The sequence below is a fragment of the Corvus cornix genome, chromosome 7, assembly GCF_000738735.6.
Source record: "Corvus cornix cornix isolate S_Up_H32 chromosome 7, ASM73873v5, whole genome shotgun sequence".
Lineage (NCBI taxonomy): Eukaryota > Metazoa > Chordata > Aves > Passeriformes > Corvidae > Corvus > Corvus cornix.
Window position 1 is genome coordinate 14,268,989 of NC_046337.1, and position 127,009 is coordinate 14,395,997.

Genomic DNA, 127,009 nt, shown 5'->3' on the forward strand with positions numbered 1-127,009 from the left:
TTTGAATACCAAGATGCTATCACTGATGCATGGAGCCATTTATACCTTGTAGAATTATTATGCTTTACTTGATGCTGAATGTACTGCATCCCACACAGACATTACTTAGAAGAGTGAGATCATTAATCATAATTTACTACACAAGAACTACAGCGCCATCCTAAATCCAGCTACTACTAGTAATTCCACAATTACAGGAATCAGTATTAAGCCATTTGCATTTATTAGAGCTGGTCCAAACTACTATCAGAAGTAAATAGTGCTTTAAACTGGGGAGAGGAAATCAGCACCAGAATACTGCACAATTATCTCTTCTATATAAGCCGCTCAAGCACTGCCATGGCTGGTTCCAGGTTGTGAGGCAGAAGACTCAGCACAAGAGAAAGAACCAAGTATTACAGGGTAGGACTCAGAGCCTAAACAAAGTTTAAACTGAAGCAGATCAGTTTACCTGATTCTGATACAGAGACCAAAACCAAGCACCATCTGTTCTCAATTATGCTTCCAATATTTCTAGTCTTGATTTGTGAATTCATGCTAATAAGGAACAGAATTCAGTATTCTTCTGAAGCACATTTGTCATACAACCAGGATGGCTATACCATGCATGCTCCTTCCAGTATAGTAAAGATTTATATCAACCTATTTTGAACCAACAGAGGTTGTTCCTAAAGCTCTACAATCAGTGAAGTAACACCTCTTAATACAACACCAAGCACCATGTTACATTATTAAGTAGATGTTATTTAGAAAGCATTCTTCTGCCACAAACCACCACCATTTCTCCTATAATTTTCTAGAATTACACTGCAGCCTTCATTAAAAAAAACAAACTCAGGAATCTTTCCTTCATACATTCTTCCAACTCACCTTGTGAGAAGTCAAAATGCTTTTTGATTGAGTAATAACTTCTGTGGTGACAGTGCACTGTTTAGCAGTTACGAAGGTTTTATTGCATGGTTAATAAATAGAATATAAATAAAAACAGAAAGAGCTTTTATTTGAGCAACTTCTCAACACTAGCAAGAAAAATGAGGAGAAAGAGCACAGAATTTATTTGTATTTACTACTACTAATGCTTTCCTTGAGTTTACTTTGGAGACAGAGTCCCTATTTCTTCTTGTCTTCAAACTCTAAAACATTTCTGACCAATCTGTTAGAATTTTAATACAGGTTAAGTCATAAGTATAAATTAGCTCTCGGTTTAAAAATATAATGTGAAGTGCTCCTCTTGGGATTTGTTCAGCTCATTGAATGATTTTATTCAAACATTTTGAAAAACAGTATATTGCTGAGCAGACACAATAGTCAGATAAATAATATTTCAAACATCAGTACAAACTTCATTTACAAAACCTTTTCAGGACTCTTCTGAAAAAGGATCTTCAGCTGTTAAAAATAAAATCTATTAATTACCCTGAAAACCAGACAAGTACTTCTCTTGAACAAAGTGGCCTGTATGCTTCTGCCCTCTGGGGATGAGAAAATGAGGGCATAAGACAAGGAGCCAGTGCCACACAAAAAAATATGTGCTGTGACATATTTGTATCCTAAAGTTTGTAAAAATATTTTCATGGTAAGATTTAGTTCCTTCGTTGCTTTCCCATTCACCTATAAGAGCACATACATTGGTAAGTAAGTGGCTATAGAGATGCATATAAAGAAGTCTTTTAAAGGACCTGTCATAAATTTCAACTCCATCTTTTCAGCTACAGGAACAAAGACATGGATCCACAGTTTCAACAAAATGCCCATGTGAAGATGTCACTTCCGGAAGCGTTTGAAGAGGGGGTGGATGTGTTTGTTTGAAGATGCCTTGCTCCGTGAGGAGTGGTATTCCATGTAAACTGTATCATCTGCTCCGGACATGGAGCTCATGGTGCCTGTACGACGGGACACCTGCAAGTACAAGGAGTGTAAGTACCTGCTTAGTGTGTGATCAGAGGTTTTAAAAGTATTTTCATTGCATATGACTTAAAGAATGACTTCAAAATCTGTAACAATACATCTGTTGCCTTCTCCTTCAAATATGATGGAGAAAGACATGAATTACATGTCTAATTTCTTCCAAGTGCCCAAAAAGTGAATTATTCCAATAGCTAAAGGCTAATGCAGATTAGAAAAATAGATCTGTTCTCTAATGTTTCACAAAGATACCAGGTCATCAATGACAACATCACATTTAGAATTGGATGGAAGTGAAATGATCCAATTCTGTCCCACCTGTGGTCATCCTTTTCAAAGAATTCTTCATTACCTGAGCTGACTTTGAACCATATTCTCCAGCAACTACTTCCTCCTCAGCATCCAGGTCAGATGCTTGCAGGACTTTCTGGAGAAGCTGCTGCTGTTCTTCTTTGGTTGAAAATGAAAGTTCTTCCTCTTCCATGCCTGCCAGCTTTGTGATTACCTAAGAAACAGAGCACACTACAAGGTGAGGGCTCTTCCTCCTCACTGTTAGCTATTCAAAGCCAAGACAAGGATTTCTGATTCCATATCCTGTTGGAACTGCCTTCAACTTTTATTAATGGTTAGAACAACTTCACACTACAGATAGCACAGATACATATAAAATCTTGCTAAGTGATGTACATATACATATACACACATCTCTTGTTATATTCTAGCTGGAAATGCAAAAGCTGAACCTTTAGGGGGGGAAAAAATGAAAAAGAAGAAAGAAAAGCTCTGGGGAGAGGATGTCAGCTAAACACTGTTTATACCAGCTTGACCAAGAACCTGACCAAAGCACATATAACTTGGATATGCATTCAGCTTACTGCAAAGTTAGTGTCATGTTGAAGGCTCTAGATTGTCTAGTTTAAGAACCAGCATTTTATATTTAACAAAAATAATCCACTAGCTCTGCAGAGACTGAGAACTTTAGCAAGAAGCATTCAGGACAATGGGGAAAAAAATCCTAACAAACTGAGATGTACAGCTGTTGAGAGTGCAGTAACCTGCAACAGAGCATCAGCAGCAGAGCAAAAGGACTCTTCCAGCTTTTGAGTACATAGACACTGGGTAACTTCAGTTAGGTTTGTTCTCCTTGGAATTCTCAGTAACTCATCTGGTAACTGTGGGTACAGGGCACATGTGACCTACTGGCAATGCAGAACCATGGGCTCCACCAGCTGACAAACCTCCACTTCTGAAGAACTGAAAAGATCTCAAGCTTCTGTTATAAAGCTTTGCAACAGGCAGCTTACTTTAACTAGAGGTATTTTGAAAACTTCACAAGAATTTTCCCTGTAGTTAAATGCATTCTGTAAGTATATGTTTATACATAACAATCAGTTTTCCCACTGTTCCCAACTTGACAAGGTTTTGAGAAAGACATTCTAATTCAGCCATTGATTATATGTAGTGTTTCCCCTCCTCGTCTTTTCTGCTTACCTCTTGAGTCAATACAATTATAAACTAATTACCTCAGCAGTCTCAGCTGGAGCAGATCACAAAAACACTGTAAGTAAAGTTAAAGGTAAAACAAATCCATATTAGCGGCCAAGTACTGCTTTTAAAAAATGGGGTAGGGAAACACTGGAAAGAATAATCAGTGCTGTGAGCTGTTATTTGTGGCAATTTCTAGTTTGAAAAAAGGATGTTTTCCTGACAAAATGTCTGAGTCTGAAGAATCCATTCATGGAAGCAATCTGTCCTACATGGCTAAAGGAACACTATGGTCCTCCTTGTTTATTTAGGAGGATATGTGCTATGGTCATCTCAAAAATAAAGAAAAAGAAGTCACAAAAATCAGTTTTAAATTGCATTTGCCTGTTTCCTGCTCTGGTTGCAAAACAGTACTAGCATGACTCATAGAATGGAAAGAATTCCCACTGCATCATCTTTCAAGCTGTCCAACTGATGCCCTGTTTAAAGTTACCACCAATTCTTTAATATACAGAGTTCTTCTGCTACTGGTTTAAAATTCAGCTAACCAAAAAAACCAGCTAACGGTACACTCCAAGCAGTAAATTGTAGTAAGGCTGATATTTAAGAAGCAAAGACAAGATATGTGGACTTAGCAAAAACGTATTACTCCAGTTCTCTTTTTGGTGAAAGGCAGAGAATGGAGCTATTAAGAGATGGCAAGAAGAAAGTAAGTCCTAAACAAAAAGTGAAAACTGTTACCCCTTTGAACTAGTAGTGAATTTTTAGTTATTTAGCAACACAAATTCTGATGGAGAGGACTTTAGCATTGAAATAACTACCTAAAGAAGAGGTAGAGTCTCCATATTTGGAAGACTAAGAAGGCAGATGTGCTGTGAATGACATACACATAGTTCATCCTTGCTTGGCATGAAGGAACACAGATAGATGTTTTTTTTGGAAGTTTCTTTCAGCCCTATTCTTTGATGCCAGCTATGACTAAGTTTGGCAAACAGAAGAAAATAGATATTCTAATGTTTTGTTTCTAATCTGCAAATAAAGAACATTCCAGTACTGGTCAGCAAAATATTGCTCCAGATACTCAGCTGGCCACTTGCACTGCTTTTGTCCCACATTACACCAAAGCTCCTAGGACTAAGAGCTCCTTCCTTGCAAAATGAAATCCCTCTATTTTAACCTCTTTCTTAGTTCTAGAATCCAAGGCATTCAAATATAAGTAAAGGGACTGCTCTCCTCTTTCTGGCTACAGCCACATAGATGCATTTGCTGTAATTATTTGCAGCTTAGTACTGATCTACAACTTTTGTCAGAACATATTCACTACAAAGGGAAACAAAGTTCTCACCTATAAAGACTCTGACATGTCTGTTTCTAAAGAGCTCTTTAATGGACTGCTCTTTCCAGAGCAGTGATTTACTCCAGCCCAGCAGTTCAGGGGGATGTCCTGTACTGGTGCCTCACACAGACAAGCTCTTGAACAGCCTTATTTTTTATTCTCCTCAACAATGCTTCTCATTGGGAGGACTTCAAATCAGAGCAGTAAGCTCCAGTTTTGTAAAGGAATCATTTACCTAAACCCAAGAGCTGTCATGACGACACTCTGCTGCCTTTAGCAGCCCAACAGATGAGCATATGGGGCACTCCATGCATTAAAAGAAAAATAAATGAGATACACCATGAAATCTATCATATAGAGGAGCTTTGGTAAAATGAGATGTTATGTTTGGAAGATGACAACATAGTGGAATATTGGTCTGAGACTGGAGCTCTTTGGCACTTATTTGTCACTTCTTAAGTTTTGCAAGTCTAAATTGCTGCTGCCCACTCTGACACACTAATGAGAACACCCAACACTGCTTTATGCAGACTCAGTGTAATAACAAATAATGGGAGGCCTGCACAGATGGACAACAGAACAGCACAAACATAAACCATGAAGGACCATGCACTGCACTCTGCAGGGTGCCTGGTTTGAAGTTAAAACACCTTTCCAGAAGCTGTACAAAGCTACCTGTACCTGCCCTCACAATAATACAGATGATAAAACAATACTGGAGCAGTTCCACTTGTGAGAAAAAACTTCATTAATGCATTCCACAACTGGAATTCTCAAGTACTGGATCAAATACTAACATTAAACAATATGAAAATTACATTCTTATGCCCCAAGCATAATAAATAGAAGGGACAAGTTACCTTGAAGCTATAACCTTGATCTACAAGAAATCGTTGCCGTTTTGTTGAATATGCCATTTCCTGAGTGTCTTGGGATACAAGGGAATAAAAAAAGGCATTGTATTCCTCTGCAACCATGCCTAGGAGACAAAAGCACTCAGTGATTAGTTCCACTTGGAACACTGCAACAGAGAACAACAGTGGAATAAATACTGAAAACAGGTGTTTAAATTGTCCCCACAAAAACTATTGCACTGTTTAGCTGCACCCAGACCTTGCATAAACTGACACAGCACAGAAACCCCTACTTTGGTGCTCAGTAACTTGAGGATAGGTGAAAAGACAAAAACAGAAAAGGAAATGTAGACTAACACAACCACACAGGTACTCTAAGAAGATCCTGCTGCTTTATTCTGGTAGGCAAGGTGAAAGATGAAATTGTTTTTAAGTCTATTATGTCAAGAAGTGAAAAGCCAAGAGCAAGGTTGCTGTGCATGTCAAAAAAGCACAACAGAAAAAGGAAAAGTTTTACCCACGTAAACTAGAATTTGCAATGGTTTTGAATTAAAGTGAGACAAAGATACTTAGCTAAGAATTCATAGGACTATCTGAAGACCAGCATATACCAGGCTGTGTATAAATGATCTTTTTACACTTACAGTCCTTAAGGTCTATTACCCTGGTAACAGGGTTCTCTTTTAAAATCCAGGGTTTCACCAAGACTTTGTCAATTCACTAGCATGGGTTTTGTTTGCATTTTCAAACAAAGCCTCACCTGTAACAAGCACAAACTGCACATAAAGTGTGTGCAGAGCTTAAGTGTGAGTAGAAAGTATTTTAAGAATAATTTTTCTAAACAAAAAAAATTCCTTTGGCCATGTTTTACAAAAACATACTAGTCAAAAACCAAATCCAATTTTTAAAAGCAAGTAGTCCGCAGTATCAAAAAGCAATTTCCACAGGCTTGCTTGTTAGAGTAATACTATGATTCTTTACAAACAATTTCATGTTGAAGGAAGTATCAAGGAATGAAAAAGTGAGAGAACTGCCAAAGAACAAAAAGTCAGTTTTCTTTCAGCTTTTTTTGTCCTTTGGAAGTTTTCTCATCACTAAATTTACTGACCCAGAAGATGCTTCATTTTCATTCACTGGTATACAGGTATATTCTCTTTGACTAAAACAAAATCCAAGGACAGTATAAAGATACTTCATGAGCACCCAGTTTCTCCTGCTCTAGGATACGATGATCCAAGGCCCAGAGCCCAGCCACCACCTCCTTTACCTTTTTTGGCTCTCAGCACCCGTCCCAGTCTTTGAGCCTCCTGCCTTCGCGACCCACCATGGGATGAAATCTGAATGAGAACATTGGCTTCGGGCAGATCGAAGGATGTGTCCCCTACCTGCAACAGAGCAGCACCCTCTGAGCAGTCTTTTATTTCCACATTTCCCCAGCCAACACTAAATACAAAGCACAGCTTTCTTTGTGGGCTGTGATACAAAGATGTCAAATGCACACCATGCATGTGCAGCTGACTCTTAAAGTTCATTCTGAAGATAGGCACAAGGACACAGTGAATGTACTCACTCACCTTGGAAATGAAAATAGTGTTGATTTTTGGATTGTGCTTGAAGTTTTGTAGAATTTGCATTCTTTCCCCTTGTGCAGTAGGACCATAGATATAGGGTCTGAAAAGAACACAACAAAATTCAAGATTTCTCACTCATTTCTTATGAGGTACCATGGCAGGGAGTGCAGTACACATTTAAGCAGATATGAAAACAAACCAGATTCTGGTACAGATTTCAGTTTACTTTTAGCTTGTTTGACTCCTCATGGCAGCTTCCCAGGGGTTTGTGGAACCCTCTGCAGCAACCCAGTCAGGCAGAAAGAAATTCTGACAGTCACAAATGTTTTGCAATTACGTGCACCAATGAAGCTGTGTATCAACAGACTGAATACGTTTGCTAAGCTTACATGATAAAGACTGAAGGCAGCTGCTAAAATAAGGAGATTTTTTCTCCTCAAATGTACTGAGTTAGCACACTGACAGCTGCAGCCTTTGCTCCCTATTTAAACACTTGAAAATCCAGGCTTCTCTATCAAGGATAGGCTGGATGTCACAACCAGGCTGCTGGGTGTTGTTCTGGGAAAATTATTTTTGCTTTTAAAGCTAACCTCTTGCCCCTTCTAATACCTTCTGGGCCTACTAAAATGAGAAAAAGGCCCCAAACATTCCATGAGCAGCTCACAGTGGCATTTCACCTACCATTTCTAATGTTTGACAATGAATCACATGGAACATTTAATGTCTCAATCCCAAAGGCTCACACAAACTCTCAGTCACCCACAGACTTCATGAATAACTTGGATGGCTAGAAATTTTCCAGGGTCTGTCTGTTTTATTCCTGCCTAAGCAGAGTTAAAAACCCAAAAAGCTAGAAAGAGCAAAGCCCACACAAAACCAGTTAGATGCATGCAGGATAGCACAGCCACTGCTTTGTCATCTGTTGCACTAATTTTCCAAATGCTGGTTTACCAAGCATCTCCAAACAGTACGAGTGAAGTTTTCCAGTTATTGTTTTGTTCACATTTCCATAAATTATTTCTAACACAAGGAACCAAGCTCAATTTTTTCATTTAGTATTGCACATACATGAATGGTAGCTGAATATAAACATGGCTGTGCACAGGACTAAGGTTTTCTATTCTTATCAACTAATTCCTGCGCACTGGCTCCTCTTGCTTTCTCTACTACCAACTTTATTCTAGGGTTTTTTACCAAACAATCCTAGTCATCTCTGATTCTCCTCTTTAGTGTATTTAAGCAGGCTTTCAGAAAAAAAGCTAAAAAATGAAAGTGGCAAATGAGTCAACTCTGAAAAAGTACCATCATTATTCAATTAGTAGCATTCAGTAATATTTTAACTGTTATTTTAAATTTCATTTAGTATTTAAATTGTGAAGTTAAACGGCAGATTTAAACTGAAACTAAAGCACTTTTGAGCCTTCTTTTTCTTAAGACCACCAAGAAAGCATTCAAACACATTTTGTACTAAGAACAGAATAATCCTCGACTCCTGGCTATCAATCCTTCATTTTAACTTGCCCTGATCCTACTTGACAGTAATTCATTGACACTCCTGAGTACTTTTCTGAATCTAGAACATTGAGTGCTAAATGGATTCTTTTTTTAATGACTCATTTTCCTTACTGCAAAAAGACACTTGAGGGATTTGCAAAGATAGATTCCTCTCCCATTAACTGGCATAACTGACAAAACGACAGAGGCACAGTCCTTCAGAAACAGAGGTTTAAACATATTCCTAACACCAGTAAAACCAGTCAGCACATGAGCTGTGCTATACTGGATGACAGACTCATGACAGAGGGAAAGCTGGCTAAGCAAATTTGAATTCTATGGCCCCAGAAATTGCTATCAAAATAATTCCTGTCATGTGCACGGTCTTTCCCTGACAGTTCCCCACTACCAAGGGCAAGGGGGTTAAGGGAGGAGCCAGCAGAGGCAGCCGGACCGTGGCCACCTCTCCCCCCATCTGGGAGCCCATTCACCCCGCATGCTTCCGTCAGGCCATGAGAAGGGCAGTGGGAGCTGTGCTCCTCATGGGCACACAGCCACAGCACTCCTGCTGTACCCACTGGGCTGCTCTCTCCTCCACATACGGAATTCCTGTCCTGCACAAACTAACAGTTCTCTTTGGTTTAGCCTGCTGACAGCAAACTGATACAAAACTCTCTAGTTTTGTAAAACAAAGGCTCCCTCACCTTTGTCCAGCACTGCAAGCCTCCTCTCTTTCTAATAGTGACAGCTGGATAACCTGGAGCTCCATAAATGATGTGAGAAACACAGAACACACACCAAAACATAAAAAGGGGCCCCCTACTATTTCTTCAGCTGGTTTTCCTGCCGCATTTCCACAGCATCTACACCACTTACAACTGCTGTGCTCCACAGCATCCCCCCCTCCCAGCATCACCTGTGCTAAAGACTTTGTCTGTGGTGCACTGAACAGTGCTAGGACATTCCAGAGGCATCATTACAGCTAATCTCGGTCCAGACAGATTAAAAAAATGACGAAAGAGACCGCAGATGTTGGAATTCATCCACCACCATTAGCTCTGCTTGCTATTTAATGTCACAGCATGCCAGCACAACACAGCCCTTAAACTGCAGTCAGACCTGATCATGAATTTTGGAAAGTGCAAGGCTTGTTTGTGGTTTTGCTAAGGAGTACTGATGAAATTCCTAGACATGACATCATACACCATCAAAATGCCCCACAGCTTCCAGCAAGCAAGGCATTATTTGGGCTTGTCAAAGAAAGGATGAGGACAGCTTATATGGTTATGTTTCCCAATAATCACTCTATGCCTGACCCTGACAAACTCTCCCTGATCATCCCTCCCCAAATGCTACCAACAGACTGATGCTGACCCCTCATTAAAATCTGTTTGCACAGCCTCCTGTAACTGCACTCATGTTACAGTCATTTAAGGTAACCGAGGAGCTCTAGGGAGAAACATCCTCTAGTTTATTAAACAATTACTGCAGTTCTAGGTAGTGCACTAACACAGCACAGATCCCAAAAAAGCTTAGTTGTTTTTTTTTTTTTGTCAAGGGTAAGATCTTCTGAGAATCTGAAGACGGAGGCCCTGGGTCTCAGAACATCTTGAAAGATCCAGAGTGTAGATATTTGAAAACCTTTGTCTCTGAGAGACAGGGGAAGCTACCATCCATTAAAGAAATACTTCTAGTGATATTTCTAAAAGCCCTCATTTTTCCACTGGCTTTTACTAATACAAATAAAATAACTTAAAATAACATAACATAAAATAAAATACTAAATCTTCCAAAGAAATCTTGGATGTAAACTTTTCTGAAACAAATGCTAAACAGAGACTCTTTTCAAACACTGAAATCATGTTACAGGGCCAATACAGTTCATCCCAAAATAGCCTCTTGAGTTTTTTATGCAGGTGGACTGGAGTTACAGCATTACAAAAAATATCAAAGACTACTGAAAGCTGTGAGATTGCAAGGAAGTTGTCATGGAAGGAGGATGCCATCATTGGTAGCGAACACTTACTTCCCAAGTCTGACTGCATATTCCTTCAGTGCAAACACATTGTCAGCAAAGACGATGATTTTGTCATTCCGTCGCTCATGAAACTTAATCAGGAACTGACAGGCTCTGAATTTATTTGGGTTCATGGTGTAGAGCAGTATCCTTTTCTTTGTTTTGATAGCTACATATTCTCTGTAAAATTCAGGAGACATTGGGCACCAGACCTACAATTAGAAAACATACACACAGAAAGTAATGCTCCATTATTTACTTATTTAATCCCAGTGGGAATAGAAAAGATATTGGGGGATGATAATGCATTAGGACTTTCTGTATAGTGCAGGCCACAGATTTTAACAAATTTCTGTAGCAAAATGAAAGCTGCCAGTCAGTGAAGTCTCCTGCACTGCTAAAATCTGTTTAACCTCATCAACATTTCAGTGTTATGCTCTGGAATTGAGATCCATGACAGAAATAGACAAGGGGACTGGAGCAAGACTGAAAGATAGTTCCTTTATGTTCACACTTAAATAATGTACTGAATGCTACTACTTTTTACAAAGCAGTAATTAAGGGAATGAACTGTCTGTGTAGTCTCCCTTTCAGAGCAGTCAAAGCGTTTTCCAATAAAGACTAATTTTCATCCATATTCTGAAAGCTGAGACACATTTTGTCTTCATTACCGAACAAATTCACCCATCTTTCTTCATATACCCACATAGGAGTTACCTTTATTTTAACAGCTACTGAGTCTGGAATATCCAAAACACTAGAATTGATTAGAAGTTTTCAACAGACATCCCTAAGCAGTTCTTTCATTATGTAAATAACTACTATAGTACTTCAGTAAGTCTGGGCTTATTTTTTCTCCTGTAGCATGAAAAAAGAAGTCATTATGAAGTTTAAGCCAATGAAATGACACTGTTGATAATGTATGACACTATCCACAGGGCATATAATTTAGGAAACACTCACTCTGCCGTACATGTGTTAATCCCTCATGCCCATTACACAATAGAAATTAACAAAATACTGCAGAGAAAAGCCTCTTTCATAACCACCATTCAGCTAAGGAAGTTAACAACAATTTACAGGAGTTTATTTAAACAACATGAATTGTTCTGTACTGATAAGAACTAATTTTTGGTTTCAAAATATTTTTTCCAGTGAGTTAAATGCCAGATGATGCTTTTATTATCCTTTGACTACATTAAAAATAAATCCATGCACTGAATAGGCTCTGTTGTTATTGTGTGCTGTCTACATGAAAGACTTAAAACTCTTGAATCAGAAGACAATCACATCAAAGCAACAGTGAGATATGAATACTGAATATTTGACTACAGTAAAAAATTTAATCTATTGCTCAGTGCCTCTCTGAATACATAGCAAGCCCATGTATTTTGTATTTGCACTCTCTTCTGGATTAGGAAATGGGTAAGATCTACTTCTCACCCCAATGATATTTTAATTTTTACATTTTGCAAGACATGCACTCCAATCCAAAGACTTGGTATGGCTGTTCAGAAAGGGATTATTTGTAAATTACAAAACACTGAAAGAACAAGTGAAGAACAGGCTTGTTGTCTGTTTTTAAACTTTGTGTAACTTTTTTAACTGTGATGCTCACTCTCTTTTAGAGCAGCACCTGCAACAACCATGACCTGCCCTATGAGACATCAGCACTGCTCTCTCTGGCCACGTGGAAAGAACTGCTCTTAAAGAGTGAGCCAGACACCTCTCCTGGCTGTGGGGAATAAGCCAAGTGATGCTACTCCTCGACATGTGCCAAGAAAATCCAAACAAATCTGCAAAGCAGTTGTGCACGTAATGGACTCATCATTTATCAGTCATCAATACTGGGCTTTTTTATTCTTTGCTTTTGGTAGAGCCATCAAATGTTAGTTCAAAACACTGGCCTAAGGAATATAAACTTGCAGAATTTTCCCATCATTCAGTACAAAAGGTAGCCCATGCTTCATTTTTCAATGACTAAAGGGCAGTTCAGGGACTGAGAATTATACTTGCATGGCAGAACTAACCAAAGTGTCTAAGTGCAAACCTGAATTTGAGGATTGGTTACTCTCCCTTCAACAGTTATTTTCTAGGTGCCTTTCACTTGCATTCTATGAGTTCAAAACAGTGGGGTTTTTCCTTTCTACAACCTCCAGTTTGCACAGTGGTCAAAAGGAGAACAGCTGACCTGCATCTGCATCTTTTACTCCAGTACCAGAGCTAGGGAAAATTGCATGGAATTACCAAGACAGGCTTAAAATAAACCACCATATAAATAAACACCATAAACATCACAACAACAAAGACAAAAAAAAAACCCCAAGCCAGCAGACAAAGACAGAAAAACCCCACAAACAATGGAGAAGAAAAACCCCAAACAGAAAAGAAACTTTTGTAAAACTCTACCGTAACACACTGCAGCTGCTAAAACTACTTCCATTCAAGAGACCAGACAAGTTCATGAAAAAGCAATCCACTAATGTTTACACAGAAACCTTGTAAATAACAGAGAGCCTGGAGAAATTTATACTCTTCCCTAGGTATCTTCCATGTGAATTACCAGAGACAATACATTGAGTTAGACTTTCCATCTGACCCAGAAAGATTACTTTAACATTCGAATGTGCCTGTGTGAAACATTTTCACTTCTTTTGAGACCAGATTTACCTCTCACCCCTATGCTGGAAAGAACAGAAGTCACACCATTAAACTGGAAAGAATGGTGAGATCCAGTCCTATGTTTTCAGGTTTCATCCTCATATGTTCAGGCTTGAGGTGTTTTCTTACACTTTTTAAAATTTCTGCTATCATTCTTTGTTTTAAGAGCTGCAAGAATTTTTCTCAAAGTTATAAGCATACTAAATAAACACTAATAGTACCAAAAAGCAGAGCATCACCTCAGCACACTGGACTTTAGCAATGTAGCCACTGTTCTGCAGCTCCATCCAGTTGGCTTCATAGAGCTTTGGTCCAATCAGGAAGTTCAGGTCAACAATTTTATCATCTTCTCTGACCAGGGTAGCAGTCAGCCCCAGCTTACAGTGAGCTTGTACAATAGTGAGCACACGTCTGAACATTTTTGCTAAGAAATCCAAGACAAATTTTTTGTTAGCTTTCCTGAATGGTTTTAGAAGATACATACTGCAACTTTAAAAGACATTTTCATCAACTCCTGAACATCAGGCAAGCACAGAATTTGGAAATTGTACCCCATTCCACATACACTCCTAACAAATCTGTGTTACAAAACTTCACCGTGATTACAGCTTTAGTTTGCATCGTCAAATGTACTCTGAAAATCTCAGTAAACCTTCTGGCATCTTTATTATTTCCCATTCCCCAAGAGAAAATTAATATATTCAGAGATTACATGGCTTGGTTTAGGTCTGTATTACTTCCTGGAAAGAACTATGACACAAGGACTCTTGGCTGACTGCCACATTCAGGACTGGCAGGATATGGCAGAATTACTCATCTTTAGTATTGCTAGAGATCACAGAGTTGCTATACCTTCATTTCTATAAAACCAAGTACGAACAAAAGTGACAGAACAGTGCCAGCACTGTGCTACTTTGACAAAATGGCAATTAATCATCAAGGTCTATTTCTGAAATCCATTACTTCTGTAGACACCAAATTATATTCAAATGAGAATAAGGCAGAACAGCTAACAGAATCCTGGGTGGTATTTTTATCCAGGATCATTCCACAGACACTTTAATACTACATTATTACTTTCCAGTAGTATAGATATCAATTACGTTGCAATTTCAAAGACAACAGCTATTTCTGGATGGCAATCATTACGGTCACTCATAAATATTAAAAGCTGGCCTGCAGTGCCACTGCATGAAAGAGAAGAAGGCAGATGAATTCCTCTCCTGTTCAAATATGTCTGCAGCAAAATTATGCAAATGTAATTCAGGTATTTTAAGAGCACTTTATCAACCCACACAGAGGAAGTTGTACTTTACACTGCCATTACAGAAAACACAGTGTCTAATTTGAAGGATTTCAGAAAACTAGTGGTCTGCTAAACTATGCAGTATTGAGGGAAAAAAAAGAAGTAGAACAAGGCAGTTTACTTGTCTCAAAACCCTGAACCATGGGTTTACTTACTCCACTAATCATGAGAAGAACAGCAAAAAACCACCACTTCTAAAAGAACAGAGAGACATCAACAATGTGTGCAATGTAGAAGGTTTGCACGCCCTTTCCTTACCAGGAATGGTATGGACTTCATCCAGTATCATAAGGCCCCACTCTTGACTTTTAAGCCACTCCATTACTCTTTCTGCTTCCCAGGACCTTTTGGTCGTGTGCCCCAACATGGAATACGTGCTGATGGCAACAGAACAGCCAATGGGCTTGTCTTTGGCATCAGACGTGAAGCGACAGATCTGGCTGTCGTCGATGGTGGACCACATCTTGAACTGGGCCTTCCACTGCTCCACAGACACCGCAGAGTTCCCCAGCACCAGGCACCGCTTGCGCACAGTGCACGCAGCCGTCACTCCCACCAGAGACTTGCCAGCACCTGCAGGGCAGGAGGAGTGACACTCATTAGCCATCTCTCAGACACCACTGGAGTAGGAGGAAAACAAAACAAAAAAACAAAGGAGAATTGTGAGAGAATATGAAATCATGTAAGGGCAAATTCTTCGCTTTTTCTTTACTACAATAGTCTTAAAGAGATCAAGTATTTGCTTCTTAAAAAACAGCTGGATTGTCTACTAAACACAACTGTATTTCCTCAAGAAAATAACTGTAAACAATGGCTTTGACAATTAGAAGCAACCATTTTAATGCTTTTTAATTTCAAAAGAATGTTAAATTACAGTTGGCTACAGAAAGCTTTCCTAAGGGCAATCTATTCCTCTGTCCCTGCCAGTTATGCACATTCCCCTACAAAGCAAGTCTGTAAATCTTCCCATCCTTCACACGCCAGCACCCCTTACGCACTCTCAGGCCCTCGCCATATCCCATGTGCTTTCTCCTCCCCCAGTACTGAGGGCACTGGCACACAATCTCCTGTTTGCTCGTTTTTTCCCCGTTTTCTGTAGATTGTCTCAGTCTGCATGTTTCTCATTTCTTCCTCAAATTCCCCTTCCCGGCACTTGTGCACACAAGCTCTTTTCTTCCTTGGACGCCCCTTTATGCCACCTTTGTATTGCCAGCTCCCTGCAATCTCCCTATTCCCAACCAAGGAACAAATTCCACTGCCAACAGCTTTACATTTCACGGGAAGATGAGCAGAGGTGGCAGAGGGCACAGTGGAAGCACGACTGGCAATGTGAAGGTACCACAGCTGCTCCCCAGCCCCTGCTGGGACACCGACAGCTCTGCAACCCAGCTCTCCCTCAGCACAGCCTCACCACCTGCTCACTAAAACCCACCAGGACTCTGCACACTGCCACCAAAACAGTCCCTGCTGCTGTGTGAAATCCAGGCAGCTGTCATCTTTGGAATTCACTTTACTACAAGCAAATAAAGAACAAGTTGTCTAAGCACCAACACAAAACTTACCACATGGCAAGACAATAACACCAGACCTGGCTCGTCCATTCCCAAACATCTTCCTTAGGCTTTTCTCTTGATAGGGCCTGAGGACAGCAGTAGGTTTCAGATCTATATTAATATCAGGATTCACAGAATCATTTCTGAAATCATATTCTGCCAGCAAGGGGTACTCCAAATGGATACAACGCTTCTGAAGTTCTTCAATCATCTCCTGAAGAGGAAACAAAGCTTCAGTTAATAAATTCTCCACATCTGAATTAAGTTCTTTTTCCCTAAAAACAACTACGTTATATAGTACCAAGTGAAATTGCATTATTTTTTATGCTTATGAAGTCTGCAAGAGCTAAGGTTTACTCTGGAAACTTTACCTGTGATCAGCCCACCCCCTAAACATTTTAAACAACAGTTAATATTAGAGAGGGCTCTTCAGGGAGATGGAAGAACACGACACATTCAGCTCAGATTATTCCTTACCTGGCAATGACTAAGCTACAGCATGAAGTCCTGCAACGAAGAGCTCAGTAACAGACACAAAAGGTTCTCTATATTACACAAAGCTGCACATCTGTTACCTTAAAAACATCCATACCCTGTATGGAAGTTATTCCAAGACAATGACCGGCTGAATCAATCACCAAGAGGTTGTTGGTCTGCACTGGCTTTTTTTCAAATAAACAAAACAGCTACTAAGTTGTCCTTTTTTAAATTCCTTTTTCCCCTCCTAAGGCATCATTAGAATCACTTAGTCCAAAAACAACTTGAGAAATTCTATAGAAGCTCTCTGAAGGTCAAGCAAGGACTGTGCTACAACCTCCAGCTCCCTTTCTCAAGTGATGAACTTGGAACCACCAAGAAAGAGTTCCTTCTGCAACCACAAATTACAAAACAAAAGCAAGAGGGGAAAAAAAAGCTCTCTGAAAGCAGCACTCCACTGAATTCTCAGTTGTCTTGCACTAACTAATAGTCAGCCACATGTGATGGGAACCTCCCTGAGTCCCTGGAGCCTCTCCGGCCTGTGAGCACGGTGCTTTGCAGGCTGGGAAGGAACAATGCCCAGCCTACCACCCTGTAAGATTCTAAATTTTGGAAGGTAAAAGGAAATAAATGTTAATGACTTCCAAGGATCTCCCCTACCAAACTAAGAGCCACAGTGCTTCCTAGTAAGTTCTCATGCTTATGTCCTTCTGTGCAATATTCATACCTGCTTGACTTCAAAGGACACCGTCTGCGTTTCCTCCTCTTCCTCCTCATCTTTGTCCATCTGTTCATAAAACTCAAATAAGTCAGCTGGGACGTCTGGCTTATTCTGAGCATCTGTTCCCTGTGAAGTTGATGGACCAAGGCCACCTTCACTGGATTTGGAAATCTGAAATAGAGGAACATGAATTTTCATGAAAAGTTTCATTAGAGACACACTTGGGCTCCCCTCTTCCCCCCAGATTTGAGCACATTAAAGTTTGTTGCTGGCAGAATGAAGGTGATACAAAAAGCAAACAATAACCAGTCCAAACTACTCAAGAGTCACTGCGGTTACCTCCAGTCACTGCAGTAATTTCAGAATATGGCTGGACATACCGCTGATTTACTTGTGAATGTCTCTGTAATGAGCTCTGTCTCTTCACCCTCAGCATTTCTCAGGCGGCATTCTTTAATCACATGGTCTTGCAGAAGCTGCTGAATGACATCAGGGTGGGTACTTTCCACAAAATACCTAAAATTAAAGAATAAAAGAAAGCATTTTTATGAACTCATCAACTGAATAACTCACAGGAATAGTGCCATAGATGATTCAATGCACAGCTGTCCCAGATCACTCTCAAGCATCCAATCTTGGGGTGCTAATTTAAAAATAAAGACATTATGGCAACCTAAACTTTTAAAAGATGCCTCATACCAAAAGCATCATGTACTGTGCAGTTATCCATCCATCTTGCTCAAATACTCTCTAACAAAACTCCAGCAAAACTGCCTACACAGATCTCTCACATACAGGTCTTAGTTGTGACATGCAAGTGAAGTAAACTGTTTTGAGGCTGAACTGAGGCGAGTTTGTGAAAATGTTGCATCTGGTGTTTTCAAGTCCTGTCCACAGCACCAAAAAAGCCCAAAAGACAAAACCCCAAACTTCCAAAACACAAACCACCTAAAAACTTAAAACTAGTGCATCCTGGGGATTCCTCAATGATGATGCTGGTCGGAGATCATAGTTAAAATATGAGGCTTCATATTTTACTTCTCCAGGCCCCTTCCAGCATTATCCTCTAGCTTTAAAACAAATCAGATTCAATCCAGACACAAGCACCCACCTCTTGTCACTGGATTTGCTTATCTTTCCTGAATAACAGAACACATGTCAGAAAACACAAGACTGCAGGACAGCTGTGGAAAGCTTCTCTAAAAGGAAGGAAAGAAGGATGGAAGGATGGAAGGAAGGAAGGAAGGAAGGAAGGAAACAATGATTTGAAAACCTCAAGGACATATTGCAAATCCAAGCAATAAAGAAACAAGCTACAATATCAAATTTGCGAACTACTTTTAAGAATGTGATGACAACCAGCGCTAGCTCAGGACAGCCAAACACAATTCACCAGCTAATGTATTAAATACTTCCAAAAGCTGTAAAAGTGATACCTGGGAGCTGTTACACTCAGCTGGCAGCTGTGAGACTCCAGAGCTCCTGAGAGCACTCACTCAAGCACAAGTGTGCACTTGGAGGGCTTCCTGCCACAAGAGCTAAGGAAGAAGCCACCTACCTGTTATGTTTCAGAACCAGCTTCACCTTCCCGTAGCTGACGGTGCACAGCTACAAACAAAGAGAGCAATCATTAGGAACATGCAAAAGAGAGATTCCATATTTAGGACCAAACACTGCAATGGCTTTAGGTCTTTATGAGGAAACACCATGCCATAAAACATTTACTTGCAATGCTGGTATGCTCATGGAACAAACCTGAAAAGGCATTTTCAAAAGACACTCACATCATCTCATGCAGGAGATCAGGCACAGATATTCACTTTTTATACCTCATTTCAATCTACTTCCAGGACTGTGAGAGCATACTTGCAGGATAAGGCAGGCTGTCTTATAGTGCCCCACTATTACAGACTGTTTCCCACATTCTCAGTTATCCTTCAGGGCAAATCTGAGGAAACTTTCCCCATGTACAAGTCATACTGGCTGAAAGTATCTGCACAGACACTTTAATGGACTTTTTAAAATAAATCCTACACAGGATACATTATGAAAACAATGCAGCAATATGCCATGCAAAAAGACAGGAAAAAAAAATGTTCTCTTGAAACAGTAACAGAAGAATAAGGCAGTTAAAAATGATGAATGATTAAAAAATAATAAATCAATTAGGCAGGGGCAGCAGGAAAGGAATTAATTAGTAGCAACAGATGTATTTCCAATGCCATAAAATAGCCTTACCTTAATAAACTGAATTATTCCATCTGGGACACCAGTCTTGCTGAGTTTCTGCAAATACTCAGTGATGTCACTTGTCTGCAAGCCCACACTCACGGCAGCGTACAGGGAGTACGCAGTCAGCTTGTACTCGTGGATGTGGGTGGGTCTGCACACAGGCTCAGCAATGGCAACTAGAAAGTCCTGTGCGTATTTGTAAACTGGAGAAAAGGCTTCCAGAAATATATGGCCATCAGGAGCCTGCAGAAATAAAAAGAAATGCTGAAAGCACAACAGTGTTAGTTGAACTGAATCTTATAATGAAGTTACAAGAAAAAGAATAAACATGTAACTTTTGTCTTCTGAAATGGTCCAGGCATGTCCCAGGCATTGTCTGTATCCCTTCCACGGCACTATGAATAAATCACACCCAGATCGATAAAGGCTTTTCCAGACTAACACGCTGAGGGTATTTCTTCTTTTTTAATGCTAAACAAATTGCTTGTGTAGAGGTAAGCTTCCAGCCCCATTTGCCTGAACAACAAAACTCCTTGCTCATTTTATGCTGAATGAATGAATGAATGAATGAATGAATGATAGCACTTGGGTGTCAGCACTAGGTGCCTGTACAGCACTCAGTGACAGGCACCCTGCAGACGCTGGCTGGGCAACCATCTCTTCCCTTGATGCTGCACCACTCGCCAGACCTTGGGAAAGTTTACTGACGTCCCTTTCAAAGGACAGAGAAAACAAACGGCTCCAGTTACAGAAGATGAGACCAGCCTGTCTTAAAGCGGTTTCACTCCAACATACAAACCCCGCTGCTGTGTCACTGCGGTGACAGATCCCTCTCGTGTCATCAGCTAACGCGCTGTTCTACAGCCCTCCCTGAGACGTGTGGCTGAGATGCTCCTGTGCCCTGCCCGGTCCGCAGCGCACCCGCGACAGCGGGGGCCCCGCGGGGAGGCTGTTGGGGCTGGAGCAATTCCCTGGGCATTCCCGATGCTCCCGTCTCGGCAGCACAGGCGCCGCACCCGCCCCGAACCGCAGCAAATCCCGCTCCAATGCGAGCCCGGGGCTCTCCACCCGCACACCCCGGCCCGCCCTGCGCGTCCCCGCCTGACGCCGCAGCAGTCCCGGCTTCTCCACGAGAGAACCCCCGCCCGGCCCTGCCGCGTCCCGCAGCGACCCTGCCCCGCGCACGCACCACCCAGAGCGGCCGCGAGCTGTGGTCGGCCTTCAGGGGCATCTGCAGCCGGTAGTCCTTGGCGCCGTACTCGTCCACCTTGGTGCCGCTCTCCTCCACCTGCTTCCCCGCCGCCGACGGCACCGCCTCCTGCGGCTCCTTCCCGGCACCTTCGTCCTCATCGTCTTCGTCGTCATCGTAATGGCGCTTCTTGGACTTCTTCTTATCTGGGAGCAGAGCGGGAGCTGTGACGAGCCCCCGCCCAGGGTCCCCCCGCCCGGCCCGCGCCGCCTCCCGGCCCCGCTCACCCCGCTCCTTCCTGCCCATGGCCGCCGCGCGCCGCGCTGCGCCCGCCCGAGCGTCACTTCCGCAGGGCCGGGCGCGAGGGGCGGGAGCAGACACCGTCGGCTTTCTGTTCCCGGGACCACCCCCGCCGCGGGGAGACGCGCGGACGGGCAGGGGCGGGACCTCGGGAACGGGAGGCAGCCGCGCCCCGGGCACGCCCGGAGCAGCGGGAAATGAGCAAAAATAATTAAAAATTAGTAAAAGGAATTAAACAGACTTCCGGAAAGCGCACTGTAAATAACAATAAAAAAGCCAACCCGGAACTGAGGTACGAGAGTGACATTGCGCAGTATTCTGAAGTGCAGAATTCTTAAAAGAGAAATCACACTGTTGTCCCTACAGAGTGTTTTAATATATTTCTAAGTACAATTCGTGTCTGATTTTGGAAATACAAATACATTTCGAATGGTTAAAAACAAAAATTAAAAAAATATTTTGAACATCAGCCAGCTGAAAATATATTTATCTAGTAAATCATCTCTCAAGGCCTTTATATATTTAATTATTCTAACTAAACATAGTACCCTTAAAAAACAAGTTCATAAAAATGTAGAAATGAAATTGTGGAATAAGATTACTGGGATATATACACACACACATTCAATGCATACACAGAATTACAAGGCAGGGTTGGTTGGTTGTTTTATAAGTTTGGAAGGTTGTTGACAACGGAACTTGCAAGCAATGCCCAACTCCTGAGTTCCTCAACCATGATAACCATAAGCTAATTTTTTAATTGTTTTTATCTTTTTTTTATACACAAGATATTTCATGTAAAGCAGCAACAGCAGTGCAGTTACTGGTAGCAACATCTCAAAAGTAATAAAAAACCCCATACATCCAGACAGTAGTACATTGCACACACACGTGATTCTCATACACCCATCGACAACTGGTCAGAGTATTAAATCAGTGTACAAATTAAATATTTCCAAAAATGTGCAAAAAATTCAACGTTGATAGAAAAAAACACCTTTGTGTACATACATTACAAACTGTGCCCAGCATTCAACTGAGAGTAAAAACATTTACAGTGAGAAACTGATAGATTAAATAGAGAATTTAATGGCTACATAAAAATGTACATTAGATCAAGAGTAAATTTACAAATTTTTATTCATAGCTTCATGAAAACTAAAAGCCTACGTTCCAATTAAGCTAAGTCTCCTCCACGTATTTACAGTGATACTCCATTACACGACTCCTGCGAGGTCTGAGATGACAGACACTATGCTTTAATAAACCATTCCAATTTTAGGGTGACACCACCTTTTTTTACTGGTATTAACAAGAAACAAACGCTACGGAACTGACAATCTAATGGCTGTTCAGAAAAGAAAATGCAATCCTTGTTTTTATATCCACATTATATAAACCTCTGGGGGAAAAGGATCACCTAGTTTTCGGGTAAAAAGCACAAAAAAAGCTCAGATGCATTTCCTATTACTACCCACTCTGGAGCTGGAGTATCCTTTTCCTTATCTCTCAACCGAAGACCCTGACCTCCAATCCTTACCTGTGGACTCAACATAAGGGTTGAACCACAAGATACAATTTTTATGCCATTTAATCCAGTTCCTCTCCCTTTAAAATAAGTTTATGAAAACTTAAGCCCTAGCCAAGGTGTGACTGCTCTGAAACTTGAGAAATTTCATTTCCTCCATCCCATCCCTCAACTCCGAATACGTATATATTGCTAGAGGACACCCAAGGATTGCACGAGCAAACCAGGAGCTGCAGCATCCCTGGTCTAAAGCTGAACACACACCTTTATTCAGGAGCTATCAGGGGCCACCACCTATGCAGGACTTAAACTTTGCCAGCTAGAAAGAAAAATAAACTGTGTGGGCCAAGTAGGGGAAATCAAATGAGAAAGAAGCTCCTTTGTTTCTGATCTCAGATTTTGATTCAGATATCCTGGGTTGATAGCAAACCTGTCTGATCCCTTGGTGTGCATTAGTGGCTCCTCCTGAAGGCAGCACCCACACCCAGGTAACTGTGGGTGACATCTGGCTGTCACATAAAGAGGACTGGCTGCTTCCTGGAGCTTTGGAACATTCTCACTATGGCACACAAAACAGATCAGGTCACAATTTTATCTTCATGGCGTTCTTTAAATGTCCCAAGGCTCAAACCCAGCTACAGAAGTCACCAGGTTTTAGTCACCAAGCTTATGCAGTAATTTTAGAATGATAACAGTAGGATTAAATTAGAAAGAGCTTTTAAAAAGAAAACTCTTCATTTTAATACAAGCATGAATTTTTGTGTACCAGAACAGCAACTATTAACACCCACATGTCTGAAATACAGGCAGTGTCTCACTTTTTACTAGTACCTGCTTTACTCAGTCAGCAACAGCTTACTGGTAGATATACACTATCTATAAGTGACATGAAACATCACTTTTGGCTATATGTATATGGGATATAAAAGCTTTGGTAATTTTAAGTGATTCTACACTGCAGACTTGTCATTGCCACAAGACAGCAAGTTACCAGGAAGAAGAAATGACACTGGCAGCAATACTTTCGCTTTTCCAGAAACACCATAGGGACTTACATTCAAGCACACACGTTATACTTTTCTAAATGCGTGACACAGTCTTTCAAGATTAAAAAAGTAAGAAATTGGTTATAAATAACTGTAGATCTGACCAATTTGCTCAAGTCTCTGAAGCTGCAATTAGACATCGCTCTATGCTGTCCAAAAGAATGGCTTGCTGTACTGCAGTGTACCTACGGGTGCTACGAGGCTTTCAGTCAAGACAACAGCAGGATTAGGATTATCCAAAAGGCACAGGAAAGACATCTGTTGGTTTGCTTGGACAGATCATATTCCTGTGCATGAAAGTAAACAGAGCTTTTAATACAGTACCATGCTTACAAATGTACCAGCTTGGCTTTCAAGCCCAGTAAGAAACTCTGCTGCAGAGTCTGGTACCCAGAGCCAGGAAGCCAGATCCTGACAATCTAGTTACTTCTGTGCACGCAGACAAATCCTCTTTCTGGTATGTGCATCAGTGTACAATCTCCAGAACGCAAATACAAAACCTGTATTAGCACAGGAAGCCAAAAATCACTTTGAAGTTCTGAATTTGAATGTCTGCTGCAAATTATAATTCATGCACACCTTTCAGTGCAGTTAGGCGAACTCTGGTTTGGGCACTTTGAAAAAAACCATTTGCTAAGACTGCTTTGGTGACATGGAATTGTATGACATATTTCAATATGGTGTTCTAACATGAACAAAATTAAGGCATACAGACAAAAAGGCACTAGCTAAAAAAACCCAAACTTTTCATTTTTTTGTACTGAAAGGACTGTTTAGTTGCAAATCGAATTGTAAATCAAGTTAAAGTTTTAAGACTATATTTAAACTGTCAAGAAAAGAAGACTGTAGATTTAACTATGCAATTATTAGATCCATACCTTTTTGAGTTCTTCCATGGATATTTCTATCACCCAAATAAAAAATAAACAACTTCCTCTAACACAGCACTACTGAAACTTTGAGTCATGCTCTAACAGGACTGTAATTACACCATTAATATCATACCACAGAAGCAGCTTTTGTCACTTAATATGTGCAACAGACAGAATACTAAAATTCACTAGGAGATAAGAATTTTGAAAATACACATACTCACCGTGAATTCCAACCCTTATTTTTTGAGAGTATAGCTTCATTGTGGCGTTTACAGAAAAGCAAACCAACCCTGCAGCAGTATTGCCTTCACTGGCATTTTCTTATAACTGGATTCAACAATTAAGACTAATTAGTGATTCTAAAATGCTGGTGGCTTTTTAAGTGAGATACAAGAAGTTGTGAGCAGGGATCTTGGCTCTGCAATCCTCCTGCAATGGAGTTTAAAGCATGAAGTTCCATGCACCCTCACAAATTCTAGAATGAGGGGCTGTTCACCATCACCCCAGGGGTCCCTGTAAGTGTCTAACAAACCCTGTATATAGCTCATTTTACTGCATTACCCCACTATGGGCAAGTAATAGCCAGCCTTCTGGTAAAAGTCTGATTTAGCTTAATAATTATCTCTAGCTCAAAACATTTGTGTTAATAACCAACTCATTTCCTGTAAGTTATTTAAGTCAGTAGAGAAATTCCCCTTAGGGTGAAAAAAACTAGCTCAAGCCTAACCTCGGTTAAATTCGTAAAATTTTACTAGAATCACTCAAACTGGAAAATCTCAGCTTCATTTAAGAAGCACAGTCTTTTCTTGGCAGCTTTCTGACGTGCCAAAGACATGATGAAAAATGCATTCTGAAAGTTGTTTTCTTCCTGGCTCCAAAATGTTGACCGTTGTCATGACTGAATGCCATTTTTTTTAGAAAAGGCACAAAAGCAGCAAACTTGATTGTTCAGTAATTAAAAATCACAATAAGGAAGTGATATTGCAATATACATGATCCAGCACTGTCTCACAGAAAGGACACATTATAAGAAAACTAGATTCTGAAAATTTTCAAGCTTCAGAGTGCAGTTTCTCTTTAGAATAGTATATTTAAATGTTACGAATGCTACAGATAAACCTGGTTACATTTTCCCTTTAATGTCCTTTTTTGGTAATATATAAAATTTTCTTATCTTTTCAGGTATCACTGACCACTACTGATTTTTATATACATTTTCAGCTTGGTTTTGGTACCTTCTTAGTCTGTTTGAAATCAATCATTTCAATTACATGATCTTTAAAATTACCTACATAAATGATCAGGTTCTACATTAAACTTCCCATCCCTACTGTCACTATATTTTGCTTATAAAGCAAAGGTCCCTTACAGCAGAGTACATACCAATTCTTCTTAAAGGCTGCTTCATAGCTTTTATCTAGTGACAGAGAAACAAACAAACAAAATAGTCAGTACAAGCTGCCTTTCCTTTCAGCCTTTTATACTTTTCCTGGTCTGACTAGCTCTCCCTGTGCTTAGGAAACCTTGCACAGCTGTGTACCCTGACCGAGAAAATTATAAGCTGCGTAAAATACTCACATAAGCTGAAGAAGTCACCACTCTCAGTCTCTGGAGAGATGGCCACAAAAAAGTCATTCTCACTCCACTACAGGTAAAGTGATTAGGATAGATCCATGCTCCTGCTTATGCTCTGGTAAAACATGTGGAATTCAGCAGAATAAGTTCAGAAATCTTATCCATGAGTGACCGTGGGAATGGGTAAGCTTATTGTTCTGTCTCCATGCACTTTGTAACTCTGATAGTCCTCTAAAGATGCAGAACAGGTAGAGCCTTGTCAGACTAGACAAGGGTCACAGTACCAGCCTGCTCTGCCTTTACAAAACAACAAAAGCAAGTAATGAATCATCCAAAACAGTAAACATAATTTCAGTTCTGTAGTCCAATAGTTTATTTCCAAATGCCCTTTTAAATTATTTATGTTCTGTTCTTCTACAAAAATATGAGAATCTGACTTTTCTGTCGTGAAAAGTCAGTTATTCACTACACCTGATCAGTACCTGGGCTTCTCAACTGAGAAGCAGTATTTCAGATTTTTACTACTTTTATTATGCTCTTTCAGAAATAGAAAAAGTGATTAATGTACACTTTATGACAGTTGGAAATCTGACAAACACCAATCTGGATTATCAGGCTGGAATAATCACACTCGTTATTTAATTGCTGGCTCTCTCTGCACTTCTGGCCTATTCTTTGTACAATTTTCTGTGCTGTGCCTCCTTCTTCATAGCATTCCTCAGTGCTACCTCATTAAAAATACAACTGGAGTCTTAGCTTTCTCAGGGATTCATTCCTGATGTTAAGAGATGTTTGAAGATATTTGACTTTATTTCAGGAATTTTCAACACATCCTAGATGACTGACCTGCATTACTAAACCAATTTTTTTTAGTGCAGAATGGGAAGAATTTTATATTTTTCAGGCACTTGATGTTGACATACATTCCATCCTAGCGCCTCTCAACAGCTTTGAAAACATTTCTTTTATCTCATTCTGAATCAAGCAACTCATATACTGCACAAGGATTAGTCACTCCCTTTCCCCTGCAGCCAATTCATGGGACTGTGGAGGAGAATTGACTCTCAACATCACTATTTTTTCTCAGCTAAGGTTAACTGTCTCCCTCTAAGCTTATGCAACAGAGGTTCTCTTTGGCAGATAGAGCAGGAGGCGTTCTCCTCAGTATTTACATCCAATAGCTGACCCTTGTCTAGCATGGAAAATTTCCCCTTTGCAGTATAGTAGTTTCTACGAATTTGGGCCCATAATCTGTTTACCTGTAATTATCTTCCTATTAAGGTAATACAATAATTCTACTCCAAAACCTCTAACTAGTACATCAGTTTTGAGCTCGTTTTTGTTATTTTCTTTTGGTCACATAGAAGTACCAGCTAGACATGCTGCTGTACAAAGAGTTCCAAGTTCTCCCAGCTTCGTCAATTAACTCTCAGAACCACATGCTCCTGCTTAAACTGTAAATTCCAGAAACTGATTAAAATGCTAAAATATAGTAAGAACTTAGAACTCTCTGCTGCAAGTACCTACAATACAGAGAAGAATCACATAGAAGTAACCTTCTTGTCCTTTAGCTGCATGTCTATTTTTCCTTGCACCCTGAGTCAGTCAGCGGTGTCAGAAAAAGCCACACAGTTCCTGACTGTCCAAGCATTTGTAATTTTTTTCCTCTTTAAATAAGGAACAAATATGTACTAAAGTGCTTTATCTACATCAACCACATCAGTACATTATAGAAACAAAAAGTTCTAGTCCTGGTGTGAGTGGGGGAGAGAAGATTCTCATTTTAGATACAAAATTTAGATTGTTTACAATCTAAGTGAAACAAAGATTCAAGAGAATATTCTCTCTCTTGTCTTTTTTCTCCTTTTTCTTTGTAAAAAATAAAAATAAAAGTGCAGTCAAATAGAAAATAAATGCAGTAGATGCAAGCTGAGTTGAGGCAGGTGTTAGTGATAGTGTGCAAACGTGTGTCTTAGCAGTTCATCTGCAAACGGTCGCAGCTTGGCCTCGATAAAAATCCGTTTCAAGAAATCCCGAGCGTGGTCGGAGACGTGAGGTGGGAGCTGGGGGTTGGTTGGCTGAGTGGCAATTTTAAAGATGGCAGCCATGGCTTCGAACTCTGCCCACGGGGGCTTCTCAGTGAGCATTTCTACCACTGTGCAACCTACACTCCTGAAACAGAGGCAGAAGTGAAACAGCAGGTTACAACAGAGTCATGCTTTCCCAGGAACACAAGAAATAGCAGAGAGGAGCTAAAATATCACAAATAAGGAGTGTCCACTTAACAATACAGAGCAACTTCAGCACAAAACAGGCATTGGAAAAAAATGGCATGTACTGGTATACCTTTATCTCAAAGTTACACAGATCACTACCTATGTCTCCACTTCATTACTCCCCTGGGCCAAAAGCTACTACCTCAGTGAAGGGATAATTAGATATTCATCCAGGCAATACCGACTGTGGTAGGGCTCTGCCAGCATCCAGTGCTCAGCAGGCTGACAAAGGCCACACACTCAGCACTGCACTTGGAAGCTTTCCTGCTCCTTGAGGCCAAACAGAAGTGCAAAGCATCAGGAATGCTCCAAGCATACCACGTGTGTTGCCAGCTCATTAGAAATGCACAAGTTATCACTAGTGAATAGTGTGCAAACATAATACGGCAGCTGAAAAACAAAAGCCCTACTTCATGTTATCTTCTTTTTTAGTTAAGGATACTAAAAATATATTGACAAACAAAATTTTAAGTTCCTAAACAATCTTTGTACACAAAACTCATGTTTAAAGAATTTAGGAAGGCAGAAGGGCATACAGCATACATATTGCTAGAGAAACTATTCTAGAAGTTCTGAAAGATCAGCATCTTCCAATAACAAGTGAATGATACTGCAAAATGGATAGGCTGGAATAATTTCCCAATTCTTAGAAAGTTTGACTGTTTTTCAAGATGCTTGCAAGAAGTTTTGTGGTTAAACAGAGGTACATTGCTTTACACAGTAAGGATTTACTGACTGACAGAAGTGCAACTTCAGTATTTTTTCTTAAGTTTCCACCAAAAAACACACAATAACCTTGGTACCAATACTTCAAATTTGAACAAGTCAACTGCTTGAAATTATAAGGTTTCTCTATTATTCATGTGTATCAGAGTAATTACTAAGTAATCTGAAGTAGCCTGAATTAATTTCCCTGAGGTTAAAAGTATTGCCATTGGTTGGCTATAATGTAGTTCCTTTTTAAACACACAGTGTTACTACTCCTGCCTGTCTGCTGCTGCCAGCCCACTACTGCATGTTCACAGATCAGCTGCAGTGCAAGGAGTCTCACTGCCAAAGTCATGTGTCCACTGGGCTGGAGCCATATTAGACTGTGGCATATTACATAATATTGCACTAACCTTCATTTTTGAAAATTACCTCTCTCTCTTAGTTCTTAAGTATTTACTAACAAAGCAAATTATTTTTTGATACTCCCTTTAAATCTGGCAAATTCACTCTTAAGTGTTCAGCTTTTAGAGGACTAGCATTTTATTTTCTGCCTTGCATCAAAGGTATTTCAGAGTTAAAGTTTCATTACAAGACATTGACTGAACTGATGTTTCAAAGCTTCACACATTGCTTTCAGCCAGTACCTCTCCAGAACTAAAAAACAGTTTGGTAATCCTAACTTCATGCAAGGCCAGTTCAAAGGATTCTCTTATGATCTCTAAACTGATGGGCTGAGAAATTGCCACATGAAAAATTAAATTTCAGTGTTAAGACTCTCCAAATATGACTGTCAGTGCTCACATTTGCCACCTTCTTCAGCTTAAATCCCAGAATGAAACACTGCAGCTTCAGATAATAAACACCTACTCTCTGTTGAAAATGAAGTGACACTTCTCAGTAGAGAAGGGTTTTTTTAACATACCAGATGTCTGCTTTTCTGCCGTACCCTTCTCCACTAATAACTTCGGGGCTCATCCAGTAGGGAGTTCCTGTGACAGACTTCATTCCTGTACCAGAGAGACAGATAGTCTGCAGTCGTTTGCTGGCACCAAAGTCACCAAGCTTCACATTGCCTGCTGAGTCCCGCAGAATATTTGCTCCTGGAAGGAAGGGAACACAGCATTACCTTCATGACAGACTCAAGGTTTTGGTGTGGAAAACAGTAACAGAAGTTTGGATTCAGGGATACAATTCAACATCAACCCAGGATTTCAAGCCAGAGAATTTACTCTCTCTGCTCATGCCTACTGCACTATTCTGGAGTTCAGAAAATAATGAATTGTACACACTGGTTTGCATCCTATGCCTTTTCTAGGAAGGGGCAGTCCCTTTGGAAAGCCCTCCTGACAAAATAAGGAATGTGCCATACACGGGAAATTTAAAAAAATGGGAATGGAGTTTCCATGCAACTGAAAATGTCTCCATACTATTTTAAAGCAAAATCCCAGCTTGTGTTACACATTTATTCAAAACAGTTGTCTGCCCAAGATGTACAAATTGACTATGATATCTTAACCTCCTCTGGAACAAAGCACTGTTGATACAAACCAACAGGAAAATGGTAAAAATATTATGGAATACAACAGCACTGTGTTCAACACACCTATTGTGCACATCACCATCTTCCTACATATTCACACCTTGCTTATGCAACACTTGTTATGTCACCTGTACCTATCTGCAAATAGCAAACATCTCATCAGGCTTCCTAGCAGTAAAATGGAAGAAGTCTGCTCAGGCGAGTCACCTCTGCCGGTCACTTCTTGTACCAGTGAAGTGCTGGGTAATTTCTATATAATTAATGAAACGAAACTCTTAAATATAAACTTTCGAGTCATGATGCTTCCCTCTGCACATTCTATTTCTAATGACATCATCCTCCAATATATTTAAAACTATTAATAGTAAAATAAAATCAAAGGAGTTTGTCCTGATTGTTTTGCAGATGGAGACTAAAGAAACATTGCCAGAAGTCTGCTAGAACATCCCAAAGTTGATTATTTTTCTCTCCCCAGGTTACAGCAGTGACAAGACTAAAAGATGGAAAGCAATCACACTGATTTTAAGTCAGTATTTCAGTATTTCAAACTTAATTGCATTTTAGTGCTTCACATAAGACTGGAAAAGGATCAGTAATAAAGAGCACTGAATTGTGCACAGAACTATCATTACCTTTAATATCTCGATGGACAATCATATTACTGTGCAAATAGTGAACTCCTTCCAAAATCTGCCGTGTGTATTTACGAGTCACATTCTCTGTGAGTGCTCCATATGATTTCAATTGGTCTTTGATTGAACCCTACGGCACAGAAGTAAACAGCACTAAAACTTCTAGAATTCAACTGAAATTCAATTAAATTTATACCTGAAACGTAGACATTTACAATTACAATCTGTCTTGATTTAACCTTAAAACTCACAAGCAGCTGAATAGTTCTAGTCCAATGTACAGAAAGAGAACAGCACCACTCCAACACCACCCTCGAACTTTTTGATGGGTAAGTGGTGATACTCAGGATGGACATAACACAGGCCCCCTTTGGGTTAGTTTATACTCAAAAAAACTACCACGTGCTGTAGGGTGGTGCTTTAGGTAAAAATTAAGAGGTAAGCAAGTCTTAGCTTAAAATAACATTTCATCAAAACCTCTTGGGTTTTTGCAACTATTTTTGTATAACCTGGCTTTGCCACACAGAGTTACAAACTGCTAAGATTACTTCTGTCACATTGCCCTCCAAATCTCAGAAAAACTCAAGAAATCCCCCAAAGCAAAGCCCAGAACTCAAAAAATGAAGAAGCAAACAAAAAACCCACCACCAAGAAAACAATGCTCAGACACTGCTTTTCCCCTGTGGAGTCTCATAGTAAGTAGACTGCTCTAACTATTCAGAAATACAGAGCCTCTGTTTTTATATGAGCACATTTTATTTAGCTCTGCTGACCCCACTTGGTGAGAAAATGAAAATCTACAGTTTTCTGACCTTATAATATTTCCTAACAAAGCAGAAGAGCAGCAGTTCAGCATGTACTAGTTGCCACACAAAAAGCAAGCACTAAGATTACTTTCTGTATGCACTTATTCCCACTCCCATCTTGGCTACCTTTTGTTTTCCTGAAATACTTGAAGCATGGCAAAACAAAACATTAAAATTCACAAAGATTTACATGTTTACTAATGATAATACTGTCTTTTCAAAGACATCGCCAGGCACCGACTTATGCCAAAACCAAACACAAAAAGAGCTTTTGTACGAAGCACTGTAATTCTGAAAACCCAAGCAAGAAATGCAGAAGACAGGAGCCTGCAAGCAATTGTTAGTACCCATCTTTGGTGACTGTTTTTAACTTGGACAGTTTTAAATATCTGTGTGCACTTATGCAAAGTTGTGCTCATCACACTACACACAATCGATGGCTCTTGCTTACCCCAGGCATGTACTCCATGAATATTGAGAGCGTCCTTTCAGGCGGATCTCTCAAGAAGCCATAATACTGAACAATTCTTTCATGCAGCAGATTTTTCAGCAACTGAATCTCACACTCAAGTGCATTTACTTCCTGAAAGGACAAAACAGGAAAGATTTACCATGCTAGATGTAGTAAAACTAAGATTTTGGATTTGATTTTTTTCAAGCAGAGCAGTATGTACATAGTGAAGTGTTATGCAAGCTAAGTAACAAAATACTCCTGCAGCTGATGTAAAGTTTTTGCATTTTATAACAAGAAAATATCAATGCTAATTTGAGGTAATTAAAAACAAGCAAAACTATGTCTGTTCTATACATTATCTTTGGGATTATTTTGCTGGTTTTTCATTGTTTCTCTTCTCTTGAAGTTATGTTTATTTCAGAGCACAGCACATATCAATACATGCGTGAGGTCAGTGATCATTATGCAACATGTCATAAGCCTCCAACTGGGTAAAAAAACAATGAACAAAATACAGAAAAACCTCTCCATTTTAATCTTTGTGGTGGAGTAATTAGCATTAAATCTTAACTTTTCCAGTATGATATACTATACTTTAAAAATGCCTTTGAGTACCACTTGATATTGTAATAATGAAATACAACAAAGGAAAACACTAACAACTGCTTTCTCTGGAGCCATCCAAAATACTACAAATTTTGCAAAAGGAAGTAAGATATTTTGAAATGGACTGTACAGTTAAATGCTGGAAAAATACTAACCCGCAAATTCAAACTTGACTAGATTCCAAATTTCACCTAGAAGTTTTTCATCAAAACCTGAATTTTTATCTGTCATAGCCTATTACAGATACCCTCACACTTCTGACACTAGAAAGAAAACAAATTTTTTTACACACAGAAGCACATATTACTACAAAATGCCATGATAAGTGAGATCACAAAACCGTTGCTTCAGGAGAGATCTACCATATTTTATATTTCACATTTCCAAAACATAATCAGTTGTTCTGTTACACATTTTAAAGAAGTAGCAACAACAACTACGCTAGGAATCTACAGCACAAATGATCCTTGACTTTTTCCTTGATCCTACATCACTAATAGCAGCAACTATAACTGGCAGCCACTCAATTCTGCAATCATGCTTACACCCATTGTTTCCCCGGCCTTGCTCCCCACAGTGCAGAACGCAGTCACAATGTAGGGAAAGCAATAATTCTCTTCCCATCCTGTAAAAAGCAGCAAGTATGGTTTGGGAAAAGAAGAAATAGACGATTGGTGCTACCTTTAAATAGTTTATCTCCTTCAGCATCCAGTATTTAAAGATGGACAAGTTCAATTTTAGAGAGAGAATGAACTAACAAGGAAACTTGTGCTCTTTTGAGAGAAACATAGTGCGTAACAGCAGCTAGTCTTGATGCACAACATTTAAAAGAAACAAAACAAAACAAACCCCAAAACACAGAAATACCCCCAAAAAGATGAAAAAATATGTTAAGAATCTCAAACTATCTTCATAGGCAAAACCAATTTGTTTTCAGGAATTTGTTTTCAGGAACACTTAAATTAGTACAGCCTTTTCTGTTGATAAATGGAACTTCTTCTAATTCCTGTTAGTATAAAAATTATGTACTTCAGAGCACACTTCATAACAGATTGTTTAATTTTAAAGACCGAGACTGCACCAAATCAAATTATGCATCTTTACAGCATAAGGATATGTCTGAAAATTAAAAAAATGTGATGTAGTATTAAAATCAGGTAAGCAGACTAATTATCTGTAGCACTAACAAAACAGAATTCCTAACAAGGACATGATTTCCTAATATAACATGGTTTAAAACATGTTCAAAACATGTTCATCCTGTTCAAGGAAAGGAATGTGAGTCTGGTCAAGAACACCCCACTTCAGTAGAAGCCTTTTCCAAGGTCTCTCTTTCGTATCACTTACCTTGCTGGTTTCCGGACTATCGGGATCAAACTGAACTTGTTTAACAGCCAATTCTCTTCCAGTATCAGCATCGTAACACAGATATACTCTGCCAAATGCACCTTGACCCAGCAGTTTACCAAGTCTCCAGTTAGTTGGAGCTCGTGGTGCTGAAAATATAAGTATGTTTTGGTTTTCAAATGAGCTTGTTATTCAGCTGATCGAGAAAAACTGGAATACACAGAAAATAATTTTTTAAAAGACTACTTTTTCAACAACAGAGACTGTGTGTCCTAAACCTCACCATATAATTACAAAGATCAGTAAAACTTCCTGTAAAATGCAAAGTATGAGCTACTTAAATTTATTCACAAAATAATTTGTGGTAGAACTAGACATACTTAAAACAACTAGCAATAGCTAATCTGAAAAACAGAAAAAGCACGTTAAACAAACAACTTTCTTTTTAAAAAAATCAAGGCATAATTACAAGGTATGAGCTACTGAAGTCATCACAAAGCATATTTGCTCCTGAAATGCTACCACAAGTATGAAGCAGTGCCACTAAAGATGTACAGTTTAACTGAAAACATGACAAACATCTGCAAAAATAAATAGCAACTGCAACCTACAAAACCCTTCTCAGGTCCTAAAGAGTCTAACAAATCACTTTTACGATGTTTTGTTATCACAGATGTAAATTCCAACTGAAAGTCTACATGAAAGCTGGCAAGGTAAGCAATTAAAATACTGATGAGCATAGTCTTGACCTTTGCCTATTAAAGAGATAAACCATGTTATTTAATGGCATGTATTTGGTTGACATGGTAGGTTTTGACATGATATACTTGAAAAGTAAGAGTTTTACAGCAAGGTTCACAAAATGCCAGAACTTACAGCGGCTGGGTGGGCTGATGTCCATGACTGACAAGGTAGGATTGTCTATGTCACTGCCCCTCCTCCTCATCCGGTTATCTTCGTATTCTGGTGTAAAGACGCTGCTCCCACTGCTGGTGCTCAGCGAGTGGTCAGTGGGACTGAAACTAACTGGTGATCGGAAGTTGTTCCCCTGAGTCCTTCTGGCTCTTGGAAAAGTTTTACGACCTTCAATGATACACACAGAACATGAACGTTACACTACAAAAAAATACTACAATGCAAAGTGTGCATGCAAATACTTCATGAATTCTACATCATCTCGTTCGAATCTGCCACAGCGGAGGATAGGACGCAATCATCATGAAATTTACTGGTTTAATTTTCCACCTAGAAGAAAACAAACATTCATCACAGATGTATATAAGGACTAGACAGAATCAAAAACTTAAGAGATGAAAATTGGAACCAAATTCTGGAACTGTTCTGAAATACGATCAACATGCTTCAAAAACCTGGAGACCTGTAAGAGGAGAAAAGAAAATGCCCTGCCTCTGCTTTTATTGCTCTATTAATGTGCAAATACCAAATTTCTGATATTGAGGAGAACAAGATACACATTTACAATCATGTGGTGCCCAAGTAGCCTCTTCCTTCTGTAAACTATTAAGAATTGAATGAAGAGAAAGACTGACACATGGAATCAACAGGAAGACCACAAAAGTATTTAAAAAACCAAAACACGAGCATTGCAAAATTCAGAGGTGGCTACAGCATCAGAATAAAAAATACAGAGCACTGATCTTCAACGTATTAATTACAACCAAATGACTAACACAATTTATGTTCATCTATTTAGATAACAACTATTTTTAGGATAGCATCTCTTTATTAAGTTTCATTCTACAGAACTCAGCATTAACTGAAGGAGTCTCTGATTCTTTAGGTATTACACTGGAGGAGGAGTTCTCAGAGGACTGAAGAAAGCAGATTAAAAAAATCTTTGAAATAGTAGACTCGGAGTTATATACTAGTCTGGACAATTTAAATTCCAAGAAAGAGATGCAAACAAGTTATTAAGCAGTTTTATTCACCATTGAGAAGATAAGAAAGGTGATAAACCAGTCAAAATTGGTTTGTCACTAATCCAGTTTTTCCATTTCAATGGGACATTCTCACAAGCCAACTCATGAAGTATTGCAGACCACTTTACTACATAGATTATACCCAAGACAGATTCAGAGCAGCTATTAGTGATTTCTCATCACTAAGGGGAAGATAACTGAAGTGGACATCCCCAACAGTTTATCTTTAGTCATTTCCATACACTGTTTTAACTCATGATGTACATATGATAGAATTTAACACACTGAAATATTGCAGATGACATCATATTAAGTGTGGGTGAAAATCCATTTAAAGATAGAAATCAAAATTCACAGAGGTATTGGAAGTTGGAGATGATTCCAAAATCAGTAAGATGAAACTCAGTAAGGAACTACAATATAAATACTTAAAGAGAAATCTAATGTAAAAACTTACGAAGTGTAAAGCAATTGGTTGGCCTAAAGTCATGTAGAAAAGGATATAGGAAATGTAATCACAGACTGAAGAGCAGCCAGAATGGTGACAAGAAAGTAGGGTCATTCTGCAATATATTAATGTGACTGCTACATACCAAGGTCTGCTTATATACTATGTTATACAAAAAGCAGCCATGAGAAAAGCCTCAGCTAAAGCAGGAGAAGAAAACTAAGGAGAGAAAACAGGTATGTGTGTGCTGTAGTGTTATATAAGGGCAATGACCAATTCTTCACTGCATTAAAATGGAGTAACTAGTTACTACTTTCATTTGCAGGAAAAATGTCTTGGGGGACAAAGAAAGTTAAGTTATAAGACAAGCTATCTTGGAAGTTGGTTACATAAAGAGAGTGAGTATGTCTTCTGCTGAAGTCAATTTAGAGTTTACTTAAAAAGTCAGTGTGACAGACCTTCGCCTCTTTAAATCTTGCCTTAGAGCAAGGGACAGGACTGAAGCTGCATTGCAGAGCTTCAGTTTGGTATTTCTGTGATTCCTGTAACATAATTCCATTTATTGTTGTGCTCATTCCGCACTACAAATGAAGCCATCTGGTCTTGGGAGAAATTTCTTCATAATACTTCTCAACTAGCACTTGACACACCCTGAAGTATGAAAATCCTTCAGCTGCTTCTCTCTACTTCCCTTAGAAATTTAACACATGTTAAATTTATATCGATGTTATTACTTCCAAACCAGTTTTGTAGACACATTAGAAGGTGCTGCCTCACATCCAACAATTTATTTTACCAGCTAATTGTTAATTCTCAGTTTAAATCACTGCTCTTAAATTTTATTTACTCTTTTAATCTAAGAAACTGTTAACAGGAACTCCACCGTACTTGGGATTTGGTAAAGCAAAACAAGAAGTGACAAAGTAACATACCTCCTTTAGACAGAAAAGGGTCACAAAGGTCAAAAGCTTATACTGGATGACTTGTGTGTGGCCAAAAATAGCAAACATTTCCACGGTTGTGCATATGAGTCAGGAATTCCGTAATCCATAACTTTACCAGAGATAAAACTACTCAGAGGTTCTATCAATCATTAGAATCTTAGCAAGGGAGTTTGGGGAAAGAATTTAAGCTTTCAACGTCTTCAATATTTTCATTTCATTAAGATCTTAAAATTTTATTCACATTTTCAGACAAGAAAAACAGATTAATAAAACTGTTGCAGTGTTCATACTTACCATCATTGTAGTCTTGTTGATGATATGAAATATGGTATCTTCTGGGATAAGTCCCCCCCTTTCCAAATTTCTCAAATATTGGGATATCATACTCTACTAGAAAATAAAAGGATTCATTTCAAAATTTAAAATGTGACAAAAGCCTGTCAAATTATTCACTCTGGTAATACAAACTTAAAATGGGGGAACGTATCAGAGGATATGAAGGGTTGAAGCATCAGAGCAAAAAGAGATTATAGAACAAAATCACACAACTCACAAGAACTAAAAGGACATCAGTCAAAAGTCCCAAAGGATCAAGAATTCAACAGCTCAAGTGGTTTGTAACCTCTCATTTAAAAGAATGTTGGAGGACTGAAGTATGCCTGATTACTCCTGTTTTAAAATCTTTCTAGAGGAGAAACTATTCCAAAGAATATAATTTAAAGTTGTATAAATATGAAAAACTGGTGAATGAATCAACACAGCTTGAATTACTAAAAACATTCAATAGATCCTCTTTCAAAAGTTATTGAAGGAGAAAAGTATAAGATAAGGGAGAAAGTCCCTCATGCATAAATAACTGGCTAGAAGATAAGTACATAAGGGAGGAAACAGTCAACAGTTCCACAGGAATCTGGGCTAAAACTCATGCAGTTTAATTATCCATGAATTCTCAGTATAGAACAAGGAACAGTGAGGTGACAAAATCACTCTGCAAAATAAAGCCAACAGAAGAATTAGAGAAGGCCTTTAAGAGTCTGTGTGACTGGATATTAAAGTTGCAGATGAAATTCAGTGTAGGCTTCAGTAAAGGGTTGTGATAGAGACTTCCAAAAAAGCAGCACCTGAACTCTTTATTATCTGAGAAGAAAATTAAATCCTGTAAGATACACTGAACAAAGTTTTGGTCTAGACCATACCAAAGGACTTAGTAAAACTGGAAAATATTTAAAAGTACAGAGATGATCAAAGATACAAAATTGCTTCTCCATAAGGAATGTAGGCCTCTATATACTAGAAAAGCAACAGGTCAAAGGCACACACAGAGGTCCATAAAAAACCCAAACCAAACCAAACAAATCCAACTGAAAAACTATAACAACAACAAAAAAAGCCTTAAAAAAAAAAATCACAAAACACATACTTCTTCATAAAACACAATAAACTGCACAACTTTGTGTTGCAACCTACAGTTGATGCTGAGAAAGTTTATACAAGTTGAAATAGGGACAAGAAAAATTTGTAGAAGGAAAAAATCCATCAAATCATAGAAGAACATCTTGCATTTGCAGAACCCTTGAGCAATACGTGACTAGGAATATATTCTGAAAGAGGAACATTACACACCCTTCTATAGAAGCCAAGTACTGGTTGTGGCAGGAGGAAAGACTGGGCCAGATGGACTTTTTTTCTGCTTCTGTTACACATCAAATCATGAGAAGAAATATTGAATATGGAATTAATGATTGCTGTGTATCCCACTGTTAACTGGGACACCAGAATATCCCATGAGAAAAAAACCCAACAAGCCCCCGTTAAAAAATATTGTAAAACGATCTTATTAGAAAAGTAACTGTAATGAACACAAATAAACTAGATTAGGATTATACAAAAGGCAAACTAATTTCTGACACTTCCAACTCTTTTGGTACTTATCTCTGCCACCTATATGCTTCTTACACATAGTTTTCATTTAAAAGTGGTGCAATCTGTTAAGCACTCTAGAATTCTAAAAAAGAAAAACCTCACCCTCAGACATTTATCTGGATAAAGCTTCAAAATCAAAATAAAAAGAAGCCTCAAAGTATGCAATAAACCAAAGAAACAAAACCCTTTTGATTTTCTGGAAGCTAATTATTGTTCAACAGCAAAGTTTTGTAGTGAGACATGACTGTGAGAAGACACTTCAGAGCCCTTTCAAGGTTACCCTCTGCACTTCGCAGCCTGAACCCTGCACAACAACTTGGATTCAAGCCAGGGTATTGCATGAAAAAAACATTAGTGGTGATGATTAATTTATAGGCACAGCCCCCAGTTCTCCATCCTTTCACTTTGCAGTGCTTTCAATTACAGAAGCCATGAGCATTTCAATGTGATCCTTATTTCACACAGAAGAAAACAAAGGCTCCATGTACTGGTTTTGGCTGGGATAGAGTTAATTTCCTTCGTAGTGGTCATGTGGTGCTACAGTTTGTATCTGTGGCCAAAATGCTGTTACTAACATAGGGATATTTTAGTTATTGCTGAAGCACATTTACACAGAATCAAGGCTTTTTTTTGCTTCACACACTGCCCAGCCAGCTGGTAGAGTGGGCTGGGAGACACAAGAAGTTGGGAAGGAACACACCTGAGACAGCTGGCCCCAACTGACCCAAGGGATCTCCCATACTATCTGAGGTTGTGCTCTTCAACAAAAGCTGGGAGAAAGACAGAGGAAGGGAGGACATTTGTAGTGATGGCATTTTGCTCTCCAAGGTAACCACTGGGAGTGATGAAGCCCTGCTTTAGTGGAAATGGCTGAACACCTGCCTGCTGATGGGAAGTGGTGATTGTTTTGTGTGTGCAGCTTTTGCTGTACTATTAAACTGCCTTTATTTTAACTCAGGAGATTTCTTACTTTTCCCCTTGGATTCTCTCCCCAGTCTCATGTGGGGGAGTGAGCGAGCAGCTGTGTGGAGCTTAGCTGCCTACTGGGGTTAAACCACACCACCTCCAAATGAAAACAATTAACTATGGCTATACACCAACTTAGAGCCGGATATTACAGCCCAGTTTAACTAAGTGTTGCATGCCCCTATGCACTGCAACATTTGCTCTTTTTACAGAGGCAGTTACACTATGCACACTAAGAGTGCTGTCACACACGATAGCCTGGAAGAAAACATTTGGAATTTCTTTTATTTCCATGGTACCTTTTACTGTGTGTATTTGGTGTTGCTTTGCTTTCTTCTACCATATTGTTTGTGTGATACAATACTTCTCAATGTGAACATCCCTTCTAAGCCTTATTATTTGCAAGAGGAGCAGTTCCGGAAATCTAGTGTGTCTCCAGTGATTTTTGCCTACCTGAGAATTCCTGATGATTATCTGGATAGCTCTGTGCTCTTGGCATCCGAGACTTGGGATAGTTGTCCCTGGAAGTGTAAAAACATACAGCATCTAAATACATACTGTTAATCTAATATTTAAAACATTTAATCTTACTGTCCTCTTACTGATGAAAAGCCACTGCTATACAGGTTGCTGCACCAGTTTACAAACGTAGAACTCAATTCTAGTAGGTATCTATAACAATTGAAGATCAGTAACAATGGAAAAGCTTGCTTGTTGAGCTTAATGTAGTAAGAAAGCAACAGACTCTGTTAATGAGCAATGATATTAGTAAAAACATGAATTATCACAAGTACGGCCACAAAGGAACACTGTAATGTTTAACACCTTTATGGCAAAACACGAAGGTTTACAGACTGGCAAAATCTGTTATACAGCCTACAAAAACTCTTGAGGAAATTTAACCAAAGAAATGTAGAACCTTTTAATGAGGAAAAATATTTCCTCTTCTCTCCATGAAAGTCATAGGATTAAGAGAGTGATTTTATTGAGTTATAGAATGATGAAGAGTTTCTTGGTTCTTACATGATCACATTGTTTCTTACCTACAGTTGGTATGTAAGTCCCAGCCACCAAAAGGAATGGATGGGATTGCCAGTCAGAGTAATCGATTACAGTTTATTTCCATAAACATACCAAAACAGTGTCCTCCTTTTTCTGGTAAGAATTTCTCTAACGGGTAACAGAAGCTAAATGGAGACACAAAACCTACATCTTTGTAGGAAATATTTAAATGGAAAAAAAAAAAAAAAAAAAAAGGAAAACAAACTAAGTAGAGGTGACAAATTAAGTAAATAAAAACAACCAAAAGAAGTTTTGAAGAAGAAATATGAGTTGCATTAAGTTTGCTTTCTTTCCCCTTCTTCCACTCACCCCTACCCCACAAAAAAACCTAAATTTGGCAATTGGGTAAAATTTCTTTTCTGTGGAGCTACATTAAACACTGCATGTATAACCTATCACACTACAACCACAAAATACTTTTCATGTCTATTGTCTTCTTGCTTGTGAAATGCACACTAACTATTTAACTCAAAACTGTATTTGTTAGACCAAACATATTTGTGTCCTCAAACCACATATTCTCAAATGAAATGGTAGTACTGAATAATACAGCTCTGATTAATTGCCACAGGCAGTGACCTCCAACTTTTTACCTTTCCACGAATTAAATAAATATTTAATTAGCAGTGTTGTTTCGCAGTTTGAAATAAACAAAGAGCAAATCTGCACATTAAACCCAAGGTTATTTGCCTGACTACCATAAATCAAACACGAATATGTTCTGCTTGGCTTGGCTTGACAGTGACCCCCTCAAAACACAGGAGTCTCCTCAGAGGTCAATCCAAAAAGACCCCCCACAACACACACTGCCTCTTGCTGACTGGTGGGCTTTAACAAAGAAAAGTAAGTTGAAAGTTTGCAATAGGAACAAGGGGAGAGGAACAGAGAGTAATTGCAAAGGAAAGGACGTCATTGCCTGTTGAAGCCTTTAAATGATTCTACCCTCCTTCTGGAATTGGGTACCCCCTGCTTTAGCAAAGGAAAGCCTACTTAATATGGCAGTGCCTAAGAACTGTAAATTTAATGGAGTGGCTCTCTGCCAGGGAATATACACCACACATATGTAAGACCTAGCAACATGTAGTAAAAACCTTCAGTATATTTCTTGCCGGACCTTAAGTCTAAATTTTTGCAGTTTAAATACCAATTATTTTTTTTAAAAAAGAAATCTGCAGTATTTTCCATGTATTAGTAAGCAATTAAGTTTCAATAAGCTTTTATAAACATGCTATAACTTACAAAGGAATTTCTGGAAGAAGTACTGTCACTGGAGAGAAGTTGTATTTTACAGCTGAGACATTATGCAATCTAATAAAGATAAATAATGAAATAATGAATATAAATAATTTTTACCCATCTAACGGGCTGTCAAGTGAGGGGCAGCTTCCCGAGCCAGAGTTTTCAGGACTGCTCAAAGACAATGGGTCCAGCATCTAATAAATAAAAAACAAAGGAAGACCAACAAGTTCAAGGGGTTTTTTTTCAATTTTTTTTCTAAATAGTTAAAGAGTTTTGTTATTAAACAGCTAATAAGAAACAAATCCAAATCAGATAAGGACTGGTAAAAACAGAGTGGGAAGCTTATCTGTTGCCTTCCTAAAATGAATGTTTTGGTATATTATATAACATCTATTATTTTCTATGAATTGGACACCAGTCTTTTGCTGTAAATTAAGCAGTTATGCCTCCAATTTTTATGGTCTGTGCTGCATCTTAAAGGTCCTTGGCACATACTTTGCCATACACCAGTCAAGGACTTATTAAAGAAATTGTGTCCCAAAAGTGAGTTCGCACTCTGCAAACTCAAACACTTTCATGAACTCTGTATTGGGGAGAAAAACATTTATCACAGGCTCAGCATTTTTATAACTCTTGTCTCATGCTGAACAGTGTGTCTAAACAAGGGAAGAAAGGGAAGAAAGCCCATCTGGAGCCACACTGATTACCTCTCTAACCCAATGTACTATGGCCCAACTGGCAGCCCATGGGTTTTACCCAAGCCCCCGCCATCTCCTACAGAAAGTGTGGGGTCTGCTGTCAGAGTGCAAATAGCTGTGCTCAGGCTGATCAACAGCAGAGCAGAGCAAAACCCTCCACTCCCAAATTCCCTTCTTGTCTTTGTCGGGCAGGCTGTGACAGATGAAGGCAGCATGGCCAACACTTGCCAAGGTGATGTGGCAATGTAGGGGGAAGGGAGCAAACAGAATTTGTGAGTTCTCATTCCCTCAAATTGGCCCTTGAGGCTGCTTAGGTTGAACTAACCTGGCTTCCTATGAAAGTAAAATTCATTAATTTAAACCTGCTGACAGCTCACACAGCTATGCATACACAACAGGTTATATATACATTTCTGGAATACTTAGGAGTGAATGGACATCCCAGGCTTCAGGGATCATCTGTCTGTCTGACCAGTCAGTGACCAGAAATTACTTTGCCCAGGCCAAAAGTAATTATTTCACTGGAATGAATCCAAACCTGGGCTGGATTTGACCACATAGCTATGATAATGAATAGCCCTGGTCTGGAAAGCAGGAGATTCAGCCACTATTCTCAGCTCGGCCATTAAAATTGTGCAACAAATTGCACTGTCCCTTTGCCTTTATTTTTACTTTATCATCTGTCTCTCATTTAGTCAGCTCATAAAAACTGTTGCCTCTTGCCATTAGTAAATACACTGCCAATGTCAACAACAACTTGAAGAGATTTCGGTATGCAGCATTATTTTTCCTTCCTCCTTGAAACATCTCTTTCTCCATTACCAATTCTGTGAGCAGTTACATTCCTGCTTCTTTTCCTGCTGTTTTGAAGGGCAATTTTTACATTCAGAGAGCAGGATTTTTTTTCCTCACACAGAATTACAGAATATTCTGAGTTGGAAAGGAACCCACAAGGATCATTGAGTCCAACTCTGAAATATCAACTGAGTCCAAATAATTCTGACAGATCCAAACTCTTTCTTATATCTCCTTTTAATTACCTGGAAAAGCTGTAAAGCTGGTCTAGCTTACATATCATTCTCATTAAAATAAAGGGGCTTGTGCTTTCTAATGTAGACATCTCTGCAGTTATTCCTATCTAGCACTATCTCACTCCACTATTGTGGCAGTTAAGAATATTGTCTTTCTCCTTGTAACAATATATTTAAGAAATGGAAGAGACATAAAAAAACCCAACCAAGTTCTGCAAGACTAAACAGCACAATTATTTCAACCTTATGTCATCAATCAAGTTTTCAGGAGTTATCACAAATTTTTTTGCTGTTCTTTCTAATAATTCCATATCCTTCTTGAACAGCAGTATTTCATAAATCAACAAAAACTTTAATTTCAATAATCACAGATGTACCTGATCCATGCTTTCTGGAATGAATTCACCCTCACTGTTGATACTGGTGAAGGACCCATTTCGAGCCACCTGATGCAGCTCATCTGGAATGTATCCTGGGGGCGGTGAACTCCTATCACGAGTATTAGAACCTTTTGAAAGAAAAGGGCCAGTCAGAGTCTCTCCACTAACCCAGAATTCAAGGGCTTTATTCAAATGCTTCACAGGCACTGAGCCTACCTGGATCCCTTATGGCTTTAGGAATTCCCCAAATGCCTGTGCAATACAAGACTTAAGTATAGCATTTAAAATCTGCAATTGAGAAATTACGAACTTTGGGGCAGAGTTGCCTCAATGACATTAAAGAGAATTTTCATTATACAGGAACAGAAATATAATTTGCCCACACATCTAGCTGGCTAAATTCCTTCTTTTGAACAAAATCAAAATTGAAACCCTTCCACCCATGTCAACTAATCCTTTCCAGCTCTTGAGAATTTCAGTTTTTCTTTGTCGAATATTAAGTCTGTAAGAACATAAATACATACATTCATAATAAATGCATAGTAAGTTAAATTGCCTGGAAAATTATTCATTAAGCTCTCTAGTTTCATAATTAGATTTGGAAGTTAACATCACACCAACTTTAAAACATGAATAAGCAAAAAGGTTCTATCAATCCCAAAATCAGTATCTTAAACAAATGCTCACACATGAAAAAATATGGGGGTCCTAAACTGAGCAAGGAAACACACTGCCATATAAGCAGATTTTTCAGTAGCTCATTCCAGTATCTGAAAATACCCTGAAATAACTCTAAATACTCTTATTTACTTGTGGGGTTTTTCTGATAATTTTCTGTATTATATATATTTAAAACACTTGTCTCAATATTCAAAATCCCCTCCCCCAAGTGCAAATTCTGTACTAGAGTCATTGATGAGTAGAAGAGGCATTCTGTGTTGAGAGCAAAATTCTCTTGAAGAGAATGCTATAAAAGATGTTTTTACAACTAAAGCTATTGAAATGTGCAGCTTACCTATTACAGACAGTCGCCTTTTTCTGTCTGTCACACCAAACACCGTATTATCTAAATCTTCCAGTGAGGGCAAGGGTTCCACGTTATTTACGCTGGGTGACTGAAAAGGCAAAAGTATTACAACCTGCAGTTACCACTTTACCTTCTGGACAATGAAAGTACTTTGTAAATTTTATATGCTTTGTGCGGTACATTCTGTTTTTCAAGCAGTCAAAAAAGCAGCTTGCTGATTTACATCACAATTTATCTATTTTAGTAACTCATTTGTACTCTTTTAAAATTTATTTTCAATATGCACCAGTATACAAATCCTATGAATATCAATGCCATGATTTGTTAGATAATACCAAAGTACCTCAGCATTTAGTCTATAGACCACTAGTCTTTGCTACAACAAACACTGAACTTCCCACAAAGAAGTGTCACCAACCTATGACTTAAAAGACCAGTTTCAAGTAACTACCACTACTTAAATTCTATATGCTTTTTTAAAAATCATTCTACTAAGGCACACTTTTCTACCACTGTAGGGAAGGCAAACAAAAAGACAGGAACAGGATCTAGGAAAGAGTTAAAACTGAGTCAGTACAAAATGCTAATAGATGCTTAAAGTGAAATGAAGAAGCAATCAGTATTACATTCAATTGGAAAAATGCCATCTTAAGAAAAGATACAAATTGTACTTTGTTTTGAAAACTGAGGAAAAAGATATTTAGCACGTCAACTCATACCTGTGTATTTCCATGTATTACAAGCAGTATCTTGAGACTTTTCATATGTACACTACGGTCAAGTAGTTCAACAGCTTTGTCCAGGTCATCCTGTGTGGTTAATGGAATTACAAGCTACAAAAAGAGGGGCAGGGAGAAAAAAGTCTTAAACAGGACACGAGAAAGAAATGAGGAAGTCAAGTGCAGAGTAAACAAACAGAATCTCTTCTTTCATACCAAACAACTTGAAAATAAACTTTATTAAATGATCCCCTCAAGTATTAAAAGTCTGTAGTTCAATCTCAACACTTCCTTCAGATGCCTTTACTAAGGACAGCATGGTGGAACAAGTCCTCACAAGAAGCAACCATTTTGCATATATAGAACTAAATATCCAAAAGTTTCAGCAAAATGGGTACGATTCAGTCAATGCCTAAATTAACACAAGTCTGTAAGATAAATAAAAGTCCTATTTTATAGAGCATAAAGCACATTTTTGTATCCCAACTATTACAACTATACTTGTTTAAAATTGCATCACTAACAGAATTTCTCCATTGAAAACCAGAATTTGTTAAGGATCCACATGCAACAACTATAGTCCTCACTAGAATCTTACTTGGATCTAATTAATTAGAATTAATTTGGCATACACGTATCTTTAGAACAGAAAACTATGCCATTAATGTGCAGCTGAGATCTGAATTCTGTTACAATTTAAACTGGACTTGTGTTTCAGGAGTGTAAATTATAGCTTCCGCTTGCAACAAAGGAACAGCAGAATACAGATTTTAAAACCTATTCTACTTGTAAACAGCCTCAGTCAATGATGCTTCAATGAAACATCAGTCAAAATACAGGACTTTTATACAAAAAGAGTTGGAATGAGGAGGAAGATCTTGATAAAATGAAGAGTGTGCTTATTTGTTAAATTGCACTTTTAATGCCAGTGATACATTTTTACCATCCCATTTCTCAAAGGTGATGGGATGATTTGCCGGCTAGTGCAGAAGTTAAGAAGCAGAAAACCTACTCAAATGCCTAAAAATCTACCAGTGGAAGGAGCTGAGGCTAAAACATTATGAAGTGCTATTTCTTCTGGCCATCCTAATCTCCAAAAGCCTTCTGTTGGAATTCTTCGTTTTGAGGATCAGTTTCACAGAAGTGCCTGGTAACGCAGTGAGTAACCAACAAACAGCAATCACTGGCATTTTCTTCTGCAAAGATGCAGAATACATACAGCAGTTGCATTGTGCATAACCAAGCACATGAATAATCCTTCATGCACTTTGCTGACTCAAGACAAAAGACAGATGTAACCCCTATGAATGGATCCTGCATCTGTAAATACGGTTGCTATTAGTAATTCCATGCCTACTTCTAAAGGAAAGCCAGAAGTAATACTAATCGGGCATAAGTGGCTGGACAGGGCTGGCCCTGTTACCAAGAAATCTTTGGGAACCAGCCACTTTAAGAGGAGCAACAGTTAAGCCTAGTTGTCCAATCCACACATTAACTAAATGCAGCATTCTAGCAGCTACCTAGCAAGATTAATCCTTGAAGAAAAGGATTTACAAGAAAGGATAAATGCTATTTCAAATTGACAAACATGACAAAGCTCAAGGAGGTGAAGACTTTTCCAAAGACACACAACAGAGCTGTGGCAGATCAGGAAGACAATTTACCCATTTCTAAACAAGTCGGAGACTTCATTATGATATAACACTACTCATTAAACATTTCATGCATGTCCTGCCTATCTGACTTTGGACAAGACTTTGAGAAAAAACGCACACACATACTAGAAATCTGGGGTTTTTTCACAGGAGTAAGTTTTGTCACAGAAGTGGTTCCCACTACTTACAAGAGCAAATTTCAGCCTTAAAATGATCAATGTCCAAGGCAAGAATTTAGAGGACACAGAACATTACCTCATTATTGCTGTAATGTAAATCCATAGTCTGTCCAAAAGCAACTTTAGCTTTAGCTGCAAGATCTTCAAGTTTAACAGGCCTCGGTAATTGCAGGATCCTGAAACACAATTTAAGTTATAAAGAATTTCTGTCCACTACTTATGAAAATCTGGCAACTCATTACTTAAGAACTATCTCAGAACTAAATTTATTACTAAAAAGACTGTAAGAGGCTATACTTTATTCCCTGTGCTCCATATTCTGAGACATTCAAAAAAGAAAGAAAAGCAGTGAAAAAGCTAAAAGGGATAATCAGACACAGAATTAGATTTCATTATGACTATTTTACTTGCTTCCATATGGCATGCTTAAGGTTTTGCAAGACTCAGTTTCAGAGGGGAATTCTTAGAAATTTCTACATTTTTCCACTTGAGAAAACTAATACGGAGTACCACAGGCTGACAAGCATAAGCATCAGAAAGGAATTACTCCTGTAGTCCCCATTTTTTGGAAATCCAAAAGACTATCTTACCTGAGGAAGGTAACTAAATGTCACCATCTTTACCATAATGAACTACACACTCAAACTGCCCAGTCCATCACTAACTGTGCTTCAAGTGTGCTCCTGAAAGAATGGTGCAGTTGTAGGTCAACAACTTAGATTTTCTATTAACTCAATGTCCCATCAAACCGATTAGCCCAAACTGCCTAAAACTAACCTTTTTCCTATAGAAAACCGTTGTCTTTTTTGAGATACTAGAGCATTAAACAAAAAAGAGCTTTAAATAGTGACTAAGCTATTAAGGTACATTGAATTCACATTCAAAAAGAAAGAGCACTCAAATTCTGTGAAGTAGAAAAGTTAGCAAAGGGGACCTGTCTTTTTCATGTGTAGTTCAGTTAGTAGTACACTGGTTTGGGGGACAACTTTTCTCACTGAAATGAGGCTAGAAAGCCAGACCACTTCCAATTAAAAATATTTGTTAAAAAATCTTTTAAAAAATACCCTAAACAAGCAAACAACAAACAAAGCCCCCAAAAAACCAACCAACACCAATTCTCACTGTAGTTAACAATCTGGGCAGCAAGCCTGCAATTCTACCCATCACACTCCTTGGAACAAAGTGCCACATTCACCACTAAAGGCAAGTCTAGAATCACTTCTCTTTTCCACTTCCCATTTTAAAAACTAGTTAAGCCATTGCGTAACTTTTTTTTCTTGCATCATTTCTTTACTTGATCTTCAGAGCTACATGCTCAGGCAAACAGAAGTATTACAACACATGCTGAGCAATGAGCCTAGGCTGCCCCGTACCCCTGGGCAAGCAGGCTAAAGTCACTTGGGACAGCTCATAACAGAGCTAGGCTCATGAGCTTAAAAACTTGGGAAAGGTATTTTTTCACACACTTACTTTATGCTTGTATTAATAATGAATTGATTAACTTAGTCCACTGTGAAAGTGAAATATGATGAACTGCAAAAGTACTGTCTATGCAGACTGGCAGCAAGTAAACATTTCTCTGTTTTAAATTCATACTTCCTCTTATTTCACAAGAAATTGTTAGGTAGAAGAGACCTCAATTTTCAAAGCCTTCAAAAAGACTTATTCCCTCCAAATTACTTAGAGCACTCAGCCATTACTGATGCACTTTTACATGTGATGTTCGGAGGAGTGATAGGAAGAAGCTGAAGAATGTTGATACCTAGGGAACACTGCTCTTTCACTGCTCCATGTGAACAGAGAGCACATCCTATAATCAGCATGGATACACACTCAACTACTGCCTGTCACACTAAGGGCTGCCCAGAACTATTAAAGGTTTTATTTGAAGCCTATTTTATTTAAGGAATTTATTATTTCTATTAAGAATAGCATGCCCAGGATATTATTTCCTTTTTCTGTAAGTATTTTCAAAGACCTTATTCTATAATAATTTCTCTGTAGGTAGAATGAAATTTTGTACTTTCAGAGAGAGACAGGCAAAACAAATTGTCAACAAACCAGTTCTTCGTGGAATTATACACCAAATTCTGTAAAAGCTTTTGAGCACTCACCAGAGAGGAGATTATATAGAGACAGATGTTTATATACTTTAAGCAGGTGCATCATCCACCTCTCATAAACAAAATACAAATAAATTTTAACTGACTAAATGAAAACAATCTGAGTCTAATAATTTTCCCCTTACAGTTGTCAGACTGGCACTCCTGAAGTACAATCCAAGCTCTTCCTCTGGGTATTACAGTAACAATAAATTATCATGCAATTATTACACACACGGTGAAGGACAAAAATTTATTTTCTGGTCTATTCAAACTTGAGATCTATTCTAGAGATCTAAGTAATTGTTCAGGACTACAAACATCTATCTGAAGGGTAAGCAAATGAAGGATATTACATCCGACATAGTTACAGTATAATATTTAGGTATTTATGCATACTTAGAACCCACATTTTAAACAGTTAATTCTCTTTAAATTGTGTTCATATCAAAATTAAATTTAAGCTCAAACAAAAAAAACTTAGAGAACTGAAACACTTCAAACTGTTAATTTGAAATTTTATGACAAGAGCACAACAAAACTCTGTAAATAATTAAGAGACAAGACTGTTTCCTTACCTCTTTTCACCTCGATGTTCAAATTTGACTCTAACATCGTTCTGTAAGAAAAGAGATAAAGGAACCACTATTAGTTTGTTATCACCTCTTTTGATGAAGCCCATGAACTCTCATTCAATAGTCTTACACTAGAACTAAATTCCCTATTAATTTTATGTCCTTTCCAACATATCAAGTATTTTAACAAGCTACTTCTGCTGAGGTACGTGATAGAGGCTTAAAGAGTTAAAAACCAGAAAGTGTTAAAAATACAAAAACTTATTCTGAAGTACAATGAATGCTTCTGTAAATAAACACATTATTTTCTATCAATATATGTTAATATAACAGATTTATGACTTCATATTTAATGTGGAACTGGTTATCAAAGAATTCTCTGTCCTGAATAGGCAGATAGCTCTAGCTACCAATAAAATGTTTTTACGTATACTTTGCAGCTGAGCACTCCAGGCCTAAGAAACATATCTTGTTTCGTAAGCATTACCATAGAAACCCACATGTGCAATACATTTCCCAATAACCATATCTGTATATATTTGCAGCTACATGGAAATAAAATTGCTTTGCAAAATCATCATTTTAAGAATCAAATTGTATTAGCAACTATTGCAGGAAAAACAATAATGCCTTCAGCCACAAAGTTTATCCAAGTAATAATGTTTCATCTTCCAAAAGAACTGATTTACAAATGATTACTTCCAAAATCCACAAATTGAAACAGTGATAAACATGTCTTCTAACTTCCTAAACATGCATTATACTCAATTCATTTTGGATCATACATGTATGTTACCACTATGCCTAAAGGCACAGCTCAGATGTGAGTTCCACAACAGTAGCAAAGCTCCACTGTGTTATACACTGAACTCTCAAAACTTTCAAAGCACAGAATGAAAAATTTATAGCCATCTGGTTTTGACAGTTTAAGAGGCAAATATATCTGAATAGTTTGATTTTTAAAAGGTTAAAATAAGCACGAACTGAAGTTTATTGAACTGTAAACTATGGATCCAATCAAATGAACATACAATTAACTCAATTTGGGTAGAAGTCTACATCCTCTCCTACTCTATCTACATAGTAGTTCAAACCTATCAATTAAGTATTTACTAGTTTTCCATTTGTGTTCAGTATGTACAGAAAAAAAACGCAGCTGGAAAGAACTCTCATTTCCAGCACACGAACAAGAAATTGAGGCCAAAGATGCAGTAAAAGAGTTTAAGCATATTTCTGCTTCTGTCCTGACATTCTCTGGTATGATATAGGTGACAACTGGGTAATCTACTAAACCCATAAATTTATTCCTCGGTATTTTAAAATAGAATCATTCCAATATAATAATAGCAACAGCTATAAAATCACTTTACATATAGTACAAATACCTCTATAATCTTCAATTTATTTATTTAAGCATACACTATGACCTGCTCTGAAATGCCACCATTTCATTTTGCTGCTAATAGAAGAACATGAACAAAGAAAATGGCAGCACATGTGGGAGACTAACAGCTCATTCTGGTATGCTCACTGGTCTGGCAAGAAAAATAATTACAGAAGTCACAGCAGGACATCCCATGTTTAGTACATTAGTGAGGATGTTGAAGATTACCTGTTTCTTAGGCGAAGATGACTTTGGTTTTCCTGTTTCTTGCTGGGGCAATACAGGACGACTGGCCTTATGAAGCACAGCCAAATCCTGCATGATTGAATTCAAAGCTTGCTGCTCATCTGCTCGGGGAAAAAGACCAGACAAGTGTAAAAGACTTACTTTTGAAGGGCATTACTGTCTAATTTCACAATTAGACAGGCATTAGTCTAAAGGTCTAAAACCCAAGAGTCTGCATTACACTTCAATACATAATTGCCAAATTTAAAAAAAATCGTTGCCACATTGCAAACATTTTTATTTTATTTATCATTAACAGTGCTTAAGGAAATAAACAGCTTAATCAGTAACCGTAAATTCAGTAACAGGTATAAAAAAACTGAAGTCATAACAAAGACTAAACTTTATACAGCTACAGGCTGTATTAATAAGAGAAAGGGGATGCAGGGGAAAGCCTTGTCTACTTCAATTCAAATAATATCCATTGATTTTTACTAGAAATAATACTTCCCGCTCCCTTCCATAAAACAAAGAATAAAAAGCAAGTTCCTTTGAACTACTTCTCCTCTGTCCTGAACAGGTATGATCATGCCCACAGGAAGCATACACAAACTCCCACATGAACACCTCAACTGCCTGAGCATCTGCTGATAGCCCATGGAGCATTATAAAAATCCAAAACAAAAACCCCACTGCAACAAAAATCCAATCCACAAACCAAAACCAAAATACCACATAACTTTACCAGGACTGAAAATACAGACAGCTTTAGGGCTTAAAGGAAGAATTCACACGGAGAATCAGAAGCACTGAACCCAGGGGACAATTTAGGGACAGGAATGCTACATAACTTAGGCTTCAAGTTTACAAAAAATCCTAAATCTGACCATCTGCTGCAGCTGTGATGTCCTGATGTCCTGTTAGACAAGATTTGCCATAGAACTGCAATGCTCCTTTAGCCAGGAAAGCACTTAGGAACTCAAAAGCCTGTACATACAACACTAAGAGAAATTTATTTCTATTATTTTGTATTAATTTCTTGCCACAGCAATAGTACTGCACTCAGTATGTATCAAGAACACTGGATAACGAAATTTATCTCCAGAGGTGTTGACTGTGTGCCTTCATGCTCCTTCACAATGGATATGTTTGTTGAAGAATTCATTGCTAAATGCTGTGATTTACAAAGAACCATATTTCTCAAACATGGACCACAGAAAAGCTCAGCATTGAAAGCAGCAAGCAAGCATCCCATGTATGCAGCAACAATGAGAATTCCTTCACATTCGATTAAAATATAACCAAATATATTTATCATATATGGAAATTGTGGGTTTTAAGTGTTCTAATTTAACAGATTCCTTACGGATCAGAAAGCTGGTCTGAAAATTAGTAACTTTGATCATCACTCCTGCTGTCATTATTCATAACTCTACTAAGATGTCCAAATCTATAAAAGCAAGTTTTACCAGCAATATTTAATGGCAGAACTGAAGGTTCTCTTGCAGCTCAGTTACTCATTTCTCACACTAAAACACACTTCAAAATTTGCCAGAGTTAAAACAGTTGAACTATTTTATTGTGTTATGGCCTATTCTAGTGTTCAGCAATGCAAAAAGTAAAATAATGCTTTAGCAGTTGGTTGGAGTTCCCAGTGGTCACTAGATTGCATATTTTATACAAAAGAAACCAAAGTACTGTGGCAAAGCATCTACAGTTACTAAATATCCACTATGACTCAACAATCATTTCTCTCACACGAAACATTGGATAATATCAGAAATCTGAAGAGTGCTGTATTCCTAGATTGAGCAACTTGATTGTTAAGCATGAAGTTAGAAAAAATAAGCATAACATTAAAAGATAAACAAAAGCAATACAAAAATGTGTGTGGTGTAGTTGGTTGGTTTGCTGGGATTTTTTGGAGGGAGCAGATAAATGATTACAGTAACATGGTCAACTCACTAAAAACAAACAACCTGAAAAATTGACATACAATTTAAAGTAAAACAAATGTGCTACATAACTAGAACAACACAGGCCCTCTACACAGAAGTAGCTTTGCACTGTAATGACACAAGGCAATGAGATAAAATTCTTATACACAGACTTTGTGTTTTGAGTTTGGTTCTTTCTAACAGCCATTACCACTTAGAGCACAGTAAGTATTGCTCAGCACTCTAATACCATGAACCTCAATTTCCTAAACTTGAATCTGTAAGTTATCACATAATGAGGGAAAAGTACTATGTTGCAAGGAAGGAAAACAAACAAATGAAACCCCCCAAAAAAATCAACCAAACAAAAAAATCCAACCCAAATCCAAAAACCAAAAGGAGTATTTTCAATACTAGCGAAGCTGCTCAACACTGCCTTTCATGTAGTTGCTACACTGTGTTAAACAGCCAAAGCACACGTTTCGTAGGAACAGTAGTAAATTTTTATACAGAAGACTTACCCATTATGGCAGTGAGTCTGAAAACTCAAACTTCAGGGAAATGGTTGCTTCATTAGCATTATTTTATTTCCTGAAATGCAAAACCAAAAAGCCCACAATTACTAAAGTTGTCAAAGCCATGTAAAACAGTCAACTTTTCATTGTTTATAGGCAGTTTTTCTAAAATTCTACATAGCAAACACGCATATAAACTACAAATAAGCTTGCATAAACACACATATGATGGGTGGAGAAAACAGATATTGCCCCCAAAGCCTCACCAGCCTAAGTAACATCTATAATTTCTGAATACACAAAGCCTGAGCTAAATACTCTTCTAGACTTCATCTGATTTTAATCTCTACCTACACCCCCAAATGATGATTAGATTAGTAGCTTAATTAACAGTAACACTCTACTACATGGGCTACCCACAACTCCAGATTATTAAGAACCAATTCTTTTTCTACAGGTCCCTGTAACTGCTGTTCACAGTTCTGTGTTCAGAACTACATACATATAGTTCATATCTATAAATACACATGAAACTCACAGCACAGATCAAGAGTCGTCAATACCTACTGATTACATAAACTAGAAAACTTCAAGTGTTATTTTTCATCATAATTCAAGAACATAACACAGATATCCTAACTTCCCTGAAAGCAAATGGCTCTGGAAGACACCAGGTATTAACTTTTAATATTCAATATATGTTATCCAGAAAAGCAGAAACATAAGGGCCACATTTATGAACAAATCCAGTCTATCACAATATCTTCAAAATTGGCCAATTGAAAAAAAAACCAACCCAATAATGAAGGATGAATTAAAATAATCTTTCTATAAGATGCCATTATGGAGCTTAACAGCAAAAAACTAAACACATCTCTCTAAACAGAGATGATTTGTTGTAATACAGACTAACACAGCAAAAAAAAAGTAGGTTTTTTTTAATTCAAGATAATAAAACTCTCTAATTTCTTAAGCAGTCACTGTAAAGAAGTAAGGAGGGCCGGTGTCCCTCCTCCTGTTTGTTGGCTGCAGTGGACCATCCTTCCTTCTGACTCAAGAGACGAAAGATCTACCCTACTCTGATAAAACAGATGATTTCCCTGCAAGTTCATTCAAGGAGCTACATCAATAGAGTATGACTCATTTTTTTCTCCTTTTTTAAACGAAAGTTATTTTCTTATGGTTTAGTTTCTTACCAGTGTGAAATGACCCCTGATGCCACCATAGGGCAACCAGTGGGAGCACATAGCTGAGAACAGAGGGGAGGTGGGCCAGCTCTTTCAGCACCAGCCAGGTTTCTTGCTTGAATATTCTGCCAATTTTGTAGGCAACAACAAATTAATTACAGTTTTCCAAAAGATTTCTGAGCATCTTCAATTAGGCATATAAGAGTTTTCAGCACTGTCTCTTACATCCTTATTTCATGAAAACAGTCTTTCTGGGCAGCATTCATTTCAGTGGAACTAGAAAGCTTCAAGTACTTATGGCATATTTTTCAGAAAGAAATTTGGACTTGAGAGCCATATGAAGGTCTCTGCAGGATACTGCCTTTTACCTATATATCAGATGAGTCACCTACTACCATCTATTACAAGCTCCATAATAACCAAGAGCAGCTTGGGCTTCTAAGGAAAACCCAGAGCTCCCACTACGTAATCAGAAACCAGTTCCATTAAAGAGCACACAAAAGAGCACATGAGAACGAAAAGAAAGCTGAAAATACAGTTGATGTGTATTCTGAGTTACATACTCCCAAGTCTGTGGACAGCCTCACAACAGTACCTGAAACAGCTTCCAAGTACTGGGGGAAAGAAACTCCCATCTAATGCTTTGTAAAGTATTAAAACCTCTAAGAGTGTGAAAAGTAAACCTGGCCTGGGCTGCCAACAGCCTCAGACAACTTTTACTACTACTGGGGTCTTCAGTCTCTTGATACCACCACAGCAAGAGACAGAAAAATCTGTTTCAAAAAAAAAAAAACCCAAAACAAGCAAACAAAAAAAGAAAACAGTTCTGCTGCTCTGTAACACAAAAGGAAACTCATGAAGACAAAAAAAGCAGGGGATTTGTACTAATCTTCAGAGAGGAAAATGGGCTGAATTTTCACTTATTTGCTGAATGATAGTGGCCAATATCACTCAAAATAAGGATTGTATCTTTGGTCTTTGCTCTCACTCAAGATGCCAGGAGATCTGATTTACTTATTGAACTGGGATTAATTGCCCTTTATGGCCTTAAATATCAGAACTAACATTTTTTCCCCATGAGCGATTCTTTGCATCTTTTGCATCCCCGAGAATTCAAAAAAGAAGAACATATATTAAACGATTTCCTATGCCACGTTTTTTGTATCAGCAATTGTCTTGGAGAATCTTCCAAAAAATTATTCCCTAAAGTGCTTATAAAACATATTTTTAATTCTGTATTTGATCCAACTGTCTTAAAATGAAAGCTAATACCATTTTCATAAAATGTCTGTTTTAATTAGCTGTCTTAATACATAAAACATAACAATGTATTTCATGACTTTGGATGACGTACTGCTGTAGTATTTCTTTGTAAGCATTTCAAAGAAATACAATAGTTCTGTGAGGCATTTTAAATCTTCTACCACACCTGAAGAAAATAAAACCAAGTTACATCTCCACACAAAAACATCCCTCACGTTCTTCCTCAACCTAGCTGAAAAAACCCCAAAACTTGGAAGCTGAAGATATTTGAGCTTAAGGGCTCACACAGGGCTGAAGAACAAACATCTTAGGAAACTTCTCCTCCAAGTTCCTCCAGCTACAAGAACTCATTCTTTAGTATTAATCTGTGACATGTCTCACTAGAACATAAGATAATAAGCTAGCATCCATATATTTCCCCCTCCAGTTCCTTCTTATTCCTTAAAAGGAAAAAAGCCAACTTAAGAAAATTAAATTTCTCTGAATAACTTATGTTTCTTACTTTATCGCTCCTTTTAACCAAAATTCTCTGTTCAAACATGAAGTATAATCAGTCACCTTAACAACCTCTGTGTTAGCATTTAGCGTTACTTTAAAAATAAGCTAGCAACATTAAAATTTCAATTAGAAACATGACTCTGACCCAATTTTATGAAGACCTTTATGAATTCACCTTGGGAAATGAAAAAAGACTTCTGTTTTTAACTGATCATTTTCACAATGGGCTATAACAACACGGTGGTTGTGGAGAGTGAGTAAAAGGAAGCTAACAAAAATCAACATTTTTTTAAACAAGCATATATACATTCAGTAGAAAGGTAAAAAAGCATACCCTAATCCCTGGTTGCAAAGTAGCATCAGTACAGCGCACACGCAAGAGCAGATTACAATCCAAGACAAAAAAAAAGGAAGTGAAATAAAAAATTGAAACTCGGAGAAAGACTCAGGAGAAGCAAAGGCTGCAAAACACAAAGAGCAGATGCAAAGGTAGAATAAAATTATGTCAAGGTCTTGCAGAGAGACACAAGCAGCCTGAATTTGAATATAATTAAAGAAGGGATGACAGAGTGAATTTCAAAAAGGTGTTTGCTACTCTTATCACATCATCAAAGAAGAATATCCTAGCAACAGAATTTTGGATATAAGGGTGGAGAGATGCTGATTCATATTCATGATTCACTTCCCACCAGCCACCTTCCAGAGTCGAAGTCTTTCAGAATCTGAGAAAGCTAAAAACAATTTCCAAGAATCACCTGGATATCTTCTTTCTTCAGTGGCTTTCTCAATGCAAATGAAACAAAGCCTGAGGACAAGTAAGTCATGCAGACAATGTAGCTGCTTCAGACACTCTGAGCTAATTGCCCATTCACACACATTTCTATAATAACCACAACACAGTGCCTCTGAGTTACTAAATCAAGAACAAAAAAAACCTCAGTGAAGCAAGCAACCTAGCTTAGCCTGATTTTGTAAGGAATTCAGACTAACATAGTAACACTCTACCTACATAGAAAGGTGCTTTACATCTTCAGAGCCCAAGCCTGTTTCAATAGTGGGGGGCAAGAATCTCAAGGACATAAATTCCCTCCACTAAATTTTCACTAAAATAAATGAGTGCAAGGATAAATGGTTACCAACCCTTATACCAAAGCAAAATGACATAATGTGAACTCAAAATAAGAAAGATGCACTGTAATTATTTCAATCCCAGGTAAAGATTAAGTCAGATTTACACTGTATTAGACATGAGCAAGTTAAACCAAAACAACATGAAAACAGTATCTGCTCACACTGCTATTCAGAGACACTTGTCTATAATAGATGATGCAAAAAGAGCCAAGCAAAAATGAAGACTGAGCTTTCACAGGGGATTTTTCAGACTGTAGAATGGACAATCAGAATACAAAGTAAGACTATGAAATTTTATTTCATAGCAAGAAGAATGAGCCAGATAAAATGGTTTTACTCTAAAAATGTTATTCTTAAACAATCAAATGGTTGGTCTCACACAGCCAGCCTCTTATAAATCACAGCAAGCAAGGCTGACAAAATCTCAAGTGATCACCTAGTCAAACATACCTACTTAACCTTTAACCAAAATAATGTGCAGAACTGCTTATTAGGGTTTTTATTAAAAAAAAAATAAACACAGTATCTGTGAACAAGACAAAGAGTAATACCTAAATCTGAACTTCTGTAGCCATTTTCATAACTCAAAGCAACTGTTGGCATAAATGACAATAATGACACTACCTAGTGTGACAAGCATAGCAATCAGTATTGTTACAAGACATTAGAAGACACCTAAAAGAAGGTAACTCCATAGAAATGAACATAAAGAACAGGATTGTATATGGACATACACACAAATGAACACTGGACAAAAAGCCATCCTTTTCAAAGAATATGAAAGCAGCAGCAGTAACACAAAATCATGAATGATAGAAAAAAAGAGAATTGAAGAACGGTAACGAGAAAACGTCTAACAGTAACACATCAGATGTGAGATCAGCTTTAGAAAAACCTGGATCTTTAACATATTCTAATAATACATAAAAAAGGTATTCACAGGGAGAGGAGAGAAGGGAGAAAAAGATTAAACTAATCCAAATCAAAAGCCAATGATACATTGCTAAATTAAGGTAACATTTGCAAAACAAAACAAAAAGTAGGACTCAGTGGGTCAAATTTGGAACATTACAAATTACATTTAACTGGGTGAATTAAATAAAAGAAATATTATTCCTGTCACAGTACTATGGGACCTTTTTAAATTAAAATATACAGCAAGGGAATGAATGGATAAATGCTTCTTAGGAAGTATCTGTTACAATGTTTGATTCCAGCCTTCTTTGCACGCCTCAAGGAATCTTTAGGTCTGAAAGCCAGCAGGGAGAAATCCTGTCTGTCAACAGCATACCAGGAAAGGCATGAGCCACAGAGCAGTAATATTCTCCTCAGTTCTTTCTCTCTCATGTGCCCTCTTCTATTCTGAAGCACTTTCTTCCCCCCTTCAATTATCCCAACTTTGAGGTTAACTGCATTGGACAGGACACACTGAGAGCGTTCACTGAGAGCTGTGCTGTGCTAGGAGAGACTGGCAAAACAGCAGAACCAACCAAGCCCTGCCAGCTGACACCTCAGAGCAAGGAAGACAATCTAGAGCAGCATCTCTCATGACCAGGGAAGTAATTCAGGAATGACGGAGTCCTGTCCTGGACTTGAGTAGCATCAGACAGAAACAGCATTCCCCTCTATGTTTACCTTATAGAACCACAGAATCACTAAGGTTGGAAAAGACCTCCAAGACCATCAACTCTGGAACATCAACCTTTAACTAAACACCACCACATCAACTAAACCAGTGCATTAGGCGTCACATCCCGCCATTTCTTGGACGTTTCCAGGGATGGTGACTCCACCACTTCTCTAGGCAGTCCATTCCAATGCGTGACAACCCTTCTGAAGAAAAAGTTCTTCCTGATGTCCAACCTGAACTTCCCCAGGCACATCCCCTAGGCCATCTCCTCTCTTCCTACTGCTAATTGCCTGGGAGAAGAGGCTGATTCCCACCTTGCTACACGCAGCACCTCACTACATGTTTTTCCATAGTTACCATCATTCAACAGTTCCGTCCTGAACAGCTGAACTAAACCCTTCCATCACTAGAATGACTGTTCGACAGGAGAAACATAAACACATCAAATACATTTTCACAGAAAGAACATTTCTGGCTTATTTCCTGCAAAAGTACTTGGATTTATTTTAAAAAGTATTTTAATTCTTGTTTTGATTGTATGTAGCTTATTCAATATACATCCAAACTTTGCCCTGAATTTTCTCACTCTCTTCTAATTAAACCACTTTATTCAGCACCCCAAGCTATTTTAACGTATTCTACAGAGACCAAACAACCTTAAAGAGTACCAAGAGCCACCAACCTCTATGAGCATGATGGGCTTCATAAAATAATAGCAATCAACTCACTCATAGTTAACACCTTAAAAAAATTTTAATAAAAATATATTAAGGGGTAAAAAACCCCTCAGAAGTCTTTACTGAATTAAGATAGTGAAAGAGCAAGTGGTGATAAAAAACCAGAAAGAAATAGCCAGCATCCATTTTTTGTTCCAGTTTTGAGAAAAAAATCAAGAGGTTAAGTGCAAACCACACCATAGTGTTACTGGAATAGAAATTTCAGCACCAACAAGAACAAAGAGATAAATGCAGTATGTAATATGCTTCAAATCAAACATTTAAAATTCGTGATCCAGGAATTTTTAAGTCTTAACACTCATCACAAAAGCAGTGGGTTTGTTTTCTGGATCATTCTTGCAAGTATTTGGAAATGCCTGGAAAACAAGAAGATTCTAGCGGATTGTAAATATTGTATAAATAACTGAGAATGATAAAGGAAAGGGTCCAAAAGCTGCCAGTTGTTCTTATCACAGCAATCGATAATAAAATACTGCAATACTTAGCTTGGTTTCTACCATAGTAATAAATGCAAAACACAGCAAATGCCTCAATTTCAAGGTTTATTACTACTGCCAAGCAAAATATGTCTTCTTGAAATAATTACAGATTAGTTAACAGAGCTAACTGCAGCAATTACCCTACTTAGGTTTTTTCAACATATTTGGTTAAGTATCACATGATATTCGAGTTATTTGCTTTAAAACCTCAATTAAATAACAGGAAATTCAGCTGATAGATTAAAAAAAAAAGAGATCCATATTCCTACTTAGCAGAAAACACCAATGAACACGATTCCCACTGCAGGCCCCTGGAGACTGACAATGATCAGGCAGGCAGAATGAGATAGACAAGTTATGGCTTAAGGAAATTACCTGAATCATGTTTGAAAACAGTTGCAGTCCAGCAAAATGTATTTAAATACCATTAAGTGTTTTAAATACATATAATAATTTATTGTGGTTACTCTCCATTTGTTATTGATTAAAAATAACACTAAACACTTTAAAAATGAGATGAACTGCATTTATGGTGCTAAAACTGACAGGACTACCTTCTGAACTTCTATCCTTCCTGTAACCAGGAGGGCACCACTCCCAATTAGAAGCTGTATCTCATGCAAGTTTAAATATTGTGGTTTATTACATTCACTCAGTAATGTTTTTGCATTGAATGCATTTTAACATAAAGACAAGCTTTTAGGAAATTGGAAAAAAAGTTGCAGCTACAAGATTGGACTGTCTCAGCAAGAAACAACTGAGAAGAATTATTAAATCACAATGTGTAACTATCTAATGTAAGTGCAATACAGCATTAAAGAGTCATAGTGGAATCCTTGTGTGCATAAAAATGCAGTGTATGCAAAAGCCATCTTGCTTCTGTACACAACCTACAAGCACAGTGCTCTGTGCAGACGGCAAGTGTGGGATGGCTGAGGCAGCAGAATCTTTGTGGCTGCTACAGAGGTATCAGGTATCTCTATGATGTGCAGACTTGAGATTTCTTACCCTGAAGACTTTTAAAATCTTCCTGGCAGGCAAAAGAAAGTGAATTAATGTCTCACTGAGCCCACAGGAGCATGCAGACTTACCTCACCTAAACAGCTACAGACATGATTCAGTATTTGTTTATTCTACGAAAAGAAAGGTTACTAGCTGTACTCCTTCCAGAGTTCAATTTAATATACAGACAAACAAAAAAGTAACAAAAACCCCCAAACCAATAAAACAGACCAGACTTGCATAAAGAACAACATTTATGGATGGTGCCTTCCCAGTTCTAGGAAGAATAAAACCTCGAAAATCAGTGTGGTCAGTTCTAGCACCCTAAAAGCAGCTCTCACTCAAATTACCTTGAGAATGAGATTTCAGAATTAATTGAAGGATGCAGCATGCCCAGTGACAATAGCAAAACTTCATTCAGATTAAATCTTTAGCTCCTGCTGTTCTATAAACTGTAATTTGACAGAGTCATGTAACATATATCATCTTGATGAGCCATGATCTTGACTTGAAAAACTTACAATGTGCTGGAAGGATGGAGAATGTAAAGCCAGAGTTTTTAAGGCTTGTTCGCATAAAAATGCAAAGCAGCAGTTCAAGATGAGTTAATAGCAAAATTAGGCTTTTGAGATAAATATCTTAACACTTACAGCAATATTCACAAAGAGTAACCGTAGTCTAGGAAAGCTAATCTCTCTACACTTCCTTTACAGTTGATAGGGAGAGATAAGCATAGAGAGTTTCAAGACACTTAAATGCAAGTTTCCTGCTTTGAATGAACCTCTTCTTTCCAAGCAGTATCAAGAGCCGCTATTAGCTAACCCTTCATAGGCCCACTCCATTTCAAGTACACAAAAAAGATAAGACTAATTGGCCTCAAACAGAAAGACATCTACTTTCCTCAACAAGATCACTTTCCTCACCTAATTCGAGTTTTACAGAACTTGTCTATTTCCTGTATGTCACTGCCTCTGCAGCAGCCAAAGCACTTGACAACTCATTTCTCAGCTTAACTGAAAAATTACTTTGCTGATACATCAAGCAAATCTTTCTTGAAAGTCATTATGCTTTCTCAAGATCTGTTCACGATTTTTAAATTTAAAAATTTTAAATTGAGGAAGGGTCACAGCAGCTGAAACTTGCAGACAGGCACCACAGTGACACCTTGCAAAATATGTTAGTGCTGCCAATTTTGCAACAGAACATACTGGCTGGCTGCAAATTGACTGCCCATCCTCCTTGCTTATCCAGGACCAGATTTTCTCACAAAGGTATGTCCCATAAAAAGTAAGAGACACAGTTCACTGGGCTACAAATAACCACATCACTGCCTCCAGAGCACTGTGACATCTTGGAAATTTATCAGCAGCATCAGGGTGGAAAGCCTCAGAGCACCACAACACGAAGATCACGTTCCTTACCATAAGCTGGGCTATATGCTAAACAAACCGCTTAGTGCTAGTCACATCATAAAAGTGTTTAAAGCTAACTCAATAATTAAGATAACATTAGAGTGTCCACAAACACACAGAGTAAAACACTTCAGTGATGTTTGTAACTTTATCCTAATTTACTATCTTATGTGAACTGAGTAGCTGTATAGAAGGTGTCTCAAACAAAACACATGTATGAAATTTTTAGACTCCAGAATGCCATGAATCATGCACTACAGTGAGTGTCATAATCAGATTCAGGTGCTTCTGTGTCTCCTTCCAAAAATATCAAGTGGTGCTCTCAGCTCAGCACTTCTTGCCACCATTTGGAGCCCTTACGCGGAAGCTGCCATGAGCGGCATCAGTGTTAGCTTTTTCCAAACTTAAAACTAACAAGTCCAAATATTTGGGAAGAAGGGCTAAAGGTGTTACAACAAAAACCATTCCTCACTACAAATCCTCACAAATCTGCATGTCCTCTATCCAAGATCCTATAGGAAGGTAACTGTTTGGAGGGGTTTTTGTCCAACAGACAGTTCAGAGCATATATCCTAAAAGAATATAGTTTAGTTCTCATCCTTGTGACTGCATTCGAGATCACCAGTTCAGCCAAAGAACTAATTGTACACAGTACACAAACTTAATCCTACCAGTACTACCAGTATTGATGATTCCACCAACCTTCACTACTCTAAGAATGGAAGACTGTGCTACAACCAGCGACAAATAAATGGATTTTAAGAGTAAACCCGTTACAAACTACTTCTATCAACAATATTCTATGAGCAAAAATAAAGTACATTAGAAAAAAACTGCAGTCTTCCAGTAGAACTGAGTATTGCAAACAACTGGAGCATTTCAACTAATGTACAAGGGCGATGACGTACAAATCACCAGCCAGATACAGCTTTTGAGGACATACAGAAGAAAGCACCTCCAGTAACTAGTTCTATCCTTTTCAGTTAACCTTCCAGTTTTGTGACTGCGATGGGTTGAAATAGAAGCATTTTGGGAAACAAGCCAGATTAATAAACCCACTCTCCATTTCTACACTTAGTTTTAATATCTATCTTCAGGTACTGAAACTGCAAAGCTTTGTTTTTCTTCAGTATAACAATCTTATTTGACAGAATCTTCCACTCAGAGCAAAACTCAACTATTTCAAAGTTGCAGCAGTTCTGAGTTTTAATCATGGCTGCAAATCACATCACCACTATTTCAAATCAAGTACCAAAAACCAATTAACACAAGGATACATACGAGCCTTTCTGATTAATATGACCCACCTGGCATTTTGCTGTGACGTCAGTAAGAACAGAATCTAAGCCTCCAAGAACATTTTTGTGTCTTCACCATGAAGACATCTCAGTCTCAATTACTCTCCATCTTCCAAATTTTGCAAGAAATAAAGGAGAAATCCTCCTCAGAGAACAGTCTTTGTTATATACTATCTTACTCATTCCTCAAAGCACAGTTGTTCCTCAAAGCACAGTTCTTCCTGCACACTACTCAAGGCAGTGATACACTGAGGAAATCCAGAGTACAGTAATATAAATATGAATTTTCTCATCTTCTGCTGCCTTGCTGTAATGTTTTCCTACTCCAATGACGCACCAGCACCTGGAGCTTCTGCCTAAAATGCATTTCCTGGCTCACACTCAATTCTTCCTCATTAAGTACCCCACCTGCTCTTCTCATCATAATTCAAATTAGCTTTATACATTCAGTCAGCTCATTTTTTCTATCCTCAAAACAAACATAAAATGGAAAAAAAAAATCTCATAACACACTAACATGGAATATTTAAGTAGATAAGACATTCATGAGCCATGCAGATTTCCAACACAGCATAGAAAAAGCACTCCTGAATCCATCTCTAATTCAAGAATAAAACATGCAACAACAAATAGCTATGAATTGAACCAGGGAGCCCCAGATATGGACAGACTCAGACCTGTCACACTTGGAACTGTACAGAGCTCAATAATACCACCAAGAAGACAGGTAAGTGTGTAATTAATATACATTAATGGAAACTGAGAAAACCTTGTGCACATGCATAGGTAACACATACTACGCAAAATCCAAATATTCTTTCACATGATTGTGCAGCATTTTTGTAGCAAGCAAGTCTCAATGAGCAGGTCTAAATGGACAAATCTGTAAGCTTTTACCCATATTCAACAGGCACTGTGTTTTAAACTAGATGACTCACAAAGGCCAACACATTAAGACATTGCTAAACTACCAAGTGCACAAACTCGTCACTTTACATTTTTAATAATAATCTTTAGCTCCCTGTGAATCAGAAAAAAATCATAATTCAACTCAAACCCTCATATTAACATTTAAACTAAAATGTAAAAATAGAAACCTAGGTTTGTCAAAACACTCCAGAATCAAATGCAAAGACACAAAGACAACGTATTGTCATAAGGCTTCCTTCTTGAACCTGCCCTAGCACAGCCCTTAGCAGTGGGTACCAAATTACAATGAGATCTATGACACTTTATTATTACACTTTTACCTCAAGTGATAAAAATATAAGAATCCTAATAAACACAGATAATAAGGTAAGCTAACTACAGACTCAAAAGTTCCAGAGAAAGGACTACTATGTTTGTGCCCACTTCTAACCATCACCTTTAAGACAATTGGTCCACTGCTAAGGTTGCACTTGTGTCAAGAGACTAGTCCTGCTTGTCTACAGTAACTGCTACTGTCCAGCTGAACTTTAATGACAAGCAGGAGATCTGGAGCCAACAGATGATCCAGCTGAAAAGAGTTATTTTACGTTTTAATTAATAATCAGCCTATCTAACTGGCCTTACATTTCTACAGTATCAATGCCAACACAAAGAAAGGAGCAAGAACTCATGCTGGAATCAACCCTCTTAGCCACTGCACAGATCTGGATCGTTGAAAAAGATTCTCTAAAAGATGACATGCATAATGCAGGGATTTCAGGAAATTACACAATATTAAGTGTGACATATAACAAATAAACTACAATAACATGTATATGCATAATTGTGATAGAGCAGGGAAGAGCAGATATGGCTGTTCCAAAAAGAGATCCTCACTTTCAAATCTTGGTGCACTATGTGTACACGCATAAAGAATTGATTTCACTCAGTATCATGGTCTACTTGGATTTATGGTGCTGGAGAAGTCTCACCAAAGGCCTTCTTGAAGTCACAGCATAAGAAAGAATGTCTACCCTTGCATGAATAAATTGGTTAAAATATAGAAGACATAGGACAAACAGTTGTTTTCACAAGGAAGGAAGAGGGTGCCAGTGGGCCTCCAGAACAGTGTGCGTTGTTCAACATATTCTAAATTATCCAAGAAATAGGAGCTTTCTGAAATGCCTATTATTTGGGAGAGCAAGAAGAGGACTGACTACAGTAGAGGTGGTGGTCTTTATCAGAGAGAGGACTGAGCAATAAAGCAGGTAATTACCAGCATTGATGAATGAAAGTGATACAAGTTGAGTGGAGAGGCGGAAGGAGAGCAATGGGTCCAACTTGGCATGTAAGAAACCAATGGGCTTTGCACTGAATACTGCCAACACTCAGATAGATATAAAGCCAGCATTAGGAATTATGAACAGAAAGTGCAAAACAGATCACTGTCTTCACATCTTTAACACCATTAGCATTCCTGAGACCTTCACTTCCAGAAGAGTATGTAGCAAACTAGGAAAAGGTATAATCAAAGGCATAGAATGGGTTCTACAGGGGAAAAGAAATAGGCAAGTTAGGACTCCGGTTTCAACAACATTTGGGTGTGGGGAGAAAGTGACAAAGGGCTACAAAACTGTACAAGGAACAGAGAGATGTATTGTTATAATAGACAGAGAATGTTCACTCTCCTCCAAAAGAAAGGTGGTACGAAAGGAACTCAGTACAACTGTTTAAAAAGTTTTTAAAAAAAGAGTAGTTTTAACTGGAACCACTGACGTACCTACAGAATTTCTTACGAAAGGATATTTGGATGCCAGACATTTATTTAGCTGCATGCAAAAAAAGTCTGAGAAAAAAAATCCTAACATTACTAGCTACACAAAAACTACACCAGATTTAGAATCAGCCTTTACTAAAAATAATTAGGGATTGAAAGAATATTCAAGCTAAGTATGGTTACACTGTTCTCACTCTTCCATAAGCATTCATTCATGCTCATCATTGAGGGAAGAATATTGGATTATCTTTTCTTTGATTCCATCACGGATTAAGATTTTATCTAAAACTTGCCAGACAGTTCACCAGTCGCTTCTTTTGAAAGTCTCATTCAGTATTCATGATAGTGCCGGCATCACAGACACAGAAGCATAACAGCTATTCCATAAAGGAACTTGCGGCAGCAAGGCATTGGTTAATTCAGTCATTAAGAAGTCATTACATTAGCCACCTCATCCCTGCCTGAAGTTACTGTGCTTACTGCTACCAGCAGTGGAAAAAACACTTTTCTAAACCCAGCCGTATACCAAGACAGTTATCATCAAGCCATTATGGAAAAAATAAAATTCCCATGGAGGTTTGCTATTCAAATTGTTTTTTATTTTTAAAAAAAAGTCTTATGCTGAAAACACAGTCAGTGTAACAAAAGAACAATTAAATACAGGTTGAACTTTACCAGTTTTCAGCCACTGCATTAATAAAATATTTAGGGTGGCAATTCTCATGTTCCTCAATAGAATGTTGTATTTTATTGAGATTTTCCTTTAGAAGTTTAATTTCTGCTTGTGTCAGTATTTTAGCCCTCTGTTCTCTTTTTTTTATTTTTATAAATTTAAACAGCTTGATCTAGATTTTTCCAGTTTTCAAATGTTTGTTCAAAGATGAGACTATAGTTACGTCTGGTAACATGGCATTTAAACTGTTAGCATTTACAGACCTCCTGCCTAAATTATTTTTAAATAATTTTAAGGAGAAGTGAGAGGTATTTAACACTGACTCCTTGAATACTTCTTCCTGCAAGAAACTAGAAAAGGTCTTAATTAATACTCATTATTGGTGTCCGTTTAATTTTTTGTGAAGAACGCATTTCTGAAAGAATTGCAAAATTTGTCCCCTCTGTGATCTAGCCTCAATAATTATGGATAAAATCATTTACGTAAGTCAGATAAAATGGAGTGAAACCAGGGAACATGCTGAACACATCTGTTTCATAGCTGACTCTGCAATTCTTCCAATAAAGTATGCTTATAGGATAAAAATTTCTTCTGCTACATCACTGGACCATAAGACATCTCAAAATGGCAAAAGGCTTGTTCAGGTACAGTTACGCTGACAGAAGTTACCTCAGCAATATGATTTACTTCAAAAGACAGCACATGCATAAAACAGACCAGTAAGGACACATTTTTGCCAACAGAAGCTGTGTCTAACCCTAGGAGAACTTGTCCTCAATCAAATTTCCTGTTATAGAGCAGGCTTATGTTCAAAAGCCACTGGGATTGCATGTGCTGGTAAAGAGATATGGAAGAGCAGCAAGTGCATAATCTGCTAAGTCTAAAAATGCTTCATAGAAGAAAACTAACCTAAAACAAAGATTGAATTCAATACAGTATAAGATTATATTCCTTGGAAAGGTAACTCTAATACATATATATGAAGAAACAGGTAACTGATACAACAAACACTAGTACGAGCTCCTGTGTTAGCAAATGCAGGAGTCAAGAACCTGATGGTGTTGGCAAGAAAAAACAAAAGCCCCAACAACAAAACAAAAACAAAACCCAGCCGTACCTGCATGCACACACCCTAGAATGACATTTTAATAAGGCCGTCATGTTACTTCTGCTACTTACAGAGCAACTAATTACTCTGTTGCTCAAAAACTGTCTGTAGAACTCTGAAAAAGATACAGACAGATCACACAGAGCACAGTAAGAGTGAACAACAAAAACTGTTTGCACAGTTCAGTAAAGTCTGAAATAAAAGGAGACAGAGGAAGTCTTCAGATATGCAAACACTTGGTGAAAAGAGCACAGAAATCATTATCCTGCATGAGTAATATGAGTTGGATGAGAATTAAGTGGCTTAACTAGCACCAAGACAGAGTTAAGTTAAATGTTAAGAGAAGCCTCCTTAAAACAATAATAGTCATGTACCAGCTATAAATAGACCAGTGAAGAGGTGTGGTATTCCCCTCTTCTGAGTTTTTTAAGAGAAGATCAGACAAATGTCTGTCACACATGATTTCAGCATATTTCCTTCTGCCTCTGGTGGGGGCTGACCTCATGAAATCCCTTCCCTTCTTACACATCCATCATTTCTTCCTTCATCCAAATGAGAAATGTTCATCAGTGTTATCATACCTGAGCTTCAAAAGTACAGTCTTTCCAATATAAACATCTGAAGCACATGAATTTTATTACATTGCTGTTGCCAGATTGCTAGTGTACTTGGCACAAATCACCGCAGGAAAACAAAAGCAGCATCTTTTACTGCTGCAGATAATCCACAAAAATGGACAAATGATGAATGGAAATACAGAAAGAGAAGCCAGTGAGAAAGATATTGTGAAGGATTCAAAGAAAAAAATGGCTGAAAACAAAGTTACAGCAAAGAAAAAATACTTTAGCCTAAAGAAAATTGTTTTCCTTTCACATGAAAAACTGAGTTAAAGTTTGCTGGTATATCTTAAAAAATATGCAATAATTTGAGATACAGAAGTACACCTAAGTAAGACTTCACAAACAGATGGGCCAAAGACATGTCTCTACAGGCCTCCCTGCATTACCAATTCCCAGCTCCCGGTTTTTAAAGGACAGTGCAGATACTTCTGCTTCGGCCTCACTCAAGTAAGTCCAACCTCAAATAACCTCATCAAGCTGGGTGCTAAACTATGCCACGTGTATTTGTGGGTCAAGTATCTCTAGAGCAGTAGTTCCCATTTCCCAAGGAAATCCCTGCAATATCACAATACAGAACTCCATCTTTCCTTTTCTTATTGTCACCAATCTTCCTGCAGCTTCTAAAAGATTACATTTAAGGTGAATATATTAAAACATCCCAGAAAAACCTGCAAATAAGCATGTTTAGTCTAAGAAAATGGGTTTACATACAGCCATAAATTGCATTTGTCATGTTATTAAATCAAGATGTCATGTCAAGAACTAGAAGTGAGAAATGAATCACAACTAACACACTGCATTCTGAACATGTTCCCATGTGTCCAATGTTATTCTGCAAGCTGTGTGCAATTATAGCACGCAGGATCTATTTTGACCTTAGCACTACAAAATACCAAAATATTAAAATAGCAAAAGTAGTATTTATCTCTAAAGAGATTTTTCTTTCTTCCCACAGAAAAATCAGTGTGTTCAATTGAATTCACAGATTTTTTTTTTTTTTAAATTTAATACTGTGTCAGTTCTACTTCAGAATCTTAAAAGCTTACGTTTAGAAATTAAACTTTCAGGACAGCAAACCTAATAGCTTGCTAATTAGATAAACCTAGAGTCACTAGGCAATATACATACTTACATTAGCTTGTCATGCATATGAAAACACATGACATTTTCTGCAAATGTATTTAAGATATACTTAACTACATCAATCAGTCAAATTTTCATCATTCATTTCTTTTTCTCCCAATAGTCTAAATAAAGGATAATGTTAGTAGTATGAAACATCTAAGAAGTTATTACTAGAAAATACATTCATTACTCCAAACTAAATGGGTACCTCTCCATAGATCAGAACACCCTCAGCTGTGCATTGAAGAAGAGGAGGAACAAATGAAGGAAATCAGTCCATTATCATACTCAGGCTGCATTTTACAAGAAAACATTGCTTTTAAGCTTAGAGGATGCCCAGTTAGAGAGCCACTGAACAACTTGTCACAAAACCAGATTACATGTAACTCATTACTTTTGGTTTAGTTTGCTGAAGTAAAAAGTCAGCCTGCAGTAGAGAGGACAGAAAAAAATACAAAACTTAAGATTACCAAGATTGCAAAGCTTTTTTCTCCATAGTTCTACATAAATACTTATTATTAATGACAAGGTTTTAAAAAACAGTAATTCTGATTTGTACCCAAATATGAACAACTTCTTTTAGGAAATGATCAGGAAAAAATGTGAAGTAAAAACTGTAACTGTGGCCTAAATTTAGAGCTTGACCAATTTGCTTGTTTTCTCCAGAGACAACTTTATAATAAAACAATCTCTCCTGCATTTAGCATCACTAGGCTTTAATTCCACAAGCCTGGCACTGACTAGCTCTCCCAACAGTCATAGCAAAGAACCACTGACACATCTATGACCAAAATCGAAAGGTTATTCATTTTTACCATAAATTAGTTTTATCAACATAAAGCAAAAACAAAACAAAAAAGCTTGACTACTGATACTAAACAACATAATGCTCATTTCACCACATTAATAAATTCTGTCACAGCTCTCTACCTAATAACATTTACTATAAAAACTCCTAAGATTACCAAGCTATCTTGAAAAAAAAGGTTCCTCTGACTATTTAGAAATCTCAGCAAGCCAAGGTAAGCAATGCAAAAGCATCTGTTTTCTTCACCTTAGTCTTCTATTAGTGCCAGGTAAACCACCTGTTCAAACACCAACACACAGTTCATCAAACCAAACTCTACACAGATTTTTCTTCTCAAGCAATGAGTCAATCTGACAAACGTTATCTTCCTATTCTGCTTTATCAACATACAAAAAAGCCTTGGGGAAAAAAATTAACTATATACAGCTTCACTACCTGAATCAAATCTGGGTTCAATATATATTGGTGGCAGTCGTAATAGAACACAGAGTAAAGGAAACAGCAATTATAGCAAGTTTTGGTTTTTAAACAGATTTCTAAGGAAACCAGTTAATTACACAGTCACTGTAAGGAAAGGTATAGGTGAAAGCAGGAAAAAATAGCAATGAAAAAAATTTATTCTAAGGTTTTTCAGTGTGGCATTAATACTAGCTCACCAATGTCCCTCCCCTTAAAAATATCCACAGGGAACTCCATAAGAAAGAACACTTTCTAGGGTTTTCCATTAGTAAGTGCTTTGCCACGAGAGAACCCAAGGATGTTGTACAAGACAAGCCTATAGACATTCACTCTGCTAATATGTCTCTGCCATACACACAGCAATGCAATTCCGAAGGCCTCTAACGCTCTGCAACGTGCTGCATTGTTTAAAGAAACGTTATAGTTAAGAGACATTTTCTGCACGGACTAGAAATCCCCCTTATTTCAAGGCAGAATTCTATTATCTTTTACCACCTTCTTAGAGGACACTTCATGATACAACACAGCTTAGAAGTGCTCAGCTAATTTAGCGCTTTGATCTTCAGTAATGCCACAGCCAAAAACTAAAACCAGATTTATGAAGCAAGAGAAACCAAGGGGGAAAAAAACCCCAAAACAACAACAACAAAAACCCCAACCTTGCTAGTGCTGCAATGCACTTCAAAAGCGACACGGGAATAAATAATCCGACGTTCACTTTTTCCCCTGACAAAAACATCTCGCAGAATCTGACCTACATACCCAATTCATAGCACTACCACTGCAGAGCAATTCAAAGACGACAAACCACAGCATCAGCGAGCAATCACGGGAAGATTCAGGGTGACATAGAAAAATACTCGTAAGGCACGTAGAACACTTAAGATACTGCAGCGGCAATAGAAGTAACATTAACGTGTGTCTCCCGGCACCGCAAACAACTGCACCACCGCGTAGCTCCACCTGCACCGGGCCGGGTTCGTGCTATCCCAGCCCGGGCACCTCCGAGACGCCGGGGCCGCCCCAAGGCCCCCCAAGACGCCCGGGCAAACCCGCCCCGGGGTTCCCACGCACCGACCTGTGTCACGGCGGAGGCCGGGCGGCCGCCGGGGACCCCCCGCGCTGCCCGGCGGCGGCGGGCGCAGCCCCGGCTGGGCGGGCGGCGCGGAGGGACCGGCCAGGATTCCGGAGCGGAGCCCCACCCCCCCCGGGGGAGGGGGGGAAGGGGCCCGGGGCCTGCCCGCGCCGGGGCACGGCGGGGACGGTGACAGGCGGCGCCGAGGCCGGCGCGGAGGGAGCGGCGCGAGTCGGCGGGCGGAGGGGAGCGGGGCAGGTGCCTCGGGGCGCTGCGGCCGCGGCGGGGCCGGGCCGGGGGTCCCGTCGGGCGTGAAGCGCCGCGGCCGCCGCTGCTGCCGCCCGCGAGCTCCGCCCCGCGCGCGCCAGGCCCCGTGACGGAGAGGGAGCGCGAGGCGTCACCGCGCGGCGGGCGTCACGGCGAGGGGGCGGCGCGCGCCCGGGGGCTGCGGGGGCGCGTGCGCGCCGGGGCCCCAAGCCCGGGGTTCGAGTCCCACCCGGGACCCTCCGCGGCAGCCCCGGGCTAAGCGCACCGGGGCCGTGTGGCTCCTGACACTGCCGCAGCGCCGTCGGGAGCGGCTGCCGGTCCCAGACAGGCGACCGTAAGAGATACCCGACCTAGAGCCGTTCCGCGGCTGCGGGATCTGCGCCGTGCGAGAGTAGGATGGGAAGGTGCACGGCCGTAAAACCATTGCCATTGCTCACTGCAACAAATCCCCCGCCTCTGCTAGGCCCCGACCGCAGTCCGGCGCAGGACACGCTGCCTTGACTTGCCTCTTACAGGGGCTGTGCACGCTTTTAGGACAATTCAGAACGGCGCTCTGCCGCCTTCAGGTCGCCCATTTCTCCCGGCAGAGACTGACCGCTGTCTGCAGGAGGCACCTGCTTCCCGCAGGCAGTCAATACATGCAACGAAGAAGGATGCTATCCCCAATTAATCAGCGAGGAAGCAGTCCCTGATACGTAGCAGGACAGCTATTACAGCTACCCTTGCAGTCTAAGTAGCCAATGACTAAATAATAGCATGGCACTGTAATTACTTTTGTACCGATTTAACAGTAACCTTACAGGCATGAACCATTGTGTATGAGATGCATAAATGACCTGTGCGTATTTAGCGGATGCCCTCTGAGACACTGCCAGGCCGTGTGTGTTCACACAGAGCTGTACAGAGGCAGCAGTGACCTGTGCGGGGGCACCTGACTGTATAGCTCAGTAATCCTCGCTGAGCTGCTGCTCACATGCTGCTTTCTGGGCACGTGGTAAGAGGTATTTAACCTGTAAGACATCAAGAGGTTTGCAAATCCTGGACAAGCCCTCAAAATCTTACCAAAACAAGGGTTGGGGAGCTACTTTGGTCACTCTTAACAGATCTGTGAAAGAATACTTGAACAGAAGTTTAAGATTCACATGTTAGCTTCCAGTGGAAACCACATATGAAACTAAGTAATTACCCACTAAGGTCCATAACCTGATTATTTTGAGATCTTCAACCAAAATAGGCTGCAGAGAATGATAAAAACAAATACCCTCAAGTTTTTTAAAAGGCACTGAAGAGGACAGTGCTGAAGACCAACTGATGAAGCACATCCAAGAAAGGCACAAGACACTGAATCACTGATTCCAGAGCCACCATGCAGGAGACATAGTCATCTCAAAGCTAAGACACTTTGCTCCACACTTGGGAAAATTGTCAGTGGTGTTAATGAGACACTTGCCATGACCAAGAGCCTTTAACTAGGAAGTTAAAAAGGTGACCTTTTCTGCCAAACGATAGGGAAACAGCCAAGAAAATGCTGACTGTGATGCTCCTGCACCATCAAGCAAAATCAATGAGCCACAGCTGCTTACACAGCTTTGAAAACACATCCAGTGTTTCCCCTGCCTTAATGTTCCATTTCATGGCCGTTTGTCAGCTTTAGCATCTTGCAAATGGATTTCACTGATGGAGGAGGGGTTAGTGAATAGTAGGCTTTGAAGTCAAAGTTCTTTCCTACAGAAGAAGCCACCAAGGATTGTGGAAAATCATCCCACATTCCTCTACCCATGTGATCCTCTGTATTGCTGCACAACGCCTGTGAAGCACAGAGCACCATCCCAAGAGTACCTTGCAGAGGTGATGTACATCCTGACAGGCATCAGTGCTATCATGCCATAATCCTGAAATCAGAGCATCTTCAATACCAGGATAAACAGCTAAATATTGACTTTGAGATAAAAAATACCTATCAACACCAAGGACTGTCAAATTTCCCGCACAAAAGACCAGCACTTATGACACTGGTTCACACTGAGCTCAGCCCAAACCCAGGGGCATGGTTCTGGGATCACATGTCATGCTACTAGAGCAAAATAAATCTTATAGGAACAGTGTAATTGCTGATATGGAAAATAACAGTAAAAAAATAGCTGACAGGAGTTGCAATAAAGAATATTAGTTATTTATGCATTCAGTTCAAACCCGGTACAGGTGACAGAAGCTGGGAGGTGTGGGGGTGGAAATTATAGAGTAAGCACATCTCAGGATAGTGGACTCAAGCAATTGACTGAAATCTGGCAGAATGGCTCTCCCTGAATTCCAGAATCAATACCTCATTGCAATGAGAGGTTCTCACCTCCTACTTGTATTGCTTGAGGCTAACAAGTGCCTGTATTAGTTAACACTAGAGCCACTGCTTCTAAACATTTTAAAAAGGAACAAACCAGCCCCTTTTCAGAGCCATGCCATCATTCTCCTTTTTCTTTGCCTCCCCACCACTCCTTCCTATAGATGGCACCGTATTACCACATTTTGAACTACATCCAGAAAATGATAAGTTAGTGATTAATTTAATATATATTTAATCAAATGAGGGGTTAACTGACAAACGAGCAAGCTGCTGGAGACAGAGCAGATAGGAGAAGTCAAAATGGCTTCTTCTGGGAGCTGCAGTAGGGTAAAGTTTGTGATGCTAGGATGTTAAAACACGATCCAGAGTCTTTCCTCACCAGCAGGAGGGCCAACGGTCTGTTTATAAATTTAAATCCAGCTCACATGCATTGAGCAGTATTATTTCAAACCTTTGCTAGTTATGTCTGCTATGCTCCTCTGCCTTCCCGTGACAGAAGGAAACAAGTGCCTGCATCTCAGTATTTCCACTTCTACCCAATACAAATGTACCATCACTGTAAGGCAGATGCCAAAAGAAAGGAAGAGCAAATACTTTGGGGAGGACAGTCCTAAATCACTGCTGGAAGATTCATAAAAACGTAATATACACTATAAGTGATCTTGCGCAGTAGTACTGATAGGTTTGTCTGCTCCAAACCCATCACTAAAGTTTATGAAGCAACTAATTTACCCTTAGGACTCAGCCATATTCAGTAACCCAGAATACAGACACTGTTGACTTTACTAATAAGACAATTCCCCTAACGTCTGCAGCACTCAGCCATTTAACACAAGGCTGCTATTTGAGATGGCAAGGGGAAACTGGGACAAGCTGATTAGAAATATATGAAATTACACTATTTTGCAAAGAGCACACTTTCTTAAAGATTATAGTGGATATTCTGTGTGACTATTCAGAAGACTAAACGCAGCCATAAATGCTTGTAACAAGCAATGGTTGCCTCGTATTTGTTCATTTACATCTTACAGCAGACAAGCACCTTACTGCAGAATGACACTGGACAGACTGTTCTCCCTTTAGCAAACATGACAACTGTTAATCTTTAAAGAATGAAGATTTTTACTAAATAGACTTCATTTTACACTAAGTAAACCCACAGAATAATCAGACTTTGTTTTATGCTAAATAAATACCCTAAGTGAACAATATTCTACTGAACACAAAGAGTATCTGTAAAACATACCGCAAATGCTGTTGACAGAAATTGACAGAAATTGACAGAAATTCCCCTTCATTGAACTACACTGCTGTCACAAATGTAAAGTTCTGCGACACATATTCAGATATAACACCAGATAGTGGAGCAGAGTAGCAGTTGGTAAGCACCTATTCATCCATCAAATGAACATCTGATAAGAGATAGGCAGAATAGGCACAGGCTTACCCAGAGGTAAATACTAAAGCAAGCAAAAGTGATTTATAACAGAATGGTAAATGTAACTGTCATTCTAACATCCTTCTCTTTGCTTATTACAATTATACAGTGCAGCAAATGTTTAAGTTTCGGTGTTCGGTCAGTAAATCTCCTTGATGCTTCCTGAGTTCCTTAGCCCTTTTCTCACAGTTGCTTTCACCTCCCTTGTAAAATAAATCAAATAAAATAAAGCCCTGTTCTCTGAACTCCAGATACCCCAGTCTTATACAGGTCAAAGATGTTTTTGTTACCACACCCATTTCTTTTAACCTCTCAATGCCCTTTGATCAAAGGCTGTTGGCATAGGAAGAGCAGCTGATATTATCTGCAGAACTACAGCAGAAACCTGAAACATTCTTGCTGCCAGCTGACACAATACTGGGTTTCTGCAAGGTACTGCAAAACTTTTAAAATAATTTTAATCTGCATAAAAATGGACCAAAGAGACAATAAAACATTTCATGTAATCCATGGTGGAAGACAAAAAACACAAAAACAAAGTAAACCCCCCAAAAATACAAATAGAAACAAAACAAAAAAAAAAACCCAAGCAAAAAAATAAAGGCTGTGATTACTGCAAAACCATTACAGCAAGGGAGTTACTATCCTAATATCTAACAAATTGTCATAAACATTTTAATATTATGCACAGTAAGCTTCAGCTCATGGGGGAACCTTGGTATTATTACTGGGGGGAAAAAAGAAAAAGCAGAGAACACTGATGTATGCCCTTCTCCTTCTGAGGATGTATTTTCTGTATTTTTAAACCAGATTTACCCCTGGAGTATTTTGAGTATATTCTCCTATTGCACTAAGCTGAGCACATTATGGCTTCACAAATGCTGCCTGTTTCAACCTCCTGCCAGTTAAAAAAAAAAGCACACACAGCCTCTTCTAAAGAACTAACTTAAATTTTCTTAGTACATCCATTACTTTGCTGGAAGTTGAAGAAGGCAAGGTCAAGTTGTATTCAGCACAAGCAGAAAGGTTTGTTATAGTTTTACTTGTGAAGGAATTTATTAATTGCAGACTCAACCTGTCTCCCACACAGGGGAATGCTCACCTATCTAATGTTCTCATGATTTACTGAGGTAAATGACGAATTTCACCACCATTACATATAAACTTCCCCTCTTTATGAATATTCACACTCTAGCACAGTTAAAGAGGAAATTTGCAAGATTAAAAATTGATTCTTTCCAAGTTTGTACTCAAATCTTTCAGTGAACATTTCTGGGATATAATAAAAGTAATCAATTCACTTCCCTTTAAATTCACAGTGCACATGTATCATAGAAACTCACAATCAAACATAAAGTAAGTTCCACAAGTCTCAAGCATGTTCATGTTTAACCTTCTTTTCCAGAAAGACATTAAGAATGTCGAAATAATGTGTTAATAAGCTAAATAATTTCACTTGAATGCAATGGGCTAGAGTTCTAGAGTTAGTTATCTAACAGGTGCATTTGCTTCCAGGAATCCTCTTGCCGAGTACCCTGAACTAATACTTGCAATAATCAAAATATACCTTGCACAAGAGGTTTGAAAAAAGTTGGCTTTATCTCTGTACCAATTTCTCGCAGGCACATAAATGACTGTCCAGTTACCAAGGAAAGAGGATAAAGTAGAAAGAACACACATGATGGCTCAAACTCCTCCTCCCCCCCCCAAACTCGCATTAATTTCATTTTCATGAAAAGGCAATCTACATGTACCTATATAAGAACACATATTCTACTGAAAGACGCAAAAGTCAAACATCTTTGCAGAAAAAAACCAATTGTCAGACTCTTACATTCAGTCCAAAATGAAGTATTAAAAGTTCCCTTTATAGCAGCAACTTGATTCCAGGAATTCCAGTTTTTACAGCAAACAAACACAGTCATTGCTTATTTTTTACATTTTCTCTAAAGTTAGCAGACATGGGAACATTTCCCTTAAAGTGAATAAAAAATTCACAAATACAGCCTCTTCAAGTGATGTATTACAAATTTTCTGGTTTTTAAATGGCATCTCTGCATTGTTCACAAAAACCACACCTAAAGACAGTCATGAACAAAATTCTGTTAACATTGCAAGACAACACAGTATGGATAGACGGTGTTTTAACTGGCAAATGAAGAATTGCAAATTTCTCCTTTACTAGTACAGCATACTGCAGAGAGCACTGCAATATACACCACAGATTTTGCATGTTAAATTGTTGAATCTATACTGTTTTCCAGTATTGATTATCTGCTTAATCTGTTATCAAATTTAAGTTGCAGCCAGCTTAACTCCATTATGTCATTATATCTGCAAACAATTCAAAACCTTCCCAATATGCCATATTAGTTTGAAACATTAGTAACAGTATTCCATCTTATTTTTAATTATTTTCAGAGAAATACTTACTCTACTTGGTCTTTAAAACCATTGTTGAACACTCAGTGTGTGGCTGAACAGAAACAGTGTAGAGCTAACACTTACCCTGAGCGTAACTGATGCAACTAATAGTAAAAGATTTAAATTACCTTCTCCCTCAAATCATCAAGAATAGAAGGATTCCAAAACATTCCCTCTTGGCTACCTTCACTGTAAAGTAAGTATTCTTTTTATTCACTTCTGGCTGGGATTCTTCATTACTTAATGATCATGCAAATGGAAAATTTATCTTTTATATATTTTTCCTTCCCAAAAGACTGAATGTTTTCAGGGTGAGTGTTTTCAGAGAAGAAATGTACAATGCAAAGCCTTTCAGAAGTTTTAAATATAAAACAACAAAAATCAAGGCACTTAATGTAGTTACATATGAGCAAAAAAAAATGATTACTGAGAATAATAAGGCCAGATCACAACATGAGATTATCAGCAAGTGTGCAACTGGGAACAAGGTAAAATCTCTTTCTTTCACAGCTTTGGCTTGAACTCGCCAGAAAGAAGCTTTTTCAGCATTTCAGAATTTTTTCCTTCTGGTGGTGAGGGCCATCTGTCATGATCTGAGGAAAACAAATAATTTACTTAGTTGATTGAGAAACTAGACATTTTACTTTTGTGTCCTCCCATTGCCCAACTCCAGTCACTTGAAGGACACTATTCTGTAGCCCGTTTCTTACCGGGTATTTCTAGGGTATGGCTGTACAAACTCTGGCCACCATCCACGACCATGGTTATCCCAGTAATGAATGATGCAGCTGGAGACAGCAGGAAACATACTGCAGGAGAGATCTAGCAAAAGAATGACAATTTTAATCTTTCTTAAACTGCTGGGAATTGGTCATGTCAAAGAAGATTGTGAAAACTTTTACAGGCAAGATATAGTAACATTTTCTACTCAGTAATGAAAGCTGTAACAGTCTTAAAGCCATTCTTCCAGCCATTTAACAGAGGAAAACCAGTGAGCTGTCACAGAGCAGCATCAGATACTGAAAAAACAACAAAAAAAGGTTGATCAGTTTATCAAAGATGCACATTCTTGGTGGAAGAGAGCTAAGTGCTTTTAAGATACACTTTATTTTCCCTTAATATTCATTCTTTCAGTCCTTCCTGCTGAAGTCAACTTCTTCAATAAATAATGCCTACTATCAAACGCTTCAGCGGTAAGAGCCAGCTGAATTAAATTTTCTGTATAACAGTGACTACTGGTTAACTCTCTCACTTGGCACAACCACACACTGCTACAAGCTTTCTTCTTTTTAAATATTCCATCACAGTACAAAATTAAATCTTTTTTTTCCCCCATATAATAAAGAGGCTTCAAAATAGAGACACAGAAGTAGGAGTATCAGAAGCATTCTGAAATACATTACCTCCTCAGGAACAGCTGACCTCTTGGCAGGAACCTTTGGTATGCTCCTTAACCACATCATTACACCTTGTTCTCCATAGTTTGCAACAGCAGTTTCTGAAAATACCAGTCCCTATTTTAAAACAGCATAGTGAAACTTTAGTTCTCTTACATACATTTAAACTGATAATTCTAAAATTGTGAAGTTGTCATTACTGATTTTCTGTGGGACTGAACTATCTAAAGAGCACTTGAATACAAGTTTTTGAATGTAATGGCATAGTATAATTTATACAAGAAGGTAATTTGGCTGCTAGCCACATCCCTGTTCAAGCACAATAATTCTGATTATTCCAATTCTCCGCTGTCACTTCATTAACAAAAAAAGTAGAGTATAAAAAAAAACTCAGAGGCCGCTTTTTTACAAGCATTTCATGTTAAATTACAGCAGGAAACTACAAAACCTCAAGAACAAGTTCTCAAAAGTTTCTTGTCATCTGTAGGAGCACTAGACAGATTTATTTCGAATTACAGAAGCAGATAGATTTGAGTCAGAATTCTGACTCTCCCTACTTAGCTGCTGTAGAAGCAGAAAAAGATGACTGTGTTTGCTCTGGCGACCACACAGTCCAGTTTACTCCTGAGAAGGAAGATGGCAACGTGGACACAGGGTTACATCCACCAGTTAGGACAGAACTTTTGGGACTCAAGTTTTAGTAAAATAGCAAAATTTGAATTCACCCATGAAGCATATATAAGGTTTCTAAGATACTTGTATAATGAATGTAAAACTATTTTTTTCAGAATGCTCACTTCTGTCTCTTTGTATCCATTCCCTACAGGTCACTCTTCTCACATAAAGCAGTAACAATTTTGTAATGTTACCACAGACCTGATGGGTCCCCAAAGGCGACAGAAGCATTATTGTAACTGTAACATGGACTTTTGTTACCAGCATAGTAACAAAACTAGCAAATACTTCTGAAAGAGCCAAAGCCCTGCAGTGTTTGCTTGTCAAAAACTTCTTCTGACGTGTGCTATAATATCTAATCAGTATGATTCATTAGGTAATTAGCATGCCTGAAAGTATGTTCACATAATAATGCTGTCTTAATTACTTACTTCCCCAAGACTTGATAAATCAGAAAAAGCAGATAAACAGGAAATACAAGCCAGTAGATCTTAATATTTAACATGTCTCCAGATGAATTGCATCTCACAAAGGTTACATAAAAGCCTCTACCGGAATGATTAATACACATCTGCCTTTAAGCATTCTGTGCTATGCCAAACAAAGCGAGCCAGATGCTTTAGGACATGAGGCACAAGAGAATATACAGACATTCTACAAAAATAGTAGCAAGATCTTCCTAGGGATCACTTAAACAAATATGACACTTCGCTTACGACATCCACTGTGAGACAAGCTAAATTCTGACTGTAGAAGTCGTGGACAAAGTTTATGTGTCCTGTTTTAATTTCAAGGGAGTAAATGTGCAAAATAAATTGTGGATAACAGAAAATTACTACAGATCACACATTCACAAATGTCAAAGCTAGAGCTTCTATATAACTTCTGTATCTGCAGCACTGTGCACTACAAAACGCAGCTGCTCTTTCTATACAGTTATTTAAAACAACTCTACCTGCAGTCTACTTCCTCAGAAATGTGGCAGACATATTTTAGCTGACCTGTATAGTTGTTTCCTGTCTGCATGAATTTGATAAGGAAAAAATCAAAACACACATTTTTACATATGATTTCTCTGAGAAATAGTACGTTCCAACTACCATTTCTTTATATGACTAAAGCTAAACTAACTTAACACGTAGAAGACAAAGTAAAATGCATTATGTGATGTAGATACAGAAATGCTGCTAGCAAGGATTTTCTTGTTATTTTCTAAGTCCATGAGAGACTTCTCTCTCACAGAAGAAGTAGCAGAGTTATGTAAACAACCAAACACCTGCAGCCTTGAAAAGTCTTGTTTACAGTATAGTAGGAAATATTTTGACAATGGATGTTTTAGGATTTTAGCCAATCACCCCCAAGGGGTGGCTGATCCTTGTCCAATTAGACTATGAAGAAAAAAGTCTATAAAAGAGTTTGTAAAATAATTAAATAAATCAATCTTGCTGCACAGTTCCTGCCTGCTGGATCTTCTCTCCTCCTCCCTACGGCTGCAGGACACGGTGATAGGGCCTAGGACTGCGGTAATAATGTGACACATTCAGAGATTTTCAAAATAAGTTTGTAAACCATCAGCACACTTGAACCTCAAACAGAAAGTTTCCTGAACTCAGAAGTAATGTATCCATTACTGAAACACAGAGCATTGAGTAATTTTATGTCAAGGCTTTGTAAGACAGGTCACCAACTCCTACCAGTATCACTTCATTTAGCTATAAAAAAACCTAAAAACCAAGTGCGCCAAGTCAAAGCAGAAAGCAGAAGCAATTTTATCCCACATCCTCTGACTCATCATCCAAAAGCACAAAACACTCAAATGGCCCAAAGAACACAGTGAGGGAATTATAAACAAATGCATAAATAATCCACAAACAGTTACTGCTTATAAATTTAAAAATCCATTTTGGTCCAAATGCTCTAACTATGAGCATGTGTAATGGCTAATTTCAATCAGATCATTTGCCATTACTTACAGGAGCAACGCTGTTGATTCTCACTCCACTGTGAGCCCATTCTAAAGCCAGAGTCTTGGTTAGGTTATTCACTGCAGCTCTTGCAGCTCCTGTGTGCCTGTGGAGAAAAGAAAGCAAAGGAAGCATCTGCTCCCTCAGCTAAGAGTGTCCAATGTTAATTCTACTGCAGCCTCATTAGGGTATTCAGAGTAGTTTTCTGTGGCTGGACCAAGCATCTGGAAGAGAGAGATTCTCCAGTTTCCAAGTTTGACCATAGCTTCACTGTTCAAACAAGCTATGCTGTGATTTCCTGTCATTGCTGGAAATACTTAAGATCTCTTTCCCAACGCAACATGGGGTCAGCTACACTCTACTGCAGGAGGGGGCTTATAAAAGAGAAACAACTGAAGTTCAAACTGTGTAAAACCTGTAGCCTGCACAGGTAAAGCAACACTTGGAAGAACAGTGGTCTGAAAGATTGTTTAAACCTTCTGACAAACATGATTAAAATAAGTCACCATTCAAAAATTACTCTAGGAGGATGGAGACAGAGACACGACAGTCACAGTGAACTTCAATACCTTGCTGCTGTAGGTAACTAGTCTGAAATGATTACAAGCTTGAATGCAGACAAAATTACTGCAGTAATGAATTGTAGACAGTTGTAGTCAGAGAAAATTTATAGGATTTATTTGCTTTCGCCTAGCAAAACAGACTAAGAGGAGATAGATATAATAGCTTCTCAAATACAGGGAAAGTATAAGAAAAACTTCAGAAAAAAAAAGAAGAAAACATAACTTATTCATATGTTTAGGCCAGAACGAAATTAACCTCCAGGCACAGTCTGAGGAAACATGACAACTTTTATGTTCAAAATTAATACTTATGAAAAATTCATATAAGGTGACTTTTGGTATGAGCAGTGTCTGGACTTGCAAAGGCATATCTTTTTCAACAGTACATTCCTGCAAGAAGTTTCAAGTCAATTTAATTTGAAAGTAGGTTTGTCTATCCATCTACATACAACAGTTACTTAGGAAAATTTTTCCACCGTTATTCAGAATTTGCTTTTTTTTCCTCTAAGTTCAACTCAAACTGAAACATCTTCAGCCTATTTGCCCTGACAGTTGAACCAGATACCTCAGTGGAGATATTCAAATAACGGCAGCTTCAGCACCACCGTGTGGATCTCCATATTTATCTTGTACTGCAAAGAACAAGCTAGTGAGAAAATATTCTGCTGTTCCTTAAAAAATTTTGGTTTTGAAACCATTCAACCCTGAATCGGGACAAAGAGACATAATGCAACACTTGCTCAAAACATATTTTCTTATTTCTTCAACAGAAACTCAATTTCAAAGTTTAAAAAAAAAAACCAAACAGAAAAGGGAGCTGTTCCCAATTAAAACTTCACTGGGCAAGTCTTGCTTCATAGTTTCTTACAAACAAGTGGAGAGAGACCAGAGATGCCATCTACTGGATTAATAAGAGATCCCCACACATACAGACAAGTGATACTCTTGCTCTCTCTTGACCTAACTACTATATTTCCATACTCTGCTGCTGCCCAGTACACACCTTTCTGAAGTGTTTAGGAACAGTCAGTACTTCTGGGGGAAAAATATAGAAAAGTGTAAAAAGAAAATATATATTACGACATTCCAGGAAAGCCATTTCTCACGGCAGCAGTAATGTTGACAATGGCTCCTCCATGTTCCTGCATCCAGGCATTGTACACTGTATGAAGGAGGAAGATAACCTATAAATATCAGAAGAAATGCATACAAATGAACTTGCCAATTGGGAGCCAAATTTGGAGAATTAACTGCAATCACACTGCACATTTGTCATACTGGTTTAAATAAAAACAATCTGCTGTTTGTACCACAGCCTTGCCAAGGCAGAGGTGAGGCCATGGGGCAACAGGCGTGGCCCCAGTAAGGCTCAATGATTGTCAAGAAGCATTTGAGGGAAATCAAGATTTCATGTTTCCATGTAAATTACTTTAACTTCCACAATGCTATCTGAGAATGACATACCATACTTAAATTTAAGCCTAAATTTATATCCTTGAAGGGAGAGAAGTATTTTCCTATGTTATATACAGTGAATACAGGCCACAAAAGTTAAGTGGTTTTCCTATAGTCTTTTAAATGTGTATCAAAGTCAACTGACTCCCCAAACCTGGCCTTAACCAGAAGATCATGCTTGCCTAAATGCCTGTTTGTATTTATGAACAAATGTAATAAATATCCACTGTCAAGTAAGTGCATGAAAAGAAGCTAGGCAAACCTTACATTTCTTATCTTCTGGTGTTTCTGTAAAAAACAAAAACAAACATATGAAGTTTTATGTTCAGACCTTACCCGCTTTGCAGCAATAGAAGGTTCCTGTCAGATTCGTGTCTATCACAGCATTCCAGCCTTTTGCACGGATGGCTTCAGAAGGACTTGCAAACTGGCCCCCTCCATTATTCACCAGGAAGTCAATCTTCCCATGCAGAGACAGTGTAGACTTCACCAAAGCTTCTACCTGAAACAGTATGTGTTAGTGTGGTATGTTGATTAAGCCCTATACCAAATTTCATTCTCAGACAGTATCTTCTCCCTCATGCCCTTTTCACAGAAAAAGAGGAGGTCCAGTCTTTAGAGAGGCTGTAAGATTGGTGTGACAGGTTTAGTCAGCCAAGAAGGACTAGGCTGTATCCATGTTTACTTAGGAAATTTTGCTGGTATAATGCAGGTGCTGCATAAAATACCAGCACCCAAAGAAAAAGGGGATTTAAGCTGCTGAAGATTTGTAAAACCAAACAGACACAAAAGCCCACTACATACAACCTACTAAGAATCTCCTGATGTCTTTCAGAAGAGTGGGGGTGTTCACATGAGATCCCCAAAGAGTTCCATATAAGGCAGCTACTGTTATTTTTATCTGACCATACACCTGACCATTTTAAACAGAAAACATAACTCATCTTGTGGAATTTTATCATTCTTATCTAGAAGTTTTGTACGTTCACTACAGCTCTGATGTATGAGTTGGCAATAGCCAGTCTTCTAACACACAGGAAGAAGGTTAATTACCCTATAAAACATGAAGTCTAAAAAATGCTGCAAATACAAGTTATCTTCTTTGGCAAAAATATTAATTCAAGACAGCTATAAGAACTCCATAGCAACTGCTTAATAATTTAATCTTTATCTCAAGAAACAAGAAATGGGACAATGTGACTGTTTCCTGCTTACATCATCAATCATAACTATATTCCATGCATCAGTTATTCCTACTCAAGCATATATAAAATGTTAATCTAGCATCTGTGGTCAGAGAAAAACACAGAACAAAAAAAAAAACCACCCAAAAAACCAAACAGGTGGAGGAATGCTGCCACTCAAACAGATTGGGCTAGGGGAAGGATATCAATCAACCTTTCTCTGTATTGAGTTAGTGGTAAAAAACATCAGAAACAAAAAAAAAAAAGAGCAAGCAATGCATTATCTGTATTCCACAATGAGTGTTACCAACTCGGTCTCATAAATAGCTGCCTTACATCTTGTGTTGCTAAACAGGATGGTTTACCAGGGTAGTATGGATCCTGTAAGGATGCACCTCTCGGGAAAAAAAACCCTAAACAAACATATAATGACTGAAAACCTAGTGCCTGCTGATAAAAAATGCCTTAAAAAACCAATTTTGATACCTAAACCAAATCTTCAAATTCTGAATGTCATCTTATTCCTCATTTTAGTCACTGCAGGTTGTGGGATGTGAGGAAAAAACCCAGAAAACCAAAACATCTGTGACAGCAGTCCCAAACCCATAGCTTGTGAGAACAACCATGCCACAGGGACATTCTGGCTTTTACTTTTCTCTTGTAAGGAAAGGAAAGTTATGTCTGGCTAGGTAGCAAAAGTTATGCTTTGCTCAGCAATATTAAGCTCTTCTCCCTGTCAGTCTCAGAATCTTGCTTTCAATATTATTCTCTGTAAGTCACTGAAATATGGGCTCATTTTTGGAACAGAAATGGTTTCAGTACAGAGAAGATTTCAACAGACTAAGGCTATTCAGACTGTGGAAAGAGAGAGAGAGAGAGAGAAGAAAAAATGCTAAGAATCGTAAAAAGAGAAGACAAAACAAATTAACAAGAAAAATCCACAGAGAAGAGACATTAAAGCAAGTTTTCAACAGCTGGACAAAATGTATGTTATATGCTATAACATACCAACTCAAAATGGTTCATATGTTGTACTTAAGGAACTGTTGTTGTTCCTACTTGTTGCACCATATTCTCAGGAAAAAGAAATTAAAAACCCAACAACAACAAATGTGTATCAGTTCTGTTTTCTGAAAGCCAGGAAAGGCCAGAAGGCTCTCCAGTGACAGCTCAGATGGCTCCAACTGTAGCAATCTTCACAAAGTCTTCTGTGCTGTAGAAAAAGCACCACTGCAGTGCTTCTCCCAGTTACAGTAAACATGGTGACAGCAGCCAGCAGCACAGAGAGAAGGAGGGTCTGGTAGAACACATTTAAATCACAGTGACTACTAAAGAAGATTCTTCTCTATTCCTATAATTTAAAAATTCACTTGGAAAGAACTTCTTAGAAAAGCTATTAAAGACTCTCTTTGGAAGCAAAGCAAAGCTGCATGAGGTAGAGCTACTAGTTTAGGACATTCTTCTGAAAAAGACAGCAAAGAACAAAATCAGGCACTTCAGACATAACCAGAAGACTGGGGCTCTGCAATAAGGAACTTTTGTGTGTGACTGCAAATCGTAAGTATTATGCAGTAGCACATATTCACAGATAACTGAGATGACAGTAGTCACTTGCACAGGAAAAGGGACAAATGTCCACATGCATTCACAGGTCACCTTGACTGAGTAAAACACACAGGCACAACTCACTACAGAGTGTCAGAGATCTGTGATTTGGTGGCTAGAACTAACAGGCATTCTGGCACAGGGGTAACAGGTATTTTTACTGTGGTATTGCTGTGTTATTTAAAAGTACAGCAACAGGAGTCTCTTATCCTCCCCACCAAGCCACAGTCTTTCACTACAGGCTTCACATAGACAGGCATTAAGTATTTATAAACCAACTGAGCCTATGCTAAGCTCTGAAGTTTATTGGAAAAGAAAAGCTACTAGTGAACTCAGACACAGGGTATGTGCTCAGTAGCACTGTATTGAGTCTGTCTGAAGCTGTCTTGTTGATGTCCAAGTGACAAGTTTTACCCTTGGGGTCTGGTCCAGCTGCTGTTGCTGGAGCTGAAGTATGGAAAGGAGACACTGTGAACAGAATTCTGAATTGCTGATTTCAAGAACAGCAGCGGCCCACCAGAAGTACAAGGTTTTATCTTCCACCTACCTAGACATGTAAGCTTCTACTTATCTAGGTGCCAGTTAAAGAGATGTTTGTCCACAGAGTATAGCAAAAAGGCCTCACAAGTGTAAGGATTGAAAGAGTACAGCTGCCTGTCTCAAAACACTGTCAAGGCCGCAGAAGGAACTTGCCATAAGATGATAAGCCACCAAAGCAGGAACTTGAGAGAAGCACAGAAGGGAGGAATTTGCAAGAGGAACGCACTAATTCCAGGCCTAGCAGAGGTAAGACCAGGTTAGCACATCTTGGTTAATGCATCTGGACAGAAGTGGCCACTGTGGCAAACTGTGGGAAAGGAAGCAACTGCTCATACACGTCACCCCAAGTTATGGGAACGGCACCTGTGTCCCCCCCATGGATACTCAAAACTTGGCCTATATGAAGGTGGTACCCCCAGAAGACTGACGGGACACCACTGCACCCATGGCTCGTGACTATCATCTGCTTGGTCTCAGTCTCCCTCCCTCCCTTCCTCCCTTAATTCCAGCATTCATTCCTCATGTCTTGTCCCTGTCAACAGATTTGCTGTAGCTCAAAATTTAGGACACAGAAAGAGATAAATAAAGATACACATGCACACAGAGCTGTCTGGTTTGCATCTTAGCAAGAGCAAACTGATCTGCTCTCAACGCATGATGAGGGCAGTGCCAGCAAATACGCGAACAATAAAAATCACTTCAGCTTCATAATTACTAAGAAGCAATATCCATCACTATATACACTCCAAACCATAGGAAAAGGAGAACAGATCACATATCCAGGAGTCTTATCCTGAAGCACAATCACTGCTCCAAGATAAGACTCCATGACAGAATACAGAAATATAGAAATATATTCTGATGACAGAATAGAGAAGCCTCAGGTCCTCTTATCTCAGAGCCCTCCACTCTCTCATTTTTAAAAATAAAACAGGTTTTTTTATCCTTTACAGAACATTCAGTGGAAAACTAGTCAAAAGCAGCAGCAAACTCATGACAAAAGTAAGCCTGACAGGTTATACAGTGGTTGAAAATCCTCCATCAAGCAGGATTATTTCTTGCACATTAAATAAAAAGTAAGCTTTTCTAGAAAGCAAAAGGGCTTCTGAGGATGAAGATTTAGAGACTTAAAAATGTGAATTCATTAAGCTGTTCCCATGATATCTGCCATCAAGCTTCTGCAGCAATTAATTCACTGCACTTTCTTTGCTTCTTCCTCGGCCAGAAAGAGCTCTCACAAACACACTGGACTACATGATGAGGGATGAACCTTCTAATGCTTGAATTTCACAGACCCAAACTAGAGGCATGAACCATGCCATCTTCAAAGCAGGTCAGTTACTTTAAGATTTGCAATAGGAAGCAAAAAATAATCTTCTGGCAATTTGAAAGCACCTTCATCTTTCTTAAATTTTCCCTATTCAAACTCCCTCCCTCCAGTTTATAAACTGGACAAAATGGATAGGGGCCTTTAGAGAGATGCAAAACAACTCATGGAGAAGGAGGGATTGCTATAGTAAGAACAAATGGCTTGTTCCTACAGGTGATCAGGGTGGCTTCCTTTAAAATAAAGATTTACTCTTAGAAAGACTTCAGTGAGATATCAGAGAGAATGATATATTAAATGAATTATGTAGTTCTTCAGGAAACTTCCTGGGCTTTGAAGCTTGTGATGGATCGCTTCTGACATCTAAGGGGGCTTGAACTCCTAAGTTTTTTTTCTCTTGTTGAAACATTTATAATGTTTTTCTCCTGCACATGTTCTTTGGTTTCTGGTATAAGAGCCAAGGAGGATGTAGTGACTCACATGGAATTCTTGCAGAGGCTGTCCTCTCTACCCAACAATGTGCTTCCGTGATTTCTGAGGTAAATACTCTCCACTCAAACTAAGCTGAAAGCAAACAATGAGTTGTAATATTACTAATGAGTAGCATACAGAGCCAACACAGTTGTACAAGTCTTATTTCTTTTGTGAGGGAACCTAAAAGTTTACATGCCCTCTCATTCCCTCTTCCACTGTAACAGGAAGCTCTTTTTCTATTTGTGAAAATACTGAAATGAGTTACATTACTGTGTTGCATCTACTCAATATTTGCCTCTTAGAAAAATCCTCAAGGACATATTTTACCGATCCCTGTTCCTATGACTCCAAGTCCCAAGCACTAAATTTTAAGTTAAGAATGGAGTAGGTTTTGAAAGTGCATGTACAATACTCTTTAAATTGAAGTAAAAGCCCAAAGGTACTTCTACTCTAGTTTCCACAAGGGAAGCAAGTGCAAATTATGAAAAAAGTACTTTTCGCCATTGTTGCTCTTAGGAAACATAATAAATAAGCAATAGTAAGCTGTGGGTTGTGGAAAACCTGCCATATGCCTCAGTTCTGACAGTTTTTGGCAGTGTAAGTTAACAATTGTTAATTTGAGTTTATCTAGTTTCAACTTACAAACCAAAGTACCTAAGTGTAAGGAAGTGCTATCTTCACTACAAATTTAAGCATTGAAAACACAAATTTCTGGTCCAACAGTAAATTTAGAAATTTACATGGCCAGGATTTAGCAATCTTTGAGAATCTCAGCATTAACAGAAGAGAACACAGTCAGAAAGGCACAAGCTAAAGAAAAAAAATCACAGGATGTCTCTAACCAATAAAAAAATCTGGTCTTGGAGATGAGAAATATTTAACAGGTATACAGGTTCTTACGTTAACATGCAACAGAAATTTCTTGCATTTCTTATCCAGATTTTCAGCAAAAAGCTTATGAAATTCTCATAGCATTTTTTTTTCTAAGTAGGACTTCAAAAGAAAGAACTAAGAGCAGCTGGAGAACTGAAGTGAGTCAAACTATAAGACTAAATCAATGACTTAAAAGTTCAAGACTGGAGTTTAATCTGCCTTTTTCCTCTGAACCCTCTCTTCAATAGAAACAGACATGAAAGGACAATGGTTGAAGAGAACTTCCAGTGGCAGAAGACATCCAACAGAGACTTCACCAACATCATACAAAAAGTTCAAGGAAAGTTCTGGTGTGTCTGTAAATAGGTAGAGTTTAAAACTAAACTGGAAACAAGACAATTCTATGATAAAACTGCAGCGTAATAGCAAAGACAGACGTTTCTTCAAGTATCAGCATGGCTACCTGTAACACAGAATAATGCCTAAACACTTTGGACAGCACTATAAAAAAGTCTTGAAAAGCACCTTCCAAAATTTCCAAAGCCACTTAAGCCTGTTTTGTCAAATAGGCATTTAGCCACACTTAAAAAGGAAACAAAGAAGGAATGGTAGTTTAGTGGAGATTACCTCATTTCACCATCCAAGCCCTACAGCATCTCACAGAACTCTGCAGTTCCCACTAATCAATTTCAGACTGATACAGAAATAAGATTCACCTGCAGAATGTAATTAAGCATGCCAGAGTACTTTCTGCAAGAAATAGACCTGAAAAAAGCTTAAATGTTTTTTCCTCTTTACCTCTTTTCTTTCCTGTAGCTTTAATCATGCAAGTTGCCCTCTGACATCTGCCATAACCTATCATGTTGCACTGCTGATGCCAGTAAATATAAACCTAAAATTCACTGGTAGGTGAAGTGACATACTGCACAGCCCCAGGGTTCACCTCCTTCAGGAGAGAAAGTCTGAGTAGATTATTATAAATATTTTATGGCACAAACTGTTCCACAAGGGAAGAATTTTAATTTTTACTTGTTTTATGGCTATATATTAGGATATTTCCAGAATCTTCATAGCCACTAAAGGTCATTAATATTTAGTTTAAGAGAGACTTTGAGAGGTTTAGAAAAATGTAGCAATCAGTGGTTACTGGAAGATTTTGTAGCTGTCTTCAAACAGTTAAAAATCCAACCTGAAGTTAGACCTTTAAATATTTAATTACAGAGATAAAAAAATTAGGAGGGGCATGCAGACTTCTGAAGAACCTGGATTATGTACTTTTGCTCTTGATCTTCCATTTTTTGTAATATGGAGGAAAAATTTAAAAATCAACTTGAACAGTGATAGAGTTCGCAATGAGGCACACCTCAAACCATAACTAAAATTTCAAACATGGCTAAAATATTATACATCTGTGGGGTTTTCTGGCTTTAATACAAGCCAAACTGACAATGCAGGGCACTTGTGTCAAGTCACAAACACTGAGGTTCCATGCTATGCCTTCCTGTTTGAAGGAACTATTCTGAGGTCTCCCATCTTCACAAGTTTACACCCCCTCACTTCTGTCACAGCAATGTGACAAAGAATCATGCTAAGTGGGCTCTGACTCGCTGCACAACATGTTAGTTTCAAGACCTGCATCTCCCAGAAATATCTGAAATATATAAGCATGGTCAGAAAAATATCTGCCAATATTTATAAATGTTTTTTTGCTTAGGTGGCTAACAAATGTCTTCCCTTGGGAAGCACATCTATCCAGAACAATTTAACTGAGCTTTGCTCCACCTCTCCCCTGATCTAAGCTAGTTTTGAGAAGGCCAAACATCTTTGGAGATCTGAGAATTTATACACAATATGCTTTTGATATGTTAAGCCCCAGAACAAGACCACTAATCTTTACCTCTTCTTCTTTGCGGATATTGCACTCTATGGGAGTCACTTTGGCAGGACTCATGGAAGCAAACCTATTATTCAGTTCTTCTGCAGCAGCTTTTAATCGGTCAAATTTACGAGAGGCAATCACAACACTGCAACCTGTAGAGACAAAATGAAACATCCTTCAGCTAACACAATTACGCTTTTTTTTAGTAACATCATGGAGATATCTTGTAGGATGTGCATTTATTAGTCACTGACTAGAAAATACAGTGTTGAAGTTCTTGCAAGAGGGAGAAATGACTGATGTCAGATGCTTCTTAGCAACAAGATCCCTCTGTGCCAGGAAAAGAGCAATTTAAAAAAATGTCCACAACGTTTCCTCTCCTTCCTGCAGAAGGGAAGATAGCCTGTGAGTTGCAGGGTCAGCAAAGCAGCATTCAGACATCACTTCTGCTGCCTCTGCTCACAGCTGCCTCATTTATCAATTAAGTGATTTAAAGATATTTCAGCAGGTCTTGTTTACAAAAAAAAGCTTGCTCTTAAAACCACAAAAATAACCTTCCTGTACGACTGGTTGCAATTTTGACTAGCAGTGAGCAAATGTAATGCTCTGCTTTTTAACTCTACAGAGACTGAAGGAAAGGATAATAGCCTCACAAGATTAATCCCTATCTGCAGACTACAGACAGCAGGAACAGAGCCCTCCCTGTGGCACTGCAGAATCCTGGCTGCAGAAAGAAGATATAGAATAGGCAGGAGCTCAAGTACTTGGGTTTTTTCAACATTTGGAGGCAGAAGGACTCATTCTACAGAGAAAAACCAATGCAGGTGCCAAATTTAAGTCAAGCACTCACACTACAAGCAGCCCAATTTCTTCAGTCACACCAGTGGACTTAGGACAGCTTTAAGGCTTCAGCAATTGCTACTACATAGACTAAACCAAAGGACACCAAATTAATTCCTAGTACAAATCCAGCAGGCATGCAATTTCATGTAAAGGATAAGCAAATTACTAGCTTCCACGCCAAGCAGGCAAGGAGGTCTTCCTCCCAGTTTGCTCCTTCCATAATCTTAGCATTTCAGCAGAAGTAATCCCTTCTTCCCATCAGATCTGCTGCTCATCTGCTTTAACATAAACCATCCTCAACCAGCCAAAAAAAAAAAAAAAAGAAAAAGTTAACATCCTGCCAGGTGTGGGGTTTTTTTCCCTCTCTGTTGCAGAGTCGAATTTGGCCTCTCATGTGATCACGCAAACACCAGAATAAATTCAAAATAACTAGTGGGAGTAAAGAGAAGCAAGCTGTTCATTTGACTCAAGCTGTCTTGTGAAATGACATATTAAAAAAAAAAAAATAGAGGAGTTTAATTCTTCCAGAAGGAAGCGTTACAAATACACGTCCTTAGGAATAGGAGCTTCACCTTTAATTGGTGGCCATCTTAAAACAACACATATAAAGACAGTAGTCTCTGAGGTCTCCTGATTTTTTTTTAAATTAAGAACTCCAGTCACTTGCACAAGCACCCAACTAATGCAAAGTTCATAAAATGCCAGACACAATTACCAATTAACACAAAATACTCAACCACAGTAGCCCAGTTCTATTTACCAACCTAAATGCTTATTAATACACACACTGATATAGAATAAGGTCCAGTAGAAGACTGTATTTTTGCTAAATATACTAATTGGGAGTCTAATCACTGAGAAACACTTGGTACTACTGTGCAAACTGACAATACCATCACTTAATTTTCTTCACAAAGAATGACCAGACCGTTTCCTGATAGGGTCACGGGAAAGGGCACAAGTTTCCAGATAAAAGGTTTAAATTTGCCCAGAAGGCTTCAAAGGAGACTCGTTATAAAAACAATGTATATCATGACTGGCATTATCTGTCACTGCTCCTGCGCCTGTAGGAACCAGTCCCCCATTACCTAAAGTGCAGGGTATACATGGAAACAGTTCCCAATCATCATCTTGTCAGGAGTAACCAGCAAGTCTACAGGTGAGGAGGGTTACTCAGTCAGACTTAAGCTCTATATAGCTCTTTCTCCATTTTTTCTCATGTGCTTTGTAGAGATTTGTTTTCTATTGTGTTCTATTTACGCTGTTATGGACACACTTTTGTTATTTGTATTTTGCTTGAGAAAAACAACGAAGATCAAATTAAGCACAATTTTAAGGTAACTGGGTAACATCACCAACCGACAGTGTGATGATGCTTAAAAAGCATCTCTTCCAAGCAGCATGTAAGGACACCTGAAAAAAAAAAGCTTAGTTTCCCAGTAATACAAAGGTAACAGAACTAATCCTCCATTCAGCTCCACAAAGCAGCGGAAAGCTGAGGCACAAAGACCAGAAGAGGCAGAGATGCCTCCCAGCGCAGCCGTAACAAAGAAAGCTCTTTACTATGCAGTGCAGTGATGCACATTCCAACAATGCAAACGACGGGAGTGTGGCACCGAGAGGTATAACACTAGTGTTTGTATTCTGAAGGCGCTGAATCCAATCATGACAATAAACTATCCAAACCCAGTCTGATACCGATGATCCCTAGCACTGATGTTGAAATTTGCAGGAAATGTGTTGCAAGGTGGATGTAGGAGTCCTTTCTACCTCTCCTGGCCCCACATCAGAAAGTCAGGAGACTGCTTTTCACTCCAGGTTTTACCACTTCTCTGTACTCAGCATGGAAAGAAAACCCATGCCATGCACGATGAAGATGCTCTTCAATTTCAGGACGTTCCTGTCGCAGGCACTGGGAGAAGCACCATGTCTCTAATGTGTTACTGTGCGGACAGCAGTTCAAGGATACTGATCTGTGAGGCTCAAGGTTCAACAACCTCGTAAATCCTCCAGTTAAAGCAAAATGAGAAATCACTGAAGGGAGAGTCTGAGAGAAAAGGGTCCTGGTTTAACATAACCTCACTGACCTCTGTGTTTAAAATAGCCAGTGTTGTTTTACGGGCCAGCGGGCCAAAAGGCAGAGCCCCACATCAGCCTCACCTCGTGCCCCTTGCTATTCACCGACCCTGACACAATGTCCCACCCAGGGGCTCCTCGCACCCCATCCCCGAGCGCCGCCAGCCCCCAACACGCAGCACGGCCCGCGGGCGCTCCCTGACGACCCCCCAACACCCGCCTCGCCCCGCTGCTCCCCCGGGGCTTCCTGCGGAGCCCGCCCCGCGCCCACCTAGCGCCAGCAGGTCGGCGGCGATGGCCTTGCCGATGCCGGTGCCGCCGCCGGTGACGATGGCGACCCGCCCGCGGAACAGCCCCGCCGCCAGCAGCCCGCGCCCCGCCGCCGCCGCCGCCATGTTTCCCTCCCTCCCTGCCTCCCTCAGCCGCGCCCGCCCCCGCCTGTGACGCGCGGCCCCGCCCGCCCCGCTCTCGGCGCCGGGGACGGCGGAGCGGGACCGTGCTGGCGGTGGCGGCGGTGGCCGAGTCCTGCGGCGCGGCAAAGCGCGGCACCGGGGCGGCAGGTAAGGGCAGGGGGGACGGCTGTCCGCGCTCGGTATCGCCCGGGTCCGACCCCGCGGGGCAGAGACCGCTCATCGCCCGGGAGGGGTCGGTGCCTCCGGTGGCGCCGCGGGGTCGCCGCTGCAGCTCCGTAGTGAGCGCCCACCCGCCCGCAGCCGCGGTCTCGCCTGCTTGCAAGGGACGGGTCGCCGTGGTTTTCTATTCCGCTTCGGGTCACCTTCCCCGTGACGCGCAGGCACCCCGAGGAGCAGCGGGAGCGGAGCCCCGCCGGGAGCAGCCGGTGGAATGCCCCGAGGGTGTCACGGAGCAGAGGAAGGCGCTGGTGCGCCCCTGCCACGGACCCGCGGGCGGGGAATCCTCCGGACACGGACTTGGTCGCGAATAGGCCGTGAAGGCTGAGGTGATAGCGTTTACCATGTCCCCAGTAGAGTCATTTTGGGCTAAAATGCCTTTGTGGTGGTGGTGTCCGTCCCCCCTCTCCCGGTCCCCTTAAAATGTCCCTAACTAAGCTCAGTATTAATTGCTCCGTTGACACAGAGGACAGGCAACATTATTTTCCTTTCTATCCCACAGTGAAGTGACAGAGCATCTTTGTCCGTTGCAGGTGATTTTAACCAGCGCTGATGTGCCCAGCAGCATGTGTGTGCATGTTCAGTGTCTTTCCACGCATCTCCTCTGTCCTTTTCAATAGAAGAGATGTTTGAAAGTATGTCTCAATTTTGTCTTGCTATTTTTGCCTTAGGAGAGTTGGCTAATGTGAGAAGAGAGTGAGGGGTTTTTTTATTTTTTTAAAGACATATAAGTAAAGTGGGAGAGTCATTGAGTCTGTTTGGGGTTTCTCATTTATGAAACAAATTTATTTACTTTTCCAAAAGCATGTTTTAAGGTTTAATACTTTAAATCGGGGACAGTTTTAGGATAACATCTTTATCCTAAAGTTCAGTGTGTTTCGATGCAAGATGTATACCCTCCTTTTATGTGTAGGGAAGGGAAGGCACAGAGGAGTTAACAGTGTGTCCAGAGTCATTCAGCAAACGGTGACAAGACAGGAGTGGGTTTCTGCATGGTGGCTTAGGCCAATAAGGCAACTGTTAGACAAAATTGGCCTTTTCAGGTGGGTCAATGTTTGCAGAATACTTCAGTGTTTTAAAGCATTCCACTTGCTGGAGGCAAAAGGTGAAGCACTGTGAGTGACACTGCAAAAAAAAAATTTCCCTCCCTTTAATTATCTTTCACCATCTGAGACTTCATACATCCCCATTAACTGTCTCTGGCTGCCCTACATACCTTAGGCAGACCGTATCAGAGCAATCATTAATTAATCCCAGGGAGAAGCACTCATCTGGGCTAGTGGATTAGATCTTCATATTCCAACCTGCCTGCCATCCCAACTGAACTGCATGGCTCCAAGGAAAATCCTGTGGGCCTTTCTACTCATGTGACCTTGACTTCAGTGTTCTTCCTGGAGAGCACTATCAAAGAATTTTTCTTCCCTATCAGGATATATTGCTTGGTTTCTGGAATTTCTCAACAGCCACAGAAATGCCGTAAATAAGGGGCTGAACACATGAGTTAAGGTTCTGTGAGTGATGGCTGGGAGGAGAAAGGGGAAAGGCATAAAGACTGTACAGGAAGGAGGAAGGAAAAGGAAGCATCCATTCCTTGGCATTCAGTGGAGGGTAGACCCTTCTGGTACAAAATGTATCCACGAAGAATAGAGCTGGGATAACCAATGCTCACGGACATTTTCAGCAAGGCAGTGGCTTTTGTTCACTGTTGAGTGTGTTGCCTTTGGACCAAAGATTCAAACTGTACCTTTGGGGGAATTGATTTAACCCCAGTGGTTGAAATTCAAAATTATTTAAGCTGAAAGTAAGAAAATCTTCTTAACTAAAATCAATTTTAATCTCCTCATATGCTTGTACTTTCTTAATCACAAAGGAATGTTACTTTTCTTTTATTGGTAGATCAAAACATGTTGTTCTGTCACTCTACACAGACATAGTGGTAAATTCAGTAAGCATAAGGCTTTTACATATTGATGCTACTCTGTAAACTTAACATTAAGATTCTGAATTTTTATGTGTTAGAAAATAGCATCTGATTAGACAGCTTATTTTTTATTTATTTTTTCAGTATGTGTCAGCTTGTATTTGGAAGAAAATAAATCTACATTTAAAGCCTCAGAGTCTTAAGTTTCATTTTTTGAAGAAAAGCATTTGAATTTTTTGCCTTGGTATAACTATCGCTTAAAACATCAACCATTCAAAAGTCAAAATGACAAAAAAGAATTCATCAGTAGTTTTTTCCAGTTGTCAGCTCCTTTGGAGTTGTGGGATTAGCATATGTCATTCTTGAACATCTACTTTTTTATTTACATATTGAAGAGGAAAAACTAGATTTCCTGTTTTTACAGCTCCCAGATTGTGTCTTGGCTTTCAATGAAGTAGTTCAGTTTATTGAGATGAATAGGAAACTCTGCATTTTCAGAAAAGGCTACTTTTGTCCAAAGCTGACGTTGTGCTTTGCCAGCCTATGGCTCAGCTATTCAGCTGATGACACCTGCCAGTCCAGTATGCTGCCATGCCTTAAAAATCCTGGCACTGATGTGTACTGCCTTGAGAATTCCTTATGGCATGCTATCCTTCAGGGTGTCTGTGCCCTCTCATAGCTCAGAATCCACGTTGGCAAGGGGGAAGGTCTGAAGAGTAGTTAAGTACGAACCTGATGTGAGAAAAGAGATGGCTCCAAACAGGTGAGAAACCTCCACAGGATCCAAACCCTGTGAGAGGTATCCCTGGGGTCTGCAGTCTCACAAGGAGGTGAAAGCAGAGGACTTACTGAAAAGCATCTTACTGCCAGAAATAAAACTTTAAGGTTAGTTTCTCACAGAGGATTTCTGCTAGTCAGCCTTCAGAAAAATGCAGGCTTGCACTCCAGTAGCCTCTGCTTTCCCAGACCCCACTCTTACGGATGCTTCAGGTTCATATCTTTCTTCTCCTGGGATACCAAACCACATAAAGTGTAACAACAATAATTTCTTCCCTCTGCATACCTATTACAATAAAGGCTTGGATTGAGCCAAAACCAAATGAAAGCTGGTGTGAGTTTGTGTCCTTACCTCTCTGGACCATTCTGTGGGATTATGCAACAGGCCTCTTTGGAAATCCCAGCTACTTTCACCTCCTGCCTGAACATTCTCTCCTGAGGCTACTTTTCCTTTCATCATCTCTTAACAGCGAGAGCCTTTCTGTTTTGTGGCTTCTGGTTTCCATGTCAGAACAGCTTCCTGGTCAGCCCCAGCTGATATTCAGGCTTTCTGATCAATTCATCTTTTTAGGGACTTCCTCTCTGGAAAGGCACTTTAGTCTCACCCATATCTTGGGGGATTTCAGTCTAATTAGAAGATAATCAGGATTTTACAGTCTTTTATTATTATCCCTAGGAATTTCATTCCAGTGTTTAAAAAAACAAATGCAGGAGATACCAAGACAGACATCCCACCCAAAGCAGAGTTCGTGGTGGTGCAAGATAGAGAATATCAGCACCAAACAATTTGAAACAGGTATCTAGATAGTTTTATAAACAATCACACACCCTAATACCATACTAATGATACTGAAGCATTTACTTGTCTGCAATTCAAAGTGGTGCATTTTTAATATCCTGGTATCATGGGTCTCTATCTGCTCTTGTATCCAATCACAACTCCCCTGAGCCAAATAATTCCTGCTGCTGGAGACACTGTCTAAATATCTTAGATTATATTTACTGTGCAATGCATTAAACAATCCTGAATCACTCCCAGGGGAATCTTCCAGTTCTCTCTCTGTGCAGTTGTGCTCTCCAGCAACTCCTGGGCTGCAGCCAGGTGTTACTCAGAGAAAGCTCTGATTTGAAGCCCCCAAAAATCTTGCCTAAAGAAGAACCACAGGATGGATGTAGTTTGTTGTTGGTATTTTTCAGATAATGCTTTCCAGACTGGATTTACAATTGACTGTATTTTCCATTAGGCTGTATGGCTGCAACTGCTTCCTCTCTAATTGCAGGTATTTCAATGTGTGGTTTCTCCTCATTTTGTCAGAGTAAAGCACTTGCATGCTTGATCTTGCCAGCACAGAGCAGGGCAGGAAAGGGGACTGAGACTGAGATGATCAGGGATCTTCTGAGTAGGAGGGAAGGAAAAAGAGCCTGAGGTGCTAACCGGGGTCCTTGTTTCTAGTTATTGTAAAGGTCAGAAAGGAGTCCAGCATGCATTAAAACCTCCTCTGGAGAGCACCATGTGATGGAGGTCTTGAAGCCCTTCACTGGCATCCCCTGCCAGCCAGCTCTGTAGCAGAAGTCCTGCGTTAGCACAGGTGCTTCACACCCACCGCTGGTGTTTCATGGCAACTCCCAGTGTTTCTTACTTCCACGTGTGTGTCTATGCTGTGTAGAAGGTGTTTTCTCTGCACTCGGGTGTGGGAGGTGAGGGGCTCACAGCTCTGTTTTCATGTACTACTCGCTTGTTACTGTTTTCTAGGCATCTGCTTGGATGCCTGGAGGGGAGGAGACACAGCTCTGGTTTGGGTATGCAGCCAGTTTCCAGTGCATCTGCCAATCCCAACCAAGGACAAGTTGGGTCTTATGCCAATAAAAATAGATGCTACACTTGATCCCAGCCTGAAGGCACTGCTGTGGAGGCAGGATGTTTGACTAAAGTTAGTGGGATTGACTTTGTTCAGCTGTTCCTATTGTACAGTATAATCCAGCAGTGACCTGGGGCGTGGGGTCGGGATTGCAATGAGCACCTGCTGTTTCAAGGTGCAGGATGGCCTGTTCTGGCAAATCCAGAAGTGAGGGGTAGAGCAGGGGAACAGAGAAAGTGTGTCTCCACTTTAAGGTTGAAATCTTCTTCTTCCTGCAAGGTTCAGGAACTTTGGTTGAGTTTATTCAAGACTCATATCTAAAGGCTTGGTTTGCTTTGAAGATTTCAAACCTTCCATTCCCAAGTCAGGCTCCTTTTAAAGCCTTGGTTCTCTTTAAAGGCTAATGTGCACATGCCATTCCTTGACATTTTTAGCATAGTATAAGAAACATAAAGAAACAGATATCATCCATGTGGAGGCAGTGGGAAGTTTTGTGTCTTTTATCTCAATTTCTCTTTCTTCTAGCAGTCTGTTCAAATAAGTGGGAAGACAAGGGCAAGATAGCACATCAGGCTTTTGCTCCAAAAAAGGTACACTTTTTAAAAAGTTGGATTTTTAAAAAGTTGGTATGCAAGAAAATAGATTGGGCATTCCATTTAATATAAAATAAAAATGCTCAGCTATTCTTGTATGCTGTTCGCCAGTCTTCAGTAATAAGTGATCTACACAGCAGTTATTGTTCTGTGACATTTGGAAAAGTTATGGAACAGCAAAGGAAAAAGAAAGAACTGATTCATAAAACAGATACTCTGTAAAATGTCCTTGGCTTTTAAAAAAAGGTGTGGAAAACGTAATTCAGAAACAATACAGTGATACTGTGGAATGCATTTCTCCACTCCTTTTTTTTGGTGCTTTGTCTGTATCTGTAGAATGCTGTCAGTGAGCATTTGGGTGTCTCATGGAAGGATGGAAAAGAGAGCAAGGGTCCTGAGCCACCCAGCATGGCCCCAGGAGCCAGGAAGCCCTTAACCCACACCCAAGCAGGTCCAGTCTTGCTGCAGCTCCAGTGATGGTCAACAGTAGGTTGATGGCTTAGAGCTGGCCAGAGCAGGTTTGGCTCATGGTGTGGTGCAGTGCTGGCACTAATGGCACCTGCCAACAGAGCCCTGTGCCTGTGATAAACTGGAGGGACTGGGTCTGTCAGTGCTTGCCTGCAGAAATCATGTTGCTTGCCCACGCCTCCCTTTGCTTTTAACTTGAGCTTTTAGCACCCTCAGCTCCTGAGGGTTAGGCATGGAGCATGGGGGGCTCCATTAGCAAACACCTCTAAAGTTTTTGGTGACTTGAGTCATCTTACTGTGTTATTCCCCCTGCTTGGGTGCTCAGTGCCATCCTCTGCTTTTGGCAGTCCAGCCTGAAGTCTGCTCCTGCTTGGATGCATACCCAGAGCATGGTCACTTTTCATGTTTCTCTTTCCAAGAAATTAAAGTGCTTGGAAGCCTGTGGATTAAGCAGGGAGGGAAAGATGGGTGTGAGCTTTGAACTTTGCTGTTTGCTTTCTTTAACCTTGCTGGGGTGGCAGAGGTAGATGTTTCCCTTTTCTTCTCTTGCTGTTGTTATACAGACACTTAATGCAGTCTGAAATCAGCCACTGCCAGGAAGAGTAGTTTTTCCCTCCTTCCTTAGACATTCCTTCCTGTAGAAGGAGCTGCTTGGTGAAGAATTTGTATGGCTAAAAATAACATTTTATAATTTTCAGTGAGATAAATCCCCCTGTCAAGCTCACCACAAGCTGCACAGACCCTGATACTGATAGGGAGGAGCTGTTCCTGCCTCACCTTCTAATATGTCACAGCCTTCAGTATTTGCTAGATTCAAGTGACTGTGCAATCTAGTTTGAGCTATTTCACCATGAAATAAAGAGGACACAGACATCCTCTGTTTAAGCAGGCAAGGATGCATATGTGAAAGATAATGTGAAGTCATTTAGGTATTTAAAACAGATCCAAAGCTGTGGAGGGAGCCCTACCATTTTTGCCCTTTTCCTACATAAAGTGTGAATTAAATGTGCTTTCTTATATATGTCTTGTCACATGTTTTTCTCTGTCCTGGGGGCTTCATGTTTGCATTAGACCAATGCATTTTGTCATAACATGACTGGCTGGTGACAGACAGATCTGTCCTGAACAGCTAGATCCATTTAATAACACCTATTTTTCATGTGTACAGTCTGCCAGCAAATAACCCCTTTAAAAATACTAGGGATTGGAAAAGATCTTTTGGGTAACATGCATGACCAAAATCACACATGTGCACATGAACAAAATCAGAGGCGGGGTTGAGTGGAGATGGGATTGGGGATGCAGAGGTTATGGAGTAAAAGCAGCAAGCAAAGAAGATCTGTGGCTGGGAAGCTCTCTCAAGGTGTGTCTCTGGGGTAAATTTCCCTTCATTTCTTCCCCATCCTGGATAACTCACAGTGCTTCTAAAGCACAGGTTGTTTTTTTGTTTCTGCAGACAACCCCTGCATGATGTGAGTGAAGACACAGTGCCAGTTCTTCTTATGTGTTGTACATTTTATGTGACTATAAAAATAAAAATTTATGCTCCTTGCTGCTTACCGTCTACATTTTTTCCTCTCATGTCTGCTCTGAGCAGTCATAAAAAGGTTACTTGTGCTGTAGCAGGGATTTAAGATCAAGGATTTTATTAGCTTGCAGGAAGGCTCTTCCTTCCCGTCTGCATTCAAACCAGATAATTTCTCTTCTGTTAGCAGCTGGATCAAACCCTGAAAACCAATGGAAGAAGCTTCCTTTGACCTAAGTGGTGCAAGGCCAAGCTTTTAGGCTCCTGTTTTGTGTGTCAAAGACTATTACTGTCACAGGAAGCACAAGCAGCCGTAGCTTTCCTGCATAGTAACAGAAGATTGTGCTTCTAAAAATTACTCTACAGAGTGTTTTTGCAGAGCCGCCTCCCCAGGGTTCTCCATCTGTTTTCATATGGAGATTAATAACAAATTGTTTGGCTAATAAACTACTCCTTGCTATCTCTGAAATATGACTATTTGTGCTGGTTTGGGCAAATTTGGAAATATATCCTCTTGAGAGAAGGCAGGTTACAACCACCCCTCCCCCCACCAGGTTCGGGGAAAAAATGAATTTTCCTCGAAGGAAAGTGAATGAGGTAAAAACTATTTATTTAACAAACACACAGAGAAAGGATAATAGTGCTAAATAATAAAATCCCTTGCTCTGCTGAGAGAAACCTGGGAAAATTTCAGAGTCCTTCCGTAGATCTCTCTCTCCCTCCTTGGAGCTGGGACAGGGTGGTGGACCCACCTCCAGGGCCAAGGCCTCGGTGGAAAGTCCTCCCAATGTATTCTGATGTTGAAACCATCCAGCAGAGAAGAAGGGAAAAATCGGAGTCCCAGGAAAACAAAGTTCAACTCTCCGGAGGAAAAGGAGCTGAAAAACTGGCCGAAAGCTGGCTGGAAAAAAAAAGCAAGCCGGGTGCTTCCTTTTCCTTCCCTCCCATGGACAGTTCTTAGATTCCTATCTGCCCCTGTGCTCCCACATGGGAGACATCACCAGTATGAGATACACAGCAATTGTTAATGATTCAGCTCCACAGCAAGGCTTTTAAGGGGTGAAGATTTTGGGGTGTGGCTGAAGGAACTGGTGCTGTGGTCAGCTGTGTAGTGCTGAGGGCTGGCCTTATTCTTAGAAGTTGTAAAGAAAAGGAAGAGAGAAAAATTAAGCTCTGTGTACACTACTGTGATTTCTGCAAGAGCCCATTTCTTGTTTGCAACTACAGAGAAAATATTCCCAGGAAAAATGGGACTGAGGCTTGAACTTGTTCAGCTCAGCAGCATTGCTGTGGGATATGGGGCTGATGGTGGTATTTTGATGTGCTGTGTTCAGAAGTTCTGGACCAGCTGGCAGGGGGTATTCCAGCTGCTTCACTGGGAAACAGATGAGAGAAAAATAAACATGTACTGTGAGAACAGGCATAAGATCAGGAGGGATCTTTGTGATGTTCAATCTAACTGCTCCCTAGCGTAAACCAGAGGACTTCCCCTCTTCTGGTCAACTACAGGTGACCAAAATTCTGCCAAGATAGCCAGTCCAGATTTGGAAGTTTCCAGTGACAGCATGTCACCCAGTGATGTATACCAAGGGACACCTACCCACTTTGTTGCAACACCTACCTAATGTCTGCCCTGTATTTCTGTTTTATCTTGCTGCATCCTCCTCTGCTGGATCACAAGGATCTCCTTCATGCTTTTGGTTTTGATGTAGACAGACATATCAGATTTTACCTTCTTGTGCCTTAAACAGAATAATCTGGGCTCCTTCACTTCCTTAGCCCAAGGGCTTTGACTCAGCCACAGCAACCATGGTTCTTAGTGGCTTGTACCCCACTGCCCAGTCCCTCTCCTTTTGTCAGCAGGAGAAGAAACTGAGCTGCAACTCTCAGATTACCCTGCTGTGGAGGTGTTTCTCATCCTGGTGGTAACTCACAGTGGCAGTAGCTGCTGTATTGGGAACATCAGACATAGCAAAGTAACTCAGAGATCATAGGCATCTTCTGGTCATTAATCAGCATTCTGCCAGACTGATGAGCACAAGAACAGGACACAGATTGCCAGTGCCTATCTGTGAGAGATTCAAAAAGGACATCACCTTGCTCCTTGCATAGTCAAGGCTGACATAGTCCTTTGTGCTGTGGCCACTGAGAACTGACATTAGCTTATCATCTACTGTGAATTTAAGCAAGGCCACAGCTGGATCAACTTTAAGAAAAAAAAAGCCCAACTACAAATCTTTGCTTGTAGCTTTGTGTTATTTTTAAATGTTATGTGCAAGTCACCCCCTTCTCAAGTCAGTAGGGACTGAACATGGAACGAAAGCCAGGAACTTTGGGAGTCTAATCAACTTCTGTGTCTCCAGATTTTTAGTAGATTATTCCAGAAGTTATGCTTTTGGTTTCTCTGTTTCCAGGCCTGTTTTCCTCACTTTTGGAAGCAGAATATCACTTTTGTCTCAGGGGCTCATTAGGCTCAATCAGGTAATTTCAGGGTTTTATAGATGCAAAACATGAAATTTTACAGCTGATTTTCAGAGAAAAATGTTAAAGCCTATCGTACCACCTGAATGAATTTACTCCAAAGAGTGAGTTTATTCCATAGCATAAATTCATTTCATTTACCCCTAAAGGCATTTTTAAAAAGAAACAACGAACAAAAGCTTCCATGAATTTCTGTTTTCCAGTATGTCTGCTAATTTAGGCATACATTTTTTATGGCAGGTGAGATGGCAGCCTAAACAGACTCTTCCCAGCCACGCTGCAAAGCTAAACAAAATATTCTCTGCCTATTCATTTAGAAGTGGTCTGGCTTATGGGGCATGCTGAATCTTGAGGGTTTTTAAAGTCCATTTTATGTGTTTTCTGATCACCAGGGAAGATTTATTTTCTATAGTGCACAAAAATAATCTGAATTGTTGAATTCTTCAAGGCTTCGTAGAGCCAGCTGGGCAGTGTCTTAGGTGTTAAAGTGATACAATTAAAAGTTTGTGTGGGTGTGGTGTGTGTGAGTGTATGAGGCATAAATAGTTGATCTAAAGTTCTGCACAAAATTTCAAAACAGACCAGCAAAATCTTAGATCTGTGGGAAGACCAGGACCATACTGCCAAATTTTAAAATGCTCAACTTTTTTCTATCATCCATTCGTGTAAAACCATTTCCCCAGCATTGTGTGGGCTATAAACTGTGATACCTGTGTTTCTTAGTTTCCTGTTAGAGGAAAGACTTGGTTACTAGGTAGCAGCTTAATTATTGGTCAGATGCATTCTTTTAAATACAAATGTTCATGTAAATGTTCAACAGAGCTCTTCAGAGTTGTTAAAATGTTATTCATTGTATTCAGATTTGTACCTAAATGCTTCATGAATACCCGGCACAGTCAGTTTCTTAAATGTTATGAAATCTGAGAACCAATAACCCTTCTTCCGTATTCACGGAGCAGGATTTGTCTGCCTCGTTGCATGTTTAATTATGTGGTTTTTACTTAGGCAGCTTTCCAGTAGATGACAGTTTCACTTGATATTGCTGTTAACTTTGCTTGAATGCGGAGCAAAAAATCGAGTCCTTCTATTTGTTACAAAGATTTGTGAAGAGTTGTGTTGTTTTCTCTCCGCAGTCAGAAGAATTTGCTGTGGTTCCCAATTCCCTCTCCAGCAAAGTCATCTTAATAACAATTTTGCTATAAATCCACTGTATATACCGTATTTTTAAAGTATGGCAACACTGCATATTGCTAAATTGTTAAGGCTTGAAATATCACTCATTTTGACATAATTTGATTAATTTTTGTAATATTCTTGCAAAGGGGAGTTAATCATTAGACTTTCAAAATGAGAAAGGCTGGCACCAATATAGCTGTTGTAATGCTGGACAAGCACAGTGTTCCTGTTGCAGTTGTAGGCCAGTCCCTTAAATCGGTCAACTTCTTTTTCATCTATGGTTTCAGTCCTTTATTCTGATGCATTTGGGCCAAAACTATTGTCTTTTGATTGTTTCCAGCATTGTAGAGGAATGTTAAATTCATCCAGTAAGCTGGCCAGGTTTAATCCTTTTTTATAAATGTTAATACTCTTTCCAGTAGCTTTGGTTTGTTACAGTGAAAACTGCACCCTAAGAATAAGGATAGATTAGACACCACAAAACATGTATCCATGTAAGAGAACTGGTGTTCAGGACAGTAATAGGGATCTTCAGATGACATTTAAACCAGTTGGAAGTAAACCTTTTTAGGAAAATTCTGCCAATCTTTTCTGTTTGGTAAGAAAAAGGCACTTTTTCAGCCTTCTCTCTCCTTTTAGGCTGGGAATGGAGTGCATAGTTTGGATACCAGCAGTGGGACATCTTACCAGAACAAAGCATCCTTGGACCATTGTCTAATCAATGACTTCTAAGTGCAGGATTGGTGCTGTTGGATTGGAAACAGGTGCTACAAGATGCCAGGTGAGGTGACTGAGAGCAGCAGCGGGATGGAGACTGTGCAGAAGGACAGCAAGTCTGGAGGCCAGAGCCCTCGCTGTGGCACAATGAGAAGGGCTGTGGCAACCACTGTCACCTTTGATGGGGAAGCCACTATGGACCGGAGGAAAAAGAAGAAGAAAGAGTCCCGCCCCGAGTCAATAATAGTGTATCGGTCTGAGAATGACAATAAGGTGGAAGAAGAACAGGTGGATGAAGAAGGAGCGGAGAGGAGCTCTGAGGAAGGCTCCAAGTTCCTGGGTCAGTCTATGACAGATGGTATGTATTCCTGAGAACACTCCATAAGCTTTTTTGATGCCATCATGCTCTAAGGTCAAATGGAAGTGACTGTGGGACCAACCCTCTCCAAGACTGCAGGCAAGGAGAGCTTGAGTTCATACATGAAAATGCTCTGAAACAGAGAGCATTACAGGCTGATTTGGGATGTCTCCTGCAGTTCTTTGCGAAGTTTGGTTGTTGCTACAGTCTTAGTTTTAAATGTATGTGCTGGCTGGGGTTGATGTGCTGGTTGCAATGCTATGCATGCATTAAGCCAATGATGTCATTCTAAGCCATGTTCAAGCCACTGTCCATGCCTGAACAACTGCCTGTTAAGTGAAAGGATGGAAGCAGATGGAGTTAGTGGCTCTACCTGTGATAGGGAATTTAACTCATTATCTAGGATTTGCTGTTGCCTTCTGTTTGCATACAATCAGCATGGCTTCATCTTGAAGGGGGATTATTTGGCAAGGTCATCATGGGGCATCTTGGAGTCACTTTCACTTCCGCTATCTGTCCTGGGTACCCTTGCAGGGAAGAAGTGTGAAAGGCAGGTCTTGTGGCTAAATACTCTTGAGAGTCAGCAGTGCAGGCTGAGAGGGGCTTAAATGTGAATGCATACTCCTGGTCCATCATATACACTAGATTCCCCCATGATCCCAAACCGTATCCTCATTACTTACCTGCTGCCTTCCACTTTTGTGGAGCACTCCAAGCTGCTCAGCCTCTTTTTAAGAGTTCTGAAGACCTCCTTCTAAGCTAGTCAGAATTAAGACCAGGAGGAAATACACTGTAGCCCCATGGCGGGGTTTTTGGCCAGTACCACTGCATGAACCTCCTATACCAATGTCACTTGAAAGCTAAGGCAGTCCCGTCATAACTTTAACACATATACCAGTACTGTCTGGTTTCGTGCCGCTACTGATCTCTTCAAATGCAAATATAAATTTATGACAGTTTGTTAAGCTTTTCTAAACTTCAAAAATCAATTTGGATTGAGATACAGTGCAAATGTAAAGTGAAATATTAGCTATTCAGGTGTAATTCCATGTGTGAATGTGCTTATTCCAAAACAAGAGTCTCAGTGGTATTTATCTAATTAATCCCAAGTGTTCATGCTGTTCAGGAATAAATCCATGAAGGAAACAGAGAAAATAGGCATACCATTTTCAATTGAGTTACTCTCTGTCATCTCATTCTCAAATACCCTTGGAGCACTTTCCTTTCACATATTGGCTCTAGTGCAGATGCTGGAGTCTTCTCCGTTGTGATTTCTATCATCTGGAATTCTTGTCTTTTTCCTCATTAGCTTTTTTTCCATTTTCTTCTGTGATAATTTTCTTCATACTGCATTGCTTCTTGTCTTCCATCTTTTTAAATTTAATTTTAATTGTAACTCCATATGCACTATCTAATTGTCTTTGGGGTCTTTGAGGATTTTCACAAAATGCTTTGTACAGAGAATAAATCTGATGTGGATGCGTTTATCTGTGTTGTAGGTGTCTGGAGCATGCCTTTAGACAGTCGATATGTCACCTTGACTGGAACAATCACCAGGGGAAAGAAGAAGGGTCAGATGGTGGATATCCACGTCACACTAACGGATAAAGAGCTGCAGGAACTGGCTAAGTCAAAGGAACCTTCTAAAGAGGATGTACCTGAGAAGAAGAAGAAATGTGATGTTGGGTTGGACAGAGGACCCCACATCGTCCTCTGGACTATCATCTGCCTCCCCATCATTTTTGTAGTGTCCTTCGTGGTTTCATTCTACTATGGAACCATTACATGGTACAACATCTTCTTGGTGTACAATGAAGAGAGGACCTTCTGGCACAAAATCACGTTTTGTCCCTTTTTGATTATCTTCTACCCAATTATAATTATGGTTGTTTCTTTCTCCCTAGGCCTGTATTCAGCTGTAGCCCAGGTAGCATGGTCCTTTGGGTACTGGTGGCACGCTGTCAGGGATATGGAGAAGGGATTCTGTGGCTGGCTCTGCAGCAAGCTGGGCTTGGAAGATTGTTCTCCATACAGCATTGTCGAGCTGCTTGATTCTGACAATATCTCAGGTAGTCTCTCTGGCAAGAGCTCTGCACAGGGGGTTGAGACCTCAGCAGTCTGAGCCTTTGTCCTGGATGACTATTTTGGTCGTATGCGAGTGTTTTCACCTAGAAAATAACACACTGATTTTTTTTTCTAAATATACATATATATTTAAACACAAACTTAATGAAAATATTGGGCTGAGAGTCCTCTTTAAATGTCACAGAATGCAAGAATGCTACCTTCACATGCTCTGGGTTGGGACGTGCATGGCTTTCCAAGGATTTGTCATGTGTTTTAACTAATTACAGCTTCTGGGAATGGTAAGAAAATCCAGGTCTGCAGGGCTCTGGCTGTTTGTGGACTGGCAGAGATATAGTATGAAAAGTCCACTTCTGTCAAAGTAGACTTTACTTTTCAGAACTAGGACATAGCAGTGACCTATGACACAGTGAAAAGAAGTCTCTGCTTGGGAGATGAACTTTAAGAGACAGGAACCTATTCAGAGGTGAAGGTTAAATTGCAAAATGTGTGATGTTCCTGCAGTTTTCCTAGAAGGGGTCCTTTCCTAGTCCTTCCAACAAGAGCAGCTAACTTAGGCAGGCTGACTGCTTAGACACTGTCAGAGTCCAGTGTCACAGACCACTGGAGTAGTGGGAGAGGACAGCATAGCTGCCAACAAAGGCGTGTGAGTTCTACGCTGACCTGAAACACCCCCACCACATGCTGGAAGAGCAGGGCTTGCTTTGTAATGCGGTGTGTGGGGACCTGATGGGGGTGTCACCAAGAGCCCTCAAGTGGCTGCAGGTGCTCAGATAGGTGCTTGGAACACACCTGCAGTGGATCTCTTGATATGTGCACTGCTAGGGAGGAATGAGCTACAGGAGTCATACGCAGTGTGCAGTGCAAATAGTTGCATTACAGGGAGGAAACACCTGCTCTAAGGAGGTGCCTGCCCCTAAGGAAGGGGCAATCCATTTACATCTCACTGCAATGCAGGTGTGTCCTGCAGCACCTGGATTTAGGGAGGTGGAGTTGAAGGTTCTTGGGATGGGAAGGTCTCTGAAACAAGTCACAAGTTGCTTTTATGGGAGAGCTGTTGGACCTCCCCTTTCAGAATGAGGGAGTCCAGGAGTTCATGTCTATCTATGCCTCAGCTCTGGAAATCTGTGTCACCTTCCCTGCCTCATCTCTCTTCCTGGTTAGTTATATGGAAAAGCAATGGATCATACATCCTCCTCCCCTCGTGTCTCATTTTCATAATCGGTTTCCCTCCTTTCTGGATTTTTCATGGCATCATAGTGGACTCCCTGACCAGGCTGAGGTGGCCACCATAGGCTGGAGAAATTTTAGTTATCTCTTAAAAAAATGACTAGCAGAAAAGTTATTTTTTCTCGATCAACTTTTGGCCTGAGAAGGAGATGAGCAAAATAAAAGAGAGGTATAGCAGATTCTAATGGGGGCTGAGTTACACATCTGACACATGGTTAATTTTCTCTGTGCTCCAGTTCAGCTGGTGCTGCTGCAAAGTCTATCTGAGCCCCAAGCCAGAGGAGCCCACCATTTGCATGCGTGTAGGTAGGTAAGTTGTGGTGTGCAGTCTGTCAGCTGCACAGTCACTCCTGTCTGTGTAGGTGTCTCACTTCCCCAGCTTCCCTATTGGGGGGAACTGCTCTAGTTTTAGAATGGTAGAAAGAAGCATTCAGAAGCTGGATTTCACAGAAACTAATGCTTTATATTGCATTTTAAGGTTGAGCTCAAGACTACACTGACTGTCCTGGTTAGAACATCTGGGAACTGGTGATGTATAAACAAGTCCATCTGATCCTCTAGCCCTGACACTGAGAAATAATTAGTTCCTGCTGCATCCTTGGTGCCTGGGAGGTCAAAGGAGCCTCTTAGCATTGGCTGAAGGCTTAACAGTGAATAATGCACAAGCCAAATATCAAGAGCAGTCTTGGCCCCACACTTAACTGAGAAAGTAGAGGTGCTCCCTGGGTACAGGTACAGCCAGGCTGTGTTTGTTGCTTCCTTCTTTCTGTTTTAACTGATGAAGTCTTTCAAGGCAATTACCAACTTCTAGGAAAAAAAAAATAGATCCCAACATGTGAGACAATGTCAGGTAGTTTAGTGGGATTCAAAGAGACTGACATATGCCTGGGACTGGTTCAAGCAGTGAAATGCTTTTCACAAGGCTGTTCCAATCGGGCATGCTGATATGCCTCTGAATTAATGGAGATGCTGAGGATAAGCCATGCCAGTGCTGGCAGTCTGTAGTGACCCACTGCAGCCACTCTGCTTAATAGTACTCCACATGGAAATTGCAGGCTCCCACATGGCTGGAGGGTGGGAATGAGTGATGCTTAACAAGCATTAAGGAAAAGGAAGGTCCGCTGGCAAGTGTTCTCACGCTTTGCCTAAAGGGACACTGCTGGCATGAAAGGGGTGGATTGTGTGTCTTGGCCCCAAGATGCAGCAAACAAATTTGGGGAAAGGATGGCTGGCAAGTGTGCATTGCTGCAGAGGAAGAAAACCCAATTCAGCTGTCACTGCCAAACAGCAGCTGTTCAAGGCTAGACGAAAGGCTGGGGTCAGTAGCACAAAGAGCCTTCAGCTTACGGAGGGCTTGAATGATAAATACTAGCTTATTACAGAATACATCCATGTGAAATGTCTGCTGAGCTGCAGGATTTGCTTTCAGGATTGCTAACAGCCCGCTGGAGTGGAGACAAAACCAAATCTGTGCCTCTTACTGCTACGTAGGTACAAAGGAGCATCAGAGGAGTCATAGTTCCCTCCCTCTGCAGTGGCAGCTGTGCTTCTGGGTTTGGAGGTCATGTTTTGGGGGATATACTGGGACAATCCATCATGTGTTTTCTACTTCTTTACACTTAACTAAGCTTGCCTTGGCTCCTGCTAAATTCAAGGCATTCTGTCATTGATTTTGGTGGGGGCTATTTTAAGCTTGGGGTTAGTTCTGGTGCTATTTGTAAATGTTTAATTCAGACTTTTCTCTAGACAACTCTAGATAGCTTTCTCTCTTTCCCATTATCCTCTGTAGCAGTTTGCCTGTTGCAAAATATATAATCATTATCAATTGTTGTAATAGAAAAAAAGCACAAGTTTTTGTCTTGTTCTACCCCATTTTCAGAAACTTACAAGTAATTTCTGCTTATGTGCCACTGTCAACCTGCAGAGAATTACAGTAATTCTGATTGAGTGTGTTTCTGGCTGCTCTAGTCTGGATGTTTTTTTTTAAGTAAAGATACTGTGTGTTTGCTGATTGTTATTTTTAATTGCATTCCCTTTTCCCATCCTTGCTGGCCTGGGTGGAGAATAAAGACATATGTGGCTTTACAGGAGTGTTGCTCTCATGCTTCTGTTTGACTTTGTGTTAAAATCTGTGCTGTGGGATGGACACAGTCATTCTATGCTGATAATTATATTTGAAGATCCACTTTAAAGTGTGTCTGAAGTGGGTCTAAGTTCTACCCCTTGTTAATCAGTGTGTATCCAGAATTGTCATGTATCTCTGGGTCCTGGGTTCTTTGTTTTTACTTCATAACTCACAAATGAATTTTGTGATTGGTTTAATTTCACTGGTTGGGTGTCTGTTTAGCTTTAGTCACAAGGATCTATAGGAGGGGACACACTTCCATACCAAAACAAGAAGTACTTTTAACTCCACAAACATGGTTTTCGTGTCTGTGACTTGGAGCTGCTATTTACAGCTGTGCTGGGAAGACTTCTTACAGCCCCTGGGTACTTCAGGCATGTCTCTGATAAGTCAAAGGAGAATCCACCACTACAGTTCTTCAAGGTGTCTAAGTATTAAATGACACCTTTGGTTCTCTCCCACACAGTCTTATTACAGTCCTACCCTCTTGCTGGCACAGGGAAAACACTTGAGATCTTCTTTCTTCTAAGAAGGAGAGATGGATCTTTGGAAAACCCAAATGAAATTCCTGAGGCCTAGCACAGCTTCAGTGTAACAGCTCTTTGAGCCAAAAAGCTACCTGCAGGTGATTCCCTCAAACTGGAAGTGCAACAGCTGGAAATAGCAGGAAGGTGCTTTTGGTTTGATGCCTACTGCAAACACGGCCAAGGGAACAGAATTCCCTGTGTGGCAGATGTATGTTGAGGACTTGCGGCCTCCAGTGAAGAACATAGTGAAGGACACTCAGCTCCCTGGTGTGACAGGGTGAGATGGAGGTAGTGCACCCAGGGAATTAGCTCACTAGCCTTTGCAGTTCTCACTTCTGAGGTGCAAGGTAATCATTTTATAAGATAATGGTTAACAGTGTGAGAGACTCCTATTGAAGACCTTTGCACCAGGGAAAACACACCTGTATGACTGAACCATGTATCTCGCCAGGGGGAGAGAAGCTAATTCTGCCTACTGACTTAGAGAAGGTGCTAATTCTGCCTACTGACTTACCCACCCCATTCAGTTTCTTTGAGGACTGAAACAATCACAGCATGAGTGTGCTTTTATCCACAGTAAATCCCTCGAATTCACCCTTCTAATCCCTCCGGCCAGTGCTTTCAATCCTAAGGCCAGGATCCTGCAATTCCTTGCTAAGATTATCAGCAGAGGTTGCACCATGGATCCTTGTAACCACCCACCATGAGTACCTTTTAGAAGCTGCAACCACTAGTTAAGAAAAGCCATTCCAATGTGCTCTTGAGCACTGAAGCACGCAATTACAGTAGCATTACAGAAAGAAAGAAAATAAGGATGCACAGCCCACAGTTCTGCACTGTGATGGACACAATTTTACTCAAAATTTATGCAACCCCTTTTTGTCCCAGGCAGTGAATTATCTGTGGGATCAGTGCCCTTCCTGCTTCTTTCCAAACACTTGGTAGTGTGAGGCAGTTGTATTAATGTGTTTTCATTCCTAGATTAGATGCACATTTATTCCCTGAACAGAAAAGGGAACTCACAAAAAAAGAGAGAGAGAGTTTCAATCAAATTCAGGAGGCTAATCCACTTGGAAACACAACTTTTCAATTAATTTGGTGAATTAGAAGGGACATTGTGTTTGCTTAACTACTAAAGCATGATTTCTCTTCCAGCAGGCAGCCATGTAATAATGAGAGAGGGGTAGTGGTTCTGTGTTCGGTCCAGGTAAATTACCAGAGAGTTCAAAAAGCCCCCTAAGCATCCTTTCACATAACAGGTGAAGTGTGATTGCATGCAAACAAGCAGTCCAGAGAAACAAGGCTTGAGGGTCTCTCATGTATCCCCATTGGTCACCCAGTTCCATTAACTTTCAGTTCTCCTAATTTCATGTCATTACACGGTAGCTGGAGTCTGTCAGAATGCATTAAAATACAGAGAATGCCTGAGTCAGGCCAACAATGCATTTTTTTCCCTGTGTTAAAAAAATGCCCTCGCTTGAGTGTGCTAAAACATAAAACCTTACTCCCAGACTACAGCAGCTAAAATACATTTTGGTTTGTATCCATTGAAATTAGGTATGCCATGGGTGAACTTGACCTGGAGCCCCTAAGATACACATCTTACACATGATCTCCTTGTCTTAGGGCTCCTTTTCTCAGCCATTTCTTCCAGGTGGAAACTTAGCTTCACAAGATAAAAAAAGTGTAACTACTGATTTTGATAGTATGTTCTGCCTGCAAATAGGATAAATCCCCCACCTCCCAGGGAACATGTTCCCCCAGAGCTTGGTTTATTACAAGTTCCCCCATCAGTAATGTGCATTAAGACCAATATATTTGAAGGTGCCTTTGACTATCTTCATATATACACCAAATCCTTTCTGATCCAACAGTGATAAGGTAAGAGAATCAATAATTTCTACTACAAAATACCAGAAAACCAGTTCATTAGGATATAACACAAATATAGCTTATTAATCTAGCCTGATTATCTGAATAACTTGCAGCTGTGATCCAAACACCCCAAATATCATATATAAACTGAATGGCTTTTACAGTGTCAGTGCTGGGCATGAATCCAACAGCTCCTGGGGTAGTCAGCCTAAGGAAAGCATGCCTTTTATTCAGTCTTTCTTTCTAAAAGACATTACTTGTCCTGAAGTATGGAAGTGTCAGTTTCTAATGATGTACTTAAATGTATCTGTAGTGAGATGCCTGTATAATTACAGGCAATTACTAGAATATCCTTCCATCATAATGGAGATTTTCCTTAACATTTTAGCCATGTAAAAGTGGCATGCAGAATTAATAAACACAAGCATTTTTAACCTTCATTAATTTATTCAAATGAGCTCCTCTGTGACTTAAGAAAGAAGCAGAAATAATTCCTAGTATCTGCGTGTAGTAAAGAAAAAAAGTGAAATATTTAATATAATGAGCAGTATCATCCCAGGGCACACATAGTGTCATTGCTAAATGACATCTCAGTTCTCCCCAAATACGTGTTGGTAGAGCTGCCTTCAGTGACTCACAGTGATTATAGCACTGGCTCCTCTCTAATGCAATTAAACACCGCTGGAGTGACGGACTCTAATAACGAAACAGGCTCCAAGGAAAAAGTTTCACGTCATGGTGGTGACTTCAGCCAGCCCCATGATTACAGCGGGATTGCTCTGAGGCTCCAATTCCACCCTAAAACCAAGTCTCTTTTGATGGCTAAATTTGCCATTTATTTCAATAGAAAGTTATAAAAATTTTAATGTCTGTCTTGAATGTCTAGTACAGAAAAACTGCAGAAATCATTGTCTTCTTGATGACTCCCTTCCAAGGAGTTTCTGCATAAAATAACTGACAGGGAAAACTTGAAATTATTCTTCCCCTGCCTCTACATCTGACACTGTTGCATATGTGCTAGTTAATGGGTTAGCATCAATTTACACAAATAGAAACCAAACCTAATCCCTTCTTTCCTCTCAAATATAAGCTCCCTCCTTCACATTTGTGTTTTTTCCCCCAAAGCTGTACAAACTGGAAACTCACAAGAATGAAAAGATTTAAATCATGACGTCCCATCCTCCATGCTGCAATGCTCCATTTTGAAAGTGCAATTAAAGCCAGTATTTTTCAAAAAATCTGAAATTTCATTCTTTCAGTCTGGTTTCAGTGTGCTTCCAGGTGCAGACAAACAGATAAAAATTTAAGATGGGATCCTCTCAGCTCAGAAAGAGCCTTGTTTGGCAGCTGAAGACTCATCCCTTCCCACCGTTGAGTGGATAAGGAACAGAATCCTGTGCTGTGAGGATTAAATTAGATTATTAGCCAGCGCGTGTGCGTGTGTGCATGCGAACGTGCACAATGCTGGTGGGGGCAGGATGAAACTAAAGGGGAGGATACTAAAGGCTTATCCTTGTGCATCTGCAAAGCAAATCCTTCACGCAGTGAGTTATCCTAGCTAGCTTGTCCTGAACAATCCACTGCATGAAAGCGCTTTCCAGAGCCCCTGCAAACACAGCTGGATTGCTAATGGCTGCCAGCAAAGACACTGCACAGGCAGCGGTGTGGTAACTGCTGCGAAACAAAGGGCACGTGGAGAACAAGATGGATGAGATTCTCCTTCTGCAGTAACGCCATCTGAAACAGCAGCAATCACTTGGTACTTACCACTTCTTAAAACACTGGCTTTAACTTTTTTCCAAACGCTATTTGATACTCTTTTGCTGGGCTGTTGCTTTCCCCAAAGCAAATATACCTGACGTGATCTCTCTGGTCTTCTCCAGGAACCCAGGTGCGCTGGAGTTCAGTTGAGCCCAACTATTTCTATTTGTTTGAAAGAAAATCAGACCCTACACGGCAGATCGTCCTATAAAATGTAATAAACAAAAAATTTGTTGTAACAGATTTAACAACTAATCCAGAAAACTCTGCCAGAGTTGTTTCCAGTGCAGAAATTTGTCTGGGGCTTTTCAGTTACTTAGCAGTGGGAAATATTTCGCCTCTCGTGATACCAGGCTGAGCGGCCCTTGCATCACTGCCTGCAGAAATCCCTTGGCTAATCCACGGATTTAGAACTCGTGAAGCAATCCCAGACAAAAACACAGATTTTAGATGTAGGGAAAAAAAATTTAAATCTACCTCCCCAAAAAGTAAAATGTAAGAGCACATGTTTTTTGGTGCTGTTATTGCCTGTTTTCTGCCAGAGCCACGCGCAGAAATTCCCCTGCAGTTCGGCAGCGCTTGCTGGGTGACGCTCCCTACTCCTGCGGGCTGCAGAGCTGCCTCTGCCTGGTGACTGGGATCACGTTGCCCTCCAGTGGCTGAACTGAAAAACAGGAATAAAAGGCCACTGCGGTATTTTTTTCTTTTCTGCTTTAGAAATGCATCCAGAGAGGTCTACACACCATGAAATTGCAATGGAAATGCTAAGAAGTTATGTCATGCTAATTTTTAATATATGAATATAAAATTAATTCTCCCTTCTCTCCCTGTTCCTTGTAGGTATGCAATCTGGAAAAATCCTCATCCACAGGAGTTCATGCTACTCTTCTTCTGACTTGCCAGGCTTATATAGTGGGGCATTGGAGAATATTTAATGAGAAGCAAATACAGCATTTAGCTTGTCCTTATATTTGAAAGTGTAGTCAAACCCCATTTGCACAGGTTTTGCAAAGCAATCTCTCAAAAATACATGCCACTGTAACATGTAAGTTCTTCTCAAAAATACCTCTGGGTTTTTTTTTTTCCAATAGCATGTGACATAAATGCTGATAAACTAATCTGTGGCAACAAAGGCACAATATTTTAAAAGATACAAAAGCCTAAGAAAGCTCAGTGCCCTTCTGAGATGCCTTACAGCTGATTTCTTTTTGAACATTTAGCATAATGAGGCATTTTCTGTTTTGAAAGTGAAGTTCCATTCAAAAACATCTGTGAGTGCTCAACACTTACACACATCTGAAGATCTGACTTATCTCAAACTGAGCACTAAGAAAATGTGATTCACACAACCAGTGCTTACTGGTGAGAGACTTGGTTCAAGTGATATGTAAATCAGATTACAAGCAACCTGTTGAACAAAACCACAGTTTAATTCTTAAAACACCATTTAGTTATCCTAATCATAAGAATTTGCTCTTTCACTCTCTTTCTCCCAATTTTTGTAACAAATGAGGCAAGAGTCTCATTACTCCTTTAGTGCACAGCCCTAACCTTATCCCAAAATGTATTGAAATAGACTATGATACTGCAGGACAAAAAGTACTGGGTCCTGTTGTTGAACCTGTATCACAGCATAGAGAAATACTCAGTTAAGGTTGCAAAAGAAACTTTAATGTCAGAAATTTCTGTTATTTTGGAGCTGAACTTCTGTAACTTTAAGGTTCTCTTTCCTTCTTACAGGAGAACATATTAAATAAATAAAGAAAATGAAATTACGTTATATAGATTCCTCCTGACAGTTACATGAGATTCAGCTGGGATGAAACCTTTGGACCCACAGCATAAGCTTCTGCCTTTTGAGCTAATTAAATAATTGACAGCTGTGGAAGACTTATCAATTTACAAAGGTCATCTGCAATCAGGCAGCAGCACAATTAACATCAGCAGCAAGACCTGATTAGAGATAAAACAGGAAATGTCAGAGCGTGCTTAAACAGTGGAGATGTTTTTAAACCAGCTGAGCCAGGTGAATTTCATCCAAAGCAAATATAAAACTGTCCAAAGCAAGCTTTAATGATTTTCCTTGAAAATCATGTGTGTGATTACAAATATAGCCTCTACTTTGAAAAGGGATGAGAGAGGGCAAAGATGTCAGGGAGTTATAGACTCTGTGTTCCATATAGTGGAAAGCAGTATAGCAAATAATTAAACCTTTAATAAGAGCTCAGGAGATAATAAGTAAAAGGAAAACCAGGGTGGGGGTTTAAGGACAAATGTTGTTAAATCATCTTCCCACCTTCTTTATTTTCTTTTTATTCTTTAGTAAGGCTTTGATGCTGTTTTAAATGACATTCTTCTGTGCAGGCTGGGAAGTGTTGTGTATTTTGGTGTATAACAAATAGCTGCAAAAGCAGGTAGAGTGATATATCTAGAGCTGTGTCTAGTGATTATTCCCAGGACTGGCCACCTTGGGCCTTTCATGACCTGACTGAAGACAAAATGGTGTTTATGAAATCTGGAAATGTCACCAAAATGAGGGGGATGGCAAGCACCATGGCTGAGAAGATTAGAGCTAAAAAAAATTATCATTGCAATTTCATAAATGGATGGAAGGAGGAAAGAAACCAGGATTCAACTTGTTAGACAAATGTGCCATTCAGTTAATTGGGAATAGCAAACAGCAGGTGGAAGAACAACTGGATGGGCAGCAATTCTTCAGGACAGTACATGCAGGCTATAGAAGAGTGTGATTCTCAAATGTGACTCCATGATTGTGTGGAAAAGGTGAAAAACACATGGAGGAAAGGGGCTGTAAACATAGTTGGCCTGTGATTTCATGCTTTCCCTTTCTGTGGCACTTGATAAGGCCTCTGCTGGTGTATGATAGCCAGTGAAAGGGGAGTTTTTTCTGCCTGAGAAATGTGTAATCACTGCATAATCTGGAGAAGGGAAAGGGACGGGAAAGAGGAAGCTGTAAATTCAGCAGCTGGGGTGGGGGACAGTGAGGAGGAAAATCAACACTGACACTCTTGTAGAAGAGGAACTGCAAACATGGATCCTCTGTCTCTCATCTCCATGCAGAAAGATTTGAGGAGCTATTTCTCCTCTGCAGTGGTATGGGATAAGAGTTCTGAGTGTTCTGCTTTGAAGTAGTTTATCAGATGTGATCTGCCCATTTGCCACTATTCAGGAGCCCCTGAGCTGGAACGTGCCTGGCAGGACACACCCCAAGTCAATATACTCTCCTTACTCATTACCTCTCCTTCCTGTGTTTTTTCTTTTGTGTTTTCAGACAAGGTTGGATGGTGTGGTATAATCATTCCTATTTTACTTTCTAATTTTCCTACTGCAGTAATTTCTTTGTTTCCTAAGAAGTTCATTTCTTTGCATTGCATGAACTAAACTGAATATGGACAGAGCAGATAGACCAACAGATGAAAACCGTTAAATCCCCCAAAGGATTTTTTAAAAGTTATTTTTCAGTTTATTAAAGGCACAGTTTTGTAATGTGCCAAGTATTTATGAATCACGGACAAAGAACAAGCCCTGTGGACTTAGAGCTGCACCTCAAAGCTAAAGACCATTTTTGCTTTAGAGAGTGGATCTTTAAGATCTTTTTCCTGCAGGTGTATTCCACAGAAGCAACTAAAAAAAAAGACTGTGAGTTAAGCTTGCATCCCTTGGGAGGGGCCATCAGAAATCACTAAACAGACATAATAAATACTAGTGTTAGTCTGCACCACAGTTTTGGCATGTGCTTCCAAGCAGGTGTTTGGAAAGACCTCTTGGGAGAAGACAACTGTGCACCTCACAAAGCCCAGCGTGGGAGGATGCTAACAGATGTGCTTCCAAGCTCTGCTTTGTTTTGGGTGCCAATTTCCCATCTACTTTGTCTTCCAGCTTGCTGCCAAGCTTGTAATGGTGGAAATACAAAGCTGATTGGTGTCACAGTGTGTTTGCCCTGCTTTGTTCATCTTTAGAAAATTCAGTTCATAATTCCTCAGTTCGCAGTTAGCTCCCACTTTTATGTATCAACCCAGGTAAAGAATAGGTAATGATTGCAAAGTTAATTCTGTTTTTCTGTAGGAAGTTCTGCTTCATGTATCCATTTCAATAAAAATATTGGGCTAGATCTCAGATGGCTACGGTATCCATCTTTCCACCAGGCATTTATCCAAAGTTTTACCCTGTGGGTGAAGAGGGAGAAAGGCCAAGTCATCTTGCTACTTTTATATTGAAGCCATTTACATTTTCTCAGAGATGCCATAAGCAGCTGGGTCTCAGCTGTAACTCTCTGGGTAATACATTCCTTCCTGTAAAAAAACAGGGAAGCCATTTTCCTTGCTGCCTTGTAAAAGCATTGAATGAAGTTAAGCACAAGGCAGACCATTCATTTCTACTTCCCAAGAGTGTGCTTATTTAATCCAGGCTTGGCTTTTGGGGGGAATTAACCAAAAAAGGAATGAGCAGAGCAATGAGTGAGAACCTCACTGACACTGAGGTGGGACTCACTTTGGTGTGAATGAGATTACAGTTGATCACCCTGGATCCTGAGTTCTCTGAGATGTCACATATTTATTATTTATACCCAGAGACCGACATTCTGTAAAATAGAAATGGACAATTAATCACAGGCAGTTTTTTCCAAGCTTTTACAAGCGAAGATCATCAAATCTTCATCCAGGCTAACAAGGCCCCAGTGCCCCCAGATGGAGTTGATTAGTTAGATCTGATGATTGCCTATAAAGGAGCTCTGTTCAGACTTGCAAAGGAAAAAGGAAATGTGGATTAAGGAACGTGTTCCAGGAATGATAAGCCAGTTGTCCTTTGAAAGGTGGAAACACCTCTGAGGAAATCTGGCAGCACGAAGGTGCAAAGTGGAAATGTTTGGGTTTATTGTTTGTGTATTTTGCCAGAGAGCTAAAAGCCCCCATTTATGTCAGACTGAGAGCTGAAGGATAGGAATATCACAGATGGAGTTTCATGGTTATAGGTGTCTTTAGTTTTACTCAGACTTTGTAAGGAAATAGGGTGGGTAGTGCCTGGGCTGGGCATACAAACCTCCTGTAATCAGAGGTTCCCAGTCCCGGCCCAAATTTGGTTTTCCTGAGTAGTGTTTGCAATTACAGCTCTAGCTGCAAGAGCTTGGACCAAAGCCTGGGATTCAGCTTTCATGTAAAATCTAGGATTTAGAGAGAAGGGGTTTATGTCAATAAAACTGCTCTGTTCCAGCAGTCAGGGCTGGGGTTTTACTTTCCAACCCCAGCATAAAAATAAAATGTTCATTGATCATGATGCCTTGCAAAATGCTTTTCTGCTGGTGAGTGAAAAGCTATTGCTGATGAAATTGATGAGTTCTTGTCTCCCTGTTCTTCTCTCATGTGTGTGCACATCTCCTGTCTTGTGCCTAGAACTCAAGCTATGTTGGAAATCAGCTGGAGTGGAGTTTGCCTGGCCATGAGCCCAAGGGGGGGCTTTTGGACTAAGATAACATCAGGAATAATAATAATAGTAGTAAGCAGCCTGATTTCCTTGGCTGATTAATCTGAAATCTCCTTAGAGACATTCAGGAAGACAATGCAAGATTTTCTCTGGCAGTAGCTGACTGGGGTTTTTTGTCTGCCGGTTTCCCCTAAAATGTTTGTCACATTGCCAAGCTGCTCTGTTCCTTTGATATGCAAAGTGCTGTGAAGAGAGAATCCCTCAGTTATCAGTATTCCCAAAGCATGGCAATGTAGTAAGGAGGGAAAGGGGATTTTTGTCTTCAGACATCACTCAGTATAAAAAGGAAACACTTGTGTTTTTAGGGTCGTCTTCTGGTACGAGATTTTTCAAGTGTTTGTGTGAGATTTACTCTTTTGTAGCTATACTAGTATCGCTCCTTCGAGCTCTGTTTAGAGAATAATTATACATAATATGTGGGTTTTGAGATATACCTAGAAGTGAAAGAACACTGGTAATGATATTTTCAAAGGATACAGGGAAGGAAGTGCAGAACAAGAAGTACTCAGTACATGTGATAAAATACCATTCTCAAAAATCTCTGGTTATTTAATATCCAATGGGCACTAAGATATACCTGATATAGCATCTATTTAACCTGGACTTTTTAAAATCAGCGGGTTCCAGTTTTATCAAACAGCCTAGATGTAGTGTGGTTCAGAAATTCTCTCTGTTGTTAATGGTGGGAGAAAGCTAGTGTTGTGCCAGTGTTTAATAAAACAATCCTGATCCACTGGCGATTCATGGGCAGAATGCAACTTACCAGATGCTTCTGACAGCCCAAATCCCTGTCCTAGTGGTGAAGGGGAATGGCTGCTCCCCAGCAAGCTGTATCCTGTGGGATTCTGGGGTGCCAGGAAAAGGAGGCTGGAGAGCCCTAGGGACAGGCCCTCTGGGGTGGTGCAGTGGGTTTGGGTGGGATAATTTTCTTCACAGCAGTTGGTATGGGGCTGTGTTTTGGGTTTGTGCTGAACACACGGTTGATAATATAGAGGTATTTTTGTTATTGCTGAGCAGGGCTTACAGAGCCAAGGCCTTTTCTGCTTTTGGTATGGCCATGTTGGCAAGAGAGTTGGGGGTGACACAGCCAGGACAGGTGACCCCAGCTGACCAAAGGGATATTCCAGACCATATAACATCACAGTATATAAAGTGGAGAGAAGGAGGAAGGGGGGGTATTTGGAGTGGCGGAGTTTGTCTTCCCAAGTCACCATTACACGTGATGCGGCCCTGCTCGCCAGGAGATGCAGAACACCTGCCTGCCCTGGGGAAGCAGCGAATGAATGCCTTGGTTTGCTTTGCTTGTGTGCATGGCTCTTGCTTTTCTTATTAAATTGTCTTTATCTCAACCCACGAGTTTTTCAGTTTTTCCCCTTCTGATTGTCTCTGCAATCCCGCTGGTGGGGGACAAGTTGAGCAGCTGTGTGGGGCTGGGCTG

At 39.7% G+C, this 127,009-nt stretch overlaps 4 protein-coding genes across 8 annotated transcripts; 1 reads left to right on the forward strand and 3 right to left on the reverse strand.

Moving 5' to 3' along the window:
* Positions 1–206: 206 nt before the first annotated feature.
* Positions 207–21,188, reverse strand: ERCC3 (ERCC excision repair 3, TFIIH core complex helicase subunit). Its single transcript, XM_039555527.1, has 15 exons — positions 21,089–21,188; positions 20,802–21,007; positions 19,619–19,855; positions 18,939–18,988; positions 17,761–17,896; positions 17,387–17,551; positions 16,192–16,396; positions 14,888–15,202; positions 13,563–13,747; positions 10,672–10,874; positions 7,155–7,251; positions 6,848–6,965; positions 5,587–5,705; positions 2,258–2,410; positions 207–1,899 (listed from the first exon to the last, which is right to left on the reverse strand). The coding sequence occupies exons 1-15, from the start codon at positions 21,105–21,107 to the stop codon at positions 1,765–1,767; spliced, it is 2,343 nt and encodes a 780-aa protein (XP_039411461.1). The 5' UTR covers positions 21,108–21,188; the 3' UTR covers positions 207–1,764.
* Positions 21,189–21,455: 267 nt separating this feature from the next.
* Positions 21,456–74,714, reverse strand: MAP3K2 (mitogen-activated protein kinase kinase kinase 2). 4 transcript variants are annotated; one of them, XM_039555530.1, is made up of 17 exons: positions 74,641–74,714; positions 55,453–55,522; positions 52,998–53,116; positions 51,389–51,429; positions 48,785–48,884; positions 46,875–46,988; positions 46,144–46,243; positions 45,126–45,256; positions 43,134–43,213; positions 41,172–41,239; positions 38,124–38,216; positions 35,374–35,580; positions 34,498–34,646; positions 32,542–32,673; positions 31,285–31,414; positions 30,035–30,212; positions 21,456–28,297 (listed from the first exon to the last, which is right to left on the reverse strand). In XM_039555530.1, exons 2-17 carry the CDS (start codon positions 55,454–55,456, stop codon positions 28,072–28,074), a joined length of 1,872 nt encoding a protein of 623 aa, XP_039411464.1. In that variant the 5' UTR covers positions 55,457–55,522; positions 74,641–74,714; the 3' UTR covers positions 21,456–28,071. The 4 variants fall into 4 exon arrangements, with proteins under 4 accessions (XP_039411464.1, XP_039411463.1, XP_010405278.1 ...); XM_039555529.1 differs by having other exon boundaries at positions 38,124–38,219; XM_010406976.3 differs by lacking the exon at positions 74,641–74,714 and adding an exon at positions 60,721–60,739 and having other exon boundaries at positions 38,124–38,219.
* A 5,122-nt stretch (positions 74,715–79,836) lies between these two features.
* On the reverse strand, positions 79,837–98,366 carry PECR (peroxisomal trans-2-enoyl-CoA reductase). The gene is made up of 8 exons (XM_039555113.1): positions 98,234–98,366; positions 95,062–95,195; positions 87,498–87,663; positions 86,787–86,868; positions 85,153–85,249; positions 82,511–82,621; positions 81,818–81,929; positions 79,837–81,700 (listed from the first exon to the last, which is right to left on the reverse strand). Exons 1-8 carry the CDS (start codon positions 98,355–98,357, stop codon positions 81,612–81,614), a joined length of 915 nt encoding a protein of 304 aa, XP_039411047.1. The 5' UTR covers positions 98,358–98,366; the 3' UTR covers positions 79,837–81,611.
* Positions 98,367–98,424: 58 nt separating this feature from the next.
* Positions 98,425–115,871, forward strand: TMEM169 (transmembrane protein 169). Of its 2 annotated transcripts, XM_039555344.1 has the most exons (4): positions 98,425–98,522; positions 99,125–99,226; positions 110,031–110,466; positions 111,966–115,871. In XM_039555344.1, the coding sequence occupies exons 3-4, from the start codon at positions 110,166–110,168 to the stop codon at positions 112,586–112,588; spliced, it is 924 nt and encodes a 307-aa protein (XP_039411278.1). In that variant the 5' UTR covers positions 98,425–98,522; positions 99,125–99,226; positions 110,031–110,165; the 3' UTR covers positions 112,589–115,871. The 2 variants fall into 2 exon arrangements, with proteins under 2 accessions (XP_039411278.1, XP_039411277.1); XM_039555343.1 differs by lacking the exon at positions 99,125–99,226.
* Positions 115,872–127,009: the final 11,138 nt, after the last annotated feature.

What these genes read in the sequence shown, in the direction of transcription:
- PECR (XM_039555113.1), bottom strand. Translation starts at nt 98,357, where the DNA reads ATGGCGGCGGCGGCGGCGGGGCGCGGGCTGCTGGCGGCGGGGCTGTTC. An exon ending in ATATCCGCAAAGAAGAAGAG is followed by an intron (nt 87,664 to 95,061) that starts GTAAAGATTAGT and finishes ATACTGTTTCAG; the next exon opens with GTAGAAGCTTTGGTGAAGTC. An exon ending in CCATACCCTAGAAATACCCG is followed by an intron (nt 81,701 to 81,817) that starts GTAAGAAACGGG and finishes TGTTTTCCTCAG; the next exon opens with ATCATGACAGATGGCCCTCA.
- ERCC3 (XM_039555527.1), bottom strand. An exon ending in CTGGTTCTGAAACATAACAG is followed by an intron (nt 17,897 to 18,938) that starts GTAGGTGGCTTC and finishes CTTTAATTTTAG; the next exon opens with GTATTTTGTGGAAAGTACCC. An exon ending in GGTGCTGAGAGCCAAAAAAG is followed by an intron (nt 5,706 to 6,847) that starts GTAAAGGAGGTG and finishes TTTGTCTCCTAG; the next exon opens with GCATGGTTGCAGAGGAATAC.
- TMEM169 (XM_039555344.1), top strand. Translation starts at nt 110,166, where the DNA reads ATGCCAGGTGAGGTGACTGAGAGCAGCAGCGGGATGGAGACTGTGCAG. An exon ending in GGGTCAGTCTATGACAGATG is followed by an intron (nt 110,467 to 111,965) that starts GTATGTATTCCT and finishes TCTGTGTTGTAG; the next exon opens with GTGTCTGGAGCATGCCTTTA.
- MAP3K2 (XM_039555529.1), bottom strand. An exon ending in CATCTTCGCCTAAGAAACAG is followed by an intron (nt 51,430 to 52,997) that starts GTAATCTTCAAC and finishes CTTTTCTTACAG; the next exon opens with AACGATGTTAGAGTCAAATT. An exon ending in TAATACATGGAAATACACAG is followed by an intron (nt 46,244 to 46,874) that starts GTATGAGTTGAC and finishes TTGCCTTTTCAG; the next exon opens with TCACCCAGCGTAAATAACGT.